Source organism: Pteropus medius, unplaced genomic scaffold (genome assembly GCF_902729225.1).
Source record: "Pteropus medius unplaced genomic scaffold, Ma_sr-lr_union100, whole genome shotgun sequence".
In the NCBI taxonomy this organism is placed as follows: Eukaryota; Metazoa; Chordata; class Mammalia; order Chiroptera; family Pteropodidae; genus Pteropus; species Pteropus medius.
In genome coordinates this window covers 10,951,360-11,095,538 of record NW_024353517.1, presented here as the reverse complement: position 1 = coordinate 11,095,538, position 144,179 = coordinate 10,951,360, and the positions used below count along the sequence as shown (strand labels likewise).

General features: G+C 39.6%; 2 protein-coding genes, 1 long non-coding RNA gene and 4 pseudogenes across 5 annotated transcripts; 4 read left to right on the top strand and 3 right to left on the bottom strand.

Annotated features, from left to right (window-relative positions):
• The first annotated feature begins 29,664 nt into the window (after window positions 1-29,664).
• On the top strand, window positions 29,665-29,783 carry LOC120593065 (uncharacterized; annotated as a pseudogene).
• An 11,307-nt stretch (window positions 29,784-41,090) lies between these two features.
• On the bottom strand, window positions 41,091-41,185 carry LOC120593123 (uncharacterized; annotated as a pseudogene).
• Window positions 41,186-62,876: 21,691 nt separating this feature from the next.
• Window positions 62,877-77,852, top strand: APOD (apolipoprotein D). Of its 2 annotated transcripts, XM_039850768.1 has the most exons (5): window positions 62,877-63,118; window positions 66,316-66,467; window positions 70,928-71,049; window positions 74,251-74,339; window positions 77,235-77,852. In XM_039850768.1, exons 2-5 carry the CDS (start codon window positions 66,345-66,347, stop codon window positions 77,468-77,470), a joined length of 570 nt encoding a protein of 189 aa, XP_039706702.1. In that variant the 5' UTR covers window positions 62,877-63,118; window positions 66,316-66,344; the 3' UTR covers window positions 77,471-77,852. The 2 variants fall into 2 exon arrangements, with proteins under 2 accessions (XP_039706702.1, XP_039706701.1); XM_039850767.1 differs by lacking the exon at window positions 62,877-63,118 and having other exon boundaries at window positions 66,022-66,467.
• Window positions 77,853-94,477: 16,625 nt separating this feature from the next.
• Window positions 94,478-96,675, bottom strand: LOC120592994 (uncharacterized). Its single transcript, XR_005650278.1, has 2 exons — window positions 96,492-96,675; window positions 94,478-95,372 (listed from the first exon to the last, which is right to left on the bottom strand). It is a non-coding gene; the product is annotated as an uncharacterized LOC120592994 (long non-coding RNA).
• An 86-nt stretch (window positions 96,676-96,761) lies between these two features.
• PPP1R2 (protein phosphatase 1 regulatory inhibitor subunit 2) lies at window positions 96,762-119,962 on the top strand. Of its 2 annotated transcripts, none has more exons than XM_039850769.1 (6): window positions 96,762-97,146; window positions 107,354-107,461; window positions 109,684-109,761; window positions 110,315-110,412; window positions 115,164-115,334; window positions 117,601-119,962. In XM_039850769.1, the coding sequence occupies exons 1-6, from the start codon at window positions 97,025-97,027 to the stop codon at window positions 117,645-117,647; spliced, it is 624 nt and encodes a 207-aa protein (XP_039706703.1). In that variant the 5' UTR covers window positions 96,762-97,024; the 3' UTR covers window positions 117,648-119,962. The 2 variants fall into 2 exon arrangements, with proteins under 2 accessions (XP_039706703.1, XP_039706704.1); XM_039850770.1 differs by having other exon boundaries at window positions 96,771-97,146; window positions 110,315-110,409.
• LOC120593129 (uncharacterized) lies at window positions 111,418-111,533 on the top strand (annotated as a pseudogene).
• Window positions 116,063-116,180, bottom strand: LOC120593086 (uncharacterized; annotated as a pseudogene).
• Window positions 119,963-144,179: the final 24,217 nt, after the last annotated feature.

Sequence of the window (144,179 nt, the reverse complement as noted above, 5' to 3'; positions counted from 1 at the left end):
TCTTTCCGGATGGCAACAGAGACAGGCGATCTGTTTCTTCTCGGATACAAATCATTCTTTCTCCCACTCCTTGCCATTCTCACCTCACACTACTCCTCTCTCACTCACTGGGCTGCAGCCACAGAGGCCTGCTTTTTCTCGAACACACCGGGCACACACCATCCTTGGGGCTTTGGCTCGCTGTCCCCTGTTCCCCTGATATCTGCAAGACTTGCTCCTTCACCTACTTCCAAGGTTACCTTCACAGTGAGCTCTTTTCTTTCCTCTTTAAAACTGAACACCCCTTCTACCACATTCACCCTCCATCTTCTTTTCCTGCTTTACTTTTCTCCATAGCTTGTACCAGCCCACAGAGAAGCAATTCACTAATTTATCTTAGTCCTTGCTTATCTCCTCACCCCACCCCATGTAAGCTCAACGAGGGCAAGAACTATTCACCGAATTATAATATGCCATATCTTCATAGAATTTTGTCAGCTCATAGTAGGTGCTCAATAAATATTTGTTGAATAAATGAACAAATAGAGCGGTAGGGGCAAAAATTTGATCTAGGTGCATTGGGAAAAAAATAGAAATTAAAAAGTGAAAATGTCTAGTTCAAATAACCTTTTATGTGTAACTGCATGTAGATTTTATTTCTTTAAGACAGCTTTTACTCTGATTCATACAGGCTTTGCTTAGTGTAGTGGCAATGTGATTCACTTGCTTTTTCTCCCCTTATCCTTCAACCTCTGTATGCCTACTCCCTTAATCGTTAAGACTTAGGACATAAGGTTCTGGCCAGAGTCAAATCTTTTAAGAATAAAGCCTTAGGTCTATGATCACAAGGATAATAAGTTTTGATTAAACTAAGGATAACATCTTTCCCCTTGAGACACTGGGAGCCAGGATTTTTTTGTTTTTCTGTTTTTTTTGTTTGTTTTTTTATATATTAGTTTCAGGTATACAGTACAATGGATATACATTTGTATAATTTACGAAGTGATCTCCCGATTACTCTAGCACCCATCTGTCTCTACACATAGCCCTTACAATAATGTTGACTATATTCCCTATGCTGTACTCTACGGGGACAGCCAGGTTTTTGAGAGTGATAGCTTGCCAGTGTCTCCAGGACTTGCAACTTTCTAAAAAAAAAAGAAACACTTTATTTTCTTTGCTGCAAAACCTATAAGTATCTCACTGATTTAGACACGGGCAGGCAGACAGACCCCTTTGCTCCGGTAACATAGAGGTGCTTTTCTACAAAGAGAAGCAGAGAAATGGGGTAGTCATGCACACAGGATGTGGGGTTATGTTGGGGTGTGTGTGTGTGCATGCCCCAAAATGACCCAGTAGTGAGTGAGGAGTTAGTGATATAAGAGGGTGGAGACATCTGCTGGAGTCAAGTCCAGAGGCACTGAGGTCTGAAGCACAAGAAGAGGGGTAACTCTAAATAAGACCAGCAGAGTGTCTCGGTACAGAAGTAACCCGAATCCATCATGTGGCTTAACATCTCAGAACCAGGCTGTAGACTAATCTTCCCTCTTCAATTCCTACAGCACTTTACCCATAGTCTCTGGTGGTTCTGATGACTTTCTGATTTGCATAACTCATACAAGATACCAGGCAGAAGTAGATACACATTTTTTGAAACCCCTAGAGACTTCTGCCCTCTCTAGCTTTGACCAGAAAAGACAGATCATGACACCAAAAAAGTCAAGATGTAGACACCAACAGATAAAACCTGGCAGTGATCTTGTCTGGTATTTTCTTCAAAATTGCAGTTGCTAAATCATAGAATCACTACTGTATGAGTGCAAGGACCTAAGTTCACCCAATCCAGCCATCTTATATTAGTAAGGGCAGACTGGGGCTCAAGGAAGAGAAGTGTTTGCCAGTCACTGGGTTAAGTGGCTGATATAGGACTAGACTAAGCCCTGACTCCCTCTCAAAGGTTCCTCAACAGACTGAGCAGGCTCTGCCCTGCACTCTGGAGCCAGGTGAGGCCCCCTGTGTCATTGGACAAGCCAGCACAATGGTACAGGTGCTGAACATACTGACAAGGGACTTTAAAAGCACAAAATGTTTTGTGGCATCACAGCCCCTGCCAGGCTTGCTGGCAGGTTTGTGTTTCACAGAGAACCCAACTGCAAGCATGCCACACCCATCGCCCCCCAAATCCCTCCTGAAACATGTTCTCACATGCACTATCAGAGGGAGTAGGCATGGATACAGCCTTTTAGAGGAGAAATTTGGCAGATTTTAATAAAATCTAAAGTCTACACATCTTTTTGCCTGGCAATTTCACAACTAGAAATTTTTCTTAAGAATTGCTAATGAAAGAATTAAAAGATATGTGCAAGACTATCTACTGCGGCTTTGTTTATAATAGCAAAAGTCAAAAATAATGTGCACACTGGAATTTTAGTTACTTTGGGGCAGAAGACAAGTGAAAAGACTTCACTTTTTAACATCATTCACTTCTGTATTGTTTCACTCTATTATGAATATGTATTACTTTCATACTTCGAAAGAAGTAAAAATTAAAAAGAACAAATTCTTCTCTGATTTGGAAATATGTTCAGACCATGGCAATGCAAATTACTTTATTATTTGTACTGGTTTATATTATTAAAATTTTTATATTAAACAGATATTGTTTTTACAGACATTAAACCTAGTATTAATAAATTCCTTCCCTGGGTTCCTACTGACTTCAAAATAAAGAAAAATGTCTCAGCCACTGAGCAGAGACAGTGGGTTGTCCCAAATACCCATTCTTTCCTTCTTCTATATCACTAAACTCTTGACTTTAAGCAGGGTACATATTGTCTCAGAATCCCAACTACAATTCCCAGCCTCCCTAGCAGCCAGGTAAGGCTATGCCATGTGACTAAGTTCTGGCCAATAGAGTGAGAGCATATGTGATATATATGTGCAACTTTTGGGTCACAGCTTTAAAGAACATGGGTGTGCACTCACAACAAGAGAAATACAAATTAAAACGACACTGAGATACTTTTTTCACCTATCAGATTGGCAAAAATCAGAAGCTTGATGGACACTCTATTGGTGAAATTGTGTGAAAACAGGTATGTTCATACATTACTTGTGGGAATGTAAAATTACACAATCCCTATGATAGGAAATCTGGGGATGTCTTTTTAAATGAGGATGTACTCTTTTAACCCTTTGACCTAAGAGGAATATCACTGCTAGGAATTTACCCTAAAGATGTTTGTTTCTAAATTCCATTAAAAAAAAAAGATAGAAACAGAGAAATGTATGTGAATGTTCATAGCAGCATTGTTCATAATAACTAAAATTCAAACTTTTTTACCCAAATATCCATTAAAAAGTGAATGAATTTTTAAATGTCGTATATCCATACAATCGAGTACTATCTAGCAATAAAAAGGAATGAACTATTGATAAGTTCTACAACATAGATGAATCTCAAAAACATTATGCTAAGTGAAAGAAGTTTGACACAAAAGCCTGTGCACAGTATGATGGCATTCATGTGAATAGTCTAGAACAGACAAATCAGAAAGAAGTGGCTGTCTAGGACTAGAGGTAGGTGTGGTAGGTGTGCAAATGGTCAAGCGAGAAATTTTGGAGAAATGGACATGTTGTAAAAGTGAACTGTGGTGATGGTTTCAGAACTCTCTAAGTTGGGGAAACTGTCCCCTAATTACTTTTGTAGCCTCATGTCCCAGTGTTTCCCTTCACATGCCCTGAATTCCACTGGATGCGTTCCAAAAGAGCCCAGAAATAAACCCTCACATATATAGTCAAATGATTTTTTACTATTTAATGGGGGACAGAACAGTTGTTTCAGAAAATGGTGCTGGCAAAAGAATGAAGTTGAACCCTTACCTAACACCACGTATGGAAATTAAATCAAAATTAATCAAGGACCTAAATGTAAGACTGAAACAATAAAACTCTTAGAAGAAAACATAGGACAAAAGCTTCAAAACATTGGATTTGGCAGTGGTTTCTTGGACATGACACTAAAAGCACAGGTAACAAAAGAAAAATAGGCAAATTGGACTTTCTAAAAATTTTGAAATTTTGTACATCAAAAGATACAGAGTAAAAAGAGAACCCCAGAATGGAACAAAATATTTGCAAATCATATATCTGATAAAGGATTAAGATCCAGAATATATAGAGAACTTCTGAAACTCAACAACAACAAAAAACTAACCCAATTCAAAAATGGTCAAAAGACTTAAACATTTTTCTGAAGAAGACATACTAATGACCAATGAGCACATGAAAAGATGTTCAACATCACTATCACTAGGGAAATGCAAATCAATACTACAGCAAAGCACTGTGCATGCATTATTCTTATTTAACTCTAATAACTCCTTATAATAATTATGATTACTATACCATGTTATAAATGAGGAAACAGATATTTATTAAATATTCAATATACTTGGTGATAGAAGTGAAACAACTGAAATTGAAACCAGGCCTGAGAGATTCCAGAGTCTAAACTCTTAACCTGTAACTTATCTGATGAGAGGTTTGGGGGTGAGGGGTTAAGTGAGAAAGTGGCTCGAGTGTTCTGGAAGCTCCAAGGCCCTGCTCTGAGGGTGGCTCAGGACCTGGGGGCCCAGAGGGAAAGGCTCTAACCACCTGGCTGGTTACTAAGTAGTTGGGCTGCCACTCACCGGGTTCACCGCAATGGCCTAAGTGTGACAGCCCTCAGGGACAAAGGAGACAGAGTAAAACAGCCATGTGCGCCTGCAAGAGAAAAGGAAGCCATGAGCACAGGCTGCGGTCACACCCAGACCTTGTTCCTGGGGCAGAAGCAACTCAGAGTACCCACAGCCACCAGTGAGCAGCACTTGCTGTCTCCCCACCCCAAGCCCCCAAGGACAACCTGCTGGTACTACTGAGGAAAAGCTACTCTTTCTTTTAGGGTTGCTAGACTAGGAGACAGTGGGCCAGCAGTTGTAGTGACCATTACTGCCACTGTGTAGGAAGGACTTTCCAGTGATATAGCTTTGTTAACAAAGCCTTCTGCGAATTCCATGTCTTAATAACCCTTAGGTTTTATGCTGCTTCCTGACAGTTATTTTAATTAAACTTTTTATTTTGAAATAATTGTTGATTCGTGTACAGTTAAGAAAGAATACAGAGAGATGCCCCATACCTTATACCCGATTTCCCCTAATGTTAGCATCTTGCAAAACTAGAGGACAATATAACAACCCAGATGTTGACCTCCATACAGGGAAAATACATTTCTGTCACCACAAGAATCCCTCAAATGTTACCCTTTTATAGCCATACCCACTTCACTCCCACCCCACATCCTCTTTAACTACTAATCTGTCCTCCATCTCTATAATTTTGTCATTTCCAGAATGATATATAAATAGAATTTTACAATATGCAAACTTTTGAGATTGCTTTTTTTCACGCAACATCATTCTCTGGCGATTCATCCCAATATGTTACATGTAGCAATAATTTGTTCCTTTATATCGCTAAGTCGTATCCAAAAGTGGAGGCTGTGCAGAGCAGGTAAGCAGAGCAGGTTGTCAGGTGTCAGGGTGGGGACCACATCCAGCCACTCTTAGGGGAGGTTTTCATCTGGATAGTGTGTACTAGGTGACTGCTGCTCTGAGGCAGGTACACATGGCGGGAGGGGTGTGTGTGGAGTGTGGTGCTCTGTTCAGGGCACAGAACAAATGGACACTATTCAGATGGGAGACCTGGATGCTGAATGAGAAACCAGAGGAGATGAGCAATGAAAAACATGCAGATGTAATGAGAAGTCAGGGTAGGGGGTATTGAGGTGGCATTAACATTAACTTTTTCAGTGTGAATACAAAGGGCAGACCCAGGAATAAGGGGGTGGCATTTACAGGAGAAAAGATTTCTGCTCTATATGAAGAAGGACTTTCCAATAGCACTGTCCTAAGACAGGAGGCCTACTGCAAAGGTACTGAGTGCCTCATGGCTGGAGATGGTCATGTAAAGGCTGTAAGGACACTTGTTACAGACACTATCACAGGATCCACCCACAGATGGGGACAGGAGTATTAGGCCCTTTCCAACTGAGATTCAAGAAAAATAATCAGGCCAAAGTTTTTCCCTACCTGAAGACCTCCTGTCTGACCTAGGCACAGTGATCAACCCCCTTCCACCCTCCTCTCAGAGGTCTGGGTCTCCCTCCCAGACCTCTGCTGGCGCCCTTGCCCTGAGGACAGCTAAAGCACTCTGATGCAGCTCTGCCGCTGACCTCCCTGCCCCCAGGCCCTCTGCCTAACCAGATTATTTCTACAATCCTTCCAGAAGATTCAGAATCTCCCCGTGACAGCCTCTCTTTCTCCTCAAATGAGCCAGAAGCTTGACTAACTCCCCACTTCTCTTTGAGGATGAAATCTTTGTAAAAATATTTAACTTCCTTTGAGGTTATTTTCTCTTCTATAAAAAAATAATCTCCAGAAACCTCTAAAAACCACATTTCGGACGGATTTTGTCATTTCTATGAATCGCTCACTGAAAAAATTGCTGTAACTCACCTTTCTCAAAAGCTAGGCTCTGTTCCTTCTTCGATGAGATGTCCCCTCCGCTGGAAGGGCTATTTTAATGCTTCTTATATGGTGTCCTCTGGTTGTTGAAGCCCCATCTCCTATCAAGCTGCTATATTCAGTAGAAATGCTTTTATGCAAATGCTGCTGAAAGCCTAAATGCATGTTCTTCTAAACATATTTATTGGCATAGAAAATATCCATCAATTTTCTAGCTGCTGGGACTTTGAATTTAACCTGACAGTTAATTTCGCTCCTCTCAAATATAAAAGAAAAAGGTATTATTTTTCCTTGCTCTGGCTGCGACAGAGGAAAATGAGGTGGCAGAGCGCACTGAATCTCCTTGAAAAAGGCAATCCTAGAAGCTCTCAAAGAGAGAGCGCTTGTTTAATTTATACTTACTTAATGCTTTCTCTAAATCACACAAAGCAGTTCACTGAACTCTCAGGACATTTTAGTTAACTGGTTTCATGTGAAAGATTTGAAAAGAGCAGTTATCCAGGTGATTAAAGTAATGAGACACATTAACATCCTATCCCGTGCCTCCTGATGTGATGCACTAAGAACGCACCACCTCACTTGGGTGGCATTCTTCCTAACATGCATACTTGAATCTAAACACGAAGATATCACATAAACTCAAATTGAGAGATGTTCTTCCAAATGTCAAGGTCAAGAACAACAAAGATTCAGGAACTGCCCCCAACAGGAAGAGAGTAAGGAGACATGACAACTCACTGTGGGACCCTGGTTTGTCTCCTGGGCCAGGAAAAGGTCCATTAATGGGTTATCTGGCAAACTTCGAATCAGGTATGTAGGTTAGTTAACAGTATTATATCAGCGGCAATTTCCTGGTTTTCATGATTGCACTGTGGTTTTGTAACATTAGGGGAAGTTAGGTGAAGAGGATACAGGAACCCTATGTACTATTTTTGCAACTTTCGTTCAAGTGTAGTTATTTCAAAATAAAAAGTTTAAATACCATCTGATGAAAGATATCCTTCCGTGCCCTGTGTGCGCTGGGAGGTGTCAGTCGCCTGGGGACACCTTTGAGTTTCCTTTGCTGGTAGACAGCAGGTATTGAGAGACACCTTTGAGAGTCAGGCCTATTGCCACTTTCATGATCATCCATGTGTAAGGAGCTCTGCTTTGCCCAGACAGCATGACCCTCAAGGCCACCTTCACCTTTCAGTTTCTTACTTCGTTCCATTTTCTCTGTCAGAGAAACTCAAGGTTTTCCCTTGACAGGGGTCTGGAGAAGCGGGTGGTCAACATTGTGGCTACAAGAGGTAGAATAGTCGGCCTCCTCTTGGCGGGTCCTGAAACACAAAATGTGCCCTCAGCATTGCCTCGTTGTCTTCAGGGGTTTAGGCAAGAGTGGCCATTTCTCTTCCAGGTTGTGAAAGTCAAACTGGGCTCTGTCTGTTTAACCCAGGTCCAGTCATGGCAGCAGGCAGTCCCCTCCTGCACCTTCCTCTCAAACTGCAGTCTCATGTGATGGAAAGAGTCAGGAGGCGAGGACATCTAGAAACCTGGGTTCTGCTTCTGGCTGTGCCGCCAACTCATTGGGTAATCCTGAACGAGTCATCACCCATCTGTAGCATGAAGAGGTTGAACCAGACGAGTGATCCTCAGGGATTCCAACTCTATGAGCCTCATTCTCTTGTCTATGTTCCTCATATTCAGAAAATCATCAATCTGTGGTTATCTAGGACATCAGCCATCATTCTCAATTTGCCCATATGCTTCCGTGGGCAGTTTTTCCAGCCCTGAACCAGGTATTCTTTGACTCAGCTCTATAGCTCTCTCTCCCACCCCACCAAATACAGGGTGTGGTTCTAAGGCTGAATTCATCAGTAACTCATTATGGGATAGAAACTGGAGCTACAAAATCAGACAAGCTTTAATCAACCTAAACGAAAACACACACACAGTCTCTCCCACCACCCTCCCACCCCCTTTCAAGATTAAATCAATCTTATTGCAACAGGCCACGTATCACTTGGTTTCACCTCAAGGCTATGCAGCACCTTGACTACTTGTGATTCTTAACTGTTGATCAGTGTGTGCATCTGTTGCCTTCCTGTTCTGCTTAACTCCACTACGATGATTCCTAAGGGAAGGAAGAGGAGGCTGGGAAGGAGTTGAGCAAGGCAACCGACCACAGGTGGGGGAGATGTTGCTCTTTTCCTAGTGAACAGTCTCAGCCTCTCCTTTGCACACCTGCTGTGGTTGGTTATACTGCTCTGATCAGCCCAAGGTTCTGCCTGGGAGGGAGCTCCTTCCCTGCCCTTTTGTTATCACCCAGACCTAACTGATAATCAGATGCCAATAGGTCAATAATAAGTTCATTAACGGGTCAACCACTGCAATGCTCACTGCAGTAAGCATGTAGAGGTTTAATCTGTTTTACCCTCAGAAAAGGAAAACAAATAGGGATCTCTTGGCTCCTTTGATCTTTCCTGGACTGTGCAGCGGGCTTCTGCCCCTATTCGCTATACTTTATTCACAGCACAACAGCTAGAAAGGTCTTCATAACACCAGTCAGGTTACGCGATTCTATTGCCCAAAAGCTTCCTTTCCATGCCTGTTGGTGCAGCCCCTGCATCTCTCCCCAAGCTTGTCTTGCATGGTCCTCCCCTGTACTCACTGCACTATAACCACTGACCTTTTGAAAGTTTCTCATGCTCTATCCTGCCTCAGGGTACTGGCCCTCGCTCTTCCTCACTCGAAATGGCTGAGTCCTTCTGACCCTCTATACATCACAGAGTCTCCCCTTATCCCCCACGCAGCACACAGAGGTTGCTCTCTATAAGATAACTCCTCAATCCAAAATTATCTTGTTTCATTACTTTATCTTCCCCTTCTAGATCATAAGATTGGTGAGGCCAGGTGCCTTGTTCACCACTGAATCCCCCATGCCTAGAAGAAATCTGACACGAAGGAGGCACTCAGTGAGTCTCTGCTGAGTGGAGATGAGCTGCGTGCTCGCAGCCCCCCAACCCCACACTGGCCCTTCATGGCAGGCACAGGTCCATGCCGGACTCAGATTCTTCACCTTAGTGCCCCCCACCCAAGCACTGGCCAGCTGGCTAAGGACACACACCCCCTGCTCCTCTAGCCAGGACTGAAGTCTGAGGTCATCACCACTGGGTGATTTCAAATCCAGTTGTCTATAATTAAAGTCTTTACCATCCCTTCTGCTCAATGCCTGTGGCAAAGAATGCTTCAATAGTATCTCCAAATAGAAGGCTGCTTTCAATTTTATTTTCCTTAGAATCAGCAATGTCCAAAAGTGCTAGAGTCAAAATAGTTTAAAGTGCAAAAGAAAAAATCTGCCCCTTGAATAATGCACTATTTACAAGATAGTCTCTTATGTGGAATGGTAGAATTGTAAATCTTTTTTTCTTCTCTTTTTTAAAGTTTCTTAAACATGTTGCTATTTTCACTTCAAACACAATGCTATAAGCAGTGAGATTCCCACACACTCTTCAGGATTTTTGCCATCTTAATGGCTTGTGCTGGATTTTATTCTCTTTAAATACAAAGTTCTCAAACTTGAAAGGCCACTCTCTTGCCTTTTGGTTTAGAAACAAATGGTTGTGGGAGGTGAGTGCTGAAGGAGAAAGGCAGAGCACCTGTGGGGACTGGGGATTGTCTCTTCAGCCTTGAAGTCAATTAGCTGCCCCAAGGGGACTTGGCACACAGGGCTTCACTCCCAGCAACCAAATGTATAAGTACTGTTGCAAAATCAAGATGCTTGCATATCCACCTGTAATCTGGAGACAACACTGAGAACACTTGGGTCTGCTCTCAAGGGCACCTCCTTTCTATTTTCAATGCATAACACATGCGTGACCTATAGAAAGCGCCCCCTCCCAGAATAACAGTGTGTGCTTCCTTGCCCTGATGCTGGGCTCCCTTGTGGCATCCTGACAGGACTCTCTTGTAGAGGACATAGCTGGTTGCATTCCTGTAGGTCAGGGTGAAGGTATCCCCTGCAAGGAGCGGACAGTCCTCAGAAGAGGTAGGATATCAGCAAGAAACAGGAACACGGGAGGCAGACCTTAGGCAGGAAAGAGAAGTCATATGTTTCTGGACATGAAGCCTGGATGGAATGGGCCTTGGCCCTACCAGGTGAGAGGGGAAGGCCCTGTCCTGCTGGGGAGGACAAGCTGGTTTTAGGTGGGGAACCATCCTATGCAGGGACCCCACCACGCTGAAGAGCTTAAGACCAGTGAGCCGAGTGAGGCTCTGGGGTCTGACAACTGGCAACCTGGATTGTACTTGGCTTTTGGCCAGCCTAGTGTTTTAAATGGCAATGTTATTAGGCAGCTAAGTTACATGTGAACTCAATACACTTTATGCTTACTATCTTTAGCCTACCCAGATCACCTTGGTTAACTGCCTGGACACTACGGGCATTTGAGTTGAGATCTCTCGCCAGAGAGATGTAGATTATCCTTTGGCTATTTTAATTTGGATTGCTTAAGTATAATCTTGCCTAAAAGGTCCAGCTCAGCTCAGCCATGCATACTAACTGCACAGTTAATAGGGCCTTACTTGAGGCCATGCAAAAGGGCAAACTGACAAGTTTTAAAGCGCTCATTCATGCCTGTTGTTCCTTAGAGAAATAACTTCTGGAACAAAAAAAGTCTAAAAGTATCATGTAAGAACATCAAACGATATGTATAATAGGTAATGTTCTCACTACCACTTGATCATAAATGCAGAGGTGACTCTCATGTAGCTGTGTTTAACAGGGACCTTCAATAAAAGCCCAGTTCAGCAAAGGCAAACCTAAGGCAGACACTTGGATTATTCTGAGAAACACTCTAGTCACTAGATTAGACTTAGTTGATGGCCACTTCTCAGACAACACATCACACTCTCTGCAGTGGTCATCTTTCAGGTGTCTGTCCTACTCACCTGATCTCTGTCTTCTAAGACCTGTCTCTCATCCACACGATTTGACCTCTGCAGCTGAAGTTGGACAGTGAGACCTGCCCCCTACTCCCCATCATAGAGGACTGGGTCAGGGAAAGACACTAGACCCATCACACTGGGCGCTGAGAAAGAATGCAAATCAGCCTTTGTGGGATAAGGGCGTGATCTGGCTGCTGGAGTGGAGAGGGGAGTGCTACGTGCTACGCCACATTGCGCCTGAAGCCAGAAAGAGATGGAAAAAACCAATCTGCAGAGAGAGAAAAAAGAGTCAGGCACATGTACAGAAAGGAGCAGAGACGGAGGTGGAGGGAGAGAAAAATACAACCACGGAGCCTCCTCGGGCAGATCTGTTTTTGAGCCCCTGCTGCCCTCCTGCCCTCCAGCTCTGTACAGCATGCATTGTCTTTATTTTCCATACAGTTTAAGCAAGTTTAAAGTTTGTTATTTGCAGCCAAAAAAATATTGGCTAAAACACACTGAAAGCAGGTTCTTTCTGCAGATTATCATTAATGCTTAAGTTCACTCCATATTCTGAGAACGCCACACTGAAGATCTTGTAATGACAACAAGAATGTGGGCCTCCCGCTCTCCAATTCTCCTCTGTCCCTCCCCAAGAGAAAGTGTTACCAGAGCTATCAAAATAACCATAATTACAGCTGCCAGACTAAGTAGACATTCCACCCCTGGGAGAACAGGGCCTACCTACCAAATTCAAGTTAAACCACTAAATGATGGAGACTTAGGGCTCTGTTCTTGGTCTGTTCTCATCACCATGGTGAGCTCTCATAGCATTTAATATGATTAATGTGCTGGCAACTCCCAAATGTTTATTTCCAACCAGACTTCTCTAAACTCCAGACTTATGCATCCAACTGTCCATCCAACATGTCCACTTGAATGCTGAATAACATTCTCAAACATAACCTGTCCCAAACTGAGCTTGTGCTGTGTATCTAAGTCCTCCTCATTCTTGACTCTTCTCTTTCTTGCAATCTACAGCCAAGTTGTCAGCAAATCCCGACTCTACCTTCACAATGTCTCTAGGATCCTCTGCTACCATCTTCGTCTGAGTCTTCATCACTCTTCACCTGGATTATTGCAGTAGCCTCCCAACGAGGCTCCCTGCTTCCACCCTAGCCCACTTCGGACACTACTCAGAACTACCTGTGTAATCCTATGAAATATAAATTGGATTATGTCACTCCAGCACCAAACTCTTGGAGTAAAATCCAAAATCACTATAGATTGCCTACAAGGCCCTCCGTGATCTGGGTCTCCATGGCCTCTCTGACCTCATCCCCTTGTTCATGGTACTTCGACGACGGTGGCCTTCTTGCTGTCTGTGGAACATGACAGGCAAGCTCCTGCTTCGGGGTCTTTGCCCTTACTTTCTTCTCTAACTGGAATGTTCTTCCCCTCATTATCCACAGTGTGGGCTATTCCTCTCAGTTCAGTGTTTTACTTAAGTGTTTACTCAGTACGACTTCCCTCTGGCCACCCCATCGATCTCACCCTGACATTTTCTATCCTCCCTCCCTACTTCTATCTTTTCTCTCCTTGGCAACTTTCATTATAACATTATACATATTGTACTTATTTATCTTATTTGTTGTCTTTCAGTCCCATTAGAATGTAAACTCTGAGTGCAGGGGTTTTTGTTTTTTCTTCACTGTTGTATCTCCAATACCTAATAGGGCCCCCTACTCAGTAGGTGCATACTATTTGAATGAACTAAGAGAGTTTTCATCAGAGGAATACCATGATCAGACTTATGTTTTACTACAATAACGCTCATGGCTTAAGAATAGACTGAGGATGGACAAGGGCAGAAGCAGGGAGACCATTTAGAAGCTATGGCAGTAATCCAGGACTGTAACGTACAGACATTTTTCCCTCCTTTGCCAATTAAAAAATGGGCTTTGGACCTAAACAGACATTGCTCCAAAGAGGACATACAGATGGCTAATAGAAATATGAAAAGATGTTCAACATCACTAATCATCAGAGAAATGCAAATTAAAATTACAATGAGATATTACCTCACACCTGTCAAAATGACTATCATCAATAAATCGACAAATAAAAAGTATTGGCAAGGATGTGGAGAAAAGAGAACTGTGGGATTGCGAATTGGTACAGCCACTATGGAGAACAGTTTGGAGGTTTCTCAAAAAATTAAAAATAGAACTACCGTATGACTCAGCAATTACATTTCTGGTTATTTATCCAAAGCATCCAAAACATGAATTCAAAAAGATATATACACCCCTATGTTCATTGCAGCATTATCTACAATAGCCAAGATATGAAAGCAACCTAAGTATCCATTGACAGACAATTGGATAAAGAGGTGGTACATATAAAATGGAATATCATTCAGCCATAAAAAAAGAATGAAATCTTACCATTTATGACCACATAGATGGACCTAGAGGATATTATGCTAAGTGAAATAAGTCAGACAAAGACAAATGTCATATGATCTTACTTGTATGTGGAATCAAAAGAACAGAGTGAATAAACAAACAAAACAAATTGAATAAACAAACAAAACAAATGCATAGATAGATACAGAGAACGAACAGATGGTCGTCAGATGGGAGTGGGGTTAGAGGGCTGATGCAAAAAAGGTGAAGGGGTTAAGAAGTACAAATTGGTAGTTACAAAATAGTTACAGGGATGTAAAATACAGCATTGATAATATAGTCAATAATATTGTAATAACTATATGCAGTGCCGGTTGGGTGCTAGACTAATGGAGGGAATCACTTTGTAAATTATAAAGGTCTAATCACTATGCCATACACCTGAAACTAAAATAAAATAATATCGAATGTCAACTGCAATTGAAAGTTTTTTAACAATAAAATTAATTTTAAAAATCAACCTCTCTTCATATTCGCATTTCACTCCTTTCTGTGCCTCTATAATAGCACTTACCTAGGGAAGGTAGTATTAGAGGAATGTCTGTTTACAGCCATTCATAGCCCCTATCTAACCAGTAATCCGCATCTGGACTGTGAGCGCCCCACAGATAGGATCCACGTGTTGTGTCATTGACTTCTGGCTCCTCCAAAATATCTATGCTGGTGCCCGACAGGAAGCAGACACTCCTTAAAAGTGTACTGAGAGAGAATATGAAAGCCATACACATGTCAAAGGTGAGCTTCCTCTCCCACCAAGGGTCTAGGCCCTGTGCAGGGCCAGGCTCCAAAGCGATAGTAGAAAGTAAGACATTTGCTGCCATAAAAGATCCCGGCAGCAAGCTTGCAGGCAGCTCTCCATAATGAAATATGTGCCTCTGTACCCTGTCGCAGGGTTAGACCGTGACTCTGCATCAGCTGACTATGTTTAGATTTTGGCTGAATGGATAGAAAAAAACGCGCGAAGCTCGACAACTCGCTGAGTGACAAACACCCCTCACCCCAGCAGGGGGAGGCCCAGAGGAGACCACCCGCCGGCCACGCAATCTAGGCGCGCAGAATGACCGGCCCTGACCATCTCAGGTCCTCTCCCTCCAGCACTAAAGCGAAGCGAAGCGGGGGACGCCGGAGACGCGTGGGCGCTGTCGCCCCAAGTCAACTGCACAGCCAATCTCAGGGTCGCTTTCTCATCCCGGCAGCGGAGTCGGGAGCCGCGGGGGCTCGGCTTGAGCCGCGCTCCCATTGGCTGAGGCGGCACCGTCCAGACAAAGCCCCATTGTCCTTGCGCTTGTGCGCTGGGTGACTCCCTGCCCTAGCCGATCCGGCCCCACCACCCCAGCCTGCCCCCGCGGTGTCTCCACTTTGCTCCGTCCTCCTCCCCCAGTCCTGCGGCCTGTCCCATACTCCGCCAACCGCCGGCTCAGCTAACGCTCAAGGCAGCTGGACCCGCGCGGCCTGACCGCAGTCCAGCATCCTTCCCCAGAGCGCAGCAGTAGCGGAGGGAGCACTCCCCAGGTCTGCTGGAACAGAGCCTCCTGGAGGACACAGGAGTGTGAGGAGGGATGCCGGGCAGAACAGGGGAGATGCGGTGGAGAAGACAGGAAGGAGTACCCAGAGTCCGTGGCTGGAAGGCAGGACTCTAGTTTCGGTCCTGGCTCGACTCCTGACTACAATGTGACTTTGGGCCTGTTCCTTCCCTTCTCGGGTCCGGGATCCTCTTCTGTAAAATGCGCAGCAGGGAAGGATGAGGCCTGAGGGTTTTACCTGGGATCCTCGGGGCTGCGTGTTCAACTTGGGCCTCCTCCTGCGGAGCGTCTTATTCCTAATTAAAAAACGCCAGGTCGGGATCCCACAACGCGGACAGAAGGCTGGGGAGGGCGGCGGGCTAGGACCATCCGAGGCTCAGAGGGTCTTGGCGGGATCTGCCCATCTTCCTACCTTTCCTCAAGCCGCGGCCGCAGGACCCTGCCTACTGGTCTCGGTGCCCCCTTCCCTACTCGCATCCCGAAGACCCCGCTAAAGGACCACTCAAGGCCAAACAAAACAGAGAAGAGGACGCCGGCGCATCCCAACCTAGCTACAGAGATGGAGACCCCTCCTCTTACCCCGAACCAAATGAGCAGGGGGCTGCGGCTGCCAAGGGCTCAGCGGGCGCCCTCGCCTTAATCCCGCGCTTTGCAAGTACCCGCGCTCCTGGCTTGGCAGACCGAGTTGGGGCGCTACTGCAGTCTTCTCCACGAAGCCCCTCTACCCGCTCGCACTCCCTCGGCCTCAGCTACCGCGTGAGCCTAAGACACCGTGGATGCGGGGATTAGCGCTGCGCAGGGCGGAGCCCGATGGCGCTAGGCTGGGGAGAGCTCGCGCACCAGCACCTCGGCGCTGTGGTGTCCGGCCTGGCCCTGCCCCACAGAGGTGCCCCCAGTGTAGGCACCCAGCTGCCTGTCAGTCTCGCTAGGCGCCTCTTGCTGCCGGTGCCTCTGGACAGTAAAACCGGCGTAAATCTCACCGCCGACCCCCTCCTGGAGCGAGCTTCCAGAGAGAAGGTGCTGAGAACGAGGTTCCTTCCAGGTCCCATGCGTGTTTACTGTCTTTTGAGCTCACCAGGGTTCGTTGGTTAGTTGGTTTTTAAATTTGTCTTTTGATCAGATTAAATTTATTTAAAGATTTTTCTCCTAAGGCTCTTTAAAAATAATTGAATAGCACAGCTTCCCAGAGTTTCCACAATAGAACATCAGAGGACGGTTGGCACATATCAGGCTACTCCATCCTCCGCCAAGTTTCCAGGATGGGAAACTGGCCAAGGAGAGAAAGGAACTATCCCTGAAAATTAATGACAAAGCTATGTTTATGTCAAATTACAGAAAAGGACTGCTTGGAAACAGATAAGGCAAATGAAAACGGGAGAGAGGTGCTGGTGGTAGGGCGTTTAAGAAACCTGTCAGCTCAGTTCCATGAGCTTCTCGAAGGCAGAAGCTGTGACTCCTTGTCCCCGGTTTCTTATCCCAACTTCAAGTGCCTTGAAGACTGAAAGAATCATGAAGGGAGGATGCACTTGGTTTTCTGTACCTATTTCACAGATAGACTCAAGGGCCAGTGAGTGTTTCAGTGTTATGCTTCAGAGGAGTCACTCTACATCATGCCGCAGCCATATCGATAAATCCCTACATTAGGTCCCCATGTTACCCTTTGAGGGTTATGCATTGCTGGAAAAGCAGTTAACTAAAAGAATTAATATTTCCACCTAGGAAAACCATAGAGCCTGACTTTGGACTGAGAATTAGATGGAAATTTAGTTCTTTTTATGGAAGACGGAAAAAAACGTTCGACTTGTCTGAGGTTATATCAGGCCCTTCCTTTGGCTGACCTCACATCTACCCAGCTCATCTTTTTACTCCAGCTTGGCTGTAGCAACCAGCTGCATACTCAAGAGCATGTTGCTTCAGCTACATTTGGTATCTTCCTACCTCAGGGCTTCTCTGTCACTGCAGCCTGGGATCCCTGCAGGAACCCACAGCCATTCTGACATATGCATAAACCTGGAAGTATAAAGGAACTAACACCTCATGAGATGACCTTGACAGACAGAAGCTGGTGGAGGAATGCTCTGCTCTTCCATTCTTCCAGTGGGCAATTCTGAGGTGCATTCTATATGGCTCCTAAGATAACAGAGCCCTGGTTGGTTGCCCATTGTAGTACCCAACTTGATCAACGCAATAATGCACCCTTGGATTGCCTCTCTTTTACTTCTTTCTTGTTTGGCTCTTCTTAGTCCTTCACTCCTGTTCCTTGGGATTCATTCCCAAAATAACCTACCTATACACATGTCCTTTCTCAGACTCTGGTTTTTTGGGGGGGATGTTGGGGGAGAGGGAGGGACCAGATTAAGCCAATTTTTAACCCTAAAGAGGCGTCTCGGTCAACCTTCGAGGCCTCGTTCTCACCAGATCTTTCCCAAGCCTACTGACAAGGAATTAATTTGTTCACGTTGAGCTTTTGCTCCTTTTATTTCCCAGTTGCCCTGCCCTCGAGGACATTACTAATAAGCTCTGAGACAGGCAGTATGCATCAGAGACTTCCAGGAAATAGGATCAGCTGAAAGGCTGGACTAGGTGAGAGAGTCCGGCAAAGCCATTCTCAGCCCCCACCTTAAACCTTTCCTCTCCTTCCAAGGTCCTGGCTGCTGACTTTGAAACGGGGAACACTCAGCTTTGGGGTTGAATATGGAAGTGGAAACAGTGTGGAATCCAGGTCACTCCCATCATAGATTCTGCCTCCTTCCTACTCTCTTCTCCTCAACCCCCTATAAAAGCAGTTCCTCTGCCCAGTTAAGAAGCCTCAGGCCAGAGTCTTAGGCACTTAGCACATTTCATCTCATTTCAACACCAAGAAGGGGCTTTTGCAAATTAGCAAACTAGGTTTGGGAGAGAAAGAACCCTTAGTTCCTGCCTTCAAGGAGGGAAGTGAGATATGTACAGAAGCCAATGAATCATTAGCAGTCCTGTAAGTCTTCTAAAAGAGGGACATGTCAGTGTAGTGGGAGTTCTGGCAGGGCAGAACAGGAACTGCAAAAGAGGTAGCTTTCTGAATGACTCTCGGTTGGAATGAAACACCCTTAGAAGATCCCCCTGCCCAGAGAGCCACAGCGTTTGCTTCTGTCCCTGTATCATCAGCTCCTAATTGCCTCCTAGCTCACATCCTTCTTGAGTGCCAGATCAAGCTAGTCATTGCCACACCTGCCAAAGCCCTGCCCCTCCTGTGCTAGATCTGGCCTTACCCCATCTTTGAATGCCGCTGGTCTTTTCCACCCTCGGTGTTGTGCATTAAATGCCAGATGGTGCAGATGAAATCCTGTCTTGAGCCAGCCACCTTGAAGGAGCCCACCCACATGTGCAGCACTCTGTACTGAGTTCTGCTGGGGGATAGAAGATAACACTATCTACTATCCCAAGGTCACAGGTCTTCTGTTTGTCTTGATGCAGTTGAATTTTCTTTAAGAAAAATTTTTTATTGACTAGAAATCTTACCCTTAACCTGCAGAATTTTAAAAGTATTAGGTGGCTTTTTCTATAATTGACAGTGAAGGAAAGAAAAAGCCCCGTGTATTCTAAAACAAAGCTGCGGTGCTCAGAATCTAGTGTGCCGAAAAGAGCTCTTGATTTTAACATGGCTGTATTGCCGAATTCTGCTGATAAATGAGAAATGGAGGCCCAGCGTTTTTCTCTGCAGTGAATGAGCAAGGAAAACAAGTGCTGGGACCTTAAGGAAAAAAGATGTGGTATTGGCACCCACCTCCCCACCCCCTTTCTGTCTCTTGACTCAAAAAGATTTAATTAAAATGACTTTTTAAGCCATAGAGCTGGGGGTCATCGACTAGAAATTTAATCAAAGTTCTTTTGAGGTAATTGGAATCTTTGAAGAGGAAAGAGTAGGAGGAGATAAAAATCCACTGTGACCCCACTTCTGTTCATCCCACTCCAAGCAACAGCAACCTATCAGACTTCCTTCCTTCAGTTTACATGGATTGAGCTCTTATTATATCCCAGGCATTGTGTTTTGTTCTTGTAATGCAATGATAAGCCAGTGCAGGTCCCTGTCTTCGGTAATACAACTTGTCAGTTAGTGGCAGATCAGTGCGTACCAGACACTATACTGAGTGCCTTGTGCGCATTATTTCACTTAATCTCTGCAAAAGTACTAAAAGTAGCCCAAAGTTATCCCCGTTTTGCAGCTGAGGAAGTTGAGGCCCAGAGAGGTCGAATGATTTGCCCACAGAAACACAACTAGGAAGTGGCAGAGACAGATGCCACCCAAATCTGTCCCACTACAAAGACTTTTTAAGCACACCACCACTATCCTAAGGTTGGTTCCTTTTGCTTTTCCAAAAAAAAAAAAAAAAATGAAAGTCCCCATTTATAGCCATTTTCTGAGTATAGAAATATTTTTATAACCCAGTTGTTAGCTGTTTCTGTGATAACTAAGGTGTGTGCTGGAACTGTTTTGTTACATGGAATTTTTCATCGAAGACACTACAGATGCCAAGATCTGATGCCTTCGATTAGGAAAAGTAATTCTCGGTTCTAATTGATCATATAAACTTTGAAAAACAAAAACATGGGTCAAGAGTCTCAATCCTTAAATCTTGTTTAATTTTCTGAACTTCAAATTCTATTTTTTTCAAAGAATATTTACTGTTACATAAACTGTTTTAAAAACCAGATACAAAACCATATGCTTATTTAAATTAATATCTTTTCACTTTTTTCCTAGTGAATGTGTACTATTTATATTTTCTGCTGATTGCTACCAGGGACAGAGCCTACTATTTCAAAGGGAAAATTATTTGCAAAGCTCCTGTCTCTCTATTTTGGGTTGCCAGCACCTCTTTCCAAAGGCCTATTTGCTGTTTCCCAACCTGCTCCCCTCACACCTGGCTCTTCCCAAGACTTGAAGGTTTTCCTTCTGATGACGGTTCGCACATTCCACACTCTCTCACCTTAACAGGGGTGTAGCAAGACTTCTTCAGCACTATCAGCAGGCAGGATCCTCCCCAAGCAAGTTACAGGCCAGATAGACCTAGAATCCTTTTATTCTCGGTTCCCAGGGTGTAAGAGACACCCGTGGAGACCTCTTTCAGGCTTTATGGGTATTATTTCAATGCCTGCCTTTAGCTGGGAAGGGAGATTCTCATACTCATATGATAAGCAAACCCAACTAATGATAAAATACTCAGAGTTCTGAATACTTTTGTATTTGTCATGGAGACAAAGTTCAGCTTCGTAAATGTTTTTTTAAGCTTGAAATGTCTGTAAGTTTGACCCTCTGACAAGCAGAGGGTCAAGGTGCCGCTGCTTGGGGACCCATGAGAAAAAATGATGCCAAAAGGCAGCTCCAGCTGACTCCATCTTGAGCACTTCCTGCCAGGTATGTGTGGGCATAAATGAGCACAGGAATGGGTCTGAATGGGATGAGAAATATCCAGGGAGTGCCCTGATCATGACCCAGAACTAGGAACTGAGAAAAAAATTCAAGATGGCCAAGTGGCTTTGGATGGGCTCAGCTGCAAGAAGGTGGTACCAAAACATGCCCCTTGAACATCACAGTGGTGGTAAGGAGGAGTATGTCCGGAATCCAGGAGCTCCTTTAGGGTGTCTCTTAGTATTACCCTGTGGTTAAAGTCAATGGGAAATTACAACAACCAAATTCAGGCTCTTGGTCTAGATTCTTCATGTGTGAAGGTTTGGGGCACCCTACCAGGTAAAGAAACATGACGAGCTGACGGCACAAAGGGAATATGGAATGGGCAGTGCGAAAAGGTAATTATAAATACCAGCTACAACCATGTAACCAATTACAGAAATGAAGATTATAATCATCTTGAGTATTTCTTCCTTTTTGGGGGTGTGTGTATGCACATGTGTGTGATATCTTTGTTTCCTTTCCTCTCTCAGCCCCTTATCATGTAATATAAGATGTTCTGACTTCATATATCATAGTACTGTTAACTTTACATCATATTACTTAAGTTATGGGATATCAAGGAGAAGAGTAAACATCAAGAGTAAACATCACCTCCTCTTCTGAGGAAAGGGTTAGTGCATTTTCAGTTGTATATAGGACAGTCGTATCATGTTAGGTGGAATTATGAACCTATTGTTGTCTTTATTTGGAGATAAAGTATGGTTAAGATGATGTGTATGGGTGCCAAATTGACAAGGAGTGGACTGTGATGGTTAACTTTATAAGTCAAGTTGGTTAGTCCACAGTGCCCAGATATTTAGTCAAACATTATTCTGAATGTTTCTGCGAAGGTATTTTTTAATGCAATTAACATTTAAATTGTCAGACGTTGAGTAAAGCAGATTACCTCTATAATGTGGGAAGGCCTCATCCAACCAAGTGCAGGCCTTAATAGAAAAATACTGACTTCCCCAGAAGGCGAAAGAATTCTGCTAGCAGACTACCTTTGGACTGGAACTGCAACTCTTACCTGAGTCTCTACCCTGCCCGTCTAGCTTGCAGATTTTAGAATTGCAAACCCTCTACAATCATGTGAGCCATACCTTAAAATAAATCTCTCTCTCTCTCACTTCTTCTCCCCCTCTCCATCAAGACACATCTTGTTGGTTCTGTTCCTCAGGAGAACCCTGACAAATACACCCTCCCAGAGCGGTCTGCTACCCTGATTGGACCCTGAAACAACATTGAAAGAAATCCCTCTGCACCGTCTTTCTGTCTGGGGAAGACAGAACCCCACAGAGCAGGAAAGGCCTTTACTCGGGGGCTTGGAGCACAGGTCAGAGGCAAGAGGGTTGGTTCCAGACCAAGCTGGGATGTGGCAGAGCTTGCTTTTCTCCATCCCCTGAGGTCTCTGTGGCCACTGCCCTCTAGGTGCCTACAGCCCAGGCAGGGGGACAGACACGACTGCAGTTTATGCCACTCCAGAGCAGCTGGGGACAGATGATTTAACGGGCAAAACTATATGGTTCTGGGAGGATGCAAGAAGGAGATATTCCTTCAGTTTGGGGCCAAGGAGCAGGGTCCATGGATCTGCCTTGGATCTCAGATTCAAAAATAGATAGAATATTTTTCCTCTAAATGTTTATTTTGAAAAAAATGAAACTTAGAGAAAAGATGAAGAAAGACTATAATGAACCCTATAGAGCCATAATCTAGATTCATGAATTAAGAGTTTGTCACTTTGCTTTCTCTTTCTTTATATATACATACACACATACACATATACACTTTGCTGACTCATTTGAAAGTATGTTGCAGACATCATGACACACCTCTCCCAAATATTTCAGCAAGTATCTTGGAAGAACAGAGCAAATCTCCTACACAACTATGATATGATGGTCACATTCAAGAAATTTAACATTGACGACAATAATATCTAATTAATTATACTCAAATTCCTTTATTTTTTCCATAACTTTGTTCATAGTTTTATAGTTTTTTTCCCCTAAATCAATTCCAATCAAGGATTATGACTTCTGTTTAGTTAACATGTCTCTTTAGTTCCCTTCAGTGTAGAACAGTGCCCCGCCCTCTCTGGTGGGGAGGCGAGAGGTCGTCTTTCATGACATTGACAGTTTAGTTGTTTCATAAAGTGGCCGAAAATCTGGATTTGTCTGATTGTTTCCTTTTGACTGCATCCAGGTTAAATATTTTGGTAAGAATACCACATCGGTGACATTTAGGTAAAATCTGGACAGGCTGAGATAAGGAAGGGTAGCCCAAACATAGGCAACAGCAAAAATTGTGTCCCTTAGGTGAAAAAGCCCAGCTTGTCTGGGAATAGCTGTGGTCCCTGAGAACTTGCCTGTGGCCTGTAGACATGAGGTGGGGGAAAGGGTAAGTGGCAAGAGATGAAAATGGCCAGGGAGATTCTGTCTATGTTCTTTGGCCTTTGTTCAGAGGTCACTGGGACATTAGCCTCTGGAGGCATACTAACTTTTCATAAAAGAGCCTCAAAGACCAAAAAGCCTTCAAGATCGAAAGATGCAAGAAGCTCGATGAACTCCAAGCAGTGAGTGGTATAAAGAGAGAGAGAAAGCAATGTGACAAACTCTTAATTCATGAATCTAGATTATGGCTGTATAGGGTTCATTATGGTCTTCCTTCATCTTTTCTGTAAGTTTCATTTTTTTCAAAATAAAAATTTAGAGGAAAAATATTCTATCTATTGTTGAATCTGAGATCCAAGGCAGATCCATGGACCCTGCTCCTTGGCCCCAAACTGAAAGAATATCTCCCTCTTGCATCCTCTCAGAGCCTTATAGTTTTGCCCGTTAAATCATCTGTCCCCAGCTGCCCTGGAGAGGCATAAACTACAGTCATCGTTTTTTGTTTTTTGTTTTTTTTTCCTGTTCTGCCTTTCTTCTCCTCTCTCTGAAGAGTCTGTTGATCTTTGACTTGCTCAGGAGGCAATATATATATGTCCAAAATGTGCTGGGGGAAAAAAACAGAAATCGTTTTTTAAAAAAGGGATTTCAGAGTAAGGTAGGTTTTAGAAAGACATAGAAATAGCATGTAAATAACAGCCATCAAAAGAGAGAGAGAAAATAGAAAAAGAAGAAAAATGACAGATAAATTTAAAAGCTTAGAATGTTTAAACACTTATATGGCAAAAAAAAAATCAAATGTAAGTAAAATGAATGGAGAACACATATGCCACTCATATGACAAAGAGCTAATTAGCTTAATACACAAAAAAATAAGATAAAAATGTTTTAAAAAGTGTAAAAACGTAGTACACAGAAAAAGAATAAATGGCTAAAAAACACATAAATGTTCTCAACCTTACTAATTTTAGAGACATGCCCATCACAGCTTCATGTACCTTTTTTTTTTTTATCAATAGATTGGTAGAGATTAAAAACTTGGAAATGACACATCCTTAACATTTGCAGAAGTAAAACAACAATACAAATGCATACTTACATATCATATTATTAAATATTTAAAGGTCATAAATCAAGCAAACTTAAATAAAATATGTTCGTTTCTCTTATCTTAAATATATCTCTATCTGAAAGGCCAGATTCAAGTTTAGAATTCTCACATTCCTCAAACTTCTGCACCAGATCCAGCTCCCAGACCCTAGTCCATAGCCTGCTCTCTTTTCCCTACCCCAGCTCCATCATCCACTGTGAGGTGCCTGTAGTGTGTGTGCATGTGTGTGTGTGTGTGCGTGTGTGTGTGTGTGTGTGTGTGTGTGTGTGTGTGTACACACTCCATATGTGGTTACCCCTTAGCTACCTTAGGGCATAAGGATGAGTACCAGCCATACATATTCTGGAAGATGAATCAGGGAGTTGAGGGTTCCAAGCCTTAAGGAAGGAAGCGCAGGAAGTCAGCTCTTCGCAGAGGAGGCGTGATGTGGTGGGAGAGAGGAAGGCCCCACTGTCAATTCAGCAAACATTTGTACAGCATCCCCGTGTGTCAGGCACTGTGCCAGGCATGGGAGGTACAGAGATTAATCCAATCTGGTCCCTGAAGTCCAGGAGCTCTCAGACTAGTAATCAAGAACTAGTGCTAGAGGACTTCGTGCCCACGGAAGAGAGCATCTATTTGATCCTCTCTCAGAATTGGGGATGCGGATATTTACATACTGCTGTAAAGGGCTGACTTTGTTTTCTTAGTAAAGAAAACCCCTCTGATCCACTGCCCATGTCGGTGAGACAAGGCCAGGTCAGGGCCGGAGCAACTCCCTGAGCCTGTAGGCCCTGCGCCCGCTGGATGTGACCAGCAGTTAGAGGGGCTCCCACGCACTGCCGAGGCTTCCGGCCGTCTAGGGAAATCTATGAAGAAAACACATTACAGTGTGTGATGTATTTTTACCTGGGTTTCTGTAGAGTTTCTGCCACTTTGGAAGCGAAGAAGGAGAAAGAACTGAACACAATTCCACGGAGCTGGAAAGGAAATTCTCGGTCTCACGGTTGTGTTGCCGCAGTGCCTAGCACACTGCCTGCCGGTGATCGGTTCTCAGTTGTTGTCTTCGATTGAGGCTAGGTTGTTATTAGCTGCATCTAAGAAATTTCACTGGGTGTTTTTTGTTGTTGTTGTTATTGTTTTAATAATGAAAGTACTAAAGGCTCAGACAAATTCAAACAAAAAGAGGTGTAAAATAAAAACTGACCCCCACCAAACTCTGCTCTTACTAACTGGGGGTATTAACTCTTAATAGCTTCTTGCAATTCCCGTCTAGAAAATTTCTTAGCAACTGTAAGCATAACACACACACACACACACACACACACAGTTGGTCATACTATACATCAGATGCTTAATTTGTTTTTTCTCACTTAAAAAAAATATATATATATATATATATAAATATATATATATATATATATATATATATATATATATAGTCCTTCACACCAGCCTATCCTATTTAATGGCTACAAAATATATTTCATTGCACTATAGTTTAGCCATTCATTGTTTGGTGAATATTTATAGTTTGCAGTTTTTTGATATTATAGTGTTATGGTGAATTTAATTATGCATGTGCCATTGGGAACTTCAAGTAAATCTAGGTGATATATCACTAGAAGTGAAAGTGCCTGTTGAATTTTGAAAGATATTGCCAAATTATTCTCTCCACAAATTTATGTGAAACAACTAGTATATGAGCCTGCCTATTTTCCTACCTCTAGTATCCCTCTGGGACCAGGGCTGGAGAGACCCTGCCATGGGTCCCAAACCCTAGAAAGCTCTATTTTGGCTCTCCTCTGAGTGTGCCTATCCTACAGAGCATGAGCTCTATGGGGCCAAGGGGATGTGTCCACCTAGGGCCTACACCCTTCCCCTTCTTGACCACGCTCTGGGTACCTGGGACCCCAGAATTTCCTCTCCAGAGAACCCTCCTCTGCGAAGAGCTGACTTCCTGCATTTCCTTCCTTAAGGCTTGGAACCCTCAACTCCCTGAGGGTGGTTCCTCCTCTTGTAGAGTCTGCGTCCAGGAAAACTCAGCAAATGAGGGAAGAACTCTTGATGACTTGCTCGCTTTAATACTGAGAAATAAAAATTACTAGTCGAATAAGATAAATGTTATATCCCCTCACCTTCCTGCTCTAGCGGCAACCCCAGTGGAACACGCTCCCCTGGTGGGTCTTCTTGCCTCACATCTCTGTCCATTCCGGTGTGCCCCCTTTCCTCACTCAGCCTTTTTATTCCTTCACTTCCATCTGCCAGGGCAACTTGGGCATTCCCACTTCAGCTCTTGGCATTGTCTATCACTTTGCCAGGCTTCTAGGAGCCACCTTAGAACTTGCCTCATCCCCTGGCATCCAAGTCAGTCAGATCTTGCCTAGCCAGTCTTATATATACCCCAGCCCCCTGTGTCAACAACCATTCCCCAGGCAACCAGCTGTATTTGCTTGAGAAGCTTTGGCCTGTTTGTTAATGAGCTACCTTGTTATTTGCTATGCTTCCTCACTCATACTTTCCTGGAACTTGAGCCCTCCCTGCCTTAAAAATTTAACATGTAAACTTTGCCTCAGGCTCCATTTTCTGGGGAACTGGGCTAAGGCAGGGATCTAAACGATTTAACCTGTTGGAGAAGAAAGGCTTTCTTCCTAGCCCTTGGGCTGGAGAATGCCCAGAGTAAACCTGGGGATGAAAACGGCAAGCTCAACTTTTATGGAAAGATATGAGGTTAGGAAGAGAGTAACACAAAGGCTAAATAGGCATTTAACAGGTTCAAGACAGAGTGGGCCCTCCATATCTATAAGTTTCACAGCTGTGGAAAATATCCCCCCCAAAAAATCCCAGAAAGTTTCAAAAAGTAAAACTTGAATTTGCCACACACCGAGCACTATACTGAATCTGTGTGAACGAAGTGATATGTAGCATATCCTGCTGTAGCCTATATGCAAATACTATGCCTTTATGTAAAATAAGGGACTTGAGCATCCTTGGATTTTGGTACCCACTGGAGGGTCCTGAAACCAATCCCCCTGGGATACCCAGGGACCAGTGTATAGTCCCTCTCTAAAAATGACAGCACATTTTTAAAAATTGAAAACAGCTTGAGGATGATGCTTAGTTGAGGAATCTTAGGCAGCAGAGGGGAGTAAAGGAGAAGGAGATGAGAATGTATCTTATGCTTGCTTGGTTCACAGGGTTTAGTATATTTCTGCTCTTCTCATATCTATGATGCTCCAGATCCTGCCAAGAGTATGACGAATTAATGTATGTAAGGGGGATGTGGTTTGGGGGAGGGAGTAGGGGAACCTGTTTCAGAACTTTTTAAAAGGCTTTAAGATTCAGAAGAAGAGTTGCACTGCGAGAAAGGATGGGAGTGTTCATTAGACAAAAGTTGGTGACCACCGCACCAAGTTCCTTAAGACTCCAAAATCACAGGCTTTCTTTTACATACAAGTTCAACGCAAGACCCCTTCCAAGAATGGCTTTGTAGTCAGGCAAGGAGAGGCCTTATAAAAAAAGACAAGACCTCACCATGCAGCAAGGGAGAGGAAGGTAGATCTTCTGGTTATAAGTTAGCAAACTTTAAAATGGCAATTTGGAAGGGGCCGTGGTGATACACATTTGAAAGGGGACACCATATTTCTCCAGTAGAACATTAAGAGTCTACCCTATTGGTGAGACTCTTCTTTAACTACTATCATGAAGCACAGTCTTACCAGGAGGGGCTCATTTGTTCATCGTACTCAATGAGAAGAGACCAGGAAGTTCAAAGTCAAATGACAGGTCCGTCTTTATATTTTATTATTAAATAATAAAACCAATTATTTCTTCTGGGACCCAACTTAGTGTTTGATAAAGACACAAGATCCAAAGGGAAATAAGGGGTCCTGAGCAAAAGAAGTTCAGAATAAATTCTCACTTAGCGTAAGATGCCCCTGATTCTATATCATGGTCCTCAAAGGCCAGAAGATGAAGAAAATATAAGGTAAGACAAATGTGAAGGGGCCCATGCCCTGATGCAGACTTCTCCTGAGAGGAGGCAGGAAAGCAACGGTTGCTGGAATGAATGCTGAAAAGATGGTTCTCAATCCTGGCTGCACATTGGAACCACTAAAGGAGCTTTTTAAAATGCTGATACCTGAGTCTCACTCCCAGAGATTCTGATTTAATTGGTCCAGAGTATGGCCTGGTTGTCAGAAAGTTTGAAATCTCCCCTACATTAGTCTAATGTGCAGCTCAAGGCTTAGAATCAGTGTTCTAGAGGAAAGACATTTTTGTTCTTGATTCTCTTATCTCCATCTGTTACTCTCTCCCTTGTTCTTAAGAGTCTTATCCCCCTGGCTATTAGCTAGGGCAGCTTGTGCCAGAGCTCAGATGGGTTGTGCTTGCTGGTCATGGCAGAGGATAGAAGTCAGCTCTCCAGGGTGTGTGCCCCTGCCCTGCATCACAGGAACTCAGCTCCACTCTCCTAAGCTTCAGCCTCCCCTCTGCCACCTGGTAGAATTAATTCCCACTTCCTGGCAGCACACTGCATATAAAATACATCTTGAGGAAGAGTGCCTTAAGTAGTCCAAAGAGCTGCACTGGGAAGAAAGACACAGAACAGGGCAATTCGAGGCCCACACAGCCAGAATTCTTTTTTTTTTAGTTTGCCTTTAGTCAAGAAAAGCCCTCCAAGGGGAAGGGGAAGGGTTCTTTCTCCATTTGATAAGTCTGCACTCACAACACTGGTCTGCTGCAATAGCAGAGTATGCAGGTGAAGCTCAGGCTCACTGTGCCTTGAAAAGTGAATCAGCAATCTTTCAGGCTCAGATAAACTATTTCTGCTGAGAGCTATTTAGAAATGTGAAAAGCTTTTTGTAGGAGGGAGTAGCAGTTTCTACAGAATTCTACAGCCTGGACTTTTATAGCTTTCACTTCCTAGAGAACTAATTATCCTTAAAAAAAAAAATGTGATTCTTTTTAGTTTATTCAACTGGAAATCAGCCATACATATCAGAGATTGAAGAGATAAGTGTTTTTTCTTTAAAACAAAACTAAACTGGGCCATAAGATTGTAGCGGTCTCGAATCTGGCACATACGAAGTGCTCGGTAAAGGTAGTTTTATTATTCAGAGGTGGTATGGGCTAGGCGAAACATCAAACAAAGGCCAAGCCACTTCATTTTTGAGCAAGTCCGGGTGCAATGGCCACAGCTGAAAAAGCAACAATTATCAGGAGCTTGAAAGGACGGCCTGCCTGGGGGCGGGGAGAGAGCAGCAAGGGGAGAATTGCCAAGAGTTTGCTTCTCTCCTCTCTTTGAAGCCAGTCAGGTCTACAGCCACGCCACCCTGAACAAGCCCCATCTTGTCTGATCTCGGAAGCTAAGCAGGGTCGGGGCTGGTTAGTACTTAGATGGGAGACCACCTAGGAACACCAGGTGCTGTAGGCATAAAAAATAAAAAGATAAGGGATTGTAAGATGACAAAATCCTTGCAATATGTGAGGTCAACCAAGGTTTGCCTCACCTAAAAAAAAAAAAATCAAGCCAGTCAGGGCCCTAAGAACAGTCTGGAGCAGTGGTGTGCATCAAACCGTGGTGTGCAGAAGAATCGCTCCCAGTTTCTGATTCAGTGGGTCTAAAATTTGCTTATCTAACAAGTTTCTGGGTGATGCTGTTGCTGCCGGTCTGTGTGATCACACTTTGAGACCCACTGGACTGGAGAAGAAGTTGAAAAGAAGGTAGTGCTGTAATGCTGGAAAACCTGGCACTGGAACTAGTCCCAAGGAGCTGTGCCCTGGAAACACTGGGAACAGCCTTTCTTTTAACTTGCAAAAAATGGATGCCATGTTCTTTTAACCCAGGATGACTCAAACAAATACCGGGAAAAACTTTTTACTTTGCTAAAAGAAAATTATGTTAATAACATTTTTTGTATGACGATGATGACTTAAAACACCATTTCTAGCCTCTGCATCTGGGCTGCCACACCCACTACTGAATTCCTTTCTTCATCATCTTCCCTACCCCCAACCCCCAGAATCTGAAAATGTTTTGGTGAGGTTTTCTTAGCATTTAGAGTTAAACAGAAGTCTTCTTCTTCTTTTTTTTAATGGTGACATTGGTTAACGAAATCCATTAAGTTTCAGCTGTACATTTAACAGTAAGGCATATATATGTTTACACTGTGTGTTCACCTCTCATAGTTAGATTTCTTTCTGTCACCACATATTTGACCCCTTTTACCCCGTCTACCTCCCTCTCTCCCCAGTTTTGCCACTAACTAGCCACATCACTTCTCTCTCTCTCCGTCTGCCTTATCTTTTACATCAATAAAAGGAGAGTTTTGGACAAGATAATAAGAATGAAAATGACAGTTTTGCTATTTATAGTTCATTTGGCACTTCGTACACACATCTCAGTTATTCCCTGCAAAATAATTTTTATTCCTTCCCCACTTTTCACAGAAAAAGAGAGAAAATTGGAAAAGCAGTCATTTTTAAGGATCAGTATAAAAAATGGTCACATAGAAAAATCTGCAAAAACTTCTACTGAAGACATAGTCCCTTATGTTACTCTACATCCCTGATATAACATTTATGTGAAAAATTCCTCCTAAAATTTAGCGCCTGATAAATATGTCCCTCCAGATGATATAACATGCATCGTTTTACAAGACAGAATCAACTTCCTAACCCTTCATGTTTTTCTTTCGTTCCAGCTGCCAGGAAGCTTAGAGCCACTTATGCCAAGATTATAATAATCATTTAAATCTCAAATTCCTGGTAACATTATCTCACATCCTCTAAATTCTAATGCCTAAATGTTTTCTTATAAAGATTATCTGTGATTAGGGCGACAGGGTAATTTACTATCTAAATGAGACTCTTCAGAGTGAAAGGGAATACCATTTATAATTATGCCAGGGTGACAGATGTAAGCCAGGACTGTTCCAGGCAAACCCAGACGGGTAGTCACCCTACCTATCATTGGAAATATACTTGGCAAAAATTATATACAATTAACACTCAATTTGACCTTGTAGGAACAGTAGTTTGGGGTCTGATTAAACTCAGTAAAGTCACATAGAGCTGAAGATAGATTATAATTCATAGGAAACAACAGCAACAAAAAAGATTTTGAATGTATTTGCAAGATTGAGAAGGAAGATTCGCTATCAGTTTCTGATTCAGTGGGTCTAAAATTTGCTTTCATTGGAAATATACTTGGCAAAAATTATATACATTTATCATTGGAAATATACTTGGCAAAAATTATATACAATTAACACTCAATTTGACCTTGTAGGAACAGTAGTTTGGGGTCTGATTAAACTCAGTAAAGTCACATAGAGCTGAAGATAGATTATAATTCATAGGAAACAACAGCAACAAAAAAGATTTTGAATGTATTTGCAAGATTGAGAAGGAAGAGGATCTAGTATTGACAGTACATCCTCTACCACTTCATTCCCCAAATCCTCTGCCTCCTGAGCACCACAAGCATCATGTCCTATGGCCAGTGGCAGCTCTAAAATTCCTTATATGAGGGGCATAAGCAAGGTCATCTGTTTAGAAGGAAGAGAAGGAGGGGGGCTTTAATCTGAATTGTGTAGCACTTCCATGAAGATTGGAAAAATTGTGGGTTGTCCTTCTCAAAGAATGGGGTAGTGTCGATGAAGACAGTGGGGCCCTGAAAAGCCACAGTCACCAGGCAGTCCTGCCGCCACCCTCACAGGGCATGCCATCCAATATTTACCTGTTTACATCTGCTAAGCCCCCCACATCCCTTGCAGAAGATAGGACTGATCATTGCAGGGCTACAGAGGCGCAGACGGAGACCACCAGAGAGTTGGTGCTTTCATCGGACAACCAGGTGCCCTCATTCATACCCAGACACACGATTTGATGCCTTTCCCATCTTTCCCTTCTTCAATCACAAGGGCAGGTTAGCTTCTTGTGGCCAGATGACTTAGGGGTGAGAAGTGGGCTGAGTTTGGGGTATTACAAGAGATGAGGGTCAGGGACAGATGTGTGCGGCCCACGAGCAGGCTTGAGAGGCAAAGGGTGCACTGCCTGGCTCCCTGAAGCTCAAGAGTTCCTCTGTCCATCCTCCTCACTTCTCTGCCACACCCAGTTGCCATCCCTCTCATCCCAGCGGGACTGATCAAAAAGGGGCCTCACTTAGGGTGGAGGAAGCCGCAGAGTCTTTCCAAGAACTAACACTAGAGGGCGCACTTCTCCAACATCAGGCAAGGTGTAGCGGAAGGAAAAACTCAAGCTTCTGCTTAAATGGCACACCGAGAGGCAGGCCAATTGTCCCTGTTCAGGGGTGGCAGCCCTTGACCAGCCCGCTTGAAGGCGCTGTTCGGGGCAGACGATGAGGCTGAGCCCACCAAACCCCGAGGAGGCCCAAGGTTGCTAGGAAAAACAGCGCTGGGCTGGGCTGGGCTGGGCTGGGCTGGACTGGGCTGGGCTGGACTGGACTGTGAAATGTGAGCGGATGGGAGGAGGCACCCACCTTCCTCGTCCTTTCTTTCGTCCCAGCTCTCCTCTTGTGGAGAAGATGCTTTGCTCTGTTGGGAGTCAAGAGCCTCGGGATCTGAGGAGCTGCCTGGTGGCAGGGCTGAGAGAGACTTAATCCAGGTAGAATTACTATCCACAAGAGATGAAACTTCCGGAAACAACAAAAGCTTGTGCGTCTGGAGAGCAAAGGAGTTAATGTGTGTAAATTGTGAAGTGCTACCCACACCCATTTTTAATTGGCCTGTTATTCTCTGCAGATATGGACGCTGCTTAAAGGGGACGGGGGGGGGGGGGGGGGGCAGATGCAGGTGTCCCCTGAGATTCAAGGCTCACAAGAAGGGCCCCAGCATGTTTTGCCTGTGGTTCTCTCTCCTTTGTGTTCTTAGCCAAGTTTTCCTCAGAGAGGCCTGGTTTTCTTTGTAAAAAGCCGGCTTCTATGTAAAAAGAGGCTGGCTCCTGGTTTTCCACGAGGCAGTTCTACAATCTTTAGTTTTCTGGTCACAACCTATCTTCAGCTGGAAGCCAGAAGGGCTTGTTCTGCATGCAGATGAGAACATTGGTTTAGGGAGATTAAATACCTTGCTGAAACCAGACTAGAAACCTCAGACCTGCTCACTTCCGAGGCCACATTCGCACACTGCATCAAGGGAGAACTACTTGCCTTTCTCCAACAAAGACCCAGAGCCAAAAAGAAAACTGCCCAGGCTGAAAAGTTTCAAACTAGGCAAGGGCCTCAAAACAAAAACAAAACAAAAACAAACAGAAGCAAGCATTACCTCTGAGCCCTGTAAGCAGTCCCTTAGTCACTAAAGCAATGCCATATTAATATCCATGAGCCTTCTGACTTGGGTCTTCAGAATGGGCAAAGAGGTCTACTTCTTCCGTGGGACTTCAAGCTTTTCTTCATCCAGACCAAAAAGCAGACCTTGGCTGGAGTTACACACGTTGTGCTCACGTGTCTCAAGTGAAGTAAAGCCATTTGTGTCTTCAGTTGGAAAACAGGTAAGAATGGTTCTACATAAAGCCCAGGGTAGCCTGGCAGGTCCACAAATATGGTATGTTGCAGCACCTACCTTTCCTATTGCCCAACTATAAAATGACCTAGTGTTCCTCTTTGACAGACCATCTAAGCTGGGGATCCTCATGGGCTATGAGTCTGATGCTGATGCTGTCACACTCAGTGAAGGTTTATGTAATAGCAGAACCAAAGTATTTCACATAAATATTATTAACATAAATAATATGAATATACTCACCCAGCTGCACACTAGCTCTACAGTTTGAGTATCAGTGTCTTAAGGACAGAAACCATGATGATTCACCCTAGATCTGTGTGCCCCAACAAACCAAAACATGAGGCGCATGATAGGTGCTTTAGGGAATACTCATCCAATCAGATTAACTTCTTAACTTCACTGCAATAAGACTCTGCTGCCTCTCGGGAGAAATTGTTTTTCTGGAACATAGGGAGGATCCTTGGATGTAAGAAGTCAACATTTTGAAACACAATAACCATTTAAAGTCATCTGGTTTGTTTGTTTTAATAAACTCCTGAAGAAAGGATCTTTCATGAGCAGTTCTGAGTGTCTACTAAGAGCACAAGCTGTTATATTTCTCCTCTTTCTCTCTCAAAAACTTACATTTCCCCCTCCCCCCACCCCTCAAAAAAGTACATTCCTCAGTATTTTTCATCACTGTCGAAAATCCAGATTGTGCCAGAAAGGAAGTAACCAGGATAGGCTGTTATTCAGCTCTTCTTGACCTCGAAGATTTTCTTTAAAGTGTCAGGGAATAATACAAAATATTCCTGAGATTTTTATTTATTTTCCTTGTTGGTGATGATGTCAAACTATATTATAAAGTTATAGCAAACAAAACAACATGGTATTGACATGAAAAAAGACATTTAAACCAACAGAACACACTAAGGATCCCAGCAATAAACCCATGCATATGCGGTCCACTAATCTTTGACAAGGACACCAAGAATACACAATAGGGAAAAGATAGTCTCTTCAACAAATGGCGTTGAAAAAACTGGATATCCACATGCAAAACAAGGAAGCTGGACCCTTAGGCCATACACAAAAATCAACTTGAAATGGATGAGAGACTTAAGTATGGGTCTATTTCTGGGCTCTACACTCCTCCATTTATCAACGTGTTTATTCTGTCACCAATGACACACTGTCTCGGTTACTGTAGTTATGTAGTAAGTCTTGAAGTTGGATAGGGTCCATCCTCTGACTTTATTCTTCTTCAATATTGTATTGGCTATTCTGAGTATGAGTAAGATTTTAACAGGCAGAAATGGAGATGAGAGCACTCAAGAGAAGAAACTGAGCAAAGTTTCTTAGAAGAAAAGTGGGGATGCCTTTTGAGGACCAATGAGTAGTTCTAGCTCTAGCATCTAATACAGATAGACTAGTTTTATAAACGTAGTTATAACTATGTTTTCTAGAAAACAGATGCTTCCAACCACAAATGGAATTGTTCTTTTCCTTGGGGGTCGTGAGTACCCAGACCTGGAGAGGAAGGGAAGAGGGAGACCCTAGAAGCACTTGTGACCTGGCTGTCAAGGGCATTTAGCCAGCCATGGAGTTCAGGAGCCTGGACTTCATATTGTGAACTTTTGTTGATTAAATATCCACCTTTCAGTCTGATGTAAGGACAGATAGTCCCCCCTCCCCACCCCAGGGTTTTCCAGCTATGGGGAGTCGGTGATATTTTGGGGAAGGCACTGATTTGGAGCCAGGAGACCTGAGTCTAACTCGGCTCTGCCATTTCTTGCCTCAGGATGTGGTACAATTCACTTGCCCCACTGTGCCTCAGTTCCTTCTCTACAGGGAGATGATGATAGGTGCCCTCGGCCTCCCAGGGAAGATATTATAAGCAATTAGGGAATGTGTATGTAAGCACTTTGTACACAATGAAGCACTACACAAGTGTAAAGGATTATGAAACTGAAGGAGATGATCCTTGAAGGAAAGGTGTTGTCATCATATTTACTTCTCTGCTCCCTTCCCAAGTGGCAGGGCATGCATCTCCTCAGTGGGTTTTCATGAATTATTGAGAGCATCGGTGAGGACCCTCCCCATCTGCAAATCCAGCTCTGTCCTCGACTTACCTTCATTTAGTTGTAAGTTCTGTGAAGGAAACCTACCATTTTTCTGTATGCCCATAATGCCTAGCACAGAGTCTTACATATAGGAGACGCTGAGGGAGTACAATGCTGGCTTTTTAAAAACAGAATGTATTAGGGCAGATCTCACTCGATGGGCATTTATATGATAAATCAGCTGACCACAAGCTTAGCATGAATCAGATGGTAAAAAAGTAAATGTGCAATGTCAAGTAAAGGAGAAACACACGATGACTCAGCCATTCCAGCCACAGCTACTGACCTTAGAGAAACTCCCACACCCAAGCTCAAGGAGTCATGATCAAGTGTTCATTGCAACATTGTCAGGGAAAATTAGAAACAATCTAAATGCCTATCAACAGGAGTATGAATAAATACATTGGAGAAAATTGAATGGATTGTTAAATAGCAGTTAAATGAATCAATATAGATAAATCTCAAAAACTTTAATTATAGGAAAATATATATAGTGTGTCATAATTTACATGAAGTTTAAAACATGAAAAACAGTGCTATCTATTTTTTTCTAATTCATACATTTAACCATATAAAAACATGCATGAGAAAAGTAAATACCAAGTTCATGATAATGGTTTCTCCAGGAGAAAGAGAGAAAGGAGTGTGAGAGGGGTACCTAGGGGTCTTCAGTTGTAGCTGTAATGGCTGAATCAAATGTGGCTTAAAATGTGACTTAAAAAGTCTGAAGCAAATGTGGTCTCATATTAGATTGTCAAAGCAGACAATGGGTTCTTAGGTGATTATTTTAGTCGGTATTTTTTACATACCCGATATATTTCACAATTTGAAACACCCTTGTCAACAAGAGCAGGAGGGTGCTTTAAATGAAATTTAGGCTGCATTAATAAAAAACTGTGCCCCAGACAGGAAAAGTGATCAGTCTCTCAATTCTGCTGGATGGTGGTACCACATGCCCCAGGGGGCCCTGACAAACTGGAGTCCAAGGGAGTGGGCAGGAATGCTGCGGAAGGGCCCAGGATCCATCTTGAGTAAGGAAAGTTAAAGTAACAGGAGATATTTAACTTGAAGAGAGAGTACTCCAAGGGGCATATGACCACAGCTTTCAAATATCTTGAGTGGGGCAGGAAGCAGACATAATCCATGTGATCCCGAATAAGAAAGTGGGATAGAATGTGCAAGGAAGAGGCTGATTTGATTCACTCTCAGAGTCACAGCTGTTGGACCCTACATGATGAAGTCTGAGCACCCTCCACTGACAGTGATGAAGAAGAGCTGATCTTCCAGGCTTTGGGGATGCTGCAGAGAGGATTCTTGCCCTGTGTCAGAGGTTGACTACATAACCTATAGGACTCTTTCTAATACTGAAATCCTACCAAATTTAAATTTGTATGAAGCTATAGCTTAAAACTATAACACAGCATTTATTTTTTATTGATATCCCCAAAGGTAACAATAACAAATATTATTCTATCATCATTTATCATATCATCTAGGGGGTCTCTATTCTTTTTTTCTTCCCTTCTCTCTGTTTTTCTCCGAGCATGTCTCTGTTGCCGGTGGTTTTGCCCTTATGCTTGTAGATCTCTTTCTGCATCTCTTGCCTTTGTCTTCTCTTTCTGGTTCTCTGTCTCTCTCTCATTTTCTCTCTGCTTCCCTCTCCTCACCTCCTTTCAACTCTTACCTCATCTCTACTTTTTTTTAAGAAGCATTATTTCATGTATATACATTAATATTTATTGCTTTATTGAGATATAATTTACATATAATAAAATTCACTCATTTTAAGGATGCAGTGCAATAAATTTTGACAAATGTTTTCACTTGGGAAGGCACCACCATACCAAGACTAAGTACTTCTACCACCCATTTCTGTTACCAGGTTCCCTGGCGCCCTTTGCAGCAAGTCCCCTCCCTAGTCCTCTGACACCGGGTGACTGCTGATTTGCTTTCTGTCACTATTGTTTTGCATTTTCTAGAATATCATATAAATGGAATGATACACTGTATAGTCTTTTGTGTTTGGCTTCTTTCACTTAGCAAAATGCTTTTGAGATTCATCTGTTTTTGTATGTCTCTGTAGTTTGTTCCTTTTTATTACTGAGTAGTATTCCAATCTGGATTTATCACAGTTTGTGATATTCACCACACAGATATTCATCTGTTCACCAGTTGATGGATATTACAGTTGTTTCCAGTTTGGATCAATAAGAATAAAGCTGCTATGAATATTCGTGTTGAATTTCTCTATGTGGACATACGTTTTTATTTCTCTTGGGTAAATACCTAGGAGTGGAACTTCTGGGTCATATGGTACATGTGTGTTTAACTTCATGAGAAATTGTCAAATTGCTTTCCAAACTGGCTGTACTAGTTTGATTTCCCACCAGCAATGTCTCAGAGATCCTACTGTTCCACATCCTCACTAACACATGGTATGGTCAGTCTTTTTCATTTTAATAATTCTAGTAGATATGGAGTGATATCTCATTGTGGTTTTAATTTGTATTTTTTCATGTGCTTATTAGCCATTCATATATATTCTTTGATGAAGTGTCTGTTCAAACCTTTTGTGAATTTCTTTAATTATTCGTCTTCTTAATAAGAGTTTCTTATATATTTAGAATATAAGACTTTCATCATATCTGTTCACAAATATTTTTCTCACAGGCTGTGGCTTGTCTTTTCATTTTCTTAACAATGTCTTTCGAAGAGCAAATATTTTTAAACTTGATAAAGTCCTGTTGGTTATTTCTCTTTTATGGTTCATGCTTTTTGTGTCCAAAGAAAATTTTACCTAACCCAAGTTTACAAAGATTTTGGCTGATGTTTTCTCTCAGAATTTTTAGTTTTAGTTCTTGTGTTTAGGTCTATGACTCATTTCAAGTTAAATTTTATATATGATGTGAGGTATGGGTGGAATTTCATTTTTTCCAAATGAATATCCAGTTGTATTAGCATTATTCATTGAAAAGACTATTCTTTCCCCCTTTGAATGACCTTAGTACCTTAGTTAAAAATCAATTGACCATGCATGCATGGATCTATTTCAGGTGTCCATTCTTTCTTTGATCTATATGTCTGTCCTTTATACTATTACCACATTGTCTTAATTACCGTAGTGTTTTGGTAAATCTTGAAGTCAGATAGTAGAAGTTCTCCAACTTTGTTCTTCCTTTTCAAAATTGTTTTATTATTCTCAATTCTTTGCAATTCTATATAATTTTTTAAATTATCTTATCAGTTCCAACAACAAAAACAACTAAATCTGTTGGGATTTTGATTGAGATTGTGTTGAATTTATAGATTAATTTGGAGAGAACTGACATCTAAATGATGTTGAGTCTTCTGATTATTGTTAGTATGATATATCTTTTCCTATTTTTTTATTTTAACCCAACTATATCTTTATATTTGAAGCTGATTTTTATTTTGATATCAAATAGTTAGATCTTAGTTTCTATTTATTTTTTATTTTTTTTAGATCTTAGTTTTTAAGTACAATCTGACAACCTTTGCATTTTAATTGGTGTGTGTAGTCTGTTTACATTTAATACACTTTTCAATATAATAAGCCAATAAAATGAAATCGTAACAAGTAGTCAACCTAAAAAAAAAAAAGAAAAAAGAAAAACAACAACAAAGATAAAAAGAAAACAGATAATAAGTCGGTAGATTTATTGTTTCTCTTTCTTTTTTCCGGTTTCCTTTAACATTTTCTCCATATCTTTAATTTTTAACAAGTTGACTATGATGTGCCTAGTAAGTGTTTTTCTTTTTGTTTAATCTTTCTTTAGGTTTTCTCAGCTGTTGACTTTGTTTTCTTGTTTTGTTTTGTTTTTCACTTGGTTCTTTTTTTTTTTTCATCACCTTTGGAAAATTCTCAGCTATTATCCCTTCAAATATTTCTGCTGCCCCAACGCCTCTCTTTTGTCTTTTTTGGGGGCTCCAGTAACATGTATATTAAACCATTTGATATTGTCCCAGGGCTCTTGGATGTATGTTTTGCATTTTTACCCTTTTTACTTTTTGTGTTCCAGTTTGCATGATTTCTCACCTATTTTTAAGTCCACTGATTCTTTCTTCTCCTGTGGCCATTCTGCTGATACGAATGTCAAAGTAATTCTTTATTTCTGATATTGTGCTTGTCACATGACATTTAAATTTGACTAGTTTGAATAGCTTACATCTCATTGCTGAAATTCCCCATTTGTTTATGTCTGTTGTACATCTTCTCACTAGTTTCTTTAATATATTAATTATGGTTATTGTATGAGTTTCCTATTGCTGTTGTAACAAATTACCACAAACTTAATGGCTTAAAACAACAGAAATCTATTATCTTAAAGTTCCAGAGGTCAGATATCAGAAGTGAGCCTTAAAGGGTTAAAATCAAAGTGTCTGCAGGGCTGCATTCCTTTCTGGATTTTCTAGGAGAGACCTGGTTCCTTGCCTTTTCCGATTCATAAAATATTGTCATCACAAATACATACAAGACCCCCCTCTTATTTTATTTATATATGCCTTTTTATTTCAATTCCAACTCTCATTCCTTTTTCTGTTCCCTATATACGTAAACATCCTAATATGTTTAATGTGGATCTTTTTGTTTATGTCTTTACAAACTATATTTTGTAGTTCAATATGGTCTTAAATCATATAAACGCTAATGTGGTCTATATCTTATTTGGTTTCATACTTTTTATTTTATTTATTTTTTATTTTTTAATCTTATTTTAGTTTTGAATGCCCTAAAAGTATTCATGGCTAAACTTGCTTTACAAAGAATTTTGTTAGGTAGCTCATCTGCTACCCCTGGGTTATCTCCGATCAGAACACTTAACCGTGAGGAGTTTGGCATGACTAAATAATAATGCCTTCTCTCATGTGTGGTTTGATATTTTTTTATTAAATTTATTGGGGTGACATTGGTTAATAAGATTATATGGATTTCAAGTGTATGATTTAATAATATGTCATCCGTATATTGTGTTGTGTGTTCACCACCAAAAGTCACATCTCTTTTCGTCACCATATATTTGATCCCCTTTACCCGTCCCTATTTCTCCCCATCCCGCCTTTCCCTTTGGTAACCACTAAACTGTTCTCTGTGTCTATGAGTTTTTGTTTGTCTCTTGTATGTCATCCTTCCACAGGGGCCATGCTAATCTTCATGCCAATTTTAGTATATGTGCTGCCAAAGCGAGCACTGATTTCATGCTTTTTAAATGCAGCACTTTATTTTTAACATCTATTTATGTCATTATGCATGCAACTACTCTTTTGCGTCTAAGTGCTGCATAGTACTTCATTGTGTGCATACAGCATGACTTATTCCGTTACTCCAGCGATGAACTCAGATCGCCTCCAATTCCACAAATAACACTGCAGTAAATATCCTCTTACGTGACCCCTTATGAGCCTGTATGAGTTTTTCCTTGAGATAAACCAGGAGAGGAATTGCTGGGTCATAGAATATACATGATTTGACTAAATTCTTATTCTTTTCAGGGTGGCTGCACCACTGCCCCTTCCACCAGCAGTTCAGGAGTTTTCCACTGCCCCACTACACTTGGCTTTATTCAACTTGCTAACAACTGCCAATCTAATAGGTATAAAGTGCTGTCTCTTTGTTATTTTAATTTCTACTGCTCTGATGACTGATTTAAGTAGGTTTGCCTTTGATCTACGTGACTCTCAGCTGATTTTTTTCTCTTGTGTATCTTCAACTGAAAATGTTTCCCAGGCCCTTTTTAGGGCTTCCCACAAGTATCATTTGGCCTTTCTGCCTTGTTTACTGTCATCGCTGATGACAATCAGATGTAATCAGAGGCAAAGTAAATCTTTCCTCCAGTCCTTGGCTTGCGTGGTGAGTGGGATTGTGGACATGCAGATGCCTGAATTCCAGACTGAAGCTTCCATCAGCAAGACTTTTCCTACAATAGTGTTGTATTTTTTTTTTTAAATTTTTAATTGCCAAAAGTAATTAAATAGCAAGACTTTTTAATCACCATATTTGAAGCTCTGTACTTAAGAAAACATTTCTTTCTCAAGCTGTTTGCTAATGACATTTAAAAGTCATTATTCTATCTTTTACCTCCTTGGGAAAAACATATGTGGCAGCATAAATTACCTGTTTCAGAGTTCAAGGCTGTGTCTTGAATGTGTGTGCAATTCTGCAAGGAAGGTCAGGCCTGTGGAAGAAGTTGGCTCGAAAGTAGAATTTGGAAAACAAATAATACTCGATCCAAATACTCTCTTGGTAACAAACCAAATAAAAATTGACGTAAACTTCCTTTAAGTACTTTAACATTTCTAAACAACATTTTAGGCATCGTACTAAAATGCCAGTGCTTACACCACTGCAGGCTGACTACAAAATTAGGCAGGATCAGGATCAAACTACATAAATCTTCAAGGGGTGAATTCTTCTAAGGTCACATACATAGTCAAATTTACTTTTGCAAGTCCCTGAGACTCCTGTCGTACAAAGTCCCAGAAACTGGTTTGTCATTGTGGGTCATCAATTTCTCTAGTCATCTGTCATTTCCATCCTGATGTTTTCTGAGTTTACCTAGATTTTCACAACAATATAGTCTCCTTTTCCTTCTAGTCTAACCAAATTTTGCTACTAAATGAACTACATTCAGCAAGGACAGTCCGATGCTTTAAGCAGCAAAAAAAAAAAGTGCCTCTCCACATCTCACCCCCACTGGCACGCATCCCCTTGGTTATGGTGATGTTAGGGAAGAATAGGGCTGTTTGAGAAGAACAACTTCACTGGTAGCAATCCCACTGTTTAGTAGCAAAAGGGGAGGTTGTGTCTAGGGCCACAGTACACTGTTGTGCAGTTTGTGCACTGTATATAATGGCCTAGTTGTGTTGGTGAATGGGAACTGAAATCCAAGTTGTGTGTCTTGACTTAGAGATGATCTTCACAGAAGGGGCAGCACAAATGTACCCTGTAAGCCACCAGAGGCCTCACAAGGTCAACGTTTGATCTAAAAAGGTCAGACCCAGACTTCGGGAAGACTGAGAACAGGCTGAGGTTGCTGTTCTGTTGTGAATCCAGGCACTGTATTCTCTGTTGCACCCTGTAGAAATTATATGCTTGAAAGGCTGCCTGAAAAATTGCAGATGAATGCCTTCAGATCCTGTGAGAAAAATGTTCTCAGTGGTGAAAGGGAGCATTTTGTTCTCAAGGACATTTGGCAATATCTAGAGACGTTTTTTATTGTCACAATTGGAGGCTGCTACTGGTAGTTAGAGGCCAGAGATGCTGCTAAAAATCCTACAGTACACAGGACATTCTCCCACAATAGAATTATCTAATCCAAAATATCAATAGGACCACCGTTGAGAAACTCTGTGTTACATGAAGGTAAGAGGAATGACTTTCCTCCATAGGTGGATATGGGGGTAATAATGTGGTTATTTTAACCTAATGTTTAAACCAGGTATATAGTTAGGTTTTCTCTTAAAGTAAAGGTTCCTCTTTAACCCCAATCTTATCCCATTCCACTCTCATTTCTTTCCCACCTGTCCTCCTATTGCCATAAGACAAGATGCTCAAAAGAAATTTCTGCATATTATTGTTTAAGTGTCTATGTGCACGTGTCTACATGTGTATGAGAGAGAAACAGAGACAGACTGAGAAACAGAAAAAGAAACTTAGAGATGCAGAAAGAGATGTGCAAAGAAAGACAAGGGTGTCAGAGCAAGGGGTAAATGGAAAGAGAGAGAGGCAGAAAAAAAAGAGAAAACCACAGAGGACTGACATCCAACTAATTTTTTTTTTTTTAAACACATACCTCCTGTAGTATGTCAGAGTCTGGAAATTCAGCAATAACAAGTCAAGGTCCCTGTGCTCAATGAGTCCACAATCTCTCCAAGAGACAAAGACAACCAGCTGTAACACACATGGAAAGTGGAAAGGTCACAATAAAATCATAAACAAAGCTGGAGGAAATACAGAGGATGGGCTGACATTCTGCAGGGTGGAGGGTGCAGGGAAGACCTCAGGGTGGAGTGACTATTGAGGTGAATGGGGCGGAGAAGCATTTTGTCAGGTGAACAGAATGAGGAGTGAGGTTTGGGAAATGGTAGAGGGCTAGGAGGTGAGGATGCACAGTAGACTTGGGCAGTGGAGAGGTAGAGGTGGGAAATGAGGTTGAAAATGGCAATTATGACCCCCTCACAACTCCCCAGAGCAGGATTAGACCTTGAACCTGTGCTCGAAGTCATACATATGGAAGATGCCTAGAGTTTCTGCTGTAATATTTCCTCGTGTCAAAACAAGTTTTACTAATGTGTCAGCTTTTCAGTGAGGCCTACCTTGAAAAATTTCAATTCACCTCACTGGCCTTTTCAGCCCTTTTATCTATTTTTTCCTATAGTACTCATCATCCGATAACATGATATAACTAACTTATTAATTTAATGTTTGTATTTCTTGACTAGAATGTAAGTTTCATAAGAGCAGGGCTTTTCTTTTGTTTAGCAATATATCAAGAACAGTGCCTAGAACAGTGTCTCATGCATAGGAAATGCTCAATAAATACTCGCTGAATGAATGAATGAATGAATGAACATGGAAGTTAGAGGTATTTCCTCAGCTGTCCGCTCTTTTCCAGAACTTTCTGACAGCTGCTCCTGAGGAGGTATAATAGTTGTTTAGTGTTACGTAGCAAATTACAATAAACTTAGGGGTTTAAAACAACACACATGTATTATCTGACAGTTTCTGTGAGTAAGGAGTCAAGGCACAGCTTAGTTGGATCCTCTCTCGAGGGTCTCGCATGACTTCAATCAAGGCGTCAGCTGGGGCTGGGTCTCAGCTGAGGCTCTACCAGGGAAGGGGCCACTTCCAAGCCCCTCAGATTGTTGGCAGAGTTCAGCTCCTGTGGCTATGTGATGCAGGGCTTCCATTTCTTACTAGATGTTGGCTAGAGGTTGCCCTCAGCATCTAAAGCCCATCTGCAGTTTCCTGCCATGTGAGGATCCCCAATGAGGTCACTTGCCAGGAAGGGAGACAGAGCCACCAGAAAGATAGGCACTACAACTTTGTGTAGCATAATGTAAGCACATGCCCATAATCACCCACATCTTGTCACTTTTGCCATATTCTATGGATTAGAAGCAAGTCACAGGTCCCACCCACTCAACAAGAGGGGATCACACAAGGTCATGAACACCCGGAGTTGGGATGATAGGGGCCACTTTAAGAGAAAGTCTACCACAGGAGGTGACAGCTGGAAGTGATGCTTCTTCTTTGAATACCATCAGTACCTTGGTCTCATGCACACTTCAACCTATGCACATATCAAGAGCTATTTACACATTTGTCTGCCTTCCCCACAAGACTAGGGGCAAGAATTGTTCTTGTTTATCTTTAGAGTCAGTTTCTAGCACAGAGCTTGGCACATAGTAAAACATCAGTTTTGGATGAATGGGTGCAAGGGTGGTTGAATGGATAGATGGATGGATGGATGGATGGATGGATGGATGGATGGATGGATGGATGGATGGATGGATGGGTAGTGAATAGATATATGAATGGATAGATGGAAGGAAGGCAGGAAAGAAGGGGCATCGTGATGACAAAACAAGGTTGAAGGCAAAACACTTGGACAAAAGAAGTGCATCCCTCCCCTGACAGTAGAGCCACTCACTGTGAAGCACAAAGGTGTAAGCAATAAATTATGTGTCTGCTCATTGTCCCAGCCTCGTTTCTGGAACTACCACTTAGAGTCTTTCTTTAATCAGGGCAGTCAAGAGACCAGAAGCAGGCAGTTCCTCTTTCCTAGATCTTCTTTTTTCTCCACAGGAAATAGGAGTGGAAACAATCATGAGGGATATCCAAATGTTCCCTGTGTGAAAGCACCAATGAAATCCTTCAGCTCTTTGAGACTTTGGCAGGTCTGGAGGTAATTTCCTAAGAAATAAACTGAAGGAAGAAAGCACAGAGAGGATTCCTTTGTAATCTCCTCCAAGGCTCTAGGCAAAGGCTTTGATAACAAAGGAGTTTAAAAGTGCTTTATGCAATAAACATGGAGTTTTGAGCTAAACTGCCTTGAGCATCTGCTACAGTGCAGAATGGTGAATCAAGGCTGTCCCAGGCTTTAGCCTCTGAGTCCTAGATGGAAGCCAGGTCATGGGCATATCCTAGTGCTGGAGGAAGGGTCTCTCAGGCTGTCACTTCCCTGTTGGAACTGTGGGAAGGCTACACTTTGGTAGACTCTACTGATGCTGCTTACTCTGTCTTCTACCCAGTAATGCTTCATGGGAGCAAATATTGTGACATATTTCTGGCTGAGAGCTTCAGACCGGTGACCTTGGGTTAAACCTTTACATATGCATACATATTCCTCCTTTTGCTTGAATTTTAATGATTTCTTTTTCTCACCCTATCCATGACAGGTAATTTGCTTTATGTTATGTAAAGGCCAATAGCCAAGGTGAGTGAATTGTGACAAGGTCATGATATTTATGTCTTTGCTAATCAGGGCCAGACTGTAAAAGCTAAGGAACACTATTGTTTTTAAAGGTGACAGTGGAGCTTCTTGCATGGGTCCATGTTCACAAAAACCTTTGTAACAGAAGTCTGGGAAATGTTTGGTACTTGGTCTTCCTGGGGGTAGATGAACACCAGAAACTCTGAACATTCTGACCGATGAGACAATGTCAGATTCTAAGGTAAGTCATTAAATATCAAATAAAAATTTTACCTAGATTTCCTGTGTTTTCTTTATAACCTGTCAGCATGCTGGCACTTAGCTAAAGGAGCTTAAAGCAAACCTAAAGAAGCCAATGAATGGCAGTGGGATACTGAAACTGCCTGGAGAGCAAACCATAAGGAGAACTTGGAATTTCTAAAGCACAGTATTCATCCTTGTTTTGAAAGCAGTGTCTTTAAAAAGAAAGGGGCTATAATTTGTTCCTCATCCCATTGGCTTGTTTCCTATTTTTTGGTGTGAGTTCTTCCCCTAATCTATAGAATTCCCAACATGAGGAGCATAGCTCCTCTGGACCCAAAGCCAGTAACTACACCTGGAGCAGTCGTGAGAAAAATTAGAAGACCTGCTAATTCCCTGCTGGGGCCTCTGTGTCCTGAGTGCACACTTCGGGGCCCAACATGTAAGAGCTGACTTTCCACAAGTGGAAAGCTTTTGTATAAAGTCATCTATAAGCACTGATTCTCCTGCTGGGTGCACAGCACTTCGCTTGGCACTATGAGGAGACACAAAAGGAATAAGGCCATGGCCCTTACACTCTGCTAACAGATGTTAATTATTCCAGGGTCACCAGGAATCCCTGGCCAGGAACTGACTCTACCTGGGCAACAGTTCCAACTCAGGTAATAAAACCTGGTGCTCACAGCCTGTCTGAGTGGACTCATCCTGGGTTCCAGGGCATCATCAGAGAAAATGCAGAGCCATCACCTTACTCATTTTCTCAGGGGGCAAGTCTAGCAGGCTTTCTGTGTGAGAAAAAGAATGTGTGTGTGCACATGCTCACGTGCACTCATGCACGCACGCACGCACACACACACACACACCAGTTATTCATCTCGAGCATGTTCTTTCAGAGTCCACCCTATATCCTTTTCTTTCACCTGACTCCTGTCTTAATTGAGAGGTATTTGATGGTATGGCCTGGACTCACTTTCAATAAATAATTCCTAATAAATCATCTGTTAGAACGTAAGGCTTGATTTCAATGTATTCCCCCATTCAACATTAAAACAAAAGGGAAGAAAAAGATAAGACTCAACATTTCCTATTCTCCCAATGAACCTTGTATGATTGTCTCTTTCCTCCTGAACGTGAGTCTCTCAGACCGGCAGTTTTTCATCTCTACTCATATTTCTTCTCAACAAATTTAACCCTATGAAGTATTTTCCAAATGAATGAATACTTCTAATAAAAACTGCTTTCTTAATGGATCCATATCCTTTAATTTTCTAATATTTAAAAATGCATTTGGACACAAAGACCTTCCTGTCTATCTCAGGTTCTAGCTTTCTGTCCACCTTGGCCCACTTTTCTCTATTTACACAGCCCCATTCATTTTTAAGTCGGTTTTATTTGTTTACTTGATAATTTGGTCTGTCCTCCTCCATTGGACTATAAGCTCCATGAGGGCTGACCATGTCTGTTCTGCTCTCCACTATACTCCAAGCATCTAGCAGAGCATCTGCCACACAGGAGAATCTCATTAAAATATTTGTTGAATGAAAAATTTAATAAAGTAGAATGTTCATAATAAGTGATATATCATGAGTTTAACCAATTAAACGTGAAAGGTAGGACACAGCAAGAGTGTAAGCAATGCCAGATATGTCAGAATTGGGTCTTTGGTTAGTGGAGCAGATAACAAGGCTGACAAGTCAAAGGAAGGTGCCCGTCATCGTGGCGGTACACACCCATAGCTAGCTCAGGAGTCAGGGAAGTTGAGGGAGGATCCAGGGGAGGGGCTGGGGGCAGTTGCGAGCCTGGTCATTGCTTCATACCAATGAAGTGAGCCAGCAGATAAAGGCAATGTATGCAGGCTACACGATGGCTGTGGCTTCACTTCCACCCTCCGAATATCACACGAGAACCCCTCTGGTGGTCCACCCTAACCAAAAACAGACAGGAAAAAAAGTCCTGGAAAATATGTTTCAGCCATGCCAGTTGACACATTACAAAGCCATTATAGTAGGCACTCACAATTTGTTAAATGAATGAATGAAGGAAGGAAGGAACGAACAAATGAACGAACTGCCATGGTAGCAAGAGGCACTTGTCCATCTGGTATCACAAGAATGAGAGCTCCATGAGGAATAGAATTTTTGTCTATTTCATTCAGTGTTGTATCCCCAACATATAGAATGATGCCTGGCTCATGTAGGTTTTTATTAAGATCTTTCGAAAATAATATTGAATAGACCTGTGTGCAGTCATCAGAAGACACACTGAATGAAACTTTTCTTTGGTATCGGGTGTGAGAAATGCATGAGGGGCCATTTTCATATTATACATTTAGCATTGGGGCATAAAATAGAACAAAAGAAAAAACATATTTTCTTCTCTTACAATGTATCTCAGGGGAGCAAAATATAAAACTGTTGTAGCGACAGCAGAGCAAGTATCACAAATAATAAGCGAATTACAAAGAAGATCAGCTATTAAGAGCCGAGAATCCTGGTCGGAGGGGAAAAAAGGAGAGAAGAAAAGTTAGAAGCATTTTATTAATGACCTTCCCCAAAGTTCATGTGGGGAGCTACAAAGCAGAGTGAATCCTTGAGGGGCACTGACCTGCTGTGAAACCTGGACACCCCAGAACCAGAACCGCTGAAGCATAACCACGCTGCACCCTGAGGTAGTTTAGTGGGTCAGACTCGTAGAACTTAGTCCTGGTAGAGCTCAAGGTTTAGCTAGCTCAGATTTTCCACTTCTCTGTCAGAAGGTTTGCATGAACTCTGATGCACTTGCTGCATCTCTGTCACCTTTTTGTCTTCCTACCCCTACATAAGATCTCGTTTTCTTTTTAAAAGATATATGCCTGTCTACCTCTATGACTCCATCTCTATATATCAGAAATACCAAATTGGTCCTCGCTGACTGGTAGGATTACTGGCTCCTTTGTGCTTTTCTTCTTTGTGCTTTCCTGTGTTTTCCACATCTTTTTTTCATTGAACATAAATTACATCTATCATCCCACATACAAAACAGTTATGAAAGTACTTTTATGTACTATAATTAAGGTGACTGGAGCAAAAGATAAGAGAACTATTGTTTGTGTGTTTTTAAAATAAATACTGCCAGCAACATCTTACATCTCAGCATGAGCCACTTGAAGTATAGATGCTACTTCTAAGCTACAATATCATTGGCAAGTGAGATGCCTGTGGTATATCAACAATATTTACTTGTATTTGGTACTAGAATCTCTTTTAGACATAGAACCATTTGCCATATGTTAGTTTTCAACTTGAATTAGACTTTCTTTGATCATTATACCTTATATCAACTAAAAAACTATATATTTTAATTGTCCACAAAAATATAATAAATTAATAAAACAAAAGGAGATAACTTTCCATTTATTATGTATGGTACCTGCAGAATTGTATGGCTGAAAGTTAAAGAAAAGATGTGAAGAAATGGTGTCAGGGATATGAAAAATGCTATTATCACTGTGTCATAGATCTAATAAGCAGTATAAAGTAAAAAAATGAAAATTGAACTGAATATTTGGCTTGAAATTAAAACCAGAGCATATCTTAGGACCATGCTTTGTAACTCATCTCTATTTTTATGACTAATTGAAATCTACTGACAATAAAGAAGATCAAAGTTCCTTCACCCAAATCTCTCTAAACAAAGCAGTAGACGTGGCCTCAGTAAAGTGGATATGAAAGGTTAAGATTGTCCTAGACTTTGGACAGCTAAGTTATATTGTATAAGTTTCCTCCTGCCCTGATTCTTGATAGAGTTGAGTCAAAAAGAGGCAAGCTCACTTTTGTCCCCAAGTCACAGCCCTGGTCTTTCTCTACTTTTCTTCTTTCAGGCTTTTTCCTTATTTTATCTCCAAGTCTGGTGATTCAGACAAGCCAAGCAAGGCCCAGGGCTCTCCTGAGGGGTGAAGGGTGGTGTGGGGACAAGCTCACTGCCCTCTTCCATTATTTGTATCCAGGCAAAAGTGGGTGAAATGAACATCAAAGGCAGCTGTAGGAAGAGATGTGAAGGATAGAGACAGGGGAAGTGTCAGAAAAGGGACCCTCACTGCCTGAGAGGCATGAGGAAGGGAAAGGACCAGCCCTCTTTCAAGAGGAGAATTATGGAAACACTGTATGTGACTGAGTTCCAGGTTTGATTTGCCCTAAATGAGAGCATGATCTCCCCCTCGCCCCCTAAAAACCTGTCCAAAATCAGCCAGTTACTTCTTTCTACCCTCTCTAGGTTGGCTCAGGGCTCTCACTGAAATCCCAAGGCTGATTCTGATCTGACCTCTCGAGTCTTTTCATAAAAAAAGACTTTTCTCAGCCAGTTATCTTGTGCTGGAGAGACAGATCTTTACATTCATCAAGAGTCTGCTAGACTGAGTGCTGAACAAGTTCGTAGGGGTAAGATCATGAGAAAAACACAAAGATGAAATTCTTCTGGTATCAAAACAAACTTTATGAGAACAAGATGTACTTGGAGTTTGACTTGGTTGGGTTACTACAGTTCATCAGGAAAATAGCTTGAAATTTGCAAAATTTCCAAATACTGCCCTGGGGAATCTGTGCCTTTTGGCTTCCTTACAGCTCTTCTATGAGCATAAAATAAGTTTACTAATCACACTTCAGGATTGCAGCACTATTCCTATCAGAGTAACCTAGTGCAGAAAAACAGAACCGGGGTTTGCATTTCCTGTTTCAGATAAACAATTTATCTGAAGAGAATAGCAGATACTATTTATCTGACTATAGTACCCTGCTGGCGCCAAGGCTGGAGGACCTGCAACAAATGATTTCCAAATAGAAGCATCTTCTCCAACTGCGCTCTTCACGTGCCCTTTTTCCCCACTCTTAGCCATCTCTCTGGCTCCCCTCCCGCATGCTGTGTGCAAGCATAGGAAAGAAATGGGGACCCACAGGCCCTGTTGAGAGCTGACAGTTTGGGAGGTGAAGTGCAGCCAGTAGACTTCATTTAAAGAAATGTACAGTTATGTAGCCATCCACGGGTTTTAATAGTTTACAAGCTAATATGATCCTCCTCTAACTTCCTTTTCAGACTCCTCTGACCTGCCTGGGGTCCTGTCTTCTTCCCATACTAGGCACCAAATCACAGTTATAGAATGTTAAAGTGGCAAAAGGATGAAACTTCGATCTGCGCAGTGGGAGAGACTTGTCACTGTCAGTCATTAAGCCGATAACAAAGCTGGGCCTAGAACCCTCCTGTGTTGATTCACAGACTTATGCTCTTTCTAGAAGCCCTGACGTGAAAAAGATTCTTTAATTGAGATGTTATGGAGATTCTCATAGATTCGATCCCTGGGTGTAAATAATAACACCCCTGTCAAGATACCAAAATTGAAATAAAACAAAATAAGATAAGCCTGAGTTGGCTATACCATCATTGACAGGAGACTACAAGGTTCCTCATCCCCAAGATTCTCAGGGGATCTGAGTAGGGTCTAGTAACACAGTGGACATGTTCAGTCACATAAATTCTTTCCATCTGCTGTCTAGCCAGCGACCATTCGTAGCATGATTTCAAGCATGCCTAACACTGTTCAGCGCCCAGTCTCTGTAAAATCATAGATGCTTAGGAAAAGAAGAGGCCTTAAAGAGCATGCAGAACAACCAACTGTCATGTGTGTATAGGGTCATATATATTAGAAGTAGCTGCAGGTCTGAAGGCAGCCTCCCGATATTTAAACCGACACCTGAGTCCACATTTCTGGGTGAAGCCTGAAGATTTGGCAGTTATCTGGTTAATGAGAATATACTTATACAGCAGGTAAGCTATAAATTTCAAGCCGAAATATACACTATACTGCTTGAATTATTCTATTTGGTAGTCTGCACTGCAGGTCTCATATAATAGAACTGGAAAGTACCCTCCACTTATTGGGTTTTCAAATCTAAAGTCCTGTGGGTATCCCTCTGTTCCTCAGGATGTCCTAATGTAACCGTTTGTCCCTTGGACCATTTCCTTGGCCCATACTCTCTCTGGGCCAGAGATGTGCTTCCTCCCAACCCAACACGGATACTGTAGGAGGCCTGGTACAGCGACCCGGGCTGGGCTGACCCCACAATTAATCTGCTCACAAAGACAGTGCTTCTTTTGTACCATTGTTTGTTTTTGTTGTTTTTTGGTCGATGTTTTGTTTTGTTTTGTTTTGTTTTGTTTTGTTTTGTTTTGTTTTACTCTTCCTTCTCCCCAGCTTTAAACCCAGTCCCTCAGGGCCTCAGTTGAAGTTGGCCTTGCCCAAGCACATCCTGCATTATCATTATTCCCTAAGCAGATCATGGACATCTTTTCAAAAGACCCTACTGAAGTGAGAGAGTCCTGGGAAATCCAACCATTTCCCCTCAAGTGGAGGCACCAGCCTCTGGAAAATTTCACAACCCTGGTCTTTGGTTAGTGGAAGAAAAGGGACTGGGGGGTGAGTTAGGTTGATGCCTAAGTCTTTAGGGCATCAGTTTGGTTCTTCTGAGTGTGGGTAAATCTCCAAGAAGTGAAATTTTCAACCTAGAGTAGTTACTATGACAACGTGAAGATCATTCAGGCCAAACTTAAGAGAAAAAAGGCCAGTTCACGTTCATCCCTTAGGATTGAGGAGTGGGAACCTCCTTCAGGCCCAGGAGTTTTTCTTCAGATGAGCCTTTTCTTGGCCTTTATAATAAAGTCATGGGCCTCCTATTCATGATTGGAATTTTCCTATTTGAAGCAGATCTGATGAGCCAAGCATTTCTTTCACATATTTTTCTTTTAAGAGTTAAGATTGTTTTCCTAAATTTTCATTATCGTAACTACATCAAAGAAGCCCAGGTCAAAGAAGCAAAAAGTACCAAGAAAGCAGATATTTGACAACTAAAGGCAAAATGTATATAAGTTATGCTTACTTGAGAATTCATGACACTAACGATAAGAGGATTCCTGACTCATCTCAGGTCAATAGGCTCTTTGCCCTGGAGACCACAGTCCCTTTGCAGTCTCAAAGTAGCCAGAGTGGTAACTGCATGATGGAGCTAGGCGCCTGAGATTGTGAGGGCCCCTAACCTTTGTCCTTCTCCTGAGTGGGGGTGTGTCAGGGAGGGGGAAGAGAAGAGACTACTTGCAGCCCCCAGATGGGCAGAACAGAGTTGCCCCAGGCCCTTCGCAACAAGATGCAGAGTTCCTGAGAATTTGAGAGTTTGCTTGGTTAACGGCCATGTCTATCTTCAATAGTAAAGGCCACTGCGCCAGTTGAGAGAAGCTGAAGGCAAGTGACCAAAGCAATTACTCAGAGAGGAAGAGGTCTAGAATAGCAAACTCCACGAGGGAGTAGCTTGTACGTCAAATCTTCCTGGTGCTTAGCAAAATGCCTTGTTCTTAGAAAGTGCTCAGTAAGCATTTGTTATATTAATAAGTGGTTGATTTGTGCAATCAGGTCAAAGATTCAGGCCTGGGGGTGGGAAAGACAGAAGGAGGAAGTTCAAAGGTATTAGTCAGAAGGCAAGGGTATCTCAGTAAGTCTCAGAATCATTGGTTCAACAGAGAAAGTCCCTTTAATCCAAGACCCAGGTCCAAATGCAGCTCCCACTAAAGTCGTGATGTATGGTGTGAGCTTAGTGATACTTAAATCTTCTCATGTCAAATTAGATGGTGGCTTGAGCTAAGGCATTACTACTGGGAAAAGAAAGAGAGGATGAAATAGAAATTTAGGGAGCTGGATGGACAGAATTTAGAGAATGAAAGTATGTAAATGTTGAAGAAAAGTGACTCAAAGGTGAAAATAATATAGAGACAGTAGTTCACAGGATTGCCGTAAGGAGTAGATGAATTCACACACAGAGTCCCAAGAATAGTATCTGAGTGCCATTGGGTAAGTTCTTAATAAAAGCAGCTTTTCTCCTCCTCCTCATCCCTCTCATTTTCATTAAAGGTAGGACTGTCCCACCTGGAAACTTCAGAGTGCCCATCCCGAGGAGGTTCTGCCACTGGTGAATTTATCAGAATCTCACAATTACAGGCCACGAACACATCCCTGCCTCTACCGGTCTCCACTGAACAGATAGAAATAAAAGTGTCTTTTCTCCAGGCTGCATCAGGAAAATCCTGAAAGCCATTCTCTCACAGTCAGAATGTTTTCTTTGTTCCTCTGAGGCAGAGCCAATATCTCTGAGGAACAAAGAAGCAGCCTCACTCAAGCCAAGCCAACACTATGGGCTGGGTTATGGCTGCACAGTGGTAGCTGGGGCTGCAGCTCCCGAGATTTCAAAACTTGTGATATACATTATGACGACATGTAGGAAACCTTTTAAAAAACTGAACACATGTATTTCTAAAAGTCAGGTTCACATTCAATCTCAGACTTTCCCAAGCACACTCATACTAAGCTCTCTTGGGATATCTTTGGGGACTTTGGGGAACTGGGAAGGACCAGACAAGGATTCTGAGTCTGGCCACATTTCTAATTCTTTCTCCCATAGATGTGTTCAATCCCTCATTTATTCAACAAACATTTACCAAGCTTCTACCTTGTACCATGCACTGTGTCAGAAGCTGGAGCTTCAAAGAAATAAATTCATATTTTTTTCTTACATACAGTCTTATAGGAAAGACAGACAAACCAAAGACCGGAACGTTGTGTGGTATGCTACAGTGAGTTGGTGCGGGCAGCCTGGGATCACAGAGGAGGGCCACGGAGCCCAGCCAGGATTTTGGAGAAGACTTCCCGGAAGACAAGCAAGAGTTAGCTGAGTGAGAAGGCAGGGAGGCCTTCCAAGTAAGGGAGCAGCAAGCAAGATGGCCAAAGCCAAGCAAGACCATGGCACAGTGGTTCTCACTCTGGCTGCACATTAAAACCATTGGCAGAGCTTTTAACAATTACTGATGCGCAGACTCTCACACAGATCTATGAAGTCAGATCTCTTTGGAGATGAGGCTCAGGAATTAGTCTTAAAAGGTATATGTAACCAGAGTTAAAGACCACGGGCCTAAGGAAGAGTCACCAACACAAGATGTTTGGAAAAGAAAAGCACAAAGAGTACTATAACAATTCACTCTACCAGTAATTCTGAAACATTGGCTTTAGAGCCTATGCAAAGCATGCAAGACCAAGGGATACACTGATCTATTCGTCTATAAAGGATCTGCTATACAGCCTCAACCTGAATTCAGAAATCAATTAATTCTGTGGTTCTCAGTGACCTTCTTCCCCCACGTCCATTCTTCTTCCCACCCATTGCCCCCTCCAGGAGATATAGCCCACTTGCCATTCTTAATGGAGTGTGCTGTGGTTCTCAAATCCAATAATACTCTCTTCATAGCTCTGATGAGGTCCTATTTGTAAATACTAATTTCATAAAACTTGAAAGAAGGCTTCCAGGTCAAACAAAACTCCAGACACGAACAACCAAACTTTTGACAAAGTAAATAATAAACCAATAAATCAAACTTGGCCATTTTCTTAGAGCCTTGGATGAAGTCATAGAAATTCTGTTTCAATGTGAAAGTGAGAGGGACTACCTTGGACCCAGAGACTGGCCAATAGCTCCCATCCACAAGAGGCGAAAGTAGAAGTGTGTGTGAATTCCAGTTCAGCAACTCACTGCACCATGTTGGGCACAATACTAACCTCTGGGAGTCTGTTCTCTCCTTCATTAAATAGCTATAATTATATATACCTTATGTGGTTGCTCTTGGCTTAAAAGAGATGATATATATAGAACACTGAGTATATAACAGGTGTCAATATCTGACAGCTGGTTCATTAGTCAATGATAATTCTTTGAACCAGAATTTATTCTAACATCATACTCTATTATCAGAAACTGTTATAAGAGAGAAAATAACTCAGGAGGTAGAAGGACAGGCCAGGTTGTAGCTTTCCTTTTGCTGGCACTTTCTCTTCTGTCTCAAGGCAGCACACGGCTCGCAAGACATTTCAGTCTGCAGGATGCTCCTGGCTCTCAGGGTTGGTCCCTACTTGCACATCCAAGGGTGTGAATGGTGCAGCTCCTCTACCCAGTTGATGACGGTATCCAAGAGCCTGTGTCTCTCCCTCTGCTGGCCTGGGCCCAACCCATACATGATGCTTTATTACCTTTTATTTATTGACCCCTCTGACCAATGTCGGGAAACTGCCCTTCATTCCCCACACTCCGTTGAACTTTGTTAAAAGAGGTTTACTTCCCAGAAGGTATGCTAATAGAATTATGTCAAATCAAGCGGGAACCCCACCGATTCTCTGGCAGATTCCTAACCTTTTTGTTCCACGGATTCCTTCGGCAGCTTAGCAAAAGTGTCCATAAATACATAAAATAAAAGGTACAGGATCACCAAGGGATTTGAGTATACTGAAATACAGTCTTATCAACTTCCCACAGAGTTCCACGGGATTTTATAAACACCTGATAGCTGAACCCCTCACTGAAAGCTTGGGAAACCCTCCGAGGTCACCCAGCTAAGAAGCGAGAGAGTCAGGGCAAGAGCCCCGTATGCCTGGACCTGGGCTCTTTCTACCAATTTCTTTATTACTTTAGAAAGTTAAGAAAAACAAAAGAGAAATATTATTGCTTCTGCATGGAAAAATCCTGATTTTGTCTATGTTGAAAGGTATGGACGAAGCCCTGCTGTCCTATATGTATTCATGAAAACTGACCACATTTCCTTAAGGATTACAAAACTGGATGAAGATTGTAGCCCAACAAACATCTGGAAAAGCTAAAGGCCACAATAACTTGCCTGAGAATTCATCTAGTGCTGGTAAGTGGCAGCAGATATTTCAATTCCTGGAATTTGAAAGATAATAGTGTTAGGTTGTGGACTAAATGGTTGGACTCATCTCTACTTTCAGGTGGCCTTTTCCAAGGAAGGAATGAGCGAGCAACTGGTGTCATCCTTCTCTGCTGAGAAGGTGATAAGGTATCTATCCTGAGGCATTAACCCCTGGCCGCTAGCTGAACCCTTTGACTCCTTTCTATGTGGGGACAATAGGACACGATGGTTAAAAGTATGGATTTGGAGTCACAACTCAGGCTTTAAATACTCGAGTACTTCATCATTTTAGAAAAGTTGTGTGACCACCTCTTCCCACTTCAAGTTTTTCATTTCTCTATGGGAATAGCATTAAGACCCGCCTTGCAGGGTGTGGTAACAATTAGAGCTAATATATGGAAAACAACTATACAAGACCTGATGCGTAGTGTTTGATAGTTAGCAGCTATTATTATAACTAGTTCTAGGTTGAACCTTGCACCTTCTCCTCTACGTCCCTTACTGAATAAAGCAGATGTTAGGGCAGGTGAAATTAGCGGAGTGACTGTGTTCAGAGAAGCCACTATGATCAGAGCAGACCTGTTTCGTCTCTCCAACATATCTCAGAAAGATAAGTGACTTGACCACAGTCGCACAAAAAGAAAATCCTGCATTTTCTCACCACCAAATCTATATACCTCCCTGTATCTGGTGGCCTACTCTTTGTTTTCCCTCTTGTTTCTATGGAAACAGAACTGTTGCTCCTCTCAAAAGTCATCCTTCCCACCTATGCTGTGGGTCCCATCCCTCTCTCCTACTCAGGATTGCTGTTGTGATCTCCATCCCCCTCTCATATGCAGTTACTATTTCTCCTCAACTGGATCATCCCCATGTGCATGCCTTTAGCATCTCCTTAACTCTGTTAAGTAATTTTCTCCTTTCAGCTGTTAAGTAATTTTTCTGCTTTCTTTCAACTTTAAAGAGAGCTGCTGTCTCCACTCCCCACCCACAACCTACTTGGATTGGGCTTCTATCCCCACTACTCATCAGAGACTGCTCTTGTCAAGGTCACCAATATCCTCTGTGTCATTAAATCCAGTGGCCACTTCTTTATTTTTATCTTCTTTGACCTCTCAGCAAAAGTTGATGGGTTTCCTCCTTCTTGAAACATTCTCTTCCCTTGGCTCTGTCCTCTTTTCCTTCTGTCTCCTCCGCTGGCTCCTTCTCCTTTACTAGATCTCTATAGGTTAGAGGGTACTAGGGGTCTGTCCTGAGCATCCTTTCCTTCTGTTACTGTATGCTTTCCCTTGGTAACCCCATTAAGTCTCATAACTTTGAAGACCATCTACGTGCTTATGATACCCGAATCACTAACCGCTGCCCTGACTTTTCCCCAAAACTTGATTTGAATATCCAACTGCCTTCTTAACATTTTCACATGGATATCTAATAGGCAACTCAGACATAATTTATCTGTGAAGAACTCAAGGTGTCCTCAGTCTTCCTAGTGTTAGTGATGGGCATGAACATCCACCTAGTTGTTCAACCTATAAATCTAGGAGTCAGTCTTGATCCTGCTCTTTCATCACTTTCCATATTCAACCCATCCGCAAGTCTTGTCCACTTTATGTCCAAAGCGTATTCCAAAATTCAGCTACTTTCCATTTTTATTAAAATCACTCTTGTCCAAGCCATCATTATCTGAATGACTGCAATAGCCTTGTAGCTGATCTCTCTAATCATTCTACAATCTATTCTGGACAGCTCAGCCTGAAAGATCTACTCATGCTCTTATTTAAAACCTTCCCATGGCTTCCCATTGTACTTGAAATAAAATCTAAATTCTTCAAAGCAAGATATAATATAGCTTCTACCTACTCCCAAACTCATTTTGAATCACTTTCCTCCTCACCCTCTCCATTTCAGCCATGCTGGTCTTTTTGTTTCCTGAAAACACAAAGTCTGCTCCCATCTTAGAACATTTTGTAAGCTTCTAAGAATTTTCTAGGAAATGGATCTAAGAATTTCCCTGGTAGGGTTGTGTTTCTCTCCCTCAGAGAGTTTCCCAGGAAAACAACTCAAATAAAAGTCTTAGAACTGACAGTTCTTCCTGGACTGTTAGTTCCATAATCCTTGAACGGTTTCTTTTTATTGTTCACATCTCAGCCTAAATGTAATACTTACAGAGGCTATTCCTGACCACCAGGTGAGGTAGCCACCCAGTCAAGCCCAAGCACATCATCCTATTCTCTTGTATTTACCTGTGTGTCTCACTCTCCTCCAGAAGATAAGCTCCATAAGAGCTAGGATGTTTGCTGTCTTTCTTTTTCACTACTACATCAGCCGGACTGAAGACAGTGTCTGAACATGGCAGGGCTTGATCTATGTTGTTGAAAGAGTGAATGAATGAGTGAATTAACCCCAGAGCTAGGACCAAAACCCAGGCATCCTGCCTTCCAGTTCAATATTCTTTCCCTGTACCAAGTCAAGTTGTAGTTTTCATCACTTTGATTGCTTCTTGCTGTTCACCAGAGGCTTGGTGCCATTGAACTCTCAAGTGGTTCCATCTCCTAGTGATGAAGGAAATGGTCACAAGGGGTCAAAAAGGAGAAGGAGGAGGACATCTGAATAAATCATGGAGTAAATAATAAATCTCCACGAGTAATGAGAATTACACATTCTATTATTCATTTAATCATCCAATAACATTTAGTGAACACTTACCGCATATCATGCATTATGCAATTTACCAGGGATAAAAAGACAAATCTACTCAGACCTGACAGTCTCCAGAGGAGTTGAGGAGCCTTAGGGTGATGTCTAACACAGTATGATGGACCCGAGAACAAAGCATCATGTGCTGTGGAAACATAAAGCAGAGAATGAGAGATGCTGCATGGGATGGGCAAGAATTCAGGGAGACATTCTAGAGAGTAGAACTTTTGAGGTCAGTCTTAAATAAATTTATGTTATTGAAAACTCTTACAGTCTTGGTTTTCACATGAAAAGTACAGTTATTTCCCCCTTTATTTTAACCGACAAAAGAAAAATAACTTTAGAATAGTATACAGGATGACTCTGATCGAAAGAACCACTTATTAATAAATGGAGAAGTTTTCATCGGGAAAACTTTTTTTTTTTTAAGATGGGATAGTTCTCTATTTCTTGTTACAGAGCCCACCAAAATCCTTTCATCTTCCCTGAGGGCTTTATAGTGAAACCCAAGCAATTACCTACATGATAAAAGATCATCTAACCACAGAACTGCTTTCCTGTAAAACCACAAGCCATTTCCTTGAAGAAATGAGCTGTCAGGTAAAACCAAGGTTTTACAGCAGGTTAAAAAAATGAAGTTGATCTATGTGTGTTGATATGGAGAGATAAATTTTAACATGAAAATAAGCAAGGTCCAGAACACTAGATTTTTTGCTCTTATTGTTATTATGTTAGGATCTGTATAGAAATACCTAGAAAATAAATGCGAACATAACAATGGTTATCTCTGAGGTGTGGGATTATAAGGCTCTTACACTTTTCGAGTCCTATATTTTGGTACTATTTTAATTGTTTACAACAAATGTGCATTGTTTGGGAACTAAAAAACAAAGACTTCTTTAGAACATAGATCAGATTTGTTTTACGATCTATGATGGACCCGAGAACAAAGCATCTCGGGTCCATCATAGATCGTAGAACTTGCACTTGGCTCCACATTCCGGAAACATGTGAAGGGAGGATTTCCTTAAGTTATATGATTTGACAACATTTACAGAAAAAAATAAATGGAGACCCAGAAAGACAATGTGATTTTTCTCATGCTGTGACTTTTACACTAGTACCTTCAGCTCAACAGTTATTGATTCAGTGTGGAGGAATAAAATATATAAATATATCAATCTCCAACTTACACATTTGGAAACTTTAGTGACTTGCCTTGTGGGAAATTGTGCAAACTATTCAGAATAGAGACTAACCGTGTATTTTTTTTATGATGTTGACGAGAGGCTAATTGTGTATTTCTTCAATGACAGGCAATTCTTGGTGACAAATGTGACACAAGTAAGGAAAATATGAAAACTTACAGGCTAGTTCTTTCCCGGGAAACAATTCAAATAGAAGTTTCTTAAATATTACCTTTAGCTCCTTTTGCATATCTTAGAATGTTTAGTAAATTCTTTGAATAGACATGTCTCTTCCATTCAATTTAGAAGTGTTTGTTGGACACCTATGTGCCCCGGACATTGGGGGTACAGCAATAAGTCAATGGGACAAATTCTCTACACTCATAGAGTTTATATCCTAGTGGAAAAAATATATATAATAAGCAAGAAAATACATAAATAAAGATATAATTTCAGGTAAGGATATAATAAAATAATGAAGCAGGCAAAGTGGTAGTGACAAGAGTACTATTTTTGAAAGGTCAGGAAGGCCTTTTTTAAAAAGTGTAATTTGAGTAGGGATGTGGGAGGGGGGAGAAAGCCCTGCAAGGTTCTGAGGGAAAGCATTACAGGAGGACAACGAGAGTCAGAGCCCTGAAAAGGAATAAGAACCCCCTCTTTTCTTGAAAAGGTAAAAGACATTCCAAAGAAAGAGCTCCCAAAGTTTGGTATGTTAAGGATTCACTCTTACTGTTGTTGTTTTAATGTTTATAAAGCTCAATGCTGTAAATTTTTCTCAGTTGCTTACAAATTTGAGAGTGAATTTTATTTAGGATCTAAGTCTGCTATAAACATACTGTCTTATCTATAGCCATTAAAAATACCTCCCACCTATCACAAAGGTATAGAATCCAATTCATGAGAGTCAAAACTGTTTATTCCATAGAGAAAGGTGATGCTCAACCAGAAGTACCCCTGGACTTAAATCTATACCCCCAACCCCCACCCCAAGCAGTAATAGGCTTCCTAGAATATGTAACTGGGAGGGTCATCAAAGGTACAGAGGAGAGTTGCTGCAGAAGACACTGCAGAAGACACCTTTGGCATTCTCAACTTTTAGCCCCAAATGTTTTAGAACTGGTATCTCCACTATACCCCCAGCTCTGGTGGAGATGGAAATGACAGTCTCTACTTTACAGTGGGGAGACTGAGGCGCAGAGAGGTGAGTGGCTTGCCCAGGATCACATAGAAAGCCACCTCCAATTTCTAACTTTCACTCTGTTGTTTGAGCCACATTCCAGACCAGGGACCACATTGGTTGGAATTCATGCTCCATTTCAGGAAATAGGATTGTTGATTTTTCATTTACACAAAAATGAAAAATAAATACCAGATGTTTGAAAACATGTTGCAACTCATCTTACTGGAACTTAAAAATGCAGTCTAAGAAAATTAAATTAGAAAATCCACATAGCAAAAAAAGATGTTTTGAATGAAATGCACTTTGTCTTTCTCTCTCTCTCTCTCTCTCTCACACACACACACACACACACAAACAATATCTCCTTGTTTCTTCTTCAGGGAGCAGCTGTGAAGGAAATTGGGGGAGGGAGATGGACAAAACATTCCATCTTTGTGTTTTATACAGAGCTAAGCTTTTAGGTCAGCCTTCCTGAACTGTAGGGGTGTGGCATGCATAAAATTGAACATCAATGACCTGATGAAGCTTATAAAACAACTTGGGAGAAGCCAACCACCAAAGACAAGGCATCTGAAGTCGGATGATTTTGCATGTGGAAACTGCCTACGTCTTGACTAAAAAAAGGTATGTACTATAGTTTTGATTTTCATTTATGATAAATAATGCCTAAAAATAGAAATTGTGTTGACTTTCAATTGCCTCTTTTCAGCTAAAAATAATAACATGATTGAGGGCTTGTGCCAGTAGCTTCACAGAGTTAGTCTCATTTTTCCTCAAACAACCTTTCAAGGTAGATATTGTTAGTACCGTTTTTCAGATGAGGAAATTGAGGTTCAGATATTCTAAGCAAGGCTAAAGATAAGACTGCCAACAAATGCCAGAGCTAGGGTACCAACCCAATGTTGACTTGCTTTAAAGTGTTCTGCTTTGAGTGGGGCACTATGCACCCACATCTATACTATATGAGATGATGAGAACATTTTCCACACCAATACTATATTAGATGAATTATCAGGGAGTTGTTATCCAACTGTGCATTATAATAAAACTAACTGAAAAGTGAACTGGAATTCATTGTGACTAGAAAATGAACTTAACAATATGGCACAAAAATATTTTCTTCAGAAGATACATTTTCTTGTTAGATTCAATAGCTAAATGGGTTTTCAAGATCCCCTTGTAGAAATGCATTGTATTTTATCATGCGAAATCTAAAAATCTGGTCGTTAATGCTCTACAGCTCCTTGAGATCAGCGACTAGGTCCCAGCTAACACGTAGGAGTTGACTTCAGACTCTTAGACATAAGTTCTGGCTTCACAGCTCACCAGGAAGTAATCTGGGCAAATAAATTTCATTGTGCACGAAGAGAATGCCAGCGTAGGACTCTTTCAGATAGGATGTTGTGAAGATTTGGTGCATGGCACATGGAAAATACTAACGCCTGGACTTTTTGGTGGGGAAGTTCAGTGAGTGTGAGCAGTGATTCTCAGAGTTGGTACTGGCCCAGGGTAGGTGCTAAGTAACTTTAATAGAATTATTTTTAAATTATTTACTATTCAGTCAAAATAATATCTAAATTGTATTTATTTTTAAAAGTATTTAAACTCTCCTCATTAGGTCAATCTTCCCATTAGTATTAGAAATATACAAAAATATGTCCTATATACCTAAGTTCATAGGTACATGTTAATAATGTAATTTAGAATGGAAGGGACACACAAAATTTTGGATGGTATCAACCCTTTCTCTCACAAAACAATTTAACTATAGGAATAACATTTCTACAATAAAGAGGCATCTATAAAAGAGATGCAATTAAGGGGAATTAGTCTTGCTCTGAAATCCTCCTACAAAGCTGAAAAAAATGTGTTTCAGCCCACAATAGAACATTTTGTAATAAGATAGTTGTCAGAATAAGATGTAGAACTAACTTTTGGTGTAACTGTCACATGGTGAAACGAGACTCATCAGATAACAGAGGGTAGATTTATTGAAAGCCACCAAAGGTGGTGTGCAGAAGGAAGCATGGTTCAGGGGCAGAATGGAGAGCTGGATATGGGGCCTGAGTCCCACCTTTTGCCCTTCTAGGTCTCAGCTTCCCCATCTGTACACCTGGGTGGGGGAGGGGTTGGATAAATGACCTTTAAGGTCCTGCACGGTTTGAGGGGCCCTGTAGAGTGTGCATCCTTTGAGGTTAGGCACTGAGCTTGGCACCTCCGGGGGTGGGGGGAGGGGGGCAGAGTAGAGCTCCAGTGATTCTGAGAACCTCTTGGAAATGGATGCAAATTTTTGTGGGTTTAGGCTGGGTTTCTGCAAATCCATCATCCCTGGAAAGTTTAAAAGACAGGTGTTGTTTAAGTGGTGGTAGGGGCAGGTGGGAAACGGAGCTTCAGAGACTAAGGAAGGTGGTCCCGCTGCATACTTGCTAAAGAGGGGCTCAGCTGGGGCCCCCCTGACCCCTGCTGGCAGCTTGTACTCATTATGCAATTTTTCTTTTGAAACCGACAAGGAAACCTCCAGAAGAAAAGCTATTGATTATTAAAGGTTATTTGAAGGTTTAGAGACTCATAATAAAGTGGTTATAATTATTCCTGCGATGACACATCCTTTTAAATGCTCAAATCTGAGAACATTTTGCTTGCATTGACTCAGTCCTCCTCATCACGGGGAGAGAAGCGAAGAGCTGGAAATAGCTCTTGTGCAGCTACAGGTAAGGAGTCACAAGGAAGAGAACAGACTGAAAACAAGTCAGTGAAAGAAGCAGGGAGCAACCGAGACACCCATACCCTGCCAGCAGCCCTGTAGCCTCCCACCCCTGCCCTCTGCCCCTCCTCAAAGCAGCTTCCACTGCCCGAAGAACCTTTTGGGCCAAAATGCTTGTTGCACAATTTTATGCCAGTTATAGTCCTTTTCTAGTTAATTACACATCTATGAAAAATATCCCCAACAGAATGTAAAACAAATTTTTAAAAAAAGAAATTCAGGAAATAATCATTTGTTTCTGCTTTTCATAGTAACAGTAACTAGCATTAATTGAGCATTTTCTCTGTGTCAGACACTACTCAAAATGCCCTCTCAATTATCTCATTTAATTCTCTAAAAACTTCATGAGCGGGGTATGATTATTATTCTCACTTAATAGACCAGGAAACTAAAGCATAATTGGACACAGTTATACTTAGTATGTGGCAAAGTCAAAATTCAAACCCAGTCAGGGTGACGCTGGTGTCCCCAGCGCTCCGGGGGTCCCTGTTAAGGTTTCCAGGCCTACTCCTGGGTTGGCGAACAGCCCAGCAAGATGGGGCGGGCGGGGAGGGGCGGGGAGGGGCGGTCAGCGAGGCATTTCTCTTATGAATCACCTAAGACGCTAAATGTTGTGCATGGCTTGTTTTGTTTTTTTCTCTCTAATGGTTCACTTGACAGCTTCAATCTCTTCCCCCTTTGCCTGTCCCCCTGCTGCCACATTGTTTCTGTTCATTCAAGTATCTACTGTGCCTGGCACTGAGAGGTTCTGTGGGTGAGTCCAAGGAGAAACAGACACAGTGTCCACCTTTGAAAACTGCCTAATTTGGTGAGCGGGAGTGGTTACAAAATAAATCCAACAAACCCCAATACCAGGCAGAACATGCTCCACTGGAGGTGCAAAGGTCCTGGAGGAAGGCCTCCCAGCAGTGCTGACAATTCAGGTGGCACTGGAGGATGAGGGGTTCAGATGGCTGAATGGGAGGATTGATTGCCCACAGAGGGACTGGCCAGCCCAGAAATCTTTCTCCAATGATTGATAAGAAGACTCCAGCCGTTTTGTTTGCTCCAATTCCAGGTTCCATCTCCAGCCACCCAGCCACCAAGATGGTGACTGCTCTGCTGCTGCTTTCCGCACTGGCTGGCCTCTTTGGTGTGGCAAAGGGACAAGCATTCCACCTTGGGAAGTGCCCGACTCCTCCTGTGCAGAAGAATTTCGATGTGAATAAGGTGTGGTAAAAGGCTAACTTCGCATTTGTTTTATTGTCTCCTGTTAGAATAAGCACCTTACAAAGGCTCAGTTTTCTCATTCTGCTTTGATGGCCACAGCATGCCTGGGGGTAGGTACATACCTTATCCGCAGTTCTCTCAAGGGAGACAAGACAAAACTGGCAGCAGGGAGTTTCTGGAAGATGATCTCAGGAAGCACAGTGAGCATGTGGGGAAAGTGAGACCGAGACGGCAGGAAAGCAATAAAGCGTACTTTCAGGAGCAGGTTACTCTATGAACAATGGGGTTCAATCCTGCTGGGGATCCTCTCAGGGAATGTGTGGAATGCGCCTCAGATTGTCTTGCAAATGAATGCAAGTAGACGTGGGAGCTCCCAGGGCAAAGCCATCTGGCAGAGGAGACACAGAGGCAGCCTGCATGGGAATCGTCCACCGTGGCTGAGGTAAACCCAGAGGTGAGCTGAGAGGACACAGACAGGGCATCAACAGCAGCTGCTGCAGTAATCTTATCCCCATTCTACAGATGAAGAAGCCGAATGTCTGAAAGCTCGTAAGCTGCATTGCCACACAGCTGGTAATTGCAGACGGGTATTCAAAACTAGGCTTCTTAGTAGTGCAGGACACCCAAGGATTACCCGAACGGCCTAGGAGAGGACAGAACTCCCCAATGGGCTTTCTTGTTACCTGCACTAAAGAGATATCAATATAACTAGCTCCCCCATCTATGGCTTTTGTTCTTCAGATTAGGCCCAGCCTTACTGGATATCTGTATGGCCAGGGGGGTGGAGCAGCAGAAAGAGGCAGCTATTGGATGACATGACTTAGAGATGCCCATTGCCACTCCCTGTTAAAGTCTCTTCTTAGTAGTGGCAGTGGCACTTGTTATAGTAACATCAACCTTGTTATCAGTCACTCACACTTAGGTGAGTGTTGGGACCTCTTGGGGGTAGGGTTAGGTAGAGGAGTGAGGGAAGAGAGCTCAGAGTCTGAGGGGGATGGGGAAGGAGCACCGTCAATAAAGAGCTCAAACAGGGGAGGTAGGAAGGGGAGATACAGTACACTGAAGTCTACATTGACTTACTCTATTAATTATTAAGGGCTGATCCCTTTATTCAGGTAACCCTGGTGGTCCACAGGTGGCTTTATAGAAAAAAAAAACCTAAGTAATTTGAGTTGCATTTCAGCTTTTTTGGTAAAAATCCCAAGATGCTTTGGAAATTATAGTTGATCTGTATTTACAAAAGTCCTTTGAGGAGTAAAGCAGAATGTTGAAAATAAGTTTTATTGAGATATAGTCCATATACTATACAATTTACCTGTTTAAAGTAGTTTCACTTTCAATGGTTTTTAGTATATTCAATTATAAAACCATCACCACAATCAATTTTAGAACGTTTTCATCATCCCCAAAAGAAATCCCGTACCCATTAAAAGTTATTCCCTATTTCCCCCAACCCTGTCTGCCAATAATCTACTTTTTGTCTCTATAAATTTGCCTATTCTGGACATTTCATAAAAATGGAATTATACAATATGTGGTCTTTTGTGACTCCTTTTACTCAGCATAATGTGTTCAAGGTTCATCTATATTGTAGTACATATCAGAACTTCATTCCTTTTCACGGCTGAATAATATTTTACTCAACAAATTATGCCACATTTTGTTTATCTGTTCATCATTTAGATAGTTTACATTTTTTCACTATTAGGAATAATGCTGCTATGAGCATTCGTGTCCAAGGTTTTTTTGTTTGCTTGTTTGTGTGTGTGTGTGTGTGTTTGGTGAACATGTGTTCTTAGTTTTCCTGGGTATATATATACCTGGGAATAGAATTACTAGGTCATATGGTAACTTTATGTTTAATCTTTTGATAAGCTGTCAGACTGTTTCCCAAAAGATCTGCACCATTTTGTATTCCCACCAGCAATGTATAGTTCTTACTTCTCCATATCTTTGCCCATACTTGTTATTGTCATTTTTCTGAATATAACCATTTTTAGTGGATGTACAGTGGTATCTCATTGTTGTTTTGGTATGCATTACCCAAATGGCTAATAATGTTGAGCATCTTTTCACATGCTTATTTGTCATTTGTATGTCTTCTTTGTAGAAATGTCTATTCAAGTCCTTTGCCCATTTTTAAATTAGGTTATCTATCTTTTAACTATTGCTATATTAGAATTCTTTATATATTTTAGATACAAGTCCCTATCAGATACTGATTTGTAAATATTTTCTCCCATTCCACAGACTGTCTTTTAACTTTATTAATGTCTTGTGTATTTTGAAGCACAGAAGTTTTTAATATCAATAAAGTCCAGTTTATCTATTTTTCCTTTTGTTGCTTGTGCTTTTGATGTCTTACTTTAAAAAATCATTTCCTAATCCAAGATTATGAAGATTTACTTCTATATTTACTTCTAAACATTTTATAGAAGTAAGACTTAACATTTAAGTCTTTTATCCATTTTAAGTTAGATTTTATATATAGTGTGTTATAGGGGTCTAACTTATTCTTCTGTATGTGGATATTCAGTTGTTCCAGAACTATTTGTTGAGAAGACTATTATATTCTCTTTGAATGGTCTTGGCATCCTTGTCAAAAATCAATTAATTTTTTTTTAATTTAAGAGTTTACTTTTGGACTTTCAAGTCTATTCCAGTATCTATATGTTTATCCCTCTGCCAGTACTATATAATCTGGATTACTACAGCTTCGTAGTTAAGTTTTTCAAATCCAAACATGTGAGTCTTCAACTTCGTTCTTCTGGCAATTTTGAGTCCTTTGCATTTCCATATGAATTTTAGGACTAGTTTGTCATTTCTGCAAAGAAGCCAGTTGGGAGTTTTAATAGCCATCTTAACAATTCGAAGTCTTCCAATTCATGAACTTAAGATATCTTTCCATTTACTTAGGTTCTCTTTAATTTCTTTCAGAACTGCAGTTTTCAGAGTACAACTTCTACTTTTCTTTAGTTAAATTTATTCTTAACTATTTTATTCTTTGATGTTACTGTAAATGGAATTTTCTTAATGTCACTTGCAGAATGTTCATTGTAAGTGTAGAAATATATTTGATTTCTGTATATTGATGTATGCTTTAACCTTGATGAATTCATTTGTTATCTCTAATAGTTTTCGTGTGTGTGTGGATTTCTTAGGTTTTCTATGTACAAAATCATGTCATCTGCAAATAGAGATAGTTATACTTCGTCCTTCCTAGGGTTCTTTTTAAATATTGCATTCTCCTTATGTAGGCAGAGAAACTGACATTCAAGAACCTGGGAAAAGCAAGACACAGATTCTCCTCTAGGGTCTCTGGAAAGGAACATAGCCCTGCCAATATCTTGATTTTAGCCCAGTGAGACCCGGGTCAGGCTTCTGACCTGCAGAACTATAAGAAAGTAAACTTGTGTTGTTTTAAGCTTGTGTTAATTTGTTATAGCATCAATAGAAAACTAATAACTTTTTCTAAATAACTGATAATTTTTACATGAAAGGTAGCCTAATATATACATTATTTGCACCTGACTTTTTTCATTAAATGTATCTTGGAGATAATTGCACATCTCTCTTTTTTAAAAAAAAATGTATAACATTACACTGTATGGATGTGCCATCATTTATTTACCCAGTCCACTGCTAATAATGCTCCCTGAGACTTATTCCTGTTTTTTATTATTATAAATAGCGCTGCAGCAAATAACCTTACACATACATCATTTCTTATTACCAGGTGGATACATTCCCAGAAGTGAAGTTGCTGGGCCAAAGAGTATATATATTTTTAGTTTTGCTAGCTATTGCCAAAATGCCCTTCACGAAGGTTGTAAATTGGTGTGGCTTCTATTCAAGGCAAGATATGGAAGCAGGAGGATGCCTGTCCTCACCCACACAGTTGTGCGCTTCCTTTAAAGCTGACTCTGTACACCAAAATTACTAACCGAAGGAAAGCCCACTGTGAAAGAATGATGCAGGTATTCCAAGTCCTGATCATTTGCCAAAAGCCTTTGTGACTAACTCCCTGCATGGGGTCATGTGAGGAGAATTCAACCAGTTCTGGAGTCTCAGCTCCCCGCAGTGAACATATCTGACTTTGTAGACAATTCAGAGATGCCTTGTGGAATCAAAATGTTTGAGATGGCACCTTACGTCACCTAAACTAATCTCTTTCTTTGACAGAGTTTAGAATATCTCACAGATTCTGGCTGAAGGGGACACTGAGAGCATATCTAAATAAAGAGCACTTTAGGAATAGAATGTGGCATTCAACCAATGCCCACACATCCGATTCACTTATTCTTATTTAAATCAATATCTTGCTCAGTTGCACTGGGAACAATGCAGCCCATTTTGCCTGGTTTCTCAGGAAAGGGCTCTTCTCTGAAAGACAACAATGGAGAAGAGTTTGCAGGTCCCCAGAGAGCCACAGGGTTTTGCTCTTGTTGTTGTCTCTGCAGTACCTTGGAAAATGGTATGAAATTGAGAAGATCCCAGTAAGCTTTGAGAAGGGAAGCTGCATCCAAGCCAACTACTCACTAATGGAAAACGGAAACATCAAAGTGCTAAACCAGGAGCTGAGGTGAGTGGCTGTGATTTCAAAGGCTTTGCACATCCTGGGGCTGATCCTGCAGAGAGCTGTCCTGGGGTGACTGGGTGTCCTTGCAGTCTAGTTCAGGGAGGACACGATCATTTCTGGGCCTAGGCTGCCTGCTCATAACAGGTCCTGAGATGAAAGCTTTTGGCAGGCAGGAGAGTGGGGACTAGAGGTTGCTCACTCATTTCCATGACCACTTGCTGACCACCTACTGTGTTTTGGACCCTGTGAGAGGCACTAGGGACTCAACAGTGACCCAAACTGCAGAGTTCCTGCTCTCACTGCAAAATAGAGATTCTGGTAGCAAAGGACACCAGAGACAACCTTGTCAGATGTCTAAACCAAGGGAGGAGACCTTTCTATATGATCTACTAACGGAGGGCATCCAGCTATGTTTGAAGCTTCCAGCAACTGGTAGCTCATCACCTTCCATGACAGTTTATCTCATCTCCAGACAGCTTTAACTATTAGAAAACTCCTTTTCTTATTAAACAAGGATCAAATACATATGTAATCACAGTCTAAGTTATGCGAACAGGATATTCTATAGAAGTATACTTTTCTATGGCTGAGGGTTCTCACAGATTGATATTTGATCCTCAAATTCACATTTTGAAAAGCACAAACTTTAAAAAGCCTCAGAAAAACTTACCCACCTTCCATCAACAAAGGTAAGGACAACAATAAACAACAGTAACTTATAGTTATTAAGCATTTCCTATGTGCAGGGCACTATTCTGTGTGTATATGTGTATACGTGTGTGTGTGTGTGTGTATTCATTTACTCCCATAACAACCCTGAAGTAGTACTATTATTAACCCCATTTTTATAGATGAGGAAACAGGTACAGAGAAATAATTTTCCCAAAGGTCACACAGCTTATAAGTGACAAAGCTGAGATTCCAATCCAAGGAAAAGTGAAATGGGGAAGCAGACTGAAGACAGATGAAAGGAAGGTTGAGAAGAGGGGTTGTCCTTCCTGTTCCCTACAGGATCTGAGAATTATGTTCAACTCCAAGAAGAAAACTATAAGCTAGCCTGGATGTTACTTAGGCTCAGAGGGGCTTTCTGAGACCATCTTATTATCCTCTAAGCTTCCTGTGAGCAAAACACAGTGGGTTGACTTCCCGACCCTGTATAAACCTAAGAAACAAAGTAAGGCTATTGAGAGCCTCTAAAAAAAAATCCAGCTTTTTCAGAGCCCAGGAATTGAGATGTAGACACCCAGAAAATCTGACAGGAATTCTGTAGGCCCCCAAATGGCAATAACTTCATTCAAATATTTTGTTCCATTCTAAGGTCAAAAGTCAATGACACAGACCCCCAAACCTATGTGATCCCCGCTACCTCTCTTTTGGAGTTGGCCAGGATCCTGACTGTTAGGTCACTTTGCCCCTAGGGTCACATCTGGTTAAGGTAAAAGGGAACATGGAAAAAGATTTGCTAGTTCAGGAAAATGGTCTCATTTCTCCTTCTAGGAATACTGCAGAGAGTCTGAGCGGAACACACTTAGCCAGTGTCAAAGAATTTGAGGACAAAGTAGCTGGCACAGGGTCGGGAACTGAAGGGCTCAGGCTTTGGAGTTTAGCTGCTGAGTCTCAAACCCTGGTTCTGCCACTTACTAACAACACGATCTTAGGTTAATTGTAATAATCCTCTCAGCCTCCCTTTCCTCCTCAGTAAAATGGCAATAAGCATAGCGCCTCCCCCAGAAGGCTCTGTGAGCATTAGTGAGGCAACACATGTAAAGCATTTGGTGTATAGTAACCATTTAATAGATATCACTGTTACTGTTAATTTGCTGCTACCCTTGAAAATACTCATGCATTTTCCCATGAACAAGTTGTGAGTTAATGATCAGAAGCTAGTGTTTTAAAAGCTGGTCTGGAGCACAACGCAAATGATATTAAAAAGGGGGAAAGCCTGCTGGGAAGGGACTGGTTTGTTGCTAAGCAACTGCATGCAGATAGAAATGGGGCCATCTTCCCAGGCTGGCTGAGTTCCAGGTGAGAGAGCAGGGCACAGTCTCTGGCCCTACTTGATGATAAACAGACAATGCATGCAGACCATCAGAGTACATTTACCACCCTCGCTTATCTGGTGCTTATTGTCTGGTTTCTAGGACATCCATCACCACTAACCATAGCCTACTGACTTTCTGACATATACTATTGCTCTAGTTTTAGTTTGTCTGCCCCCTTGAGGACTAGTGAACAAGCGGATCCTCTCCTGACTTCCTAAAGAGAGTGCCCTAATGTCTGAGCACCCTTCCTGCACGGCCTCCATCTCCAGGCCATTCCTCTCTCTCCTGGGTCCATGGGGTCATGGAGAGTTTATCCAGAAATGGGGCCAGTTCCCTTCAGAAGAGTGGAAGTATTTCATTTACCTAAGACCATCACTTTTAAGACACACCACCATTTTACATGTCACTAAGAAAGAAATGACATAAATATTAAGTGGCATTAATTGTATGATGCACATTTCTTCACATTTAATGTCTCTGAGACCTGGATACACCTGAGAATCACGAAATAAGGTAAATGCTCACTGCCTGCTTTTACCTGAATTACGTTGAAATCTCTCATACTCAGTCAGAAGCTTGCAGAAATGGAAGGGGTCTCAGTTCAGGTGGGCAAACCCTTTTATGAGACAGATGATGTCACACGAGATCACTGAGGCCCCAAAAGGGGAAAAAGCTTGCAGATCTCCAGACTCCATGTTTTGTAGTATTTTCAGTAATCAAGTCAGTCTTTGTTTTTTCCTTTGGCCTCTTCTCATTTTTAATAAGTGATTCACTTTTAAGAAGTGAATTCTCAGTGTATTGGGTTGTTTTGATTGTTTTTTCCTTCTCTTTTACTCCCTCTTTCTCCAGAGCCTGGGAGCAGGGAATGGCCTTGCAGGCTATTGCAAACAGTCTAAGTGCAAGACCTAACATATTACCCAATCGCAATTCCTGCTTCTCATCCACCCAAGGTCATCTTCCTCAGCCTGATCTCAGAGACAGTCACAAAAAAAGGGGAAGGAGTGGCACGAGAGTCTAGCTTGCCTTCCAGAGCCTCTCTAACCAGAAATCACAATGTCGGCCACCATGGTTCTCAGTGCCGCAAATCTTGCCATTTATTGATTTTTGGCTTTCAATGAGTTTCGTTTTTTTTGTTGTTTGTTTGATTTTTAACTCACTGCAGATCCGATGGAACCGTGAATCAAATTGAAGGTGAAGCCTCCCAAGCCAACCTCACAGAGGCTGCCAAGCTGGGAGTGAAGTTTTTCTGGTGTAAGTATCCACTTTCAAAAGGTTTCAGGGACAGGAGATAGGCAAACTAAAGGCTAGAGCTCTGGGTTGGAGCACTTATGTCATATCAGAGTGTCATCTATAATGATTCAATGCATAGTTATTTGTTGAGCACCTACCACATGCCAGGCACTGGCCTAGATGCTGGAGATGCCATGATGAGGAAGACAGAGCTAGCTCTTGTCCCTGAGGAGGTTGCATCCCAGTGAAGATACTGACAAGCATCCAGGCAATTTACTCTAAAACTACAGTGAACATTTCAATAGAGGAAGCACAGATTGGAGCACACAGTGCTTGAGCAGTAGGAGACCCAATCTAGTCTTGTTTTCCAGAGGAAACTGAGGCTTGAAAAACTAGTAGTTATTAGCAGGACAACTAATATGTACAAAACCTTGGAGGCAAGAGACAGCAAGAGCGAAGGTAAGTTTGAGTCATTGTCCTGTCTGCCACTTTCCAGCCACATTGTTGGGGTCCTTGAGAGATTTAATCACAGGCATTTGCCCTCTGAGTTCTGGGCTAAGCAAGGAATGGACACAGGCACCAGAGAAAGCACCATATATTAGTTTTACCAGCGATAGACACACTGGAGAATTCAGCTCAAAACTGTGAGGCTTTCTAATGCCAAAAGTACTTGGGAGCATCTCTCCCCATCTGCGGGGCAGATATTAAAATCACTAGCTGCAAGAGGAATCACTACCCTCCTCCTCCATTCCTCCTCTGATCCAGGCCCCAGAGTGGGGCAAAGAGGAAGTTCTTATTTTATAGACCAAGATAGGAATACTGGGAGAAGAAAACAGTTCCTCCCACATATATGACTATGGGCAAACTAACTTCGCATCTACACCCAGTGTTGTGAAGATAAACTAGATAATACATGCTCTGTGAGCTGTAAAGGGATTTTTACAGGTCAGTTTTTCTTGTTATTTCTACAAATAAGAAAGCAGAAGGGCAGAAAAACTGGGTCACTGGACTAATTAGAGGTAGAGATGGGACTAAAACCTAAGTCTCCAAACTCTCAATTGGGGGATGGGGATGGCAGTGAAGGTCAAATATTATGTGTACGACCTTCTTAGGAAGCCTGAGACAGGAGTTAAAGGACCGGCCAGAGCAGTTGGCTGGGGAAACAGAGGAGGAAGAGATTTATTGTGGTTGAAGGGATCAGATATTTGCATTGGGTTTTGCAGGTGTATGGGAAGTTATGGGAAAGGATATTCCAAGTGGAGCAAATGGGGTGAGAAAAGGCCTGGAGAAAAACCCTAGAACATAGGAGTGTCCACGGAGCGGGAGACAAGACTGGGAAGGGCCTCCGATGCTGTGTTAGAGAGTTTAAAGGTCCTTCCCTAAGCAATAGGAGACTGTTAAAGTTTTCTGATAAAGACATGGAAGTTTTCTTTACTAAGAGGAAATATCTGAGCAAATTTATGCTTGAGCGCTAGACCCTGTGGGAGGAAGACAGAATGTGTCTGCCTGACTGTATGCAAGTGGGACACGATGCTGCTGCTGCTGTTGCTGCTGCTAGAGGAGGTAGAAGATGTGTTTTCCGCAGATTACTCAGAGCTGACGAACTCTCAGTCCAGCAAAAAACACACAAAGCAGTTGAAGTTCAACGGTAGCAGATATTTGATGAATATATGCTCTCATGAGTGATTCGAGCAGGTGGCACCAACAGTGCTAGAAAAGTAAGTCAGAACAATACTCAGTCTAGGCCCTGCAGCCTTGTCCAGGCTTCCGTCCAGATGTCCTCCGAGCGTTATTCTGTTTTCATATTTATGAACAGGTGGGAAGTGAGAGGTAGGAGGCACCTTGCTGGGTGGTCATCTGGACCAGTTCTCTTGTGTGGTCCTGAAACCCAGCTCAGTCCTTGACTCCCAGCCAAACTCAAACCACTCACACACTGCCTTTGTCCAGCAGGCATGGTCCCTCACAAGCACTGAGCTCTGGTTTGACTTGGCAAACTGTGGGATTATTTTTGAGTAGAGGGGGTGGGATGCTTAAAACCCAGGAAAGCAAATCACCCAGGACTGCATATGTGTCCAAGCCTTTTGTTCTTATGGGGTCGGCACACAGCTTTCTTCCATGTGGGTCTGTCTTCCACTTAACCTTAACCAGCTGTGCTATGAGTTTTCCTGGGCTTGGAGCTTGGCTGTAGAGTTCAAATTCACACAGGAAGTTTCTGGATTCAGGTAGAGAGGGTAAATCCTCTCTCTCTTCTCTTAAGGACCCCTTTAATCTTGGGCTTTTGATGTTATGCAGATATCAGCCAATGGATCTCCATAGGCCCTTTGTAAGCAAGAGCTTATAACCTGTTACTGCTTCATTTACCGTATTCTTAGGAATGGAAGGATTTTGAAGGGAAGGCAGGAAGAAAAACAAACGAACCAAAGCTAGCCAGCCACTGCCTCCTTTCTTGATCAAGTTTGAGAAGAAGCTGGGTAGTGCAGACTCAGAAAGCATTAGACCCCTGACCTTACATTCTTGACTGCACTTAGCTAAATGGTGCTTCCCTATGCACTAGTGCTAAGTGCAGCCTGACAGTCTAGAGGCTCCAGCCAAACCTCCAGTTACTATGGGCTTCCAGAGACCAACTCAATACCAGGTCCTCACAGGGAGGATCCAGAATGTTAGCTTTGAACTCTGGCTGCACATTCGAATCACTGGGGAGCTTTTAAAAGTACCAACCACCTCCGTATCAGAATCTAGGGAGGGGCAGGTTGGGGCTAGTATTTTTCAAAGCCCCTATATGATTTCCACATAAAGCCAGAATTAAGAACTGCTGATCTAGAAGAACCAAGACCGCAGAGCCTGGCTTCCAGGTACTGGAGATGACGGTTTCTCTTGCTCTGATCCCTCCTAACACTGCCCTCCTCTGGTTCTCAGTGATGCCTTCAGCTCCATACTGGGTCCTGGCCACCGACTACAAGAACTACGCCCTCGTGTACTCCTGTACCACAATCCTCTGGCTGTTTCACGTAGATCACGTTTGGATCTTGGGAAGAAACCCTTACCTTCCTCAGGAAACAGTGACCTATTTAAAAGATATCCTGACCTCTAATAACATTGACATCGAGAAAATGACAGTCACAGATCAGGCAAACTGCCCCGAGTTTCTGTAACGAGTTTCTAAAGGGAGGCTGCATTCACCCCCATATTCTTTCTTTTGCTTTGCTTCCCCCACCCTGCCAACCCCTCATAAAGACAAACCAACACACCATGGCAAATCATTGCAAATACCAGAAGGGAAATTTGGCAGCAGAAGCCAGTGGAGAGGAACTTAAGGAAAGTTGGCTCAAAAACTTAGCCATTCACTATCTTGTTACTTTGCGAGCTTAATAATAAACTTGTTGCTGATCTGCTGTGATCATGGTAAATTCTGAAGTGGATCAATTATTGTGGGTTTTTAATTATAACCTTACATTTGGAAATGATTAAATGGTTATTTAAAAAAAAAAAAAAAACCTAAGCACTGAACAGGTTTAAGTTTAAAAGTAACAACCTTGTTTCTAGAAAGAGAAAACTGATGACAAAGGTATATTTTGAATGAGCTAAATCCAGGTGGCCCTTTCTGCAGTAGGCATTCCTTTAGGGGGAATCATTTAGGGTTTTAGAGTCTCTGACAGGCAGTTTCCTTGAAGCATTTATTTTCTCATCAGGAGGTCTTCAGAGTCAAGCTGAAGAATGGGACCATCTTGGGGTCTGTGCAGGGAAGTAAAGAATCTACCAGGGAGAAGTAATGGGGATTTTTCAAAGAAAATCATTTTTAAAAAATCTTTTATTTGACTGATATTTACTGAGGCCCAATTGCATTCCAGACATTGAAAAATACAGAATCTCTGTCCTCCCACAGAATTTCAAAGACTGGTAAGGGACACTGACAAGTAAAGATGAAATTATAATCCAAGCTGAAAAATGCAAAGGTAGAGGGATGTAGAGGGAGGGAGCCATGGGTGCTCCGAGAAAATCTCAACCCCTATAAGACACAGGAACCCCTATAAGTTCCAGCTTCAGGGCGTCAAGATCCACCTTGAGTTATTTATTTATTTTTTACACTGTGACTTTCAAAATGAAAGAGACTCTAGAATTATTCACCCTGCAATTTCATTTAGCTCACATAACACTTATAATCTACTGATATTTCGGGAAATGAATAGAAAATTAAGCCATTTGTTAAGATTTTTGCTTTTTTGACATGAATATAATTTCCTTGAGACTTGAGACTCTGCTTTATATTAAAGGTTACGAAAATTCCAAGGATCTTAATATGTACAATTTTCATTTTACTAAATAAATATGACCTCAAAATGTAACTTTCAGTTCGAAATTCCTAAAGGCTGAATACCACTGGGGAAAAAGGCAGTATGGAGGAGGGAGGTATTGAAGTGTGTTTTATCACACTTCCCACCCACCAGGGGGCACTTGGCTTCTCTTCTAAAATACAGTTCTTCCCAAGAATGATAAGCTGCCTATCTATTTCTTATCTTAGGGTACAAAACAAGTTGTGCTTGTATTCCTCTTAACAGCTGTCTGGTAACATCTAAAGCAATGAAAGTGACTATATTTTGCACCTTTTCTACTGCCTTGCCCAATACATAGGCTTAAATTTTTTATGTGAATAAATTACTGAGTGGGTGGATAGGTGGATGGACTTGAAGTTTTTGATAAAGGAAAAGGAAACTATGAAGCAGGTAACAGGGGTGACTGACCCTGAGAAAACCTTTGGGGAATCCAGGTGGCAGCATGGGGACAGCAAGTATCCAGAAGAAATATGAGGAAAAAGAACAAAAAATCCAGAAGAGAGAGGAAGAGAAGGCGAGTGGGAAGTAAACAGCAAAATAAAGACAATAGTATGTATTAAACCTCCCTGTACCCATCATCAGCTCCAACAGTCATTAACAGTTCATCAACCTTGCTTCACCTATCACCCACCACCTCCAATCTTTTTCCTAAAGTGCTTGGAAGCAAATCCCAAATATCGCCTCCTATTATTTTGCCCATAACTACCTACATATAAATCACTAGCAAATACAGACGCTTTTTAAACAAACAAACAAAAAAAGCAGGGTTATGTTTTATATCCTAAAGATACTCAGAGAATGCAGTTGCTATGTAATTTAAAGATTAATTTATATAATCCAGATGAAGGGGAAAATGTATGAATAAAAATGTTCATCATTGTTTTACTGGTAGCTCCCAAACTGAAAGGAGCTAAATTAAAACAGCAGAGGGATGGGATCATAAGTTATGTAACAGCTAGTTGACGTAATGTTGGGCATTCATTAAAATTCAGAGTTATGAAGACTACATAACCTCATGGGAGCTGGTGTCTACCCACCCACACTCACAGTGCTGGAGGGAGGGAGAGAGGGTTCCTGCATATGGCCTTGCTGTCTGCAGAGCTAGAATCAGAAGCACCAACTCCCTAGACACACCCGACTAGATCGAGGTGTGTCCACCTGAGCTAGGGACAACCAATCCACAGTCTGAACAGAAACCTCTGATTTTTGTGGTCTAACTGGATGGGAAAGATAAATTAGGACGATCAAATCAGGATTTGACTTTAAGAGACCTAGGGAGAGGATGATTGAAAACTCTGGAATTATAAAGTCACATAGTTTGAGAGGGCTATTATTGGCAAGGCACAACTAAAGTTAAGAGAGTACAGCACAGAAATGCAAAGATAAGCAGAGACCCCACTGAAGGCCCCTAACAGAGCAGCTTCAGTAGCTGCTGGCTTTCCGTGTCCTAGCTCCAATTCCTGTAGAATTTTGCTATCTTGGGTTCCTGTCCTTGGATTTCCGTAAAATTGGGCACACACACACAACTTTTTTCTAAAACATTCATTTTTTACTAAATGAATGTTCCTTGCAACCAAAATAGCCCTAAGACAAAAGTGTTCACAATATAATGTTCAGTTAAAAAAAATTAAAATGCATCATTTTAACTATGTTGTATTTAAAGTTACATGAAATGATGGCATAAAATCAAGAACTGAAAGTGAACAGAAAAAATGAAAACAAGTAATGTGTTAGAATGGTAGAATTACAAGGTGATTTTTTTTTCCTGTTTTCAGTTTTGCTACTGGTTTTGTCGTGTAGGCCCTAAAACTGGAATTATAAAGTCACATAGTTTGGGGTGGCTATTACATCCTAAAACGTCCTTCTAGTTCAATCTGATTCTCTGGCAAGTCCAGTGTCAAGTCCGAAAGGAATAAGTCTCTTCTCCCAACAATTATCTCAGACTTCAAGACCTTCTTGAACTATTCTCCCATGCCACCACACTCCCAATACATCTGAGATAATGGCTTGATTTATAAATGTAGGACGTGTTATTAAAGCAATGTACAAGGTCCTCTGTACACTTCTGAGAGACATGAAGCAAGACATCAAGTAACTTAGGAAGCTTTTACTTTCACAGTTGTCTAAACTGTGTTATTTTATAAAAGATTTCCAAAAAAGATCACTTATCTTGATAATTATGAGAAACTATTAAAAATTTTTAATATTTGTTAAATATGGTCAACTTTTATGCTAAAATCAGTAATTGGACTACATGCCAAATATGAAATTCAAATAAGCTCATCAAGAGTTATCTAATATTCTCCAGCGGAATGGGGTAATCTGAACCGTTGGTAATGTTAAGAGGTACTGTGGTGGAAAGTGCCCTGGGAAGGGATCTAGTGCTAGTCCCAGTCACAGACTGCCTCGTCACTTACTCCAGCTCACCTCTCCTGCATGTCGTCGCGGAAAGAGCCAAATTAGATAAGGTATCTATCTCTAAGGACTCTTCCAGGTCAAACATTTATAGGTCTGTACTTTTGTACCTGATTAATAAAGTATATTTTTTGCTAAGAAGGAGGAAGTACTTGTACCCTTCTAGGGAAAGTAAGCCATAAACTTAAAAGACCAACTCTTTGCGTTGTTTTATGCCTTCATCTAATCCTTATCAAGGTACACACACACACACACACACACACACACTTCGTTGTTTAATCAATATCTATGTCTTTTCTCATACTATACATTATTTAGATGTATACATTCTTCTAAAGGAACACACGCATTATACTCACATAACATGCTATATTCTATAAATGCATTTGAAGTATTATATTTAACTCTCCTGAACTTTCCTAGGCTGATAATTATAATTAAAATATAAAAATGCCAACCTTAAGCAAAATCTTCAGCATCTTCAATGATGTAGAGACCCAGGGGAGCAGTTGCTCATTGTATTATAAAATAATACAATGGTTCTGAAAACCAGAAGGAAACTTGAGACAAGTGCTGTCAGAGGCCAAATCTCGACACACATGGTAAAATACACAAAACTTCATTCCAAATTTCTTAACCTAAGGGTGCTGAAGCCCTAATGTTGCCTCCGGATATCTGCAGAAGGGTAGGTGCTCGGCTTCTGCTCAGACACTTTTGATACCCCTGATTGACATGTACTCTCCTGCCTGACATCTCAGTTCTCTCAGTGGTCCTCCCAGCCCAGCTTTCCTGCCTCTTCTCTCTCTGTTCCTTCTCAGGCACCAGTCTACTGATTCTCAACCAAAGCATGCCACAATTGCCTGGGAGAATATATCAGTTCCTTGGGAAGACATCCCAGAACCGCAAAGATCACAAAAAATTCTCTCAAGCAATTCAGATTTACTCTCATGCCTCAAATGAGAACCAGTGCCTTGTCAGACAGAACTGACAACCTACCACTCCCTGTGTCTCCCATCTCTACACCTTGGTACACATCATTCCTCTTCTGAAATCTTCGGCTGTCAAAATCCAACCCACCAAGTGTACATCAATATTTCTGCAGAGCAATTTGACAAAATCTAGCAGAGATGAGGATGACACAATCTTTGACCTAGTAATTCTATTTTCTGATAAATATCCTAGAAACTCTCTTGTACATGAGCACAAGGAGAAATATGCAAAAAATATTAATTGTGTCACTGTCTGAAAGACCGAGAAACCGAAACAACCTGAATGTCCAACAAGAGAATTGATTTTAAAATTGTGGTACACAGGCACACACTGGAATACTATGCAACAGTGAAAATGGACTAGAGCTACATGTATCAACATATATAATTTATAATATATGCATTTATATATAAAAATATACAGAAAGATAAAAGCAAAAACCAATATGCAGAAGGATACAGTATGATACTATATATAAGTGGAGTATTATTTCAGAATAATACATATTTAATATAAGTATAATGAAGTTCAGAGAATAAGTAACACCAGATTTAAGGTTCTGACTACCTCCAGGAAGTTGCAAGTGGGTTGGGAAATACAAGCGGCTTCCATTGATTTAATAATTACATTAATTTCCTGTAGATACTGATAATTACCACAAACTTGGTGGTCTAAAACAAGAGAAATTTATTCTCTCCTGGTTCTGAAAACCAGAAGTCCAAAATCAATATCACTGGGCTAGAATGAATGTGCGGGCAGGGCAGTGTTCCCTCTGGAGGCCATAGGGGAGAATCTTTTAGCTCCTGGTGGCTCTCAGCATTCCTTGGTTTATGGTCACATCACTCCAATCTTCTAATCTTTTTCTGCTCTGTTGTCACAAGACCTTGTGTGTGTGACTGTGTGTGTATGTGTGTGGGTGTACAAATGTGTGTGAAATCTCCTACTGCTTCTCTCTTATAAAGACACTTGTGATGGCTTTTAGGGCTTATCTGGATAATTCAAGATAATCTCTCCACCTCAAGACCCTCAGCTTAATCATACCTGCAAAAACTCTTTTTCCAAATTTAACATTTACAGGTTTCAAGGATTAGGACCTGGTATCTTTAGGAAGGAAGGCATTTTCAGCCTACCACAGTAATGTTTTCTCTCTTTAGCTGAATGATGGGAGATAGCAGACATAGACTCGTGACTCTCTAACTTGAGTTACAGTTATATGTGCATATGTCTCACGTCAGACCATACCATGAACTTCTCATGGCAAGAGTGGTCCCCAGGAGGTTCAGAGCAGTATAATGGGAGTAACTCAGTGGGAAGATTAGAAGACTAGTAGTAAAGCTCTAAGAGTAGGGTGTATGAATTTGTCATTTCAGAGGTGGGGCAATTTTGGATAAGGTGAGATCCAGAGAATGATACCTATAACCTGACTCTTGTCATTTCTAGAATTGTGAGTTCCTTTTCAGATCTTAATTATAATGTTTAAAAAGTGGAGCCTCCTCCAAAAATTAATGAGACCCGAAGACTAAAATCCAAACAAACCTTTCAAAACTGAGTGGATTGGAGGCTAAATTCTAGCAACAGAATTTCAAGCACGGAAGACAAGTCAGGGGAAAAAAATTCCAGTCATATTACATAGGCAGCCACCAGCTCCACCTGCTTTTAATTCAAGCCTTCTGTCTGAACCCCTCCCAGGTCAGAAGAGCTGCCAGTGCTCTGTGAGTCAGCTTAGACCCCAGGAGGTGACGAACAGGTTCAGGAGCTCCCTGGCTGGAATGGGCTGGAGGAAGCAGGTGGCCACTCCCTTTTTAGTGCAGTTCAGCTATGGTTAAGCACATGTTCATTCTTTGCCTACAGCTTAGTCCAAGCAGGCACCACAAAGTCAGAGGACTCCCTGCCTAAATAAGGGAGTGGTTGGAATGGCCAGGACCAACCCTACTGGAAAATCATGTGGAAATCTACAAAACTGAGGCTAACATCTGTGGCATTCTGCTGAATGACATTCAGTCAACAAAGTACACTGTGCATGAGAAACAATCTAGATGGGTGATTCCTGCACCTATGGATTGTTAATATGAATAACTTCTCTACCTTGGCAGGCTTAGAAACTAATGTTATTGACATTTCATTTGTCCAGTCTCAGCTTAGATGACATCTCTACAGGCATCAACCTAAAAGTGATTGCCTCAGTTACCTTTCATCCCATCACCTTTTTTATTTCTTTCTTACTAATTTTTACATTCTGCAATTGTCTTGTTTACTTATTTACTTATGTATTTATTGTCTATCTCTCCCACTAGAATTTAGGCTCTAAGAAGACTAGAACCCTATATTTTTGTACACTCTTATATCCTAAGAGCTTAGGATAGTACCTGACACATATTAGACACTCAATAAATTTTACCAAATAAATGAATGAACAAAATAATGAATGAGTACAGAGGCTGAATAAATGCCCCAGGACTCAGAAAGAATCAGTCACTAAAATGAAAACAAAACCCAAATAAATATAAATATCCTATATTCATGCATTTCAACATATTCAGCTAAAATTTCTTCCCAATGTGCTACATCCTCTATGTTCTCACATTTACCACTGAAATATCATCCCCTTCATATGTACATTCATTTTCCAACTGGCGAAATTGAAGCCCAGCAAAGTGACTCGAACAAAACTGTGACTAGTCATAACAAATGTGGGACCCTAATTTCTATCGGAGAAATAATTTACTCACAGAATGATTTGGGGGTTTTATCTCATTTTGTTCCTTTTCTTCACAAATAAAACAATAAAATACCTCCTATGAGAAAAGTGTTTTTGTCTCCATAAGACTAAAAACTATGGTACAAAGTCAATGTTATATTTGGCAAGTCAATAATCACTGCATAAGGGGTTAGTTTCAAGGAATAATTATTAAGGAGGCAACTTTTGCTAAGCTTGAGGATACTTTATGTTATTAGAGATGAAAGAAAGGACGTCCTGCTCCCTAGGGCTACCAGGTACACAAGATGGTCAACGTTAAACTCTTGGACTCAGACTCTGGTTATTTTTAATATTAAGGTTATTATTTTATATGGTTAAGGTATAACTCCATCAGGAAGCAGGAGACTGACTGACTTCATGAGACCTTCTCAGCATCTAGGGCCACCTGGAGGAGACAGTATAGGATGCATGAAGAAGAGGAGCTTCTAATACTTCCCCTCCTTCCATGAGACTATGCTGCTTCCTTGTCATTTGAGGGACAAATGCTGATTATATTTACTTAATACTTTGATTTAGAAACTTTTCTAATTTCTTAATGAGTCTGAATGTTTTATCTGTGTCCAGTTTTCATTTTTCCTTTGTATGTTATAGGAAGTATACCCCAGCTCATTCATTCATTTCTTCTTCTTTTTCTTTGAAAGTGTCATTGTTTCTGAAACATGTTTTGAATTATAATAGAGGAGTATCACTGTCACTGAAAGGAGAAAGAATTTTTTGCATTTCAAACAATAAAAACCAAGGTGCTATATCTTCTCATAAGTAAGTTCACTGCCCGCCAACAGCAAAAGAATTATTCACTGTAAGTGGAGACTCTATGAAGATGAGCGATTTATTAAAGAATAGCCTATTTTAGAGACTCTGTCTTAGCTCTCAAATAAACCTCATCATTAACTGATATTCATTAATTATGTCTAGTGTTGTAGTAACCACTTCCATCACCATTTTAAAGGCATCTTTAGTTGTCACAAAGAACAATTAAATGCATGGCTTCCTAAGAGACCATTTTCAATACAGAATGATGGTATCTTAAATTTTAAACACAAAACTGAAAAAAAAAATCACAAAGCAAAGCAATTTGAAATGAAGAATATTATTATTTCAGGGTAATAAAAGGAAATCATTCAGGTAGAGTACTTTCTAGAAACAGAATCCATAGAGCATCCCAGAAAACATTACATTAAGCCACCGAATTTGATAGTCAAGAAATAGTAAGGTAGTTTTCTGCCTAAGGGACAAAAATTGGTAATCTATGCAATGTCTTTAGTTATCTGCTCTAAGGACTGGTTTGACACATTATTTGAATTATGGCCAAGAATGCCAGCAGCTCACATATTAGCTTTGGCAGGAAGGCAGTTATTCTTGTTCTTGGAATTACTGCCTCCAAAGACAGATTCCATGTGTCAACTCTAAATTATTTCCTTGACTCTTAGCTGTTGGTTGGCCAACCTGTCTCCCCCACTAGATGGTGAGGGCCTAAAGAGCAGAAACCCTGTCTTATTCATTTTTGTACCCCCACTTCTAGTACAGAGGAGTGAAATTAACACATGATTGGGTGTGTAGCCTGGCTCAAAAGTCAATCCTCTTTTGAGTACTTTTAAAAAACAAAAACCAAAACACCTGTTCTATTATTTGTTCCTATCTTTTTGGCATTTTAAAGACTTTAAAAAAATATTTTGATCAAAAGGTCCTCAGACTTTATATTTCAAATCAGTTCATGACAGATTTGCAACATTATATGAAGAGTATTGTTAATTCCCTGTGGCTGTTCTTTTTCTTTTATTTTCTATTAATCAAGATCTCAATATCACTAAATAGTATACTAGATTCTGAAATGCTAACTTAAATACTATAAATTATAAACACTAATTTGTACCAAACATTGTGAGTGACTAAAAACAAGTTATCGCAAACATTTACAATTAGGATCCACCCACAGACAGTAGTCTTCAGTGTATCTATATAATCTCAGCATCTTATCTGCAGCATTGCTTCCACTGCCTACTAATTTCTCCTTTCCCACTTTGTTCAGGCTTTGCTGCTCAGCCTCCATCATGAATAATTACAAACACTACCTCCTTGAAGGGAGGTGCCTTAGAACCCACATTTAATGTCTGTGGAAATCCAGCAATTCCATCAAGAAAAAATAAATAAAAACACCAAAAATTGGGCAATAAAATCACAGGTCGCCCCCCCAACCCCACACACTTATGCCAAAAGGGAAGTATTTTAGGTACACTGCTTTTAGGAGAACTGACCAAGAGCCTGCTCCAATTGCTCACAGTCTAGAGGAAAAGATAAACAAGAAAATCAACCATTACGATTCAGAGACCACATAGGTTTGGGAAGCTATGATCAAGGTTCGAATGGGACATTATGGGACCCCAGAGGAGGATCACCTGACCCTGGCCTGAAACAGAGAAGGTTTCACTCAGGAGGAAGTCCTGAGCCACGTTTGGAAGAACAAGCTGGATTTAGCCAGAAATAGAAGGGCAAGGAGGCAGCACACCGTGCAAAAGACTGTCAGATCAGAGAATTAAGTAGCATCTAGGATCTAAGGGTCTGTGGACGAGCCATGGAATATGAAGCTAGATAGGTGGCCAAGGCTCAGGTCACTGACAGCTTTGTATCATGCCAAGGAGTTCAGATTCCAATCTGAAGATGAAGGGGAGTGATTGAAGGATTTAAATCTAGGAAGTAATTTAATCTGCATTTAAAAAACAAAATCGGAATACCAACTTATTAATTCACTGTGAAAAAAACTTCCCTAAAGAGCAGATCAGAGGCTGGAGTCCTCTGGGAAGCAAATGCTCTGCCTTCAGATAGGCTACAGGGGATTCCAGGAACTGAGGAGGAAGGGGTTGGTGAGGCTCAGGCAGCAGGTTAAGGCAATCTCATTCTTTATATAGCGGGGATTCCTCTACCACCTGCCCTGACACATTTTCCCCTGGGAAGGGCACTGTCCTGATAATATTGAACAATGGCTCTGGCAACAGAGGAGGATGGAAAGGAGATAGGTGAGCTTAAAAGTGGGAGTACTAGTGAGGTGGCTATTGTACTAATGTGTGAGATCATGAGGGCCCGAACTAAGGGGATGCAAAGGATAAGGCAGATTTAGGAGATTTTTAAGAGGCAGAATCAGGTAGACTTAGGAACTAACTAGATATGGAAAGTGATGGGAAAGCCACAAGCCAAAAAAGGGGAGTAAAGGAGTGAAGGCATGTATGTGCAGGAAGCTGATTAGATTCATGACCTGGCTCCTGTTACATTTTAAGATCATCTCTTGCCACTATTGAGCATAGATTCATTACATCTGCCAGAAAAACTACTTGCACTTTCCTAAAGATGCCATCCTCTCAGGCTTCTGTCCATTTGTACACATTACTCCAGATGACATGACCCCTCTCCCTCCTCTGCTCTCCCTGGATGACTCCAACTTACCAGCTCACTAATTCTGACCAGCCAGCCTTTTCTAGCCATTCCCTTACTTTCCTTCCTACCCAACTGTTATGGGTTGAATTGTGTCCCCCACCTCAAAGATATGTTGAAGTTCTAACCCTGAGCCCCAGAGCCTGGAAAGATTGAAAATAAAGTCTTTGTATATATAGTCAAGTTAAGATGAGGTCATTAGGGTAGATCCTAACCCAATATGGTTTGTGTCCTTATAAGAAGAAAATGTCATGTGAAGATAGAAACACACAAGTAGAACACCATGTGACAATGGAAGCAGAGATTAGAGTGATACAGATGCAAGCTAAATAATGTCAAAGAATGACAGCTTCCACCAGCAGCTAGGAAGAGGAAGGAAGGGTTCTACCCAGAGTCTTAGAAGGAGCATGACTCTGCTGACACCTTGATTCCAGACTTCTAGCCACAGAACTGTAAGAGAATAAATTTCTGTCATTGTAAGCCATTCAGTTGGTGGTACTTTGTTACAGCAGCCACAGGAAACTAATATACCAATCATTTCTCCGCATCTATGTTTCCATGCTTATAAATACTGTATGTGCATTGGACATTTACCATCCAGTCTGGTAATTCTTTGTTTTATATTTCTTTGTTAAACTATAAGCTTATCTTTAAGGACAAGAATCATATCTTACACATCTTTGTACATACAGCACACTGGTTGGCACAGTGAACTCTTAATAAAGATTTCTCAAATGAGAAAAACCTGAGCCAAAGTTCTTGATGAAATATGGAGATTGACCGGAGTTTATGAGATGGCAGCCACTGAAAGGCACAGACAGGGATACGCACTAGCTCACATGAGCTTCAGGAAGGAGTTTTTACCTTGGAGGGTGGGCCAGGGTAAGGGGAGTGATGATGAAGAAAGCAGCCTTGAGAGTCAAGGAGAAAGCCCCGTCCTTTCCCAGTCCTATGCTCCATGACACATGGGTGAACTGCCAGCCATGATTTGTAAGAGCTGCATGGAAGAGAAAAACCCAAACTCTATAAAGGTGAAGAATGCAGGCAACATTCTTGAAAGTCATCTGGGGTCTTAGCTGGGCTTGTACCAGCAAGTACATATCAGCACAACAGTACAACTTGGTAAGTAGCCACTCTTCTGAGCCTCCAGAGTGTTGTTCCCCATCGCTTGACCGCCATTCGGTCCTCGCCGTGAGCCAAGAAACTAAAGGGGTAACACTTAGTACAGCAGAGGCCTCCATGAATTATATGAACCCACATTTACATGATGGCCATTTTCCTTTCTGCTTGGTTGGAACCAGCCCACACTGTTTTGGTTATCAAATAGTCTGATTGTTGCCCAGAGTATGAGACGTTTGTTTGTGAGGAATGGAGCCTGGAGTGCCTGGCAGACAGGGCTGAGGAGAAGAGACTGAGACGCCTCCTGAAGATTAAAGTGGAGAAAGAGGCTGCCCATCCAAGGAGTCTAACAGTGACAGCGATGGGAGGCCTAGTAAGTGGAACTGGCCCTGGGTATGAAAGGGTTTGTCCACTGCGCCATTTGATCTCTCTGAAAGCTGGCTGAGGTGGGAAAGAAGCGCAGCCAGCCTAGTTGGCTCCTGAAAGCAACTGCCTCAGGAGGGAAAGATTTGGCCAGGCCCCAGAGCCTGGAAAGATTGAAAGTGGAGTTCACTGCCTGTGACGGGGGAGCAAAAGACGCTTGTGCTAAATTCTGCTTAGATTTGTTTTAGCATTAGCTTAATTTTATTATATCACATTTAATATGTATGCTAACTTGATTAACCAGAAGATTTTATTCCTGCTCACTGTGTATAAAATTTTTTTTATTTCTATGTTCCACCATGGAGGGAAAAGAAACATGAAACAAAAGCAGTTAATGTTCTCTTTGACCCTGAAAAAGTCCATGGGAATTTATCCTGAGCCTTAATTCATTGTTTCCTATTTGGAAGGATCCAGCAAGAGCAAAGTGAGTTTCAGCTATGGTCACCCATAGAGCTCCATGATTCTTCACCAAGTCAGTTCTAGCACAGAATCAAACATGCTTCTTGGACTCTGATCCAAAATATGATAAATGCAATTGCCTTTGATAAGCACAGCTTAGCAGTGTATTTAAGAATGTAGGAATATCAGTAGTAGGGCAGACCTTTATAAAATTAAGATAAAATTAATATCTACTAAGGGCCTATCAGATAGAGTCGGGTTTCCGTGTACGTAACCACTAATGACAGGCAATTAGAAAAAAACATTCTAGTTAGTTAAAAACACTACTGGGGCCACAACTAAAAAAAAATTCTAGGGGCAAAGCTCATTTTCACTTTGGCTTTATTTTTATTTTAATTCTGTTCAAGACACTACCGAGAAAACCCCATATATGAGAAACAGTGAGAAGCAAATTCTTTTGTGCCCTAGAAAGTTCCTGATAGGAGACATAAAAAAAGATTATTGGAAACCTTCAGCATTTTCTACTGTATGTCTCATAGGTGAGAATGTTTGCACATTCCACCAACCCACATGGCCCTGCTGCTGATTTCCCAAGCATGAGCTTTTCTCTGCAGTCTCCCTTACCTTGCTTTCTCCTGACTTCCAGTCCATGGGGAGAAAACAATTAGACAATTGCTCTCGTGAAAACTTCATGGTTCCTGCTGAAGAATTCCCCCTAACCCCACATGCCTCAGCCACGGGAGAACAGAGAGGGTCTGGAATCCTATGCAAAGCACAGGCCCACTTCATAAGAACATCTGACTGACAAGAATAGGAAAATGTATTTCACGAAAACAGCAACATTGCTCTCTCAGAGTACAGACCCAGAGTTTGGAGAGACCTAATTAAAACTAGATGTGTGTGCATATATGTGTGTATGTGCATGTGAGCGTGTGTCCGTTTGTCTGTCTGCCTAATAACAAACAATTTTTTAAGTAAGCATTCTGAATTTAAAATGAAAAGAAAGAAAATACCTGCTGTATTTCAACTTATTAAACCAAGCAATAGTTGGGACCTAGAAAAGGGCCTGTCACATAGCAAGCCCTCAAGAAAGGTTTGTGACTGACCGTTAACAAAACGTCCTCTTTTAATGCCTTTTCTACCTTATTCAGCAGTCTTTCTTATTTCTATTATTTCCTTTCCAGCATTATAACTGTTAATACTTCACTCTGCCATGTAGAACAAGATATATAATCAGGTCATTTTCCAAGAAACTGATATTTTTAAGGGCACCATTATTTGGGGAGAAAATTTCAGAGCAGTTTACTCATTTATTCACTGATTCGGCCAACATTTAACCAAGAGGTTCTCATGGACAAACACTACATTCAAAAAGTTATGCTCTCGAGGAGTTATGACAAATGTACCTGCTCCTAAAAAGGCCACGATGGGACAGACAGACACTTAGAGAATTATGATACTATGAGATAGAGGAATACAAATCATTTCTCAGGATCTCAGTGGAGCCAAAGACTAACTCTGCCTGAGTGGAGTGGGGAAGCAGGTCATCTTTGATCTGAGATAATTCCAGTACAAAAATAAGGGATGTCATTTCACATGGATTAATAAAGGCATTAAAAAAAAGAAGAAGAAGAAGAAGAAGAAGAAGAAAGAAACACAGGGTGCTCTCCCTCACCTTAGAAGGGTTGTTTGACTGGTGTGAAGAACCACACCAGGGAGAAAGGAAATGGATATGATAAGATAGGGAGCTTAGAAAAACAGATGGAACCAAATTTTCAAGGCCCAAGGAGTTTGGACTTTTATCCTATGCAACAAACAGTCACTGAAGATTGAGTTCTTGGAACAAAAGACAATTAGAAAGGTGCCTAACTGTGCCTGGTGAAGTGGAACTGAACTTATAAATTAAGGGTCATTATGTGACCTATTTGTGTTGTTGTTGTTGTTGTATGAGAGCAGTATGAAGACAAATGGACAGTAGAGAAAAGGGAGATTGGTCCCTGGGCCAATAATATTACATATCTGAGCAATTTCAAACTAGAACCAATGCAAGCGACATAAATACAGTTATTAAAGTAAAATGTCTCCCTATTTTAAACAATGACAATTCAGGCTTTAATATCACATGTATTCTGAATCTAAGCCTACATTCTTTATTCCATTATGAGTTTACAGAACAATAAAATGCAATAGAATTTGGCAAAATTAGCACAATGAAATTATAATACATGGCATCGCTTGCTTCTTGTAATAATTAACAAACCAGACCAGCTGACACTTACGGAAAACTTATAGTCACAGAAAACTGAGTGATTTCTGGCAGGCACAAGATAAATTGTTGTTTAGCCAAGAAAAAAAAGCACATCGCCTACTCACCATTCCAAGTCTCTTCACACTACTTATCTTGCTTTCTTCTTTCCTTTTTTTTTTTAATTTGGTCTGATAGGTTTTGAAAAAAATAAGTACTTCTCTAGCTTCCTTTGATTTAACTAGGGTTTTTAAAGGGTTGGGAAACACTTAGGAACTAATTAAAGCTTTGTGTACCCAGCAGGTGTGCAGTCTCTCCAGAAAAGTATTTTGGCAACTTGGAGGCATTTGTGGTGAGGCCACGGAATCCTTCTGGTAGATATCTTTGAAGAGAAGAGAAAGAGCTGAGAGTTCCATTAGTTACAAATCAAAGCCATTTTGTAAGCAGAAAATGATTAACCTTTGTTCTTGGCTTTCTCTCTCACTTTTTAATACTTTTCGTATTTTGTTTAAATAATCTTGCCCCTGTTACCATGAATTTCTACCATGTACTATGAAATCTGTGGTTTTCTTGTCCAATGGAGGGATTACCTGAAAAAGAAAAGAACGAAGTGCTATTCTTTGCAAGGAAAGAGCTGCTGCTGACTCGCTGGTCATTAAGTGACAATCTTTGAGTATTTTTTCAGAGATTGAGGGGTGGCCACAATCACATCTCTGCTTAGTGAACCCTCATTGATGACTTAGGCAGTCTGGGTGGAGCCAGCCACAGAAGCGATTTCCAGCTTTGGAATTCTGTTCTCGGTGAGAAGCTAAGTGGTGCTGACCTTAGTAGCCTATTCCGATGAGCACAGAGCCAACTGGCTCAGCCACGTAAAGGGTACATCAAAAGTGTCTCTTCTCCCCCCATATGTAGCACTGAATCAGGCAACTATTGATGAAGTTTTCCAAAAGAGAGCAGAAATAATTGTCAGATAATCCTTAAACATGTGTGTATTTTTAAATATATCATTTGCCTTGAGCTCAATAGCTGCCTTCAGAAACTGAAAGCAAAATGGAAGATTTTATCCACAATCTATCTCTTGGCAGTCAAACCGTGGACACACAGGAAATACAACAAATACAGCAAAATTCAGTACTTGAGCTATTTGGTCCAGATGACTTCCTACAAAAGCAGATCTCAGCCGAAGCATGGAAAAAGAGCTCTGTTTAGAGGCATTTGGAAATCTTTGGGCCACAGTGAGGAATAGTGTGGTTCAATTACACTATAATATAAGAAAAAGCTGGACTGACACTCACAGTCTTGTAGTCAAACTAATATTTCATTATGTTTTAAAATATTAAGAACGTTCCCTTCATCTGCATTCACTCTGAGTGGGGTTGGGAGTGGAAGAAATAATACAAGAGGCAAAAGTTTGACTTTTGATGAGGGAAATATTTTTTCAAGCTTCTTCAGAGAACTCTTTATCACCTCCTGTTCCAATGCTTTATAATAACTATAATTAAACATATTATGTCATACTGTGGCAGCCCTTTTCATTATAAGGTCTCAAAGCAAAGCAGTGCTTAATTAAGGGCCCAGTCACAGTTAGGTCCAGGGAGGTGACTGCTGGACACAAGCAAGAACAAAGCAAATCTGCCCAATAATTTAGAATATGAAGGTAAGTTTTATGTATCCCCTTGAAAACAGGATTACCACCGCTGACCTGAGCTCCTGCAGGGTAGGCAAGTGTTGGAACCTGTGGTAAAAAGGACTCAGGAAGGGAGGTGACCTTCCAGCTTCTCCTTCAATGAGAACCCTCTCTCTGCTCCAGGGGCTGGGCATGGCTGTCAGGGTATGATATCAGATCTACTGGGCAGTGGGAAATCTGTGGCTAGGAACACAGGATGGGCCAGTAGAGAATGGTGCCAAGGTGTAGCTGTGGAGGCCTCTGCCTGGGAAAATCTCTGGAAAACACATGCAGCTCAGACTTGCAAAGTTGTTGCTCTTCTGCCCTTCCTGCTCACCTCCCCCTCTATTATCTCCATTCAGTATTCATTCCTTTACCGAGGCCCTGTTGTATGCCAGGAATTCAGCTATAGGCTGGGGGCCAGACAATGAAAACAATCATTTTCAGGAACCCTGAAGTTGTTTCTGCGGAGCAAAGTTCTAAGGACAATGAACTGAGTGTTGCTCCCTGAGGCATAGAGGCTCTGTTAAGGGAGATGAGATATATGGGGCCCAGAGATAAGAAACTCGAGTAATATTACTGACATCGGAGTAGCGTAGAGACAGCCCTTCTCCCATCCACATTCTCTCTTCCCATCCTCTACGCCAGTGGCCAGACACTGCTGGGAACCAGGTGTCAGCTCAATCTAGAGCTGTCTAAAGATAAAATGAGCAGCATTGTGGGGTGGTGAACTCTTGACCACCAGAGTTGTTGGAGGAGAGGCTGGATAGCTACTTGATGGAATTAATCAGATCTCTTCCATATCTAGTGGTTTGTGAATCCACAGGGAGCTGGTCTGCTGGAGGAGCCAGTTCTGGGTGGACTTTCCTGCTTTACTCTGGCCTGTCATAAGGATGATGACGAGGCCTGATCACGAAAAGGTAGTGGGGAAAAGCCTGGTGATGAGGAAGTTCGAGACTAGGGGTAGGAATGGAAAGGGAGGAGGTGTACAGGGCTGCCATAACAAAGTATCATAAACTGGATAGCTTTAAACAACAGAAATTTAATGTTTCACAGTTCTGGAGGCTAGAAGTCCAAAATGAATGTATCGACAGGGTTGGTTCTGAGAGTTCTAAAGGAGAATTTGTTTCATGTCTCTTCCAGCTTTGGGTAGCCCCCAAACATTTCTTGGCTTGTAGATGCATCACTTCAATCCTCTGTCATCACATGGCATCCTCCTTGTCTATCTTCACATGGCCATCTTCTGAGAGGGACACTAGTCATATTTGATTAGGAGCCCATCCTACTCCAGTATGAACTTATATTAATTTAACTAATTAGATCTGCAATGGCCCTATTTCCAAATAAGGTTACATTCTGAGGTAATGGAAGTTAGAACTTCAACATAGCTCAATTTTAGGGGGACATAATTCGACCCACAACAGGAAGCAATTTGCTTAATTTCTGAAACCTCCTTTTTTCCCACCTGTATAACTCCAGCATAGGCACTGCATGGAGAGAGGCTGGGTGGCTATAGGGGACACCACTACCTCTGCTGGCCCTAGATTAATTTAAAAAGGCCCTAGATTAATTTAAATACAGCATAGTTCTGATATTGTTCCTAGGGCTTCACACTTCTGCCTTTCCCTGTGCTCCTTAGAAACACTTCTCATGACACCACAGCACTCCCAACCCCAATACCCACATATCCTGACACCCTAGAGCCTTGAGCTCTTTCCCTCTCTCTTATCAAAGTCCTCCCTGGGATCTTTTATTCACACCCAGACACAGACAGAATAACTTGGGGAATGTGTGTGAGGGTTTTTTTTTTCTCCTTGGGACTCTCAAAGACCTAGACAGCTCCCAAGGCTTCTGGCCTATTTCACCCAGTGTTGCACAGATGGTTACTTTAAATAAATTCCCAGGATGGCAGTAGGGGTGGGGAAAGATTATGAATCACAATTCTAGGTACTTCTGCCAGCAATACCTTCCATGGAATTACCAACACAGAGGGAGAATCTGATAAAATGCAGAAACATCAGACTAAAAGAAAAAAATCTCAAATTCTACGACCACGCGCTACGAATAGGCTGTGTGACAGTTGTGGTCGGGTCATTTCCCCTCTGTCCTTCAATTTCTCCAATGGTAAAAAGTTAGACTATTTCAATGCTGATATTCTATGATTTCATAAAAGCCAATCGTCTATGATGTTATAATAGATCTCTAAGGATCTATGCTGACATTCCATGATTTTATAATAGTTTAACTTTATGCAGGTTAAATGGAAGAAGAGACATATATAATTTCTCTGAAAGTCGGCTAATATCTTTGAGAAATGATGTCACTTTTGAGCCTCAGTTTTCTGATCTATATAATATAGAAATGACTATATGGACTTCATAAGGTGGGGAGGGCAGGGTACCTGGAGAGATGTACACCTTTGTACAGAAGAAAGCAGGAACGTCTCCGAAGTTTTTCTGCAACAGCTCCAGCGATCACGGCTCGGGATCCTGGGCAGGTGCGAGCCCACCAAGAGGACAAGAAGAGGGCGGGGCGAGGGCGGGGCGAGGGCGGGGCGAGAAGGTTGGCATTGTTCTCGCCCCGCCCCACCCCCGCCCTAGATATCGCGAGAGGGTGGGCCCGCTTGGCTTCGGCGTCGGCGTCCTCCCGCGCTGCGGCGCTAGGCCGGCATCTCTCCCGCGGGCCGCTGATAAAGTGGTAGCAAAGGGCGCGCGAAGGGCCACCAGCCGTGCGGCGTCAGCTAGACGCCAGAGCGTCAGGGTCGTTGTGTCGTGACAACGACGCCAGTAGCGATCTCCGACACAGCAGGTGCGGCCGCTTAAGTCCCAAGCGGGCTCAGTGGCTGCCTGGCGAGTCTCTGCTCGCGCCCAGTTCTTTCCTTCCTGGACCCGACGCCAAGCAGCGACACTGAGCCGACCGCCGGAGCGGCGGGCAATGGCGGCCTCGACGGCCTCGCACCGGCCCATCAAGGGGATCCTGAAGAACAAGAGCTCAACGACTTCCTCTGTGGTGTCCCCGGCCGAACAGCCCGGTAGGAGTGTGGATGAAGAACTGAGGTGAGAGTCTCGAGGGACGGCCGCTCGTCGGCCGGCTCTGCCTGGGAAACTCCTCCTTCCCGGCCCCAGCGGCCTCGCCCTCCCCGCGCCGCGGTTACCGACTTAGACCCCGGACCTCAGGTGTGGGCCCGCAGGCAGGGTGGCTGCTTGGATGCGGATCCCGCGCCTCTCTGGTCTCCTTTCTCTAGCCAGGCTGAGGGGGTAGAGTGATTTTAAAGAAAGCAGGAACTATGACGTATTTATCATCATCATCTTCTTTTTTTGTGTGTGTGTGTGTAAACGCATATATAATATTTTTAAAACATACATCATGACTTTTGAATTTCCGGATATTGAGAACAGTGAAGAATCAAATTGAAGTTTCAAAGCTTCACTTGTTAAGCTTTTATTATTTCTTAACCTCGTAACTGAGGTAGCTAAAATTCTTGAATAATTATTTTCTTGGCTTGGGAACGCTAGTCTCAAGCTAATAAGAGATGCCTCTAAAATAGCGACAGTTTCTCCATTTTTCTAATTGTTCTTCTTCCACAGTCATTCCTTTATATGTGAGCATTATCAAAAGCATCATGCCACACTTACTTTCTTAGGTCCAAGTTTCTTATCTCTGCACCTAAGAAGAACCAAAATTTTCTGAGTCTTTGATCAATATACTTAGTGGGAAAACTACTTATTGCTAATTATTTTTGCATCTGGAAGGAGAGTTTAAGTGCTTTCTGGACTTCGTTCTTGCGAAACATATCTAAGTTCAGAACAGATCAGAAAATAGCAACTGAAAATGATCCAGTGATAATTTAGTGGCTCTCATATAGTCACAGGTACTCATATAAAAAGATGTTGACCCATAGCATTGTGTGTAGTGGTAAATAATTGGAAACAACCCAAACTCCATTAATAAGACTGGTGAAATATTAATTGTGATACATTTGCGTAATGGAACAATGTACCAGCCTTTCAAAAAGAATGAGGTGTTTATGTACAGAGACCGACATCTAAGGTGCAGTGCTCGATAAAAAAAGTTGTGATAACAATATATATGGTGTAAAAAATATGCCACTGGGTTAGCAGTGCTAGAGAGCGTGGAATAAGGTACTAAAAAAATAAGGATGCTACATTCTGGAAGTAAAGCTTAAGAAAGATTATCATTGAAATCTGTAAAGTTATAAAGCTAAAATGAGGGTGTTCAAGAAAACTTAGAATGTTGGAACTAGGGCGCACCTGTTGAAAGGATCACTTTAGCACTATAAAAGAAACTACTACTTGATGATGATGGTAAATTTATGGGGATATCTGTTACCGCGAAGAAAACATAAATAGGAACGCAGCTTAGAATCATGACCTTGGGATTGGAAAAGACCTTAGTTTGTCTAACAGCTACCCCTCCCACTCTTCTGGATGCTTGACTCTTACATTCTCTAATTCAATTTTCCAACCTCTGTTTGGGATAAATCACTTCAAGTGGGGATGGAGAGATGGTCAATGGTTGTAGGTCATAGGATTAAGAAAACAGAATTTCCCAGAACATATGTATAGCAGGAAGACCAAGATAATTCAAACAAACAAACAAACAAACTATAGAAGGCTGTTAAGCAGCTTCAAGGTATTCAGCCGCAGGAGTACGGTTCTCATTGGCATTTTTGTTTTTTAGCTGCGCTTTAGTACAAGCTTTCTGTTGGGCTACCAAGTGGCTTATAATTTTCTTCTATCTTTCTCTGCTTCCTTAACTTTTGTTTATTCTCAACTTTGATCTGCCATAAACTCCTGTTGGCCCAACCCTGTACAGGATTGGCCTCTCTGTAATTGACTGGGGTTTACCTCTAGGTTTTTCTGCCTTGAAAACCACTATGCCAGACTTACTCACCTAGATAGGTCTGCTCCTGTAGGAGCTCCTAGCAAGGCAGATTTCATTTAAAAGGAACCTTTTGCAAAGCGAGTGACTTTGACTGACTTGGCTTGTTAGAGGGTTATAGTCCTGCCTTTAAAGGGAATTACCAAGCCCTGATTCAAATAGTAAAGGGGGATGGCGTTTTTCATGATCAGTGTTATATGACTAAAGCAAAGAAACATTCTATTGGTAATACAGTTCACTCGAGCTGTACAGATCCACTTATATGTGTTTTCTTTTTTCTCCCAATACTGTAAGTGTATTTTCTTTATGATTTTCTTAATCACATTTTCTTTTCTCCACTGTAAGAGTATGGTATATAATACATATAACATGCAAAATATGCGTTAATCAACTTTATGTTATCGGTAAGGCTTCCAGTCACAGTAAGCTATCAGTTAAATTTTAGGGGAATTAGTGCCCCAACCCAGCGTTGTTCAAGGGTCAGCTGTACAATATACATTATTATGTATTTGTATCACAGCTCATGCAAACAGTATTAGTGACTATGCATCTCTTTGAACAGAAATAGTATAGTTGAACACTTTTGAAACAAATTTTTTGTAATGTTTAATTACAAAATTACAACCAATATTCCTCCTTTCATATGAAAGGTCTGAAATAAATAGTTCATTCAGTTACAATGCACTTCGAATTCAAAAACTAATAAGTGAAATGTAATGATCTAACATTAAATGTTGGAATGGAGTATAAAGCAAAATAATCTAATATGAAAATGACCAGACATCTAAGTCAGTTCTGGTTATTCTTGGTAGCTGTGTTCTATATAGTCACCATAAACACAGAATTAGTGAATACTGAATCATCGCTTCTACGGGAAATACAGAGTTAGGTTCCTGCAAGCCTCTGGTTACATTTTCATCAACCAATCAATATATAACCTTTCGAATTGTTTGTTTTTAATATATATTGTTGATTCATTAACATTGAATACATGGCCAGGAACACTATCATTCATGCCTGAATGAAACTTATCTAACACACATTTTCTCCATAAAGCACATTACAGCCTTCTTGCATTTAGGAGCACTTCAGCACTACACTTGGGAGCCACTTTCAACAATAAATTCACCAACAAAAAGCACAAAAAAGCAAATAACATGGTACTAAACAGACTGCAAAAAGGACACTTATTTACTGTAGGAGAGCTGAAACAAGGTAAAGCATCTCTTGTTTAACCTCATCTGGGAACATGCATCAGGTAACTCAGTTTTCCCTGCTCTGCACATATCTTTAAGAGACTGAGAAAGCACCTTTGAGTATTGATTTTGTAGTTACAGATAAATTTTAGCAGGTAGTTTATTTGCAAATGCACAATCCGTGAATAATCATACCTTTTATTGGTACATTTATCATGTAAAATACAGTGGTAGTTTTCTTTTTTCTGTACATACCACTTCCTCCCCATACCATCACTTGTGAGTGGATGTTATGTAACATAACATTTTATTTAATAAAAAGAGATGTTACCAAGAGATTTTTTGTTTAAGGCCAGAAGTTGATTTGTCTTATTCCAGTGGTCTCTAAACTTTTTGATTGTTTACCTTTTTAGTAGGGAAAAATTCAAACGTGCTTCAAATATGTTTGTTTATTACATACACATACATGCACATATACTGCAGATATCATTAAATCATATCTCAAGACTAAATATACACTTAAAGTAAGGTTTATATAATACCATATTTTTTTTCTTTTTGTGGTGACATTGGTTAATGAAATCCAATAAGTTTCAGCTGTACACTTTAACAGTAAGGCATATATATGTTTACACTGTGTGTTCACCTCCCATAGTTAGATTTCTTTCTGTCACCATGTATTTGACCCCCTTTACTCCATCTACCTCCCCCCACCCTCTGGTAACCATTAGTCCATTGTCTATGTTCATGAGACTGTTTGTCCTGTTCATTTGTTGCTTTTAGGTTTATATCCCACATATAAGTGATATGTGATTTTCAACTTCTTCTGTCTGGCTTATTTCACTTAGCATGATTATCTTGAGGTCCATCCATGTTGTCTCTTCTTATGGCTGAGTAATATTCCATTGTATGTATGTACCACAGCTTCTTTATTCAATCTATCGTAGGATACTTCAGTTGCTTCCATATCCTGGCCACTGTGAATGATGCTGCTGTGAACATCAGTGTGCAAATATCTTTTCGGATATGAGTTTTCAAGTAAATACCCAGTAGAGGGATTGCTGGATCATATGGTAGAACCATTCTTAGTTTTTTGAGGAATCATCATACTGTTTTCCATAGTGGCTGTACCAATGTGCAGTCCCACCGGCAGTATATGAGGGTTCCTTTTTCTCTATATCCTCTCCATTTGTTATTACTTGTTCTGTTGATTATAGCTATTCTAACAGGTGTGAGGTAGTATCTCATTGTGGTTTTGATTTGCATTTCCTTAATAGCTAGCGATGTTGAGGTAATGCCATATTTCAAATAGTCTTTAGAATTTTTTTATATAGTTCTTGTCAAGCTATCTTTTATTTATTTTTTCATGTCTCTGTGCTGTTATTTTCTTATTCTCTTTATACTTTGTACTGTTGTCTTCAATGAGTGACTTCTTTAGGTACATTGGTCAAGTACCATTAAAACTGGATAGAATCTAAATCCACATAAATAGGCATAGATAAATCTCAGTACATTGCAACACACTGTTCAGATAGTTAGAACTGCACCGTTAACCTCCTATGATTGTGGAATTCTCATTCTTTCAGGATACCTTGAATATAGTGCATAACTAGTGAAAGTCTAACATAGCAGATCTAATGAGTAAGTATGCAGTTCATGAAAAGACACCATTGGTTCTAAGCTGATTTTATATGCCATCAAGAAAGGAAAAAACCCTGCCAATTATAGGATGCTGTCCATTTAAAGATATATTTTGTTTTCACAATATTAAAATGAGGAAAATATGCATTTGGAATTGTTGAAAATATGATATTAAATGTTTCTAAAGCTATCTTATGAGAAGTGTATAGGCTAATGATTAATCAGGGACCAGAATGTCTGGGTTCAGGTCCTGTCTGCTACTTACTAGTTCTGTGATTTCCAGTGAGTTATTCATTACATCCATGCCTAGTTTAACTATTAAATGAGTGAATAGATATAAAGTATTTAACCCAGTACCTCACCCTCAAATGTTAGTCTCATTCTAGGAAATCAATATAAAAATCTAATTTTTTCCACATCTCAGTGGGTTGTGTTACACAGTATGCTTTGGAATCACTGTATTCAATTTGAATTCTATAGTAAGATAAAATAGGCAAATTCTGTTTGAAAAAATTGTGCTTGAATTAATTTCCTTTGATATAATTTTATATAAGCATGCTTCATGTTGTCTTTTTCTGCCTTTCAAGGGATATAGACTATAGTCAAAGGCCCACTGAGTAAAATTTTCCAAAGGCGACTTTTTGTTTGGTAATTGCTTTTATTGTTAAATCTTACTTTAATTGTTCAGTAATGGTGTCAAGCTTTAAAGTTTTGTACTTTGTCAACTTAAGTTGAATCTTCATTTAAAGAAAACCATTTCTTGAAATGTGCAATTAAAGTTTAACACCTTGAAGTAAAATCCAGCTTCCCTCTCCAAGACCAAATAAAACTATCAAATGAGCAAGTCACAAGTAACCAGGAGTATGAGTAGGTCTTTCAGTGGCATCATATGAGCTATCAAAGTGAAAGTGAGAAGCGGTGACTTTCTGGACCAGATTTAGGCTGCAGGAAAATCAGTCATTCAAGCTGGGGGAGTAGCAGGGGAGTGGGTACTGAAACCAGCAGGTTCTTTCACCCTCACAGCAGATCTGCGTATAAGTGGTGGTGCCTCCGTTTTTTTGTAAGTGAAGATAATGACTCAAAAAAGGTTGCAGGAACAGTTCCTGATAGTGCTGGGATTAAACTCGAGTTCTCTCCTTGGGTTTTGTTACTCTACAACTGAAATTCTACCAAAACTTTAGAGATGCTAGTTTCCACGTCCAGTGTACTCTGCTGGCAATTTCTTCTACTTCACTACTTTCCACCTAAGAATTCTAACATTTGTAGGATCCTGTTGTTTTATGCCCTTAATTTAAATTCATGTTTGTGCAAGATATTGTTACTCTCTTTGGATCTGAATAATTTTAAGGATTTCTTTTTTTCTTAATATTGTGCTGAAGTAGAGTGAAGCTTTAAATATATAAAACTTTAATTCTTTTTACAGTGGAGAGTAATTGGCAAACTGGGAAAAATTTGGGTTATGTATAATGTGGATTAAACCTCTTACAAATTTATAAGGTTTCCAATAGATAGGCAAAAGATACAATTTATACAAAGCAAGTAAAATAACAAGCATTCTTTCACATTATTTGTTAATACACAAAGAAACAAAAACCAGCTTTTAAATACCAATTTATACGTACTCAGGAGGAAAAACACACACCCAAAACAATAAGTTTTGGTAATTATGGGGGACATTACAAATAGTCCTCCCTTTTTTAAAAGCTATATGGCAACATGGAGTGAACTATAAAACTCTTGATAAATTTTAACCTAGGTATGCCTGTCCTAACAAATTATCCTAAAAACATCATTGAATACAATATGCACAAATACATTCCTTTTGGCTTTATTTTAAATAGGAAAACCTTGGATTCAATCTAAATATCTAACATTAGGTGAATAGTTTATTATTGAATATCATGCAGTTATCGAAAAGATAGAGTAGAAAATAAGCAGCTTATTATAAAACACATATACTGATATGAAACCTATCAGTATATATTTCTATATATAATGATAGCTTATGTATTTTTCATATGTGTTACACAGAATAGAAAGAATATGTAGAAATTAAAATTGTTTATGTGTTAGGGTGCCGGGGTTGCAATTTTTAAATTTTATCCTTAATTTTAAGAAAACGTCATTTCTGCTTGTATCCTACAATTCTTTTTCTCCTATCATTAGCTCGCAAAACAGATTTACAAAGTATTTGTTTCTCCCTCTCTATTAAACTCCAAAGAACCTTCTTCATTCTTCTTTCCTAAGCAGTAATGATGATAAATTATCGTTTTTAATTCAATATTGTTAACATTATTTAGGAAATAACTTTTGAGATTAGGAAGCTTCCAACAAGGTCATTAAAATGTGTTTATTTTTTAAAAATTTATTATAATGTACTGCACATACAGAAAAGTACATTAAATGTCATTTTAAAGCTTAAATTATTATAAAGCAAACACCTCTGTAACCACCATCCTGGTCAAAAAAAAGAATGTTTCCATTACCTCAGAAATGCCTCCTGACTTTTATGGTAGTTTAAGTATATATCTCCTACACATTTTAGTTTTGCCTGCTTTTGAACTTTATACAGAGATGTGCTAGTTTTCTTAGAAATAAGAAATAAGTCTTTTTTAGAAATAAGACTTTCTATTAATATAGGTTTTATGAAACTTTTACCTGTGCTTTTCTGTTTCTGACTTGGTCTTAACTCTGGCTCTCATAGGAGAGAACATTTAGTAAATGCGTCATGGGTTTCTCTTCTTTTATTAATTGAGTTGCTTTATTCACAAAATTAATCTACTTCTCTTAAAACTAGAATACGTTTCTTTCATTATCCTTCTAATCCAAAGCTTCTTGATCATTTCTGCTAATCTAAAATCTTTAGAAGTGTATTTCTTTTCACTGTGAGTTTCCTTATATAGAATATGACCATGAGCAGACATAATCATTTGCTTTACAAATTTACAAAAATTTTTAGGTAATAGAACTATTTAGCAAAATAAAATGTCTGAAACTATAGATTTAGTCAAATAGAAAACGAATTACTTTTTAGAAAAACTCATTCTGCAGCAGATCTTAAATATTTCAAAATCATTTAAATTTTGAGTCTTGCAGGGGAAAGGTAGAACACATTTAGAACAAAAGCAATTTAAATATCTTTTTAGAATGCCTTATCTCAAACCATTTTCCACAATGCTAAGATTGGCCTGGTTTCAGGATTTTTAACCCAAAACTTTAGATTTTAAAATCATAAAAACTCTTTATATTTGTATGGTGCTTTTATAATTTGGTTACACAAACACAATTTCAGTTGGTTCTCTCAATTATATATTGTAAGAAAAACTTATTAAAACTCTATTTTATTATAATTTCCATGAAGAGTAAATGTAGACCACGGAGGGATGTTTGTTTGACTTGTCTATAGTCACAGGACTAATGAAAGGGTAACTGAACCATAAACATTCATATCCCACTTAAATTTTTGTTGTTTTTTTCCTGCCACAAGACCAGCTGTTATTATGATAGACAGTCGGAAACTAGGCATCTGAAGAAGTCCATATTGTAAAGCAAGGTCAGTTTTCCCAGTCTAGTTTGATCAAGTTTATTTATTTATTTATTTTTTAATACTAGCAACATTTAAATATGATTAGTTGAAAATTTAGTTGAGCCCCATGCTGAATGAATAAACAGCAGTTCTTTAAAGAAGAAATCTTGTTTCTGTGCTTAAGATTAATGACCCATATGTCTTAATTTTTAGCTTCTTTAAACTTTTAAGATTTCAACTTTCATGGTGAAGAAACATTAGGCAACTTCTGTTTGAGGGGGAAAGTGAGAGTTGTACTTTCAGTCACCTGTGGGGTATATGCCTGGGCCAGCCTTTGCCTCTTAATAAAACAGGGTAAGTTGACTTGAAAGGAAGTTGTCTGACAGAGAGATCTTTTATGTCCTTTAAATGAGTAGATAAGGATTTGTAATTAAGGCATTTAATGATTGAGCACCTTAGTAGTTGTGCAAATATTTTGTTGAATGGATGTTAATGGATATTCATAAGGCACTTAGAAAGCATTTCTGTTTCTCTTAAGTAGATTATCCCATGTGATCTGAGTACAGTAGGTCCCCCCTTACCTGCAGTTTCACTTTCCACCATTTTAGTTACCTACAGTCCAACAAACACTATTAAACCAGAAATAAACAATTCATAAGTTTTAAATTGTTCAGCGTTCTGAGTAACATGGTGAGATCTCGATGTGAATCATCCCTTTGGTCCAAAGTATCCACACCGTATGCTACCTACCTGCCCATTAGTCACTTAATAGCCATTTGGTTATCAAATCAACTGGTGCTATCACATTGCTTTTTGTCCAAGTAACCCTTATGGTAGCCTAATGCTCTTTCATTCACCTCACTTCATCTCATCACATTGGCATATCATCCCACATCAGAAGGAGGGTGAGTACAATAAGATTTTTTTTTTTCCCCTTTTAATTCCCCCCACCCCCACTTCCACCCCTGGATGTTGCCTTCTTCTTTTTTAAGAACTGGATCTCTGAAGGCAGGGCATCTCCCCACCAATGCAAGCTTGTGGTGCACACCCAGGGCCTGGCTCACCCGGGGCCTGGTGCACCCAGTGTATGGTCTGTGTGGGTCCACCTGGGGCACAAACCCAGGACCTTCTGTGTGTAAAGCAGACATACTCATCACTACACTATGGAGCCACCCCCACAATAAGATATTTTGAGAGACCATATTCACATAACTTTTATCACAGTATATTATAACTGCTATTTTATTATTATTGTCAATCTCTTACTGTGCCTAATTAATGAATTAAAATTTATCATAGGTATGTATGTATACAAAAAAAAAAAAAAACATAGTCTATATAGGTTTCAGTATTATCCACAGTGTCAGGCATCCGCTGAGGGTCCTGGAACATATTCCCCATGGATAAACGGGGACTGTTGTGTAGCATTTATTAGCAAAATCTTTTCTAGATTAAAAAAAAAAAGCAGCTATAGTTTAATTTTTTTGCAGCCTAATGCTTTATTTAGTGGTATATGAATAACGAAGTTTCCCTATAGTTTTATGTTCTGATTCTTTTGATTGTTATGGATATCTTTGAAAAATTTAGGCCAAGGAAATATCCCTGTTATATTTATCAAACTTACTAATATATAGTAGATGAATCCTTAACTACTTTGATCAAACGATGTATAAATTTCAGTTTTTGCTGTTAATTCTATAGACCACATGAAAACTAAGCATGTCATAATGTGATAGTATTTTGAACGCCTGGTGAAGATTCTGAATAAATATGGTTTTAATATGTGGGCACTAAGTATTCTATATAAAATATTTACTGACATTTTATTGTAATTACTTATGGCTTATACCTTAAGTCAATTTCTCTTTCAAGCAGATGTGAAAATAGAAGTTAGTAGTCAAATGGAAATAGAAATGTGGGATTTGGATTTTTGTGGATTTTAGATGTGCACTTTTTTTTTTTTTTGCTGTATTAAGGAAAAATTCTTTTTAATTTTAGTAAAAAATCCCAGAAGTGGGATGAAATGAACATCCTGGCGACATATCACCCAGCAGACAAAGACTATGGTTTAATGAAAATAGATGAACCAAGCACTCCTTACCATAGGTAATGTTTTATAGACATCATTCCTTTTTTGACTTGTTTACGTTTTGCATTGATGTGAACTTCTGTATAACAGCTGATTCGAAGTTGTGTATGTTTTATATTTATTACTAGAGGAATAATTAATAACCCAACTGCATATTTTTGTGTAATAATAGAAGTAGTATGTAACTCTAATTGTGGGATCCATTTTGTTCATTATAATTGTAGTAGTTAATGTTGATTTGTTGCACGTCAGTGGTCTCTAGCTGCTAATGATGCACAGAAGCTAGTGACTTTTGCCCTCCTTAAGATAATCTTTACAAAAGAAGTTGAAGATTGGACTCATTTGCTTCTTAACTAGAAATCAGGGTCTTACTCAGTCTCTGCAGAAAAGGATAACTTCACAGATGGTAACTTTTTTAACCCATTCAGAGACACAAATGGTCATTACTACTCTTGATATCCTTAATTTTGAACTTATATCATATTGTAGTTCAGATAATTACATTGTAGTTGTTGGCAGTTTCAAGTCTTCCAGAATTTTTTACTGAATTTTAAAATAATAATGTGTGGCAGTGATGAGTATAAAGACAAAAATAATGTACCAATAAGCATTATGAGAAGATGGAGTTCTAAAAAAGTAGAAATACCTAATTCAGATCATGCCCTAACTTGTATTGAAAGAAATAAAGATTTCCAGAACTGAAATATTTTGTTATGAAAGTAAGACAACATAAATCCAGATGTTATTGTTAAAATAGAGTTAAGAAATTATGTGTTTTAAATCAATGGATGAAAATTTTGGAAGAAAAGTTGAGATAACTTGATAATAGTAAAAACAAGAATAAACATGAAAATTGTAGCATGAGTAGAAAGAAATAATGAAATAGGTACAGATACTGAAACCCCAATGTTAATAAACTTAAGGGAAGAAATAGACACATCATTTACAAAAAGTTCATATCCTTATTTTTCTCCTAATTATAGGCATGTACTTTAAAACATATCTTAAAACTTCTTTTGTACCAGAAGCCAGTCAGAGTTTCTTCCTTTTCAATAAACGTAGTAGATATCCCGTGCTTATCTGTGTTGGTTGGAGATAACTATCTTAAAAGTTAAGATCAAACATGATTTAAAAAAAAAAAAATAACTGTAGCCATTATGTTTCGACTTTATGTTTAAAATATAATAAATCAGAATGGTAGATATTTGATGCTACTTTGTTTCATTCTTTACCTTACCCATATTCTTCCTCTGAGAGTCCCTAAAGTTATTTGGTTCCTAAGTGATTGATGTATATGTACAGTAATATGTGCTCAGCTTTTATCAATTTACTGCTCAGTTTTACCAGTTTCTTTTATGCCTTTTTTAAGAGTTTTATTTAACAGAAAAAGATGCTTTTTATAGAAAGATCATGTTATACTATTTAGGAATTTCACATGCTAATATAAAAGTTATTGCTTTTTATACATACATAAACATATAATTCATCTGTAAATTTGTAGACTTTTCTACAGAAAAATTCTACAAATTGATAATTTTACCCTACTTGACTTAATTATATCCAGTAATGTAAATGTATTTATTTAAGCTTCCTTTGTAAAAAAGAGCATCATCTAAACTATAGCACTTATTTAACTTGTCTTTATTAACTAGGAAAGGTACAAACCAGCAATCTATATATATATGTAGCTGAATTCTACCTCATTGGTGCCTTGAGAATTAAAGATGCCCATTTTCGGAATTAAGTGGGGAGAAAATTTTTCATTAAAGAATAGATTAAGAAAGCTAAATAGCTTTTAAACTTTCTGAATTAGGTCTTTAGGATCTAATTTTGTTATTTTACCTAACCTCTTGTCTGCATAGATCATTCGTCTCTATCTTCAGGTTGAAGTAACAATATATATACTAAAATCAGGTGGTGCGGATGCATTATTTATTCCCTCCCACTGGATGGAGTAATTGAAATATTTTTTTTTTTTCAGATGATTCGAGTTTTCAATATTTATCTTCATAGTTGGAGTAGTGGTTTTTAAAATCATTTGAAGGCTTTTCTTGATTGGGACTATAGTTTTAAATATTTGCTTTGAATAGAAACTAAAATTAAACTTCAAAGATGACAACAGAGCTATAAATATTTTGATATTTTAACTTTTTAAACTAAGTCAATAGGATTATATTTATTTTTCTGCTTGAAAAGTTATATATTTCAGGTATTAATTATAATCTGCTTGTCATCCTAGTATGGTAGGTGACGATGAGGATGGATTGAGTGATTCAGAAAACACTGAAGCCCTGACCCCAGATATATTAGCTAAGAAGTAAGTACTGATGGCAATAAAACATTTTTACTTCTGCTGTTTTTAATTTTGCAGAGCTAAACACATTTTACTTTAGTTGTACAAGTGTAAATAAAAAGCATGTGCTAAGTTTATCTGGATTTTCATAACAACTTATATAACCTTGTTTCTAGATTTAAAAAATCAAGATATTCAGGTAGCAGAAAGATTAGAGTACCAAGCCTAGTACACAGATTCCCTGTGTCAGTTCCCTGCGGATTTTTTGTTTGTTTTATTTTGTTTTTTAGTATCCTGCCTCCTAGATTTTAAAGATGGAAGTGAGAAAGGCAAAAATAAGTGAATTCCTAAACAAAAGCTCTATTCTTTTACTGTTTATCGATTTGTCACCCTCCACTTTTCTTGTTGTTTGTTGGTTTCTACACCAACGCCTGCTCACTTGCTTTTTATTTTCCTCATCAGGTTATAGCTAGTATATTAATGATCCGTAGATGTTTTTATGAGACTCAAAAGTTGAAAAGTCACTCAACTAATATAAGAATATCAGTGTTGATTTCTTTGTTAAATGATTGTTTAGATTAGCTGCTGCTAAAGGCTCGGAGCCAAAGTGTCAGGTCCATGAACAAGAAAGCAGTGAAGATGAGGACAGTGACCTCTCACCTGAAGAACAAGGTAGTTTATTTACCTTTTGCTTTCAGCTTATGCTAATAATTTTTGTTAAGTTCATTCATTATTTGGAAGATAGTTTTCCTTTTGGGGAAGTGGATGGTGGGTAATTTTAAAGTTCAGGTTCTATTTGTGTGGGTTTATTGTATAACAGCTTTCCCCCCACCACCCCAGCTTTGGGAAAATATTACTATCTTTAAAGTAATGATTAGTGTTCCTTCCTTTGTACTTTTTTAAGTGCCTATATAGAGTTAGATGGTCAGTAAATGTTTATTAAATTAATGCTTTTAGAGTCATTGAGTGTTTGGATGATTTTAAAGCAGGTAGAAGTAAAAGCTAATTTCCCAGTTGCTTGTGCTTCTTCTGTTTTAAGACATGGTAAAACTTAACAAATGAACCAAGATAGTCAGACATAGTGTGAAGATTCTTATTAGGTCCTATTGAACAACAACAAAAAAAACTAGTGTTAGTAACCTAAGAGCCCGTGCCCATCAATAGATGATTGGATGAAGAAGTTATATAGATACAATGGACTACTCGGCCATAAAAAAAATGAAATCTTAACCATTTGCAATGACATGGATGGACCTAGAGAGTATTATGCTAAGTGAAATAAGTCAGACAGAGAAAGACAAATACCATATGATTTCACTTAATATGTGGAATCTAAAGAACAAAATAAATGAACAAACAAAATGAAAACACACATAGATACAGAGAACAAACTGGTGATTGCTAGATGGGAGGGGAGTTGGGGGACTAAGTGAAAAAAGTAAAGGAATTAAGAAGCACAAATTGAGAGTTAGAGAATAGATGTGAAGTACAGCATAGGGAATATAGTCAATAATGTTGTAATAACTATGTATAGTGCCAGGTGGGTACTAGACAAATCAGGGGGATCACTCTGTAAATTATATAAATGTCTAATAATCTTAAATTTTAAAAATTGTTTTTAAATTAAAAAAAAAAAAGTTTCTCCCCTAAAAATAAAATCTAGATTGAAGAGAAAAAAAAAAAAAGTAGGAAAGGAGATAAAGACAACCTCTCAACAAGGATGGAAGAGGCTCTTGTAGCCTCTACAGCATATGCACAGTTAAGGCATTACTACCTACTTGTGGTTTCTGTTTTTACAAGTAACAGTGGTTATCTATGGAGGTAAAGAGAGAAGGAAGATGTTTCACCTTCTTGCTTTTTATACTTTTTTGAACCTTGCGAAGTATAATCTTAAGAATTAAAAATTATCTAGTTTATTTTCAGCTATTTTAAAAGGAAAAACGAAGCCTGTGTGTAGGGGGGAAAAAAATGGAAGAAAAACACATACATCCTCACAGAAAAAGAGAAAGAGTAGTAGTGTACTTGAAACCTTGAAATGTGGGGACTACCTATACTGTAAAGAAGTTCGTAAACTTTAGAACCAAGATTCCGAATATTTGCTAGTTAACTGTCAGAATCTTTGTCATATGTAGCTGCTAAGGTATAATTTGCTATTCCTTCCTGTAATCTTCAGAATATAGGTTATTCAACGTAACTATGATGGTCTGAGCCTAATTGTTGTATAAGAGAGAAATTTTACATGTAGCATAATCTCAAGTTGTATTCTCTCCTACCCTCAGTGACTTCTTGACTTATTTTCCCAAAGTATACCCTAAAAGGCTTTTGAGAAGGGTTTCAAATAGAAATTGTTTCTAGAGCTCGTTCCTTCATTTTTCTTTAAAAACATGATCTATTGAGAAAAAGGAATTTGTTATTAACCTATGCTAACTATAGTTTTCCATGTACTTCATTTTTTCCTTCTACAGGGACAGTTTTATTTTTATTCTGAATTAATTTTTTTTTCAGTTCTAGTTGACATTCAATATTATTTTATATTAGTTTCAGGTGTCCAACATAGTGGTTAGACATACACTGACAAATTTTCATTAAGGAAATTTTCCTCTAATTGTAGTTCCATGAATTAACCAGCAGGGGGAACCATTGAATAGTTACAATTTCACACATTCAGTTCTTGTAGAGTTACTGATGCCGATGTATAGATGTCTATTGCTTTTAAACAAATTATGTCTGAAAACCCTTATTTATTGATAGAAGTTCTTAGGAAAAATTATCTTGTAACTGATAGCATAACAGGCTTTTGGCTATGAGGTCAAACAGATATAAATTTGTACTCAGATATGTCACTTGTCTAATTTGCTTAATTTCTGAGCTTTGATTTCCTCATTTCTAAATTGAAAACTATAAAAATATTTAGTCCTTGGTGAGTATTAAATTAGATAATTTAAAGCATTTAGCATTAAATGATTCTTGGCATATTGTAGGTGCTCAGTAAATATTAACTTAATAACTTAAAATAATTTGTATATTCTCCATTATATTATTTTGTAGACTAGTAAAAGAAAACATAAAAAGGATGATTTCCTTCTATAATCCACATGGTTAGTTGATGATTATTAGAGGTAGGCCTGAAACCTGAATGTTCTTATACTCTGCATTATTTTGCTTTGCCATACAAGGATTGTAAATAAAATGAATATAGAAATTCAGAGATGATTGAGACCACTCATATTAGCAATGAATACGTAGTGCATTTTAAATTATATAATAAATTTTTATTGCCAAACTAGAGTATATCTGTAACAAGTAAAACCAAGTTCAATATCTCTTAGAATTAAAAAGAAATAATTTTCTTAGACTACAGATATAATTCACAAAAGAGAAATATTGTAATATCAACACCTAGGAACAAGAAACTGCAAATTAAAATAGTGTCATGGTACCTTTCAGATCAATAAAGATTAAAAAGAATGACTATTTCTCTTTTGATGTGAATGTAGTAGAGAAATAGGTTATTCATATATAATTAGTAGGCATGAAAAATGGTTTGGCTTTTCTGGAGTGCATTATGGCAATATATGAGCCAAAAACTTTTTAAAAAATGTATCTTTAGATCTAGCAATTCAGATTCCCAGGATTTATTCCAATGCTTTTAAACTCTTTTGACCAAGTCCCACTCACTATATGTATACATAAAATTACAAAAATAAAAGTTTCATAAAAGAGTACTCACCTTTGCTATATGTGATGTATTTCAGTTTATTCTGTTTTACTTCATTTTTAAAAACATGCTGGTTGTGACTCACTAAAGGGTCACGAGGCACACTTTGAAAAAACACTAGTTAGTATTGAGAAAGTAATAAATGTACAAAAATATGTGTATTACATCCTAAAAACATTGAAAATACAAAGGGGGGAATCTGAATCCTTTAACTAAGAATGGGGGATTAATAGTACTTTATAACCATTTTAAAATTATATAAATGTGCTACGTACATGGCAGAATTTTACTGTCTTTATATACTTTATTGTCTAAACTCAGTCATTTTAAGATTGAAAGAAAGATCAGTATTATAGTTTCATCAGACAATAGACATAAACTGAAACTTCACTGGACACACAGACTTAGGGTCATCCTAACTATATAATAAGTGAAAAAAACACCATATATTAATAATATATGTTTTGTTTTTATAAAAAATATATTTTTAGAAAAGTCATCATAAAATATTAATAGTAATTTCTGAGTGAGGAAATTAAGAGTGATTTTTTTTAAGTGTCTACCATGAACTTCTCTTACTCTGTAATGAGAAAAAGTATTACCTTTTTAGTAAATTTATCTGGTATTGGAGGCAATTAGAACCATTTTTTTGTTGTTTTTTAATATTGGCTTGCACAGCAACTGAATACTTGAAAGGCATAACTAAAAAATTTAGTTATGAGGATTTGGCCCTTTAATTGGTCTCTCTTTTTTAATTTTACATCTCTTAATACAGAACTCTCAAAAAGTAAAATAAACCACAAAGTAATTTTATAAGTAGAGAAGAAGAAAGATGCCTGGCAAGATATTGGTATTTTGAAACAAATGTTTTGGGATGTCGACATGGATATTGGTCTCAGAACTTTCCTGAAAAATGATTAATGAGTAGTGATCTGAACTGTAAATGCTTGTTTTTAAAATATAAATAAGTACAGATAATGATAAAAACAGCAGAATAAGAGGATATTGAGAACATACTTTGAATAGCCTTATTCTGAGAGATTTGTATTTTTCTATGCTTTTTTGGCATTAAGATATTTTTATGAATACCATAATAAAACTGATGAATGAGTTTTATTGCTCTTATTTGAAAAAACAGGTAGCAATTTTATATCAGTCCCCTTTTTTTATTTTTAATTTACTGGTCTAAGAAATTTTAAAATCTTATAATTATTTCTTTATAAGCAGTTGATCTTTAAAATGCCATTAATAAAATGTGATCAGATGTGTTGATTTGCTGCTAGTTCAGTGTTTCTGTGGTGAAGACTATAAATGAAAGAATAGTCTAGAATCACTTTACTATTCCTTATAACACATTTTTCTTAAAATTGTTCTGGGAGTGAGGTTATGTTTTTAGCCAGCAATGTTTTAAATCATAGCAATGTCTGAATGAAGCATAAGACTTTTTAAAGGTATTTTTCTTAATTATAAAAATAGATAACTTGAAAATATTAAAATTACCCTATGGTCCTTGATCCAGAATTAACCATTGTTAATTATTACAACTACTCAACTCTGCCATTGAGAACAAAAGCAACCTTAAGCATTACAAAAGCAAATGAGCGATGCTATGTTCCAGTAATACTTTACTTACCAACAGGCAGAGGCTGTAGTTTGCCAGTCCTTGAGCTAAAGACTTCCTAAACCTATTTTTTTGTGTGTTGTACAGAAAAAAAGCGACAGTTTGAAATGAAAAGGAAGCTTCACTACAATGAAGGACTGAATATTAAATTAGCTAGGCAATTAATTTCAAAAGACCTACATGAGGAGGACGAAGATGATGAAGAAATGTCAGAGACTGCAGCTGGAGAAAGCATGAATGTGGAAGAATCAAATCAAGGTTAGATGTTTCAGAAACATCACTGAGACTCTTGTAGTCCTTTGTGCCTGAATAACATACTTTATTTTGCTTTAAACTTTTGAAGAACCTCAAAATATTTTGCTGAGTTTTGCTTATGCCAAAAGTTTCTAAAATTTCAATCCCTGTGGCCAATTTCAAAATAATGTTTTTTATGCTTAGAGTTGATTTAAGATTGTATATGTTTTATGACTTTTTTTTTTTTAATTTATTTGGGTTTAAACAATGACGTTTGTCTTCTTATTAAGCTATATTTTGTTTTTCATGTTTTAGACCCTGTTTTACCTGTCATAATCTAACTTAAGGTTTAAACTTTTTTAAGGAACCATGTTTTTAATATGGAAGATTTCTTTTAACATCCCTTCAAGTACAAAGTATATCATCTTTCCAGCGTTGATTCTTTTGACTGTTGGATTGACAAGTTATTTGGCTGATTTTCGATTTTGTTTTGTGTTGTTTTTTTTTTAAGTCCCGGACGACTTACCCCTGCAGCCTACCAACTTTTGATCAGTCATAGGAAATAGATTTATTTTATTTTATTTTATTTTATTTATTTATTTATTTTAGTAAGTGTTCTTAGTTTTCAAAAATTTCTTATTTTTAATTATTTTTTATTTTATTTTTTATATTTTTAGGCAAGGCAACCCTTGGTTGACCTCACAGATTGCAAGGACTTTGTCAGCTTGCAGTCCCTTATATTTCATGTTTTACACCTACAGCACCTGGTCTTCCTAGGTGGTATCCCATCCAAGTACTAACCAGCCTGACCCTGCTCAGCTTCCGAGATCAGATGGGATTAGGCTTGTTCAGGGTGGCATGGCCGTAGACAGATTTTATTTATTTTTAATAAACTTATTTTGGTATTCAATGAAGATGAATCTTCTATACTATTAATACAGATTTTGTGCTCATTTTACCTACTCTTTGTACTTGCAAACTGATGCTTTTCGATAGAGATAAAACTTACTTTATTTGTTGTGCCTTGGATGGCTAAGTCTTAGGAAAGTAAATAGTAATTATATTATCGTTTTGGTGAGCATATATGAAATACGAGTGATTCTGAGTTAGAACCTGATGGCTATGTCTTATAATGTCAGGATTACAGTATTTTCTGCTGTATTAGGCTTTAGCCTTTCGTAGTTTGTTTTATACAGCATTTCATTTCCATTTTATATGCCATAGTCTGTCTAGCTTATATTTAACTTGAGCAAACTTTATTTCGAGCAATTATTGTTCTATGTCTCTCTCTTCCTCTTTTAAAATTTATTATCCATTTTGACCTATCTTCTAATTGGCTTTTGTTTCCCATTTACCTATATATTGGTGATTTATTTTGTTGTATTCAAAGTGAATGTTTCTTTAGTTATGTTTTCATCAATTTCTACTGAGATTTTCAATATCAATTCTTAGTGACTCTGGCCAAGCTCTGGGAATACCCTTAATTTGCCACTGAAAATTTGCACCAGCACTACTGTTCCAAAGGTTAAAGAGGCTTTTTTTTAAGCCATGGCTCTTGAAAAATAACTCTGGCCTTTTGTCTATCTCTACCTGTAAGACATTAAATTTCACACATCTAGTACATAAAATATATTTTTTTGTTTAAAGATAATGATTAAAATTTATGTTAGCTCGGTGTCTGATTTTTCTTTGGTGGAGGTGAAGTACGAGTATATTCTACTTAGCTTCATAAAATTCACAAGAATAGAAAATACTACATGATAAGGCATAGAAAGAAAGTTCTTTATCCTCTACCATCTTTGGTTTCTTAAAAAAATATTACCAGCTTTTAAAATCTCCAGGTTCCATGGTACCCATTATTTTTTGAGCATTGTCATTCTCCTCCCTCTCCCCCAACTCCTGTCCATTTTTATAAAGAGAAAAGTGGCATGTTTATATTCTGAGAAAATATTTTATAATTTTCATATAAATTCAGATCTTTTTATAGCTTTGCATATTTGAGTTGTTATAAACTCAGCTATCCACCTATGATTTATTCACAGAAATGTTCAGTCTGAAATCTATCTGTCCTGTCACCAAGCAGACACTCCTGTTCTGCTCTTTAGACTGTTTAGGGAGGTATGCAGATTCTTTCATATAATACTAATCTACCGACATGAAATGTGCCTTATTTGTTGTTTAGCTCTTTATATTTGTTTATCATTATGGTAATGGAAGGAAACTTTAGCTCAGGTAGTTCTAAGGTTGGCAGTATACAACAAATTATGTTGACTTTCATTTATCTTTGCAGGATCTACTACAAGTGACCAACTGCAAAACAAATCGCAGAGTTCATAGAAGAGATTTGTTCAGCACTGTAATTGTCAGATACAAATCCTGTTACTATAATACACTGCTTCTTGTTCTCTACAATTCATGACTTAAGTACCAAAATACATACCAGTTATTATATGTTGCCAAGAATTAAATAACTTTAGAGATTTATTAGACTGAAAATGCCTAATTGATACATATATTCTTGTGCCTAGTACTTCACAACAAATACAGCATAATATCAGTCCAAAACTTCATTACTTTTGTAAGAACACTGGTTAATTTGTATAAGATACTATATAGCTTTTTATGCTTTAGAGGTTAAACAATATCTTGGGTTTGGGGGATGGGGATCTAATTTATTCACTTCTAGATGTGATAGCTCTTATAAACTTTTTAGTTTTTAATCATAATCCAATTGGAACAACATTATATAGGCTGATAAAATAGTCTGAAAAGTGTTTTAGCACATCTTCAACTTAATTTGTTTAATTGAAAAGGATTATAAGAGTTACTGTTGCATTTTTTGGCCTACTACTACCTTTAAAATTCTTTTTGAGTTTCTTTATGTTTACAAGGAAAGGATTGAACTTTTTCTCACCAAAACTAGCTTTTTTCACAAATAAATTATCAGGTTAAACTTGCACTAATGTCTGCTCTTTTTTGTACACTCGATGGGCAGACTTCAGATCAGTTTTTAAACATAATTCTAATACAGTCTCGGCATTCTCTTCATATGCCTGTTTTAACCACCTGCCTTTGTTTCTTATTCCTTTCCACATCACACAATCCTTTACCTTTTATAAAGGATCATAAAGATTGTCATCACTTTAGGAACGCTTCCTTCTCTCACGTATTTATTGTTTGCTGCAACCATGAAAATCTTATTTTGACTATCAATTCCTATTTTTTCTTCTAATACATGGAGAAAATAGATTGAATAGCAGCAGTACTATAGACAGGAGATACAGTTGAACTGCAGAATCTCTACACCTCTCTGATTGAGAGCTTGCTAATTAAATTGCTATTGCTAGTTTATTCTTTGACTTAATTAGACCTTAGAAAACAACTGAGATTTTTTTGCATGATGAGAGAATTGTGTGTAACCAGTGATATGATGATAGTTCCTGAATGTACAGACAAGTAATCCTGAACACTTTTTAATTTAAAACCTTTAATCCCTGCTTTAAGGGAATATGATAATGTATACTATGACAAATGTACTTTATTCTTCTAACACAGTAAAATTGAGATTTTTTTTTTGAAATGAAGTGCAGTTCCTGTGTACCTTGGTTTAGTGATAGTTTCATTTCTTGTCAATTATTTGCATCTTAATTTTGTGTTAGTACCCAAAGACTCCATTATATGAACAGACTTTTTAAATAATTTCTGTATATTGTATATATGAAATGGCTTTTATTAAACAGCATATCTTCTACTTAGAAGTTTATGGAAATATCAGTATGTCAAAATAAAAAGTGAGAGAACTCTTTACTGAAGAATATTTTTATTTCGAATGTCATTTTTAAATGAGATCCAATCAAAGCACTTCGAACTGCAAGTGTAGTATTCTGACTAAAACATGTTAACTAGTAATACCACAAAACAGTGTTTAGCTCTGTTTTTGAATTTACAACCCATTTGGGAGTATTTAAGCTTACACATATGTACATATATATGTTCATAGACCCAGACTTCTGTTTCTGGTTTTCTCATTTTAAGTTTTTAGAAAGTATCCACATACTCTATTTGTAGAAATAGCTGCTGTACAGTGAAGAAAAGGTATGACCTTTAACAACTTTTGTTGTTTTCTACATACTGTTTCTTGAAACTTCAATCGCAGGCAAACTCATTTCTAATTTCAGGAAGCGTAGATAGTTATCTCGGGAGCATAAGACATGGCAAATAGCATGCTCATTGGGATTTTATGTAGTCAAATGTAACTGAGTAAAGCTCTTTCATCAAGTCATGAGTTCCTAATTGACATGGTATTGGACTATAAAAACTGAACTTTTATGATTCAAGTTAGATTTTCCTTTGGAGAAAGTTACCTGTCAGTGTTCAGTACTAGGCAACGTAGATTTTACATTCAACTTTTTAATCAGTATCACTTCCTCTGCTTAACTCTTTTGGTGTCATCTTTTCTGTTCTTTCATGTTTCAGTCTGAAATTCAGCAGTGAAGCTCTTTAAAATCAGACATGTAATGGTATAAATGAATTTAAAGTAAGAATAACATTAAATATTAAACAAAGTGCCATTTTCCCCTAGACTTTTATTTTGTTTACGTTTCCCTTTAAATTGATACACTAAACATATTGTAATAAAATACAATAATATGCCAATTGCCTGTCTGGATTTTACTTTCTTGGTACCCAGCTATCTCAGGACCATGTTCTATTGGCCACGTGTTCTGAATATCAGGAGAGGCTCTGGGACTATGCTGTGGCAGGGTAGTTTATTTAGTTTTGGTAGAAATGATAACGAGATACAATTTATTGGGAGCCTTTTATTTGCTCTTGTCCAGCATTTTACTAGGTCTCTAATATATCATCTTCAAACCAACCATGCAAAGAAGTTAACTCTTATCAGCACTTTGTAAATGAGGAAAATGCTCTTGGCCAAATTATTCAGTCTCAATGTCTCATGCATGCTAAATTACAGGATTCAATTCGAGATCTAACTATAAATTCCATGCTCTTTATGCATGCTTTTTTAGACAGGAAATTCTCTCATTTTAGAAGTTGTACCTTACAGATAAACTTTATTTGGATTATTGATGCATATCCTGTGCTTTAGGAGAGTTTTTATTTTTTATTTAACCTGAAAAATAATTTGGAAATTACTTTGAGAATTATAAGCCATTTAGGAAAAATCTCAAAAGTGCAAATACTCAGTGGCTGGAGATGTCTAAAGACAATGCGTAGGTTTTGTTTGCATTCTGCAAGTATGTTTCTAAGCAGGATGTTTCAAACTATAATTTCTTTCGAACTCAGAACATATCTTTCAGATACTGCATTTTTTTTTTTTGCAAGTTAAAGGCAATCAGTGTTATAAAGTACCAAGCTAGCTTATGAAGACTAACATGTACCTAAGCCAGCATTTCCATGAAGCCCTCAAACCCATAGCACGTTCCATGAAAAAGTATTTCATGAGCAAATAAACTTTGCACATGGTATATACTTTATTCTACCCCTTGGAGATTTATAATAATGTACATTATTATATTGAAGGGCATGAGAAATCCTGCGTAAAGAGCCTGTTTAAAACTTGGTTTTACCTAGCATTTTTAAAACGTTTTATCATAACTCCTCTCCCCTTAACCTCAAGTAGCATCCCAAATATGGGTAGGGAAGTAGGCCAAAGTCTCCAATATCATATAAAAGTTGAACTTCTTGAAAGAGGAAGAGAACAGTTTACCATTGAAAGAGGGAAGACATGGTCGCAATAACTGCACGGTGTAAGTTGCATATAATTTGCCAAACATAAGACCTTAATTTTTGGTAACTTAGTCAAGAAATTGTAAAATACATATCCAGGACAGATGATAGTATGGTTAATATGGTTGAGAGAAGCTGCTGTGGTTTAGTATTGATGTGACTACAGGCATACCTTGTTTTATTGCATTTCGCAGTTACAGTGTTTTTTTACCAATTAAATGCAAGACCCTCCACCAGCCCTGGGAAACCAAAATTGTGTGACTCGATTTATTGCAGTGGTCTGGAACCAAACCCATAATATCTGAGGTATGCCTCTTGCTCAAAGACTTGCTGCTTTAAGCAATTTTCCAAAACTTGTCCTCTCCATCTGCTCTTGCATAACTGGCTGACGAGAGCACATCTGCTACTCATTGGGAAAATAAAAGAGCAGATAGCAAAACTCCCTGGTTTGTGGATCATACCCCCAAGCCTTGGTTAGCTACCCTAGCAATGTGTTTTGGAGGGGTAGAAGATTTGGCTCCTACACTTTAAATTTGGGTTTGACTCATCTAGTTTTTTTATTTGAGGAATTGTTTGGGAGAGAGAATGCTTGAGAGTAGGTGAGGGTGGGATTTGGCAAGTGTTTAGTCATGATTTTATCTCAACTGCCCAATCTGAATTTTTTTTCAGTGAGTCTGCCATGTGAGTGTTCAGCATTTCAATAGTATTACCAATGGGAATTGGAATTGGAAGAGAATGCCTATAAATTTGTGTTCTGTTTCTTTTTGGATTGATGACCAAGTGTTGACTAGAAATAGAAGAGGATTGTGCAGGCTTATCTTTCGTATTTAATATCATTTAACCTCACTTTTTAGGCAAAGAGGATTATACAGCTTTGCAGTATGCTTTGGTCTGATAAAATTGTTCAGTTGGAAAAAGTGTTAACCAATAACACCTAACAAACAGGAAGAAAAAAGTTTAGTTTTTATTTAGTTACACTTTCCGGTATCTGAGTATGTCTAACATAAGCAATTACATAAAAGACAATGTATTTTCATCTCCCTACATATAAGAGATACCCAAGTGAAAAGCAAGCACTTTATTGTAGGGCACCACGCCAAGCTAATTGAGAAATGTGAACATAAGACTCCCTGCCTTTAAAGATTTTCAAACTTTCATGTACATACAGAGCAGAGAGCACTGCTTTGGGGAAATGAGGAAGAAGTAATTAATACACTTAGCTTCTCCAGCCATTCTTTGGAGGCCTTTCTGGTAGGGAAGGCTGGGCTAATTATAATTAGGAAGACTTTGTTTCTTAGCAGGTTTTTATGCAGTTTCCCTGAAAACCAAATTAAGATCTCTTTAGTCACTCACCAAAAAATTATTAAGCAAGCTAGATCCCACAGAAATCAGAAATGTCAAATGATTTTAACAAAACCTAATACAAAATATTGGATCTCAGAAGTTGAACTTGAAGCGTATTTGTGGATTGTTGCCAATTATGCTTCTGCTGTCATTTTAGTAATCCCTAAATCAGTTTATTGGGGTTGGTAGGGTGGGGAGGTCTGGGTCAGGACCACAATTATGGCAGTCCCACTCTAGTTCGAACTCAGAAAATGTGCTCTGGTCCTGTGCTAAATTTGAAAAGCAAATCCCACTTCCCCAAGTTGCAGTGTCTTGAGTTTTCATGGTAAATCACAAAGTATGGAATCCAGTCTAGGAATCTTAAAAGCATCCCTGGGGTAGGGGTAGAAAGTCGGGGGGATGGGGGACAGATTGCAAAGTGAATTGGACCCAGAATAGTATTTTTTCTTATTATAAGCTTCAGGCATTTGTTCTGTAGACCTAGAGTCATCTGGAATATAGTCTGGATGAGGGCACACTGATAAATGGAAAGTTGAGGGGGAAAGATGTTTATTTTTTGAGAACATTATTAAACATTTATTAAGCACCAACTATATGCTCAAGAAGTTGCTGGACAATGTGCATGAAAATGTGCAAAAACAGTCCATTAGTAAACCTTTTTGACTCTACTTCCATTATGGTATCTTAAATCTCTCCCCTTCTCTAATCCCTACTGCTGTATCCTAGTTAAGCCATCATCATACTTTTCCTGTACTCCTGTACTCCTGTCACAACCTCCTAAGCGATTTCCCCACTTCTGTTATATCCCATTCCAATCCATTTTCCATAACAGCAAGTGTTGCTGCCCTACTAAAAGCCCTTCAGTGATTTCTCTACCACACTTAAGAATGAGTCCAAATTTCTTAGAATGGCCTACAAAATTGTACTGGCCCCTGCCTATGTCTTCAAATATGTGTCATCCTCCTGCTTAATTATTACAATCATACTTTTTTGTTTTGTTTTGTTTCCCAATGCAATAAGTTTTTTCCCTTTATTTGGAGCTTAGAACTAGCAAGTCCCTCTGCCTGAAATGTTCTTAATTCATATGGCTTTCCTTCTCATTATTTAAGTTCAGATGTTACTTCTCCAGAGGTGCCTTTCCCTGCCTAACCTACTTAAAAAATATTTCTTCTATTATTCCAGATTCTTATTTCCTTTTCTGGTTGGTTTGCTTGTGTGTTGCATGACTTCCTTACTAAGTAGAAAGCTCCATGAAGGAAGGAGCTCTCTTACTCCAGTATTCTCAGAACTTTCTATGAGCCAGCTCAATGGAAACCTCATAAATGTGGGTTGAATGAGTAAAAGGAAGACAGTTGTTCATAATGTGATGTACTTTTTCCTTATCCTTTAGCATCCTTATATACTTAATGTTTAAATTTTAGAACTGGAAAGGATTTTAGAAATCAACTAGTCTAATGTCCTTATTTTTCAGAGATGTCAACCCAGGCAAAGAGAAGTGGTTTTTGGCAGACAAGAGACTAGAATATAGTTTCCCTTATTCATTATTTTCACAATAAATCTCTCCATGGATTGAACAGCTGCAGCCCTGTCTTGGCTTAGTGGTTCTATTTTTTCAGTGTGGGGGGAGTTAAGAACTCATTACTCAGGATCATCCAAAAATGAGCTCTTTCGCCCAAGTAAAATTTCTCAAAACTGAGCCCTAGTACCAAATCTCTGACTTTTAAGCATTTTGAAAGTAAATCTTTCTGAAGAATGGTGCATTTTCCAATATTCACAAACCAAGGACCCCAGACATAATCTTTGCTTATTGATCTTGCCCTCAAGAGTCCACTGAAGGGATTTTCCCTAAGCCTGCTGGTCTTGTTCAAAAGTAACTACCATCTGAAGGTAGTTAACCAGCCTCTGGAAGTGGGCTTCGTGACTTCCTTGATGCCAAAAGGCTTGTTTTTATTTCCAGTTTCCTGTCTTTGTTACTGGCTATAATTGCTAAAAGGCTCATATTAGGTGAATGGGTTGTTATTGTAATATAATATTCTTTGAACTTTGCCCAACCCTACCTGTTTTAGGAAGGTCTTTACACTTTTGAAAAGATAGCAGTTGTCAAGTTCCATGGCCCCACTAGAACATGTGTCGAAAAGTTCTTCAAATTTTGAGAACAGACTGAATACTTTGAACAAAGCTTTCTCTTCTGCCCAAATTCCAGAAAATTACATATGTTGGTAATAATCTTCTGAAGAATTAAAATAGAAGGGCATACTTTACCATATTCTTCTTTTAGATATTTTTCTGGATTAGTTGTAAATGCAAGTGAGCAAAAAATATGATGACTTTTCAGTTACTTAAACGATGAAATGATCCATTTGCTGGATTTATGTATAATTAGAAGGTATTGATAGACCAATAAAAGATATGAGTTTGGAACATATCTTGAGTATTTCAAACACTCTACTAAGTGTATTACTTGAATTAACTTACTTAATCCCCAAAACAAGAGGGCTAACATGATAAAGTCTTCTTAGGCTCACCTAGATTATGATGACTTTGATGAGAATTGCCTTCATTGGCCTTGTGAAGGTGGAAGTCATATTACAGGGGGCTGATGAATGAGTGAGAGATATGGAAATGACAGCATGTGTAGGCAGCTTGTTTAAGTTTTAGTTGTAAAAGGGAAGGGTATAGAACAATAGTTGAAGTAAAGCAGAAATTTGTATATATTTTAGAAATGTTTTAATATAGACAGGAGATAGGAAGAAAAGTTTCATCTTTTTTAGTTAGTGGTATGAATTTATATAGGTATGAATGCATTCATTACTAAAGTTTAAAAATTAATCACCAGCAATAACAATTTGAAAAGAGACCTATGAAAGTACCTAATCAATAATCCTCCCTTGCTGTTCTTTGAGGTAGCTACCTCCCTATTAGTGCACATTATAATGTACACATGATGTTTATTAATCTTCTCATCGTGGGTATCTTCTCAGCCTGTTCTTTCAATGCAATGCCTAAAGTGTATCATTGTTTTTGATAGTGTAGGTTTATGAGATCTATATTAATATTTTCTATTATTTTCATGTCATTTGCCTTCAAAAGATCGTCTATTTTTAAACCATTAATTAGTCTCTAAACAGATGGCACAACTAAAGACTCACTTTCAGAGTCAGAGGCTTTGGTATATATTGTTAGAACCCCAAACTTCATGGTTCTTTGTTCACATATATTATTAACAAAAGTTGTTAATTTAGTTATAGTAAAAATTAAAATATCTACTGTTGGCAAAAAGAAAAGGCTATTGAGAAAAACATTTTAAATTACCACTCCTATTTTTTTGTTAAGTGAAATTTTAGACAGTAAAAATGGCAGGTCTTAGAGAAAGGGGATATTCCAGTGCCCCAAAACAAGACATTTGAGCACAGAACTAGACAATTTGTAGCTAATTTTGGAACTCAGCAGTCAAAGCAAAATTTTTCAAAAGGATAGCTGAGAAAAAGCAGATTTTAAGTTTACATTTTTTTGTTTAAACTCAATGTGTACAAAACTAAACTCATAAAATTACCCTACCAAACAATGTCATAATTATGGAGCAATATCTTCCTGTCACCGTACTATGCAAAATCATTTCTGATGCCCTCCTTTGACATCTTATAAATTACAAAACCGTCAACATTTACCTTTAAAATATCGCTCATTCCTTCAATCCCTCCTCAGTCACCCTTGCTCATCTACATCCATCCTGTTCCTAGATGTTAATTTCCAGTTAAAACAAATGAAATCATACATTAAGTGTTCCTGGTTTAGAAGCCCTTGGCTCCTTATATCTGCGGAATAAAATCAAAACTCAGCCCTTACGTCCTTTATGCTCCAGCCCTGGCCCACCTTTCCAGGCATATTTCTACGCTATACATGTCCTCTAGGTTTGGATGAAGCTGGACTATTTTTTTTTTCCCCCAACATAACTCTTCCTTTCATTTTTTCTTTATCTATGCTCTGTCATTCTGATCTTTTCTGTCTTTTAAGTGAAATTCTATCTCTTTCATTAAGCTTCTATATGTGATTTTCCCCTTTGAATCTCTATTACATTATGCTCATTTCTTCCTTATGTTGTTCTGCTCTGTGTTTCTATTTGTGCACCTGTCTTCTCTTTCTTTGGACTAATCGCATCTTTTTTATATTTTCTAACATATAGGAAGGTACAAGATAAATATTTAATTATTCTTGAGTGTTGAGGTATATTACTTAGTGAAGCATTAGTATGTAATTCCAACCTGGAATGATGGAGTCCCAGAGTGAATTTATAGCCGGATGTGGGTAGAGGGACCAAGAAGAAAGTTTGCTTAGATTCCAATGCCTTGAACCTGTTTCTCTGTTGAACCTAAAAAAAACATAGTTGCATTGCTCTTCCTTCCTCTTTTCTCTAGAGCTAGGCACCAAACAAACTTGCTGGATTGCCAAGGTATTATCTATATGCAGATTCCAACAGATGGAATTTGGGCTACCACAGACACATCTATTCGGTTTAAATTGAGCTGAGTTTATCCACTCTGTGCAAGGCCTTACAATAATCAAAGGAGATAGGGGTTATTTATAAAATGGTCCCTCTCTCAGAGGGCTAGAGTAAGTTTGGCTTGAACAGCTGTCTGCTTCCAAATGCCGATTAGCAGAAAAACACATGATATTTTGTATTTTCAGTGACATGTGGGTCCATGGAGATAAAAATGTTAATTTCAGCAGATTCGTCAGTTTTACTATGGGAAGAGGTGTCAGAACACTGTATCATCACCAAAAATAGCTTCTCGAAGGCACTGGGTGCCTGAATTTAGAAAGGTTAAAAATAAAAACAAAAATATTTTTACATACTTTTCAAATGGTGGTAAAATATGCTGTGCTTTACACAAGGACTTTTTCAATGTGTTTATTATCAGGATAGTTTCTTGCGTTACCCAAACGATAAACACCTCTGCCAAGTTTTCATAAATTCCCAGGGATTTTTCTTCTGCCTCTTTCCTTTTAAGCTATTTGTTGATATGGGAAGACTTATTTAAAAGCATTTTGTCATCCACATGCATCTTGATGAAGTTTTGAAGAGAATTTGTTTTTGGCTGCTATTCAATTCCAAGAGAACAAATTAAGTAAGGTGAGTGACTGAATAGCTGGTTGGCAGCTGGGTTTTAGAATAGCTTTGTTCTTAATCTGGTTTGCCGCAATTACACATTACTCCAATTTCCTTCTTACATTCAAACAGCAAAAATAAGTTTTGCTAAATATTGTAAAAGTAAGGGAGAAGTTATAAAAATATGAAATAGGGTGAATCTGTGGTTATGGAATTACATAACACTATTGAAAACAGATGGTGCCTTTTTATTACACGAAGATGGCAGAAATAGCACTGCCATAGTACTACATGTATAAGGTTTTACTGAGATTGAAATCACTTTTCCTGAAAAGTAACAAATATAGTGAAAGCTTGATATGACATAGGTCATTCCTAAGGTGCCTCAAAAACTAGCATGAGGTCCTCTGTAGATCTGAAAACACGGGTTACCAGCAATGTTGACAAAGTCTGTGCCTTGCTTTATCAGCTAAACTTACAATTGAATTCTAACGTTCATCTTTATCCATTGTGTAACATCAGTATTGATTTCTTAAAAATTTATCAGATTCTTGAAGCACCGTATAAAGAATGTTAAATAGACAATTACAGATATTTTAGAAAAGCAGAGTCTTTCATAGGTATGTATATCTAGAGTGTCATTTTGGGGGCAAATGTTACTTTTGGTGCAAGAGACCAAATTCTTAAGCAAAACAGGAATTTATGGTTCACTTAACTGCAAAGCCCAGAGGTAGATCTGACATTAGGTATGGCTGAAGTCTCAGGGCTCTGTTTTCACCTTTTGACTCTGCTTCTCTCTGTGTTGGCCTCATTCTCTCCACCTAGTGGTAGAGTTGGCTGCTGGTACCTGTTCTACAACATTCTTAGAGGCTTGAGATGCCAGAAAGAGAGCATCCTTCCCCAGCAGTTCGGCAGAAATTCCAAGGAGGACTCTGATTTGGCCCAGTCTGGGTTTTGCCCTGTTCCTTCTTGGAACAATCACTGTGTGTATACTTTGGAGAGAGGGGGCAGGAATGCAGATGGCAGAGTGCGGATGCAGGACTCTGGGCAGAGCTGGATCTCATCTTTACTTCTTACCACGACTATATGGACCAAGAAGCATCACTAGAGAATGGGGGTGGGGGGTGTCGGTGCTTGTTCCCTGAAGGAAGGAACAATGGGCAAAGAAAGCCCTTCAGGGTGCTTACTCAAACCCTTTATATTTAAGCTCTTTTATTTCATTCAGAATTTTGAGAGGAGGCTAATTTCATTTATTGTATGAATTTTATGACAAAAAATTATATTTAAGAAATATATTTATTTGTAAGAACTATATAATTAATTTTTATATGTAAGAAATATATATTTAGTTTTTCTGTTTAAAATGTTTTATATGTGAATTTTCTGTTTAAAAATTAAATTGAAGATTCTAGATTAGAGAATTTACTTTAATGAACTCTTAGTTCTACAACTCAGTAACTAATAGTATTAATGGCTAACATTTATTGAGCACTTTTGTTCTAGAAATTCTAAGGGTTATATATACAATATCTCACTTAATCTTTAAAACAATCCTAATATATGGTAGGTACTATTCTTAACACTATATTACAAGTGAACTAATTGAGACACTGAAAAATTTAGTAACCTAAGGCCACACACAATAAATGGTACATCCGAGATTCCAACCCCAGGCAGTCTCTGGAGCCCATGCTCTTCTTAACAGGTGTGCTGTATTGCTGCCCAAGTCCACATTACACCTCCTTCATCTACTCTCTGTGTTCCTCTTTGTATAATTTTGCTTCTTTCTTCTTCCCACGTGCATAATAAAATCCAGGCTCTATGCCCTGGCCTCCAAGGCTATTATGCATGACCTGGCTCCTGCCTACCTCTCCAGTGTCATCCTCCACTCTCCTCTCTTACTCACTTCTTGCTATTCCTTAGACATGAACCCCAAGTTCATACTTAACAAATTCTGTTTCTCTGCTTGGGTGGCCCTTTCTCCAGATTACTGTCTAGCTTGTTCTCTTTTTATTCAAATCTCTGGTGTTATCTCTTCCCTGATCACCCTATAACTTCTATTTTATTTTTCTTCATAGTACTTATCACTTCTGGTTTTTGTCATCCTTTCCACTAGAATGCAAATTCCATGAGGGTGAGGATTTTGTCTGTTTTGTTCATGATGTGTTCCTGGTGTCTACAGCAGTGCCTAGACACCATATTGTATGTGCTTTGTATTTGTTGAACAAAAAACATTTAGCTTCTCTCAAAAGTCTGTGAAGTAGATAAGGCAGAAAACATTATATCCTTGTTATAGTCGAGATGGTCTGAGAAAGATGAAATAAGTACCTCAGATGTATTGGCTAATAAGTGGTTGGGACTAAAATGAGACTAAAATCCCTCCCTCTTCACTTGCAGGTCCAGGCGTTTTTCATGGTGCCACCATGGTTGGCCTGATGTAATCTGTTTTTCTCTTCTTTGCCTCCAGAGTGGTTACAAAATATTTCTGAAATCACTGTCTGCATACTACTCATCCCAGCAACCAAACCACAGCTTAGACTGACTAGTTTGAGAATTCTTAAGTTAGCGGCTCTAACTTTTGCTGTTTCTTGACATGAATTTTCTATGGCTAAAACTGATATTTATAAGCCTATGTCCTTTTCTCCATCTCTCATTCCATATGTGGTCAGAATATTTAGCTAAACTCAAGTCTTTGCTTAATTTGAATGAATTAATATTTAGTTAATATGGCTTGAATCCCACTCTTCTATTTATTAATATAAATCATTTAATCTCTTCGGGCTCAGTTTCCTCATTTAGTAAATGAGGGTAATAATAGTATCTCCCTCACAAGGCTATTCTGATAATTAAATAAGATTATATAAAGTCCCTGACATATAGTAATGGGTCAATAAATAGTAGTTATGAACTATATTGCTATGTTCTATGCATTCATTGATGTGAGAATACAGCAATGAACAGATTTGAGCCCTTCTCCCTCAGGACTGTTAGTCCAATAGGAAGATAGTTAAATAAACACAGCATATATCAAGGACTCTAAGGGAGTGGGGGTGTCAACCTTGGAGTTATCCTTGACTCCACTCCTCTCACACTCAACATCCATCGGCAGATCATGTCAGTTCCACCTTCACAAAACATCCAGAATTTGACCCCATCTTGCCACTTCTACTGCTGGCACCCTGGTCCAAGCCTTGATCAACTTTCACCTGGATTACTCTAATAGCCTCCTACCTGGTCTCCTTGCTTCCACCCTTGTCCCGTACAATTTATTGCCCACAGAGCACCCAGGGTGATCCTGGTAAAACTAAAGTCAAATTATGTCATTTGTTATAGGCAGAATAATGCCCTTCCCAAAAGATGTCTATGTCCTAATCTCTGGAATTTATGAATATGTGACCTTATATGACCAAAGGACTCTAAGGGAGTGGGGTGTCCTATTTTATATTAGGAAGATAAGGAAGGGCTCATTGAGGAGGTGATATAATATAAAATGTGTGATTAAGGACCTTGAGATGCAGAGATTATTCTGGATTATTTGGGTGGGCCCAACTTAATTACATGAATCCTTAAAAGTGGATAACCTTTCCTGACTCTGGAGGGAGGGGGGAAGTGACCACAGAAGAATAATAATAGAAATGTACATTGCTGACTTTGAAGATGGAGGGAGAGGCCTCTAAAAGCTAGAAAAAGCAAAATGAATTCTCTCTTAGAGCCTCCAGAAGTAACACAGCTCTACTAATACCTTGATTTCATCCCACCCAGTGAAACCTGTGTCTAACTTCTGACCTCCAGAGCTGTAAGATAATAAATTTACGTTGTTTTAAAACACTACATTTGTGGTAATTTGTTAGAGCAGGAATAGAAAACTAGTATTTTACTCTTCTGCTCAGAACCTTCCTGTGGCTCCCATCTCACACAGGGTACAAGACAAAGTGATCTGCAAAGCCCCGCGCCTCTGGGCTCACTGTCTTCTGATCGACCCTGGCTCACTCTGCTCTAGCCACACTGGCCTCCTTACTGTTCCTTGAGCCCTCCAAGTGCTCTCCCCACTCAGGATCTTTGCACTGGATGTTCTCTTTATGGACTGTTCCTCCTCCAGAAATCCACATGGCTGTTTCTCATTGCCTTTGTTTTCTATTGGGATGTCACCTCCTCAATGAGCCCTTCCCTATCTTCCTAATATAAAATAGGCACATGTCCCTTGTCTTGCGCATGCCCTACCCACTTTACTCTGCCTTTTTTTTTTTTTAAATTAACACTTATCACCACCTAACATATTATTTAATAGTTTATTATCACTTTTTGGAAAATATGAGCCCATGAGGGCAAGGACTTAGTCACTTTTGCTACTGTGTCTCCTTGCATAGAGTAAATGCTCAGTAAATATTTATCAATTGAATTGAATGGATGAATGAGGGGAAGAGAGGAGGAAGGAGGGAAAGAGAGAGTGCTATGGGAACACAGAGGGGACATCTAAGGTAGTGTAAGGGAATGCAGGAAGACCTAGAGTGAAGCTTGCATAGGAGTGAACCAAATGCAGGTGGTAACTCATTTTAGACATAGGGGAACAGCATGTGTGAGGTCATATAATTGGCCAGGAGGCCAGAGCACACAGAGGCAGCATGATGAGGCTAGGGGACTAATTTTAGTTGGATTCACTATTAGCTGCTGAGGGGAGGTGTGGCATGGTGACCAAGAGAACCAGACAGCTGCTTGGGTTCAAATCCTAGCCCTGCCTCCGACCAGCAGTGGTCTTTGGGCTGGTTGCTCATTCTCTTTGTAATATATATGTGATAATAACTGGCCTTTCAGGGTTATTGGGAAGGATAAATGAGGGGAACACATGTCAAGTATTTAGAAGATGGCCAGGCACGTTATAAGAGCGTGACGTGACTGTTAGATATTATTATTACTGGCAAACAGAGGCCACTCAGGAATTTTATGCAAAGGACTGGCATAGTAGGAATTATGTTTAAAAGCCTCGCAATGGCTATGTGTGCATGTATGGAGAATGATGAGCAGGGAAAATAACCTGTCTTCTGAAGAGGGCTTTACATGAAATATGAGACCTGTTTTGAACTACGAGTGACGATTACTCTAATTTTCAGAAATGTTTACTACGTAGTTTAAAATGAGTTAGATGGTTCAGTATGAAATAACACTTTTTGTTTATGTGGTTATAGACCAATTTTGTGGGTCAAAAACAGTTTTTAAGAAACAATAATAGAAAACGGAGCATAGCATTTGGGAAGGGTAATACTATGTCATGCCATTTCTGTTTTAATTACATATTTGGATATATTTATCCTCACATGTGTATATATTACACTTACACTCATTGGTCAGCTTGTAAAATGTATTTCTGGCCATGGATCAAACATGGTTTTACAGGTTTGAGAAACACTGCTTCATGGGATCTGTTCTAATTCTTGTTCTGTGAGCTAACAGTGTCACTCTGGGTGAGTTCTTTCTAGGATCTTTATGGTTATTATGCTCTGTAAATTATGACTCTAGCTGTAGAAAATTCTCCCTGTTTGGGTGTGTGGCCAAAGGTCTTGCTGTGACATAAAGAGTTAAAAGGCAAAACCCAACCACTCCTTACGGGACAGCCCCAAGGAAGCAGTTGGCAAGGTATAAGCCATAGCAGAACAGCTGCAGGATGCTGATTCCAGATCCCAAAGCACACTGTGTTTCCCAGTTAGGGAGTGGGAGGAAGGATGGGGAGGTGTGAATTGTTTATCTCCATAGTGCCACCCACCTCTGCTGCCTCTAAGAGTCATGTCGACAAGCTGCCGACAGCTCAGTAGCAGTGTCCCTGCCCACTCTGGCCCCTTTCAGCTGTCAATTATGGAATTAGCTGAAGAGAACCCTGAGGGCTGGTATGTACATCAGAAGATTGGAGGTCTCCACATGCCTGATGGTCATCTCTGCAGAACTTCTTTGCTGGTCAGCTGCTCCATGGGTGGAGAGGAGGGTTGACTCAAGCTAATTATATGTATGGAGCAATTTAGCAAATGCCAGTGGTGCTACACACCCCTTTTGTCAGTGGCAGCATGCCGCTGGCACTAGCTCATCTATTAGTTTTGCTCTAACAAATCTTCTAATTCTCTGAGGGAGGTAAGAAAGCTAAGAGTCAGAACTGTGATGAAAGGAACTAGTCAGCGAGACCAGGGAAGTTGGACAATTTCTGTCTTTAGTTATGTTGTGACCAATCATGTAGAAATCACAGTGCATTGAACAGCATTATACTTTAAGGTACCAAGGACCCCGACTTCTTGGGGTTAACCCCTTGTATTCCAGGACTCTATCACTTCTCTACAAGTTTATTTTTTGTTTTGGCTATTTTTACTCACTTGAAACATCATCCTTCTCCTTGCATTCCCACAGCACATACATCTGGTGTTTTAAATGTGTAGTTCTGGATTTACAGCATTTTGGCAAACATTCGTTTTGGTACAAAAGGCTATTAGTAATGTCAACATTACAGTGAATACTCCCTCTAGTGAAACAAAATCAGACATTTTAAAAGACATTTTTTTGAAGTTATAATTGTAGTGTAGATCTGAACCAAAACATAGGACAGTGTGTTCAGAGGAACTAATAAATAAGTAGAATTTGTCATTCCCCAACCCCTTTTAACAATAAGAAACCACCTTGTCATTAGGAGATTAGGGAATGAGGCATATACAAAACACTTTGGCAGATAGTTTGAGGTAGGTGGCTTCTTAGCTTTTCTAGTAAGGGACATATTTGGCTCTATGTGTACTATTGATAAAAAAATTAAAGAAAAGTTTTTAATTTTAACCACAGAATAGCTTGATTTTATCTATCATGTGCAGAAAGAAGAGGAAAAAGAAGACATTTCTGTTGACTTCTTCTTCCCTAACACTTCTGCCAAGGGTCTGGAGACAGTTAAAGGGAAAAGAAAGATATTCAGAAGAAAAGCATTAAGTGTTCATGCTGAAGATTGTAGGTGGCCTTTGGAAGTTGAGGAGAGAAGCAGAGAAGTCCACGACTTGAGCAGCCCCTGGCATCACCCTACCCTTCACTGCATGTGCAAACATTTAAAGTATTTAAATACTAAACAATAGCAATGAAACTGAAGTCCCCCAATAATTGGACTAAACTTTATTTTTCTTATTTGGAAATACAAAATTTTCTTAAAAATAATAAAAGCAATGAAAATAGGGCATATGTTTTGATGCTCACTAAAAGGAAGTACCGAAACGTCCTTGTGATAATACCACATCCTTATGTGTAAGCACTTTAGAAGCCACAGATTCAGCATTAACGAGAAGTTTGAGTAGAAGTGCACGTTAGTTGGCTAATAGTTAATAGGAATAGAAATTAGCTTTATAAATTCCTCTTGGAACTCAGGTTTATCATTCCTGCCATACTGGTATGAGTTCTTTCCTCAGTTAACTAGAACAGTGTATTTTATTTTTAATCTTGTAAAAACAACAAAAAAGCTTGGGCTCTTGATGTAACTTTTTACTCTCTTTTCCATGAGGTTTATTTTTTTTTTTAATTTTCATTTAACTTTTATTTAATATGTTTTTTAAATTCAGGAGAAATGCAAGGTGTAAATAATTAAAATAAAGTAAATAGATAAAATTTGAAGCTCCTCAGGATCCACTTTTCTTGGAATAATAGGTCTGAAAAATTTTTTTCTGATGATAAAAGTAATTTACATATCTACAAAAAAAGGAGCAATTAAAGGAATACAGCAAAAGAAATAATCACTGCTAACATTAGATTTATTTCTTTTTTTTCCTAAGAAACTTACATTGCATGATATGCTATTGTATGGATATATTATAATTTAAACAATTTATTAGTAATTTAGGACATAGACTGTTTTTCTCTAGAAAAAACATTTAGCAAACACGCATGTGTATATGTATCCTGTCCTTTTCTTAAGATAAATTCAAAATATATACATATTTAGCATTTTGATACCTATTGCCAAATTGTCCTTCAGAAAAGTTCTGTGCTCCTACTAACAGTGTTTGACAACCTCTATCTGCACAGTCTCATCAATATTTACTTAATTTTTTCCTGTTATACATGTTTCCTGTTTCCTTTTTTGAAGATGGTTTATCCTCTCACGAGCCAAAGCTTTCAGAACTGTGGAGCATTATCAGCCATGCTGCTTTTGAACAACAGACTTTTCCTTTGCTATTGTGTGTAGCAAGAGGACTTGGATTTGCCTACCTCCCTCTGTAATGAGAAAGCCCATATCTCACAGGTCCACTAGTCCTTTATTTAATATTAAATATTAATTGGCCTCAACTACCTGCCAGGCCTTGTGCCACATTATGGTGAGCAAAACAGACAGTCCCTTCTCACAGGAAGTTTACATTCTAATGGGTTATTTTCTAAGGCATTCTTGTCCATCTTTACTGTCTGATAGGGGAGAGAAAGATACGTCATTCTAATTTGTGTGTGTTTGATTTCTGAATTCAATAATTTTTTTGTTTGTTTGTATTTCTTCCACCTTTTAATATGACCAATCTTGGTCTTTTCCTTCTTTTTCTTTTTGATTTGTCAGCATTAATCACATTCATCCTTTGCCACTGTGATGTACACTAGTGTGCCTCTCTGTCCCTGCTGACTGGGCCCTGACTTCATTCAGGTGCTGGATGACCATGGTTACTGGAGCTAGATTCAGTGTCTGGGCTTTTAGGAGAAAACAGGAAACTGTGTGCTGAGCCCCCAGCTCTGGCATGGAATCCCCATGTGCTCTCATAATTATACAGGTTACTTCCACTGTGCCTCCATTTCCTTACCCGTAAAATTAAGAGGCTGGACCAGATAATATTTTTAGGTTCCTTCTAGCTCAGATGGTTTATGGTATTATGGATTTAAGAGTACAAAAGCTAACCCAACAATATGTACTGAATGTTTACAATGCTAGGTACTATGCTAGGCGCTGAGTATACATAGAAAAATAAGACATTGTCATTGCTTTTAAAGGATTCATGAGCTAGTAGGGGTACATAGGTATACAAACAAACAAAAAGCAATCTACTTTTCAATGCAGAGCACTGGGGCAATGGGACAGTTAGTTACATATATATTTTTTTAAGGTAGCTATCTTATACCATTCACAAAAATCGAGTCCATGTGTGACTAAAGGTTTGCACAAAAAATAAAACTTAGAAAATCATATAAAAGAATGTCTTCATATGGGGATGTAAAATATAGCATAGGGAATATAGTCGATAATATTGCAGTAACTATGTATGGTGCCAGCTGGGTACAAGACTTATTGGAGATTACTTTGTAAATTATATGAATGTCTAATCACTATGCTGTATACCTGAAATGAACATAATACCATATTTAATGTCAACTGTAATTGAAAATTAGAAAAAAAGAATGTCTTCATAATTTCAGGGTATGGAAGAATTTCTTCAGACATAAAAAGCACAAATCATAAAGAAAAAGATAGATTTGACTACATTAAAGTCAATTACTTCTGTTTATCAAAAGATACCATAAAAAAAAGAATATCCACAACCAGGATATTTGTAACACATACAAGAGACAAAAGACTAACATCTAGAACATATAAAGAAGTTCTGCATGTAAAGAAAAATGACTTTTAAAAACTGGGCAAAAGACATGAATAGACATTTCACAGAAAAGGAAATATGCATGACTAACAAACATGTAAAAAGTTGTTCAGTCTCATTAATAACCAGGGAAATTAAATTATATATATATATATTTCAAATATCTTTTTTATACTATTAGAACTTTTTTATACTATTAGATTGGCGGGAATTAAAACATCTGATAGTACTAAGTACAGGAGAAGATATAGATTAATAGGAGTTCATACAGGGTGGAGGGAGTACAAAGTGGTTTTACACTTGGCAAACAAGTTGCCTCTACATTACAAAGTTGAGGATATGTAAACCCCAGGCTCAGCAATTCCACTCCATTCCCTAGAGACACTCTTGTAAGTGTGTACAAGGAGATATGGACAGGAATGCTCATAGCATCATTGTTCCTAAAAACAAAGAACTGTGAACAACTCAATGTACACAGGAGAATAAAGAATATTCACACAGCAGTGAAAATGAATGATCTAAAACTGCATTAATATGGGTGAATTTCACAAACATGATTTTGAGCTAAAAGAAAAAAGTTATAGGTGAATACATATAGTATTATATCATTTATATAAAATCCAAAAATATACAAAACTATCATTGAACAACATAGCTTAGCCTAGCCGACCTTAACAATACTCAGAACACTTATATTAGCCTATAGCTGGGCAATTATCTTGAGTTTCATCTCTAGTATTTGCCTTCCTCTTCTTCTCACCTGAAGCAGGAGACAGGGATGGGTGTTTTTCAGACATGAGGAGATGCTAAACACAATATTCAAAAAATGCTGGCAATACAATACAGTTAAGTATCTGTTGCTTACCCTCTAATGGCATGGCGGACTGGGAACTGTGGTTTGCTGCCACTGCCCAGCATCATGGGAGAGTATATTACTGCTTATCACTAGACTGGAAAAAGATCAAAATTTGAAGTATGCTTTCTATTGAATAAGTATCACTTTCTCACCATTGTAATGCTGAAAAATCATTAAGTTGAACCATTGTAAGTCTGGACCACCTGTATTTATCTTTTTACCTGTTGACAGATATTTAGGTGGTTTCCCATTTGGGGCTATTATAAATAATGTTTCTATGAACACTGTTAGGGACTGAATGTTTATGTCCCCTTAAAATTCATATGTTGAAAACCTAACCCCTAGAGTGGGTGTATTAGAGATGGGACCTCAGGAAGCAACTGAGTTTAAACGAAGTCATAAGAGTGAGACCCTGATCGGAAAGAATTAGTGTTCTATTAAGAAACACCAGAAAGCTTGCTCTGTTTCTCCTTCTCTCCACATGAGCAGAGAAAAGGCCATGTGAGGACATAGTGAGAAGGTGCTATCTGCAACCCAAGGGGTGAATTCTCAGCAGACACCAATCTTGCTGGTACCTTGATCTTGGACTTCCAGTCTCCACACTTTGAGAATGTAAATCTCTGTTGTTTAGGCCACACAATCTGTGGTATTTTGTTATGGCAGTCTGAGCAGACTAATACAAACAGCATTTTAAGGAATTCCTTTCCTGCTTAAACTAGCCAGAGCTGGTTTCTGTTGCTTGTTAAACTTAAAGACCATGACTGAAATGGTCTGTATGACTGGAATTTTGGAAGTGATGGTACGAGGATCAAAGATGGGATGGCTGAGAAAAGGCCAGAGCATCTACTGTGTGCTGTGCCAAAAAAGCAATGGTAAGATACCACAGAATTTTGAGCCAGGGAGTGATGACTAGATTAGCTTTTTAGAAAGATAATTTTTAGTAGTAGTACAGCGAGTAAGTTGGAGAGGGTGAGGCTGTAGCAGGGTATTAGATTATTAGAACTCCCATGAGAAAATACCATAGGCTGGTGGTTTAAACAGAAATTATGGGGACTGGAAGTCCAAGAGAAAGGTGTTGGCAGGTTTGAGGCCTCTCTCCTTGGCTTGTAGATGGCCTCCTTTTCTCTGTGTCCTCACGTGGCCTTTTCTCTGTGTGCATTTGCATCCCTGGAATTTCTTCCTCCTCCTATAGGGACACCAGTCATATTATATCAGGGCCCCATCCTTATGACATCATTTAACCTTAATTACTTCCCTACGGGCCCTATCTCCAAATACTGAGGGTTAGGGCTTCAATATATAAATTTTGGGGGAATACAACTCAGCCCATAATAGGCAAGGAGCCCAGTTAGGATGCTATTTGGAATACTATAGGCATGAGCCAAGGCAGTCACTTTGAGTTTTGGAAGTTAGGCATAAATTCAAGAGCTATTACATGGGAAACAGTTAATGGGATCTGAAGATCAATTAAATGTTATTGTTATGAGAAAGACTCCAGGAAAGCTCTCAGAGATAGACCATAGCCAAATCAAGAAGTTAGGAACCAACTGCTTAGAAATCTTGTTTTGAATGTATAGGGATTGTAGTTGGGCAGAAAGTAAGTCTTTTCACTATGTACAAAGGCAAGAAGGTAGAAGAGGGTGGAAGGGAAAGCAGCAGAGGGCTCACTGAAGTACAGACTCAACAATGAGGGACTGAGAATCAAGTTGTGGTCTGGATACCTGTAGCCTAAATTTACCTTTTCATTTCAATGCTTTGGCTTGTTAGATATAAAAAATGTTATGTTCCAAATGTTGAAAACATTATATTTTTCAGTTTCAACTCAGCCTATATTTAATGAGCACCCACTATATTGCTGGTCTCTGTGCCAGGTCCTAGAGTTACAAAAAGAACATCAGCTAGCATTTATTGAGGTTCAGTTATGAAGCTGTGCATCAGAATCACCTGTGGGACTTATCTGTATACCCCACTTCTGGAAAATTTGATTTAGTAGGTGGGGCCCACAATTTATATTAAAGCAAACAAACTAACAAAAAATCACAGAAAAACTCTACAGGGGATTCTGTTTTACAGCCAGGTAGAACAGGCAGTTTTATGTTATTAGGCACTTTTATGTATATCTTATTTGTCATAATCACCTAACATACAAATATCATTATCTGAGCTCATAATCTTGTGAGAAAATACATACATATGCACAGTAATCATGGGGATTTGAATAGGAAAATATCGCTTTGGGAGAAAAATACTTTCATTTGTTCAACATTTTTCAGGTACTTAATAAGTGCCAGTCACTGAGCTAGGTTCTCAATATACAAAGATGAAAAGACCATAACGTCACCACCCAGAAACTCCAAGTCTGAGAAAATGGTTATAAAAATCTCAAATGATCATACTGCACTGGACTCTGATTTAATAGTTATGTACAACAGGTGATAGAACAACCAGAGCACAAAGGAGAAGTCACACTGTGATGGGGAAAGTACCTGAAGAGATTCCATTTAAGTCAAGTTTTAAATAACGAATTGGAGCTCACCAGGCACACGAAGTGAGGAGGCCCATTCAGGTAGAGGAAACATCATGGACCAAGGTGGGGCTCAGAAAGAAGCACACTGAAGCAGCTGAGAGAACTCCTTTATGGATAGGTGAACCCATTGGGAACAGAGAGACTGGTAGTGAAGAAGGTAGGAAAGGTTGGCAGGTACTGGATATTGAGGGGAACAAATTTATGAAATTAAGAAATTTGGAGTTCATCCTACAGATTTGATTTTTCAAATTATACTCAGTGAAGCTGTGTGTACTCCTTAGAGTCCACTGGTGGGTCGTCTGGGAATGGGGTATGGGGCCAGGGGGCCAGGCTCTGGGTCTCCCACCTTTGTTTCAACCACACCAGCTCCTCTTTTATCTATTTGATGGTGGGCATTGGTGAAAGACTTTTTCTTTTAAACAAAGGGTTCCATGATTAATGAAAGTTTAAAAAACAGAGCTTTAGGTAATATTAAACCTTTGAAGAGTTTTTATGCAGGAGAGTGCTGTGAGTTTTCAAAATGAGAATAGTTGACAACAGTCAAGTGCTGAAGAGATGTTAGGAAAAACAAGTACAGAAAAGTGTCCTTTGGTCTGACAATTGGAAAGTGACCTTATTGAAAACAGTTGATGTGGGGTGGGTAGGGAGTAAACAGAATTCAGTAGATAGTGAAATGAATAGAAAATGTGCAGACTATGCTCTGAAGAGTGTTAGATAGAAAGCAGTGGAGGGAGATTTGGCAAACGCCAAAGGGGAATTTTTCCAACTCTTACGTCTCCTTTCCTTGCTAACTGATCTCCTTCATCCACATGGTCATAGGAGAGGGCTTCTTGAAGCTATGTTTGTACATGGCTGACCCCTTGGCTGAAGCTGATTGGCCCTTGATGGGATACATCATCTAAGCTCGGCTAATACTTCCCCAAGAAATGTAGAATTTGGGTCAAGAGTAAAAACCCCTTTTCTCCCGTTGGTTGGTTAATCTTGGGAGCTGGGCCTGCGGAGGCAGATGAAATTAGTTTCAGGTATGCAAAAGAACAAAGCAGATGTGTGGCAAGGACAACCAGGCTTTATAGGCCCTGGTTCCAAATTTTTCCCAAGGTCCATGAAAAGCCTGCCATCTGGTTCTGGGTGAAACCATCCTATCTGATCATCAGCTCCTTATTTTTGCCTTCCTCGAATAGTTTCTCTTACAATAAAAATGATCCTTTTCGATATGGAGGGTGTATGCTTTTCTTTCTTTCTCTTTCCTTCAAAAAGAAGGGCCAGTTGAGAGAAAGATTAAGGATGCGGAGAAAGAGCTGCTAAATGATTGGGCCATTCTCAGGGAATGAAAGGGGTGTGGTCCGGGGCGCAAGGAAGAAGTGTACTTTCCTCTGAGATAATGTGGATAAGGAAGAAGTTAAGAAAGAATGTAGATGAGTGTGTGTATTAGGGCTAGGAAGAGTGTTCCTGCCTAATTACATCTATCTATCTATCTATCTATCTATCTATCTATCTATCTATCTATCATCTATCTATCTATCTAGTGAAGAGTCTATCTTCGTAGCTTGGGTGGCAAAGTTTGGGAACAGCCTTTGTTCCAGTGGGCCAGGGATCTGGCCACAGCTAAACAATGCAAAGACAGTTGAAAATCCTAAGTATGTAGTAACGTGGTCTTGTATCACTGAATGCAGTGATACAGTCTCAACCCTAAAAGCCTTCAACTCTTTCCTATCCAGACCCCTTTAAAATATAAATCAGATCACACCACACTCCCCTCCTGAAAATTTTCCAGTGGCTCCCATTGCTTTAAGAGATAAACTGTCTCTAGTGTTGCTTGGCAAGTAGGAGTGGGGGACATGAAGGAAATCTTTGGGCTGATCCAGTGTTAGGTGTGTGACATTGCCAGGGAATAACCAAAAGAGAGGTATGGAGGCATTGTAAAGAGTGTTGTTGAAGTGATGGAGGAAGGCATAGCAGGAGGATATGGCCCGTCTGGGAGATAAAAAATAAAAGTCCTGGGGGTTAGGGGGTGGTGAGTGAATGTGTGGGAGCTAGATAGCAAGAAACATTCAAGGAAGAGCTTGTGCATGGAATGTTCTGGGTGAGACAAAGTTTAAGGAGGGAACATTTAAATACTTCCTAAAGTGACATATTTTAAGACAAAGAGATTCTATGGGAATGGTGCCACCTCCCACCAGTCACCCACACCTGAAATCTAGAGTCACCCTAGAGCAGCAGTCCCCAACCTTTCTGGCACCAGGGACTGGTGCTCCTACGAGAATCTACTGCCAGATGATCTGAGGTGGAGCTGAGGTGGTGATGCTAGCGCTGGGGAGCTGCTGCAAATACAGATGAAGCTTTGCTCCCTCCTACCTCTGCTTACCTCTTGCTGTGTGGCCCAGTTCCTAACTGGCCAAAGACCTGTACCAGTCAGTGGCCCGGGGATTGGGGGCCCCTGCCCTAGAGTTTAGTCTTTTTTTCCTCACATTCAATAGCCATCACATTCTTTCAATTGTATTTCTTAAATATCTCTTGATTGCAGTTGCCTTGGTTTAAAACCTCAAAATTGCCTACAGCATTTAGACTCAGGCCTAATAGCTCTACCCACTGGCCCTACTCTCCTTTAAAATTCAAATCAGATCACGTCACTTCCAGGCTCAAATTCTTTGAATGGCTTCCCATTGCCTTAAGATACAAATTCCTTAATATGGCAGGCAAGGTCCTTGTATTTGGTCACTGTTTACCTCTGTGCTTTAGTCACATAGTTCCCGGTGATTAAAGGTCCTTGCTCACCTTGTCTTGGGTCTTATTTTTCCAAGATTCCTGGTAAGCTCCCTATCCCCGCACCTCCACCTCCCACCCCTGTTTTGAAAGCTCTAGAAGGGAAACACTTTATTTTACCTGTAAACCTCAGAGCTTACCATAGGGTCTGGTCCTATGTACATGCTCAGTGGATATTGTTGAATGAAAGAATGAGTGAATGTTGAAATAACCTTAACTGATGGTAAGAGTTGGGGTGAAGGAATATGAGTCAGAGGCCAAAGTCCTGGATGAATGTGAGAGTTTAATTGCTGTGCTTTATGGGGCCCAGTGGCCAACATCCTCTTTTAGGGAAACCTCTTCGTCTACCAGTCAGCTGTCCTGCAGCCCCCATCCTGACCCCCATTCCTGTACAAATGATTAAGTTGAATGATCCCACCTCTCTATCGGGCTTGCCAAGGGACTGTGGGATCCCTCAAGAAAAGATGAGCTGGGTTAATCTGATTTTCTCCTGGGACATAGGGATTGGGAGACAGATTAAAATGATAAACTCCAGGAGCATAGATTGAAAGGATACTTCAAGGATTGTCTAGAAGTGTATAGCAGAAGTTGCAGAGTGGCCCTGAAATTTATTTTTATGATCTGTGACACTTCGGGATTCCCACTCTACTCCACTTTTAATATTTCTTAATTAAGGACATATTTTACAATTGACACTCTGTAATGCTTGCTTTTCCGTGGGGCAGAGAAAAAAAATTTACAGTGTTATCATTAACTGGATTTATATAAATTTAGCTATCCACATAAAGATGTTCATCTGATAATTAGCTTAGTTATTTCATTGATGGTGTCATGCAGTTGAATTTTAATTTGAATCCCAAAGTGTCACTTTAGGCATTTTCCAAAAAGTTACACTGTGTTGAAGCATTGAAACAATTAAATTATTGTATACAGATTATTTGTC

Bases quoted from the DNA above. Each gene is read 5' to 3' on its own strand.
- APOD (XM_039850767.1), top strand. From the start codon at position 66,216: ATGGGAGGATTGATTGCCCACAGAGGGACTGGCCAGCCCAGAAATCTT. The intron at 66,468-70,927 runs GTGTGGTAAAAG...TTGTCTCTGCAG, and splicing joins AGAATTTCGATGTGAATAAG to TACCTTGGAAAATGGTATGA. The intron at 71,050-74,250 runs GTGAGTGGCTGT...AACTCACTGCAG, and splicing joins GTGCTAAACCAGGAGCTGAG to ATCCGATGGAACCGTGAATC.
- PPP1R2 (XM_039850769.1), top strand. From the start codon at position 97,025: ATGGCGGCCTCGACGGCCTCGCACCGGCCCATCAAGGGGATCCTGAAG. The intron at 97,147-107,353 runs GTGAGAGTCTCG...TTTTAATTTTAG, and splicing joins AGTGTGGATGAAGAACTGAG to TAAAAAATCCCAGAAGTGGG. The intron at 107,462-109,683 runs GTAATGTTTTAT...TTGTCATCCTAG, and splicing joins CCAAGCACTCCTTACCATAG to TATGGTAGGTGACGATGAGG.